This window comes from Cololabis saira, chromosome 19 (genome assembly GCF_033807715.1).
Source record: "Cololabis saira isolate AMF1-May2022 chromosome 19, fColSai1.1, whole genome shotgun sequence".
NCBI classification, from domain to species: Eukaryota; Metazoa; Chordata; class Actinopteri; order Beloniformes; family Belonidae; genus Cololabis; species Cololabis saira.
Window position 1 is genome coordinate 29,630,730 of NC_084605.1, and position 130,154 is coordinate 29,760,883.

The following is a 130,154-nucleotide window of genomic DNA, read 5'->3' on the forward strand; positions in this document are numbered from 1 at the left end:
ATTGTCACTAAATTTTAATAATGCTGTGATTATTAGTGGGTGGGTGAAATAATACATCAATCTTTTTGGAGAAATGTTTACCTACAGTGATGCCATCGCAGCAAAGACTTTGTGTACATATATTGGAAGAACCCACTGTTTAGGCAATTCATGGTCATTAGTTAGTAAAAACAGAGGCAGCGCTGCATTCCCCCTGTTTAAAATGGTCAAATATGATGATATCAGCCTGAAAATCACAGGACTTTGTTGTGGTGAAAGAAGTCAGTAGTATGAATTTGAAAGATGTGTGAGCATCCCTTCATGATAAACAGAGGGGGAACGCATTCTGACAGCAGTATTTCACGCTGTCAGAATGCGTTCCCCCTGTTTAAAATGGGTTAATATATCATTGTAGATATCTGAAATGTTCTTTTTGACTAGGAACAATTGAATTACAGATATCTGCAACACATATCCAGTCTAGCTATTAAATGTTAAAACGGCTTGCCATACAAGTTTGCTGGTCTACTCAGAAACAGTACTAAGTACATCTATAACGGGACTGGGGGGGATGGTGTAGGTTTAGGTTTATTAGACAAGAACATACACACCAACAAGACAGTGTACAAGCGGTGTCACAAGAAGGTTTGTTTTCATTCATAGGCTTAATTTTCTTTCCATCAATACCTGGTGGGCCGGTCTAGGCTCAAAATGCCCGGGCCGATTTTTTGTCCCAGTCCAGCCCTGGTAGTAGTAGTAGTAGTAGTAGTAATAGTAATAGTAGTAATAGTAGTAATAGTAGTAGTAGTAGTAGTAGTAGTAGATTTTTCTAATCATTAATCTTCTTTCTTTTCTTTTTTGTTTTTTTACCAAGTATGATATCACTTCACCTTAAAAGTTCCCCATGGGGACAAAATAAATTCCTAACATGAATTTATTATCATGGCCGGTGGGTCAGAAGGACGGAAACTGGAAGTGATCATGTGCAGAATCAAGCAGGAGGTTAGTATAGAGTCCTGTTGTTCTCGTTTAAATCCTAAATTATTTCAAGAGGATTCTGACAACTTTGAGCTTTTAGGTCCCATTTGAGAATATAGTTTTCCTCTGGAAAAAAATACTTTATGTCAAACATGTTCTTTCTAAGGGGAATTCCAAGAGTTTTAAAGGGAATTTTAGCTGTTGTTTGTCTTAGTTTGAACAATAAAGGCAGGATGTTTCACTAGTGAGTTAGTAATTGCTCTAAAGAATCATGATTATCATCAGTGTTGACCAAATACAACTTGCCATGGAAACAATCAGCAAGTCTGGCTGACTAGCAAATGGGGAGATGAATCGTTTCCCGCGACCTTCTGGAAATCATACCAGCGCTTGTACTCTTTTCCTCTTCAGCTGTTTCTATGTAATGTGATTTTGGTATTGTGTGCATTCTTGTGTATAAATATTCAGGGGTGTCCCTGGAAATTGACATCTTGAAGGCATAAGAATGTTTTTGTTTGAGTTTTGTTTAATCCAATTGTACTTTTCTGCATAAATGCCATATGAGAGGTGAAAATAGCCTTTGAGAAAAGTGCTTATATGACCAATAGCATTGCATAGCCAGGCTTTGGTACTTGTTACTAATAACATTCTGGATTATCCTCTTCTTTTTACGTCCAAAGTCTACCGTCCCCATTTATAATTACTTGAACTAAATTAAAAAAACAAAACAAAATCCTCTTTTGAACCTCAACTATTTGGTGACATCCCCTCTTTGAAATAGCACTATTTTTTACTTATCTATTTATTAAATTTCATTTCCCTTTTAGGACTTAATTGCTCCTTTAATTGTTGCCTTGTTGTATGCAATGCAGGCCTAAAATACTAAGTAACAAAACATGAATATCTTGGGTCCATCTTGTCAGCATAGAAACAAAAGTCAAAAGAAACGTCGTAAGAGCCAGTGTAACAGTCACTGCTTTGAATGTGTTTGTTTGTATTTTCCATATACCTTTTCCCTAAAGACCCCCGTAACCCTGAATAGGAAGAAGCGGGTATAGATATTGAATGAATGGATGCTTTTTCCATAAAGTTCAAGTTTGCTCCTATTTGGGCTGTGTTGTGTTGTCATGTCTCCCTGGCAGAGCTTTAAATAACAGTAAAGAGATTGGTTTGATTCTTGTGGTTGGTTTGTTGAAAGCATTTGTCAGGCATGTTTCACATTTTTCTTCCTATTTCATCTAAAAATGGGTTATGCATGTTCGAATCGGGCCCCAATGCTAAATGCAGAATCCCATGTATGTACTGTATCCTGGTATCGAATTGTTGCTGTGCAATAAAAGTCGGTGTGTTTTAAGACAAGTGGACAAGTAACTTAAAAAAGACTTTAACACACAAATGCCCAGTATATTCTGAAATTAGTTTCCAAAGCCTCACATAAAAGCATTTCAGCAAAGAGGTCACAGCTTCGGTCACGCTGGTTCATGTTCCAGATTATGTTAGAAAGAAAATGGAAAGCTTTGTTAATATGTGGAAAATGAAATTAGTCAGGGGTCACTCAAAATGAGAGCGCCAGTTAGGTTTAATACATAATTCATGTGACCTCTTCACTTATCCTGGGCATTTTTTTTTTCTTAAGGCAGCTGATGGGGTGAGGTAGGGTGTTACCATGGCATCCGGTCACTGAGGAAGTGAAAATTGCCAACAAAGAGTCTGTTTGTCTGTTGAGGTGCAAGATGAGAACTCGATTATTTTTTTTTCTCCTTTCGTTTTTAGTTAATAAAAATCAATTTCAATCAACCCTATTATTTACATGTAGCGTTTATATGAATTAATCCTTGTGCTGTGTGAGTACACAATTTAATAATTGATATGCTCTTTTAATTCGCAAGAATCACGTGATACAATGAAACAGGAACTTTATTGTTGCCTTAGAATTGTGAAGTAGGCTTATCTGATTTTGGTGCTGTTAGTTTCAGATTATGAATTAAAAAAAAAAAAACATAAAACACATTTGTTGGGGAACGACTTCACAAACAAAATCATTTATTTGGATGTGACATGTGTTCATTTTACATTGGGATTCCACCATCACAATGCTGTCACTCTTTGTTCACCCTAGTAAAATCTTTAATCACCAGATTATTTTTCTAGGTGCAGTAACAGTTGAGAAATTGGCATTATGTTATTGGAAGAATATCCCCTTTAACACCAAAACCTTCCTATTTACATGTATATTGAGTTACACTGCCCCCTGCTGGCGTCTGTTTGTAACCGTAGTCGTTAGTATTTTTTTTCCTATTAACCCAATGGTTTTTGGTTTTTCTTCATTCATCTTATTTAATTTAATCTGTCTTAATTTGTAATTCCAAACAAATTCCGAATGGGAAGTTATCTTTCATGATTTTAAACTGAATATTGTAGGAATGAGTGTGCCTGGTTGTCTGTGTATCTATGTGTCCCTGTGATGGACTGGCTACCTGTCCAGGTGAACCTGCCTCTCACCTGAAACGAGCTGGGATAGACTCCAGCAGACCCCCGGGACCCTGCACAGGATAAAACGGGTATAGAAAATGATAGGATGGATGGATATCGTAGGAATGTTTTTAGAAATTTTATGTCAACTCATGTTTTCCAAAGTATGTTTTACAGTATCTGTACTTATTTATTTATTTAATATCTTTATACCAAGCTATTACATTTAAATAGAAATATACAGTTGATACCAGAAATGTACATACACTGTGCAAAAAGACACATTTCTTTGTCTCACTGTCTGAAGTTAAATCAGACTAAACCTCTCCTGTTTCAGATCAGTCATGATTACCAACATTCTTTAATTTTACTTAATGCCACAATAATGAGAGAGAGAATTTCTTAGAGAATTGTATGGTACTTTCTTCAAGGTCAAAGAAAGTACTCTGCTGGAATTCTGGCCCATTCCTCCTGACAGAACTAGTGTAACTGAGTCAGGGTTGTCGGTCGGCCTCGCTCGCACACGCCTTTTCAGATCTGCCCACAAATATCTGATGGGATTCAGATCAGGGCTTTGTGATGGCCACTTCAAGACATTGAATTTGTTGTCCTCAAACCATTTTTTAACTAGTTTGGCAGTATGCTTAGGGTCATTGTCCATTTGGAAGACCCATTTGCGCCCAGCTTCCTGGGTGACGTCTAAAGATGTTGCCTTAATATTTCCACATAAAGTTCCTTCTTCAGGATGCCGTCTATTTTATGAAGAGCTCCAGTTCCTGCTGGAGCAAAACAGCCCACAACATGATGCTGCCACCTCCGTGCTTCACAGTCGGTATGGTGTTCTCAGTGCTACAAGCGTCCCCCTTTTTCCTCCAAATGTAACATTGGTCATTATGGCCAAACAGTCCCCCTTTAGTTTCATCAGACCACAGGACATGTATCCAGAAGTTAAGGTCTTGGTCTTGGTGTCTTTTTGAAAACTGTAATCTGGCTTTTTTTATGTTTCTTTAGGAGTTATGGCTTCTTTCACGCAGAGTAGCCTTTCAGCCCATGTCAGTGCAGGACCTGTTTCACTGTGGATAATGACTCTTTCTTACCAGCTTCAGTCAGCATCTTCACAAGGTCTTTAGCTTTTGTTCTGGGGTTGATTTGCACATTTCGGACCAAAACACGTTCATCTCTGGGACACAGAGCCCGTCTCCTTCCTAAGTGGTGTGATGGCTGGACATTCCCATGATGGTGTGATGTCTATATGTGCGTATAATTGTCTGAACAGATAAACGTGGCCCCTTCAAACATCTCGAAATTGCACCCATGGATGAACTGGACTGGTGAACCAGCTTCACGATTCTCTCCCTGATTTTTTTGCTGATTTCTTCTGATTTTCCCATTATTTCAAAAGGTAGCAGAGTGTTTGCAGTGTGGCCTTAAAATACACCCCCAGGTATGCCTTCAATTAATTCACATGTTGTCAGTTAACTCATTAGGAGCTTGCAAACCCGTGACATCATCATCTTGGCTTCCCCAAGTTATTTAAAGACATATACTTTTTGTGTAAGTAAACTTTTGACCTCAAAGAAAGTAATATAAAATTCTCTAAGAAATTCTCTCTCTTATTATTGTAGCATTAAGCAAAATGAAATAATTTTGATAATCCTGACTGACCTAAAACAAGAGAAGTTTAGTCTGATTTAACTTCAGACAGGGAGACAAAAAATGTTATGTGTCTTTTTGTGTATGTAAACTTCTGGTTTCAACTTTATATATTCAGCTGAAAAGGGTTTCTTTGCTTTAATATTAGAGAAACAAGAAAAAAGATATCTTGGAGCTGGAGCACCTCTTTCCTGGAGCACTTCCACTCCAAAAGATTAAAGGAAAATCAGCTCTGATTAGCTAGAAATGGGTAAGAGTTTAAAAACAAAGAAAAAAACGCTGCCCATTCTTGTTTGAGGTGAGATAAACTTGTCACTTAGCACTCATTAAGCAGGCGTGTTAACAGGTGATGCAGATAAGAATGGGAAGATACGGCCAAGTTACAAAAGAGGTGTTTCCAGCTGTTTAGGAACAGTGTGTTCTGTGGGTTAGAAAACTGCCACTTAATGTGGATTTTTGCGCAAAATGTTAAGATCTTTTAAATATACACCTTTATTCAAATGGTGTGTCTGGAGTGCGTGCTAAAGCTGTATGGAAATGAGATATCATTTTTGCCTCGCAAAGTTTTTACAGCAGTTGTTTTTTTTTTTATTACTAATAACTATAATCCACATTGTTTTTTTCTTTTTTTGTAACTGAACAGGTATTTATGGATTTCGGTGCATTATGTCGCCCTTCACGCATCAGATAACAGCTCCTTTTATTGTTCACCTTATCTTTCGCTGGTATCACAGTCTCAAAACAATACAAAGATAAATCTGTTATGGGAAAGACTAAATACAATTGATGAAATAAAAGTAATTTTGAACCATTTTAATGGTTTAAAAAGCATACACCCTCTTAAAAAATGAAATAGAAGACGTGCAGTAAGAATAGGGGAGAAAATCTGTGGGGTGTGCAGCACACTGGGGTGACTGCTCTCAGTCCAATCAGAGAGGTTTACATGTTAGTGACTATGCTATTTCAAATAGTTATATTATAGGAAATACTATATAATCAATGTGTTTCCATCATATGATAAAGTCAAACTCCCAGCTATTGGAGGCGCGCATATATGTAAAATAGCATCAAAAGATTTCGCCGCTGTGTTGGGGGGCCCTGTAAAGATTGTTTTCATGGGGCCCCAAATCCCTAGCGGCGCCCTGATCCATGGATACCAGAGAAAGATAAAGTGGTGCCTGTGTTTTTATGGCCCTTTCAGTCTTTGTTTTCTTATTGAGCATGTTCAGTGGGGTGAAGCTCTTCTCACTGTTCATCTGGTTGTTGTTCATTGGTGGCTTTTTTTTTTTTTTTTAACCTCATACACAGCACAAAGTGTTATCTTTAGTTGCCATGGTGAAAGCACTCGCAGTGCTGAAAATCACCTCATTCTGATCAACAGTCAATCAAACGGAGCGTTTTTAGCTTCTGATCAAACCAGACATCTGAAGACCACAGCTGGCGGATCGGGGTAATTCAAGGACAGATTGCAGTTTTTTTTTTTTTTTAAATCGAAGAGGAAATGTAAACCAATTCAGGAAACCACAGATCATAGAGTATTTGCAAAAACAAACTGCTGTTGTTTTCCTTTTGTTTTCTACCATGGGCAGTTACAGTGGGAAGACAAAGTTCATGTTTAGTTGTAAAGTATGAAGAACAAAAGTGTGACCTAGAAGGTTTGGTCTCTATTTTGCATGAGTCATACCAGACTGAAAACATCCTGTTGTCCCTGATGTGTTTACAGCTGAGGAGGCCACGTTCACATCAGAGGAAACGGGGCAGAATCTGCATGGCAGCTCCATCTTTCTTGCATTTTAAATTATATTCGCTGACACCCATAGCCATGCCAGATGGATGTAATATCGTCATCCAAATTATACAGATATTCCAAGTCCAAAAAGGGATAGACCACCCACAGAGAGCAAAGGGAAAGAACTGGAGTGTAAAAGATGCTGGTCACTATCCTTGAGAGGACAACGTGTACAGAAAGAGTCATGAGGAAAACGGACTTGGGTGGTTTCGTTACGTCTGTTTCTTCTCATACTTCGTCCCCCCCCCCCACACACACACACACACACACACACACACACACACGTACACAAAAACAGTGACCACGATCACTTTATATTTCTTTGCTTCTCAGAAACGTTCATTATGTTAGCTCTGTCATGTAGCATTTACATACAGCAAAATATAAAACTGTTTAATGTTTGAGTACCAGATGGGGATCCCACCTCAGAGGAAACGCACAGAAAAGCTGTTTGACATTCAGATTTACTTTCCAAAGATACTAGCACTGGACACATTTTCTTTTCTTTTTTTTTTAACATTCTGGTTCCTCTTTAAACACAATGGCTAAAACAAGTTCATGTATTTCAAAAATATTATCATGAATTAACAGAATATTCATGGCATGGAGTTGTGTTGCCCCCCCTCCCCCCCACCGGCTTTGAACAGGCACTGAAGTACCACGTTTATGTACTGTGGCTTTGCCATCGCGAGGCTGAGTACTAGCAACTACTACCTTCCTGTGAGTTGACTATCCATGATTAAAGGAACATTTCAAAGTAAAAACAACTCAGGGTCTGTTTTTGGATGAAATTAGATGTAAGGGACCAAAATGTTGTGAACTGAAGCAGTCTTGAGAGAGAAATTAATGTTTACAGAAAAATGGCAATTAATATGTACAGTACAATTGTGGCTTTGCATCCATAGAACTGGACCAGTACATAGACTTTTATGAGAAAATAGGCCATTAATTAGACATTTCCTGTACAAACAGTACTCTTTGGACACTTTTTGTTCACATACAAACTAAATATGACCTTGGTTTGTCTGTAGGGATCCAATCCACACTATCGCTTAAGAAGAACCACATTTTTAAGTCCTCTAATTTATTTAGATGTAGAAAGTGTAACATTAATAAACAATTTTCTGCAAATGCATATTTTGTTCTCACTCAAAACTGTTTTCCTCATCATCCTATTAAAGGATTTCTTATCTGATTTCTTATCTTAGAGTAACTGAAAGTGTTTTGACTCCAGAATGCTCCTTTAAAGTTGTTGTCTCGACTGCATTTGGCAAACACATGAATTTAGGAGGAAATTTCTTTGCGGTTGCTCCTCACATAACTTAAAGTATATATGGCACAAATTTGTAAAAAATCTCTCACGTGTAAGTTCTAGTCGAAAGGCTTAGTCATGTGCTTTTAAATGTGCTGTCATTTTAGCAAAATATGTTTTCTTTGCTGTCCACAGACAGAAGGCAGACTGTAGTAATGTTACATCCACGTTAAATGTAGTTGCATACAGTACCACTCTGAGGTACATCATCGCTTTAATTTCCTTTCACAACGTCGCTGCCATGCATCTGACTGAGATGTCTGACCGCATCGGTTTTCAAAAGTCAACCAAGGAGTCAACTCGGCCTTTTGTTGCATATCTGAAAGCATGATGGCTGAAGTCATTCTTTTTCGGACATTTCAATTATCGAGCGTCACATTCACGATGGGCTTGTATCTTGAACAGCGTGGGGGGGAAAAAAGTTTCCGTATCTCCTCTAATTTCATAAGTTATCAATAAATGAAAAGATGCATGGTGGTTGTTTACAATTAACATCAACAATAAAAAGAAATATTAACATTAATGTCATATTCTCCAAACACAGGAAAAGACTTATTGTCAATACATAAATACATTTACAATAACTACAACTTTTTAAAAATATGCTGTCAATGCAATGTGATACTTAAACATAAACATTTAAAGTACATTATTATACAACAAAACAAAAATCAGAGACAAACCTTGAAGCTACACCTCATGGACAAAGTAATTATCATACATGTTGTAGAAATTTACATTATTAATCCATGTTTGTTTTTTTTCTTTCTTTTTTAAATATATCCTCTGACAGACCGTATATCACAGCAAGAAAGGAGCTTGAGTTAATGGACGGACGAGTGCATAGCAAAATAGAAGATCATTTGACCAAGTTAAGGAAAACGCATAAAACTGACAAACTCGCTTTAGAAAAAACAACATTTAAAACCACGTTTAAGGCAAATCTCATCATTTAAAATTGGCATAGTCTGAGAAAATGTCGACGAAGTCTTGTACCACCCTGTAGCAGAAGTCGTATTGTTCCTGTTGGCAAAGAACACAAACGGATCCCATTACAAACTGTACATTAAGCTGATTTAATAAAGTTCTTTTTGTCTATGGCTTTACAATTTAATTTGGTAGTTCTTTTTGTCAGACAAGACTTTTTAGCTTTTTTAAATACCTGACATGTTTCAGCAATTCTGATGAAGGTGAAAGGAATCGCGGAAACATGTCAGGTATTTACAAAACCTTGTCTGACAAAAAGAATTAGCAAATTAAACTGTACATTAAGCTATTGTGAAACTCATACTCGTGGTTTTGTGTTCTCCTTAAGCTTACCACAGTTTGGACCATATGAGGCCTCTGCATGCGTAAACTCTTCACAGTCTGGAACACGTCCAGCAGGCCTTCTGCTTTGACTCGCTCCAAGATATTGCTCAGTGCAATGAACGTACCGGTTCGCCCTGCACCAGCACTAAAACACAAAAAAATAAATAAAAACGCTTAGTCCTTGCAAATGTTTAAGGTTATTTCATCTCCTACATACCAATTTTTCTACCTACCTGCAGTGTACGACGATGGGATGGTTCCCAGACTGCTGCTGTTGTCTCTGCACCGAGGCGATGATGTCAATCATGCCTTTCCCCTCAGCCGGGATGCCAATCTCAGGCCAGCCGTGGAAGTGGAAGTGCCTGATCACCCTTGTCTGCTTCTCCTTTGAGAGGAAATGCACGAGTAAATGAGGATCAAAGTACCTCTCAAATATAATTTACTAGCAGTACATGAAAGCGTAATAGCAGGTGCGATTTCAGGATTTGGCCATGTGATGCAGACGAGTGATGAGCTGATGGGAGATACTGCTAATGGGAGGCAGAAGCGCACTGGCAAGCCCCTGAAAGGTAATGTCGGTCGAATTTAATGAAATATATGAGATAGGAGGCTCCCATGTGATGGCTATAAAACCATCCTGCCCACCGCATTTCCCCTTGCAACCAAAAAGGTTCAATGCACTTTTATTTTTAGTCTAAGACAATCACATTTAACCTTGTATAGCTTTACATAGACACAAAAACTAAGTTAAAATTCATAGCATGCTTCTTAAAAAGGAAGAGCCATCCTTTCACTGCAATTTAAGTTAATTTATACACCAGTAATGCTCTTCCAAAACCTTTCCTTGACTGGAGTTTCTTATTCCCTAGCATACCTGTAGGGGTCCTTTGAAATTTAATGGCTGAACCTCAAGGTAAAGTAAAGTAGCTCTATAATGGCCAGCTACAGAGAAATCTATCTAAATAGTTGTGTTAAATTGTTATCTAAATAGAAGATAGCTAAATACACCCCTCGACGTGACTTCTTTCTTTTTTTTTTTAATATTTTTATCATGGTTTTTTCCCCCATTTTATCACCCAGTGCTCCTACCTAAGTAACAGTCCTGGGTATTGCCATCCTAGGACTGGATGCCCTGCACTGAGCTCAGGTCTCCTCCTTAACCTGAGGAGTGAGCAGGCCGCATCTTTTCACCAGACAGGGTGGGGTTTCTCCGGCCGGACGTAGCGCGTGGAAGGATCACGTTATTCCGGCCGGATCCTCCCCACCCCATCTGGTTGGCCAGAGGGGGCATGTATAGCCCAGGACTGTGTGCATGTTTTTGTGAGGGTAGTTCACATTAGCTACCCAAGGCAACACGGGGAGAACATGCAAACTCCACACAGAAAGGCCCTTTCGCTGAGGTCATGGGGAAACTAACACGCACTTCAGCGCCCACAGCGTCCCCGGCGGGAATCGAACCCAAGACCTTCTTGCTGTGAGACGGCTGCACTACCAGCTGCGCCACCGTGCCCCTTTCTTTAACAAGAAATATGGGAATAATATAAAACTATGAGTAAAACTGACTGAGTTTGACTTCACATTCTTTGGTAGTAACAAATATGCTAAGAGCAATTACACTCAGAGTGCAAGCAGATATTTTATAGTACCAGCCATGAATGGTGTGTTAAATCATAGTGCAGGGTTCATTTGCTTACCGGAACAAAGGTGAGTACCAAGTCTCGAAGACTGAAGGTTTCACACAACGTGTCTCCCTTCAGCTCGACAGTGTAATCTCCGTAGGTGACCGAGTCCTCCGTGGGCCAGTAATGGCAGCATTTGTCCTGCAAAAGCAGAAGGATTTTCATTGTTCAAAGTGGTTTGGTACAAGTTATGAAACATTGCACAGCTTTGTGCCAAAGGCAGGCAATCAGAGTTGAGTTGCTCTGTCACAGTAGGTGCTGAGTTCATCCAGAGCTTGCTCGGACCATCTATCGCAGCTCACCTGCTCCCTCTCCTGGAGCTCAGTGAGCATGACAATGGAGTGACATTTCCATTCCCACGCCATTCTCCAGAAATCCTCCACGGTGTGAGTCAGAGGGCCCTGTGTGGCTATGTAGTAGTCCTTCTGTCTGTATCCCTAAATCACAAAGAACATTCAGGTCCTTCATTTTTAAATATAAATCGGGAAATATACTACTAACTATTACAGGAGGAAGGCATTTTTGTACTTACGTCAATAAAAGATGCATTGACGTAATCTGTGAACTCTTGGCCTCTTCTCATGGAAAGGATAACTCTGTTAAAGTCATCTGAGGTGGGAACAGAGCATCAAAAAAACCATGAAAGAGCGGCAGGTACACATGCACAAATACACAAGCTGAGTTTCTGCAAATGCAATATGAAAATCAATAGTCAAACTTTTTTTTTCTTCTTTTTTTCTGATTCTTACATGGAATAATTTGCAGGACTCTGTTCTTCTTCATGTTGGCAGGAAGGTTCCCCGTTCGCATGTTCTCTTTCATTATTCGCATGTTGGTCAGTTTCTAAGAGAGAATTAAACAAGCGAGGTCCAAATGTTACATGCAATTGTGAACTTTCCCTTTGACTACCACGAGAATTAGGGTTAAAACATCTCCACCGAAAGCAGCCAAACAAGCAGATCTTCCACAACATTGCACGTTGTGATCAACCCTGTTCTGTGACCCAACTTATTTCCTGTATTGGTTTGACTTTTTTTATGTGATGAAAAGTTAAAGTTCATTTGTAAAGCACTTGTTAAGAATATTCAGGTGAGAGGTCTGTGTAAACACTGATAAACCACAAGACTAAAACGATGCTGCTAACACCCCCTGACAAATCCATAGTTAAAGAAGATCAGTTAAACATTACTTTGGGTGGGTTATATTCATACTATGGACGAAAGACTACACAGATGATCCTTCATAAACATAATTCAATATTTTTTTATATGCAACTGAAAGTGACAGTTCAACATGGACAAAGGTCCTTGGCTTTGCTCAAAGTGTGTTCATGGGTGAAACATTTTGTTAAATGACAATCCAACTGAGACCTTAAAATGTTGGTGGCCAAGTCATCACCTTGAACTTTTTTGATTTCAATGAGCTCCTGGACATTTTATTCAGCAAATCCTTTGTCAAGTGTTACGGGGAACAAAAACCCATATAGATACAAGGACCCAATGATTCCCAGAGCGTCACACCGTCCCCACTGTCTCCACCGCATTCACCCTGTTCATCAGTGAGTCTTGAGCGGAAGCGACCTTGATGCATCTTCCCTCATTTTAACTTCTTGGAGCAGTTAGAACGTGGGTACACTGATTCAGTCCTCTAATCTGTGACCCCTATCAACGTCCCACACATTTTTTTTTTTAAATTTATTTATTTATTTGCACAATGATAACAGTAATTTTTTTATCATACAAGGACAAATCATTTGTGCAGGAGAGGCCCGAAGGGCTTATAAAAAATCCTCCCCCTCAATACAAAATCACCAAAACAAATCAATCAATAGAAAAAGAATAGAAAGGAAAAAGAAAAGGTAAAAGAAACAAATTCATTCTTAACATAACTACTTTTCCTGTAGGTAATGTCTCACCTCTTGATAAACGCCTTTATGAGATTTTGTGGTTTTCATTTGGTTTTATTGGTGCGACTTATAAGTGTACAAAGTGCACAGGCACATCCATGTTCCTCTTACCCCCAACTGTTCAATAACTTTGTTGGAAAGCTAATATCCTTGTCCGGCAAGGACAGGTAATTGTGCAATAGTAATAAGAAACTAATTAAGAAAGTACACTACCGGTAGTTTCATAAATGTATCTTCTGTAACTTATTCGGCTTAAAGCGGCACTATGTAACTTTTCCACCTTAATATCATATTTCCAGAGTCATTGTGATTGTACATCAACTTCCAACAGGTTTAATGACACCTCTGTCATGGTCTGAGGGGTCTGTGTCGCCTTCACTGGCACTATGTAACTTTGAGGAGCATGGTAGGAACCCTGTCACACTAAAAAAACTACAAATTTTTACGGCTTTGACTGCTTTACGGCATACGTCACTTCCCCCTCCTTCCCAATTGGTAGTCGAGATGAAAATGGGCGGGGCTTGAAGCTGGTAACCCGTTGCTGTGTTGTAGCTGCAGCAGCTCCACACAACAGACGTGGGGAAAAGTACGTGGGGTAATGGTTAAACTTTTCACCGCTTTCCTGCTTGGAGGCAGAACCACGGGGGCCGCGTACCTGACATAACAAAGTAAAAGAGTGAAAGAGTCGTCGGCTCGGTTGAATCGCGGCTGTAACGACCAAACATAACGTTCCACACAGTAAACCACAAACACTCACACAGACCGGGTCGGATACTTCATACGGGTTTTATTCCCCACTTCGCCAGCTAGCTCTCTGTGCCAGCTCTCTGTGGTGCAATTAACCCCAATCTTCAGATAAAACTAGTTTGTTGAGGAAAAAATATTAACTCTTATTTGTAGCAGCAGAGGAAAAAAATAATCTCACGAGGAAAACAAAAATATTCCTCACGCCTCGGAGCCTCTTCAGCATAATATAGCAGTCAAAAAAAAAGAAAAGAAAAGTATGAGTAATACAAAAGATGTACTGTATGTTGTACTATTACACTAATTTATTGAAACACATGGCGAGTCAAACATTTACCAAAGCAGCTGCCAAACACTCCTAAACAAGGTAGCCTAAGACGTGGGTTGTGCAGAACTGCGGCAGTAAATCCTTTCTAAAGAGTGCAGCTCCGAAGAGGAGCTCCATTCTTTAGTAGGGATTTCATATGGATCCAAACCGTTAATAATCATTATTTTCTCCATATACCGCTCCCTGGCTTCCTTGTTTAAGGTATCCCGGTAAATTCCAGTTCCTTTCCAGCAGTTTAACATCTTTTTTTTGCGTTCCGTCTGTTCACTTGGTGAAGAAAAGTCTGTCCCGTCTTCATTCACTATCAAAACAAATGCACGCGACGGGACAGGAGTTTTCCGGCAGTACGCGCTGGTGCTCATGGGAAATGTAGTGTTCTTTCTGGTAAAGCACTACCGCTTTTGTCCAAAAGATGCCGCCAAACTCAACAAAAGCTGAAAGTTACGTTGTGCTGCTTTAAATCTGATTTTCAATGTGAAAAGTAAGATCTTACTTTGAATTCTTCCTCCAGGCCAACGCGGTCGCCGTCTGCAAAGGTGTTGTGCAGTTTGTGCAGATGTCCTTCCAGAGACGACACGTCCAGCTCTGTGTCTCCATAGAGGTAGTATTCAAGCAGGGCCTGGTAGATGAATGAGTACTGCATCTGGAGCCAGAACGGACATGTTTAATACACTACAGATGGGCACGTTTGCATATGATTGAAGGAGGTGATGAATGTCTTCCTACGGGCCGTGCCATGTGTTAATCCTGTGTCATGTGAAGAGCGTAATAAGTGTCAAGCTCACATCTGTCTGGATGAGCTGCGAGCGCTGCTCTCGTATCTTGGAGACGAACCCAAACACATCAACTTTCTGCTCCGCGTGCATGATGTCGATCATGGCGTCTATTACAATGAAGGTTCCTGTCCTGCCGACACCAGCGCTGGAGACGCACAACAAAACACACGGGGAGTCGACCACAATCCTCAGCTGATGCTTGCATTTTAATGGACAACAGGAGGGAAACAAAGGGACATCTGTCCCTGTAAACACAGGCGCTGCTCACTCAAGATGTTTGTCTACCCACAGATGCACGTAAACAATATTTACACCAAAACATGTTCATCGCCATAGAAACTAACGGGATAATTAAAGCACACACATACCTGCAGTGGACCACGATCGGCCCGGAGAAGGGTGGATTCACAACCTTGACCTTTTTGAGGAACTTGAGCATACCGATGGGAGAGAAAGGAACGCCGAAATCAGGCCAGCTGGTGAAGTGAAGCTGAGTGACCAGACGGGGAGTCTTAGCAGCATCGCTGGCCTGCTACGCAGACACACAAACAGATGTAGCTTTTAAAACAACAGGCAGCTTTCAATACAGTACATTTACCATGAATTAGTCAAAACTGTGCTGTTTTTATCTGGATTAAAGCGAAAAATGAGTTGAATAATGTACAATTTCTGTTGCAGAAATACATGGGCAAACGTTTGAAACGCACATATTGCACACAAAACTTGCGTATGGTGTAGTCCACCAGGACAGTGAAGTCTTCGACCGCAACCCGCACATTCCCGTATGTCCAGCAGCCCTGGTCCGGCCAGTACTGGTGACACTTGTCCTGCAGAGGGACGACATTCACCGCTCAGACAAAATGTCCCAAGAGCTGTTCTATAAAAACAAACTAGGTCACACGTGGTGTGACTTTAGCAAAGATGAGCCTTACTAAAGATCCATAGGTTTCAATTTCACAGCCAGATAAGTGCAAGGGAGAGCCGTGAAACCGGTCAATATCTAACTTTGCTGGACTTTATTGCACATTAATGAACCATTGATTTCAACCTGTCTACATACTGATTTTATTGCTCGCCCGTCCTCTTCTCATTTACCTATTTTCCCTCAGTCTAGCGTGGACGTGTACTAGCATGAAAGCAGGGGTAAGAAGAGCTGCTGTAGCTGTAACATGACTAGTTTAAATGCCATTACACTTAATTGTCTGTTACCACAACCTAAGAAACCTAATTTTCACTGCCCAGAGGGGAGTCTGACTTTTCAAGAACGACCTCCATAATGAAGTCAGAGCAAAAGATTAGCAGAAAAAAATTGCTTTTCCTGCGCAGGATATGACAGAAACACTGCATATCTTGTGCCGGAAAGGACAAAAATAACATACCTCTTTTCTTTCTTTCAAATTTGTCAGCATGACAACAGTTGCTACTTTCTGCTCCCATATCATTCTCCAGAAATCTGCCACAGTGTCTTCTTTTGGACCTGAGAGACAAAGAATGAGCATTAAACCATTCATGTACAGTCGAGATATGAAAACAGCTGTCAGTTTTCAGCGCAATTCCTCTTACCTTGTGCAGCTATGAATTTATTCTTTTCTGTGTAACCCTAGGAGGGAAAGGACAAGATGATTCACCTCCAGAAAGAGTCATTAGACTTATAGCTGCTTCAGTTTACCATTTTCAATCAAGCTAATTTCCTTAACTGTGGAGAAAACAGTATTTGCTATGATCTGACTCAAGGGGGGGGGGACTCACATCAACATAAGATGCATTCACATAGTCTGAGCAGGGATTTCCCTCCAGCTGAGACAGCACCACTCTGGAATGATCATCTGGAATATTAGAAAATGCATATTAGATATCTGAAAACATCCTCACGGAAGTATGTGATCTGTTTTACTTGCCAGTACAGTAAAGTGACAAATATTTGCAATCAACTTGTTCCAAAAATTGTTCATCAGTTGTTTATTTCACTTATTCCTATATATCTACATAATTAAAAATTAGAGAACCAGTTGAAAAAAAACAACGAGTGCATTAGTGATATCGGAAACTGTATTTGTTTGAGGGCAGGATAATGGTGTGTCTTTGCAGATAATGATGCAAATTGCTGTAAAGAATGTGTTGTGTTTGGGGATGAGGGTGTCAAAGAAAACAGTGTGAAAACAGACACAGGAAACGGCGCGCTAGACTTGACTCAAAAGAGAACTGAGCTTCTTTGCAAGAGAAAGTACACCTACAAGGAAGGATGTTGGGGTATCTGTTCTTCTCCTTGTTTTCGTCCTTATTGGCCTCCTCGTACGTCCCCTGGGCATTACCCCCTGGCAAAGACTGCGAATGAAAAGTACAGATTTAACTGAGCCTCACATGCTGAAAAGCGGTTCATAAGCAGTTCACGGCCGCTGCATTGTCTGCTGCCGCACGCTGGCACTTCCTCTGCTCCAATACCGTCGTCCATTAAAAGCAGAGAACCCTGAACTTCCTCATCTGTGCCGACAAACTGTCCAAATAAAGTTAGACTTCTGTTTTAAAATGAATCACAAATCCAGAACTTGACGCAGATAGTCAATAAAAGGCATGAATAACCAGCCGGGTACTTTTCATTCATGCGGGTGAGTATGACAACAGTTATGTGTCATAGACAATGTGATAAATGTTACTTGAGGAAGTTCCCTAAAGTAAAAATAAGTGCAGGAGTCATGATGGTGGAGTTCATGGAACATGGAGGTGAGAGGTGACGAGAGGTCCACTTTTAAATATTAGGTGGTTTTATCGCTTCAGGTTAGGGAACATACTGTAACACTTTTGGTCGTAAGGTACCATTAACAAACAAACACAAAATTAAAGACCTGAATTAGCAAACATCACTCTCCTCTTTCTGAGATAATAAAACACGCACACAGTATGAAGCAAGTTCAGGTTAACACAGCAAACGTTACTTTATCTGCCAAGTACTACACATAATACTGAAACCTAATGTGAACAGGCCTCATGTGGATCACAAACGGATGTTTTATGATGGCGTGTTACTCTAACCTCCAGGAAGAAAAGGGAGGGGATGCTTACATTGTATTCCTCCCTGAAGAGCTTGCCATCATCGGCTGAGCGGAGCCGGTACTCCTCCTCCAGGTGGTCCACTAGGATGGGGAAGTAGGTCTTAGAGGCCGAGGCAGATCTGGGCAGAAGGACCGCCGTCTGTTGGTCTGCGGGGAGAGAATATAATGGGTTTATCACCGCTGCTGGACTCGTTTGGTGGTTTGCTTCAATAATTTGATGATTTATTATTTACGTTCAAGGAAAAATTTTGACAATTGTACTAATGAACTGATTTTTATGCATTTGTTTTTGTAAATTTCTACTAAAGAAATTCTAAACTATGGGATTGGGTTACATTACAATAGTGGTTCCCAACCTTATTGCAAACACACTCAAACATCCAGCCACACGATTCTCTCTTGAAAACACCGTCTTGCATCAATATTGCCTTTCTTGTTTTTTTAAGTATTCACTGCATTTAATAATATATTAAACAAAGACCTTTTTTATGAACTGTTTTTCTGCTTACTTTTGGAAAACCATTTCAACAGTTTCATTATTTCAAACATGTGCTATTGCTTATAGCTGTTATATGAGTTCTTCCTTTCAAGCTACCTTGTCCAGTGAATCCATAGCCATTTAAAATCATCTGCCCCTTTTTTTTCTTAAACAATCACGACCTTTGCAGGACAAAGAAAACTTGCAGTTCCTTGGCTGACCACCGGGGCCTGGCTCTAACAAAGCATCATCTCCTTTGACCCCGAGGTTAAAGCATCCAACTTTAAAGTAGAAATAGAGGGACATGCCTGGAACACCTCCCTGGGGAGGAGGGACATGCCTGGAACACCTCCCTAGGGGAGGAGGGACATGCCTAGAACACCTCCCTGGGGAGGAGGGACATGCCTGGAACACCTCCCTAGGGAGGAGGGACATGCCTGGAACACCTCCCTAGGAAGGAGGGACATGCCTGGAACACCTCCCTAGGGAGGTGGGACATGCCTGGAACTCCTCCCTAGAGAGGCGTCCAGGAGGATCCGGTACAGATGCCCAAGCCACCTCAGCTGACTCCTCTCAATGTGGAGGAGCAGCGGCTCGACTCCGAGCTCCTCCCGAGTGACCGAACTCCTCACCCTATCTCTAAGGGAGCGTCCAGCCACCCTGCGGAGGAAACTCATCTCGGCCGCTTGTATCCGCGATCTTGTCCTTTCGGTCATTACCCAAAGTTCATGACCATAGGTGAGGGTAGGGGCGTAGATTGACCGGTAAATCGAGTTTCCCCTTTCGACTCAGCTCCCTCTTCACCACGACGGTCCGGTACACCGACCGCATAACTGCGGACGCTGTACCGATCCGTCTGTCAATCTCACGCTCCATCGTTCCCTCACTCGTGAACAAGACCCCGAGATACTTGAACTCCTCCACCTGAGGCAGGACTTCTCCACCCACCCAGAGAAGGCACGCCACCCTTTCCCGGTGGAGAACCATGGCCTCGGTTTTGGAGGTGCTGATTCTCATCCCTGCCGCGTCGCACCCGGCTTCAAACCGCCCCAGCACATGCTGAAGGTCCCGGTCCGATGAAGCCAACAGGACAACATCATCTGCAAAAAGCAGAGATGAAATCCTGAGGTTCCCAAACCGGATCCCCGGTTATATAATATATTTATTTTTTATATATATATATATATATATATATATATATATATATATATATATATATATATATATATATATATATATATAAAGCAAAAAATCTATAATTAACAGTGTGGAGTTTTGAATGGCAGCTAGCCATCAATCATCAGTTCTGCTCCAAGGTTTCGCCAAGCAGCTTCCAGCAATGGCCACTGAAACAACATTTGGCTTATTCCTCTGCTAACGTCTGCTCACAGCTCTGCAGATTCTCTGGTGTGGATCAGCTCAAGACGCCGGACTTTGATTGACATATGGTGAGCATATTCCAGCCGGCTTCCCCGGCCTGTTGGTCTCGCTCATTTACAACATTACATGGAAAAAAAACCCAAGGGTGACATCAAGTGGGTTTTCCAGTAATCATAGTCTATAGTTTGAACTGTTTAGCCTGTTACTTACACTAACAGTTGTTATTTGTTATTTCAACTTCTTATTCAAAGTTTCTAACATGGACAACCTTTACCCATCAGCCGATATAGCTAATATTTCTACTATCAACGACTGGAAAGAGTTCATCAATATTTCTTTAGGCAGCAACTGTATTTCCCTTAAAAAAAACAATGACAATCACGCAAGCTCACAGAGCTACAGTGGACATCGTGGCAGAGGGGACAAAGAGAAGCAAAGCAGCAACAAGAGACGAGGAGAGTAAAAGAAAACCAGTGACCAAGCAGGACACCCCACCAGAGTCAATCTGGGACAGTGCTGTAAACCCAACCTCCACACCATTAGAGGACCTAAAAATTACAACCATTCTTTCGTGCCTTTTTAAATATTCATTCAACCTAAAGCTGGGTGATAAGTCGTTTCTGGCGATTAAGTTGAACTCATGGTAAATATATTTTTTATTTTAAGCTACACATAGCAAAGTTTCCATGGTTTCATAACGTCTTCCCCTGGCAGTTCTCTTCAGACAATAAACCAATCCACGATGCTGCCATGTGTGTTGTTCAAAATTATTTTAACAAAAACATCCCTGAAACAAACGCAGTTTTTTTACACTGTCCATGACAGCTAACGGTAACAACACCATTTATTTATTCCAGCATGTTAAACAAGGCGGAAGATGCATGTGGCTGCAAAAGACAGAAGTGCCCTTAAAACTCTGGTAGACCCCATGTTCTCACAGTTTCCCATAAGATAAGAAGTCCTGATGTAAAAACATTGCAGATGTAGATGTGACTTGCTCCACTGAACACACAGCAGTCATTTACAGCTGGAAAACTGGACTCATCCACATGCTGAGTCCAGTCGACCACGGGAACAATACTACCTATTAATTCATTTTATTGCTTTTTAATATATGCTTTGTTACAGTTTCAAAAATAAAACCTTTGTCTATTTTAAACTGAAAAGGGTTTGAACAAATTAAAAAATCAGGATAGATATTAAAAAGAAAAGAAAAAAGTGAGATTTAACTTTTAGGCTATATCCCCCAGCTGTAATTATAACCATTATAGTTGAATTAAAGCACCTACTATTGCTTTTAAAGTAAAACCTTTAAGTTCATCCACTTTTTAAAGCCACTTTCAATACTCATCGGCAAGTTTCAGCAAGCTGTTTCAACTGTTCATAAATGATTCATCCACTTCATTACACGTGTTTCATTGAGTTTTTATTCCAGCTTCAGTTGGACTTTTGCAACAGAAACACGTGATTGGGAATCACTGAATAGCACAATCGACTTATAGAGCTACTTTCAATTAGATGCCGCCTGATTAATTACATAAATGATTACCAAATTAAGTCTGACGGCACTGTGAGGTGCCGACACGATGGACAGCACACATCAATCAGTTAGAGAGCCAGAACTACCAAGGCCAAGTAGACACTGACACTGCCCTTACTAGACAATCTGTTATCACTGGCAGGTTGAAAAAGCTCAGAAGAGTGTTAGTAAGCACGCCAGCAACCCCGGATACCTGACCTGGTGGTACAATGGTGTACAACGACTCAGTACTGTATCCCAGTTCTAAAACACAGTAACCACACCAGATCACATCACAGGAAACACAGACAGAAACAGAAGTTTCCGATTCATTTTGTCAGCATTACTGTACAGTTTATGTTTTAGCTGTTCAAAAGTTATAAATGTATATCTCAGCAGGGTAAGACATCATATGTTAATTCATTAATACACAAGATTTCAACTATGCTCAACCCGCTTTGTAAATCCTCTGGAAGGATGTAAAGTGAGGCACAAACTGTGTGACAGCCGACAAGTATTGAACATCACAGCTCGGCTCTCACTCATTTTTCTGTAGATGAAGCCTCTGAAGACAAATGTGACAATCTTTAGTGAAGTAACCTTTTACATCAACTTCACTGGTAGCAAAGAAAAGTGTTATAAATGTCGATGAGGAAAGCTGATTTTTGTTTTTTTATGATGTTAACCACAGGAAGTCTAACACGACCACAAGGCAGCAAGACTCCCTGCATGTAGTTACAGATATAAAACCTAACACTTACTTCTATCTGCTTCATTGACTTTGTTTAACCCATTTGTCTACCCATTTTACTTCTAGACCGTTTTCAGGTTGTGTTTTTGACAGCCGGGTTGTCACATGGCTCTACAGCCCCTCTCACGGCCTCTACAGATGTACTGGATAATTTACCTTGTTCCTCCAGGATGCCATTTGGTATTTTCTTGTTGTCAACTGTTGTGACAGCTGCTTCCCTCTGTTTCTTTAACCTGCAAGGAAAGAACATCCAGTAAATTGAAACACAGAACAGATATTTGATAATAATCCAGTGAATGCTAAGCAATTCCCCACAACCAGAAACAAAAATGAAAGTATCCTACCATCTGAAGCTTGCAAAGCTATTTTTTCTCATTAGCTGAAGTCTTGGAGAGACAGTGCTGAGGTCAGAATTCAGTATAGGATTGCTTTTCTCCTCTCTTAAGTTACTCATGTAGCTGCTCTATCACAGCCAGCCCTGTTCTCACTAAACATCCGAGGGAGGGAGTCCGCCTGCAACACTTCCTCGCCCCGGGCTCCGCCTCAGTGACTAAAAGGAGGAAGTGTTTGTCACCCTGAGCTCTGCCCCCGAGTCTGGCCCGCCGCCAGTTAGTGGAGGGCCGGAGGAGGGAAAGGTGAGGTAAGGGAGGCCGCCCAGGGTGGGACTTTTAGAAAAAAATGTTATTCATTTTTGATGTTTTTTACCTGAGGAAGTACCAGGCCAACAGCACGACGATGAGCAGCAGCAAGAACAGAACCAGCGCAATTGGAAGGATGTGGTGATTGGAGTTTGTAACGTCTTCTGAGGAAGAAGGAGAGGCAGAGGCTGGGGTCACCGCCAACAAAGAAGCAGGAAAAAAGGGGCAAGGCCGACAATACCTAGCTGCCGTCACGTGTATATCGCAAGACCTCATCAAATAAATACTTAGTTTAGTTTATTGTTTTGCACAGTTTTTAAAAAATATACAGGACATATCAATGATAAACACTATAGGTGCAGGAAGAGGCAAAAAACCCAATGGGCTTATTTGAAGCCTCCACCGAAGATATTAAAATTTCATGTCAAGATTAACATACAAAAAAACAGAAAGTAAAACTACACAAAAGTGATGGCAAACTAATAATGCAATATATAAATAATAAAGAATAAAGACAAAAAATAAGTGTGTGTGAGTGTGCATGGGATATTGTTTTTACAACTTATATTATATTGACTCCTGAGCAAATAAGACTGTACATGTCACTATGAGTGAAACACAAAAAAACCAAAAAGAACATGGATACATAAACAACAATACATTGGGAAAACAGTTACAAAACAGCAGTCAAGTGGTCCTTCAAACGTCTTTTGTAATATTTCAGAGAGGACGAGCTCTTTGCCAAATGGGGAAAATCATTCCACAATTTAGTCCCTAAATCTCACCGAAAATTGACGTCTGCAAGTGAGAAATTTAGGAGGATGAAGATCTGAGGATTGTCCAGTTGAATAAGAATGAATCTCTGAGTTTAATTTAAAGTAAGTCTTGAACTGTCCAGGAATATTACCTTCACTTGAATTTAGCTTATAAATAAAAACGCATATCTGAAAAATATTGATATCATAAATAGTAAGAATCTGGAGTTTTTGAAATAAAGGAGTAGATGAAGCGAGTGACTCTGATCGAGTTGCAATCCTAACAAAACGTTTCTGTAGGACCAGAATTTTGTGAAGATTTGTAGGAAAAGTATTTGCCCAAACAATATTACAATATGAGAGATAAGGATAAATTAAACTATAATAAAGTGTAAGGAGACAACTCGTCGTGACAAGATGACTAACACGCCTTATAATGCCAATGGATTTATTGATTTTTTTGGTGACCCAATCAATTTGTTCTCTCCAACTCAAACTCTCATCAACAATAATACCCAGGAATCTTGTAGTTGACACCTGAGGCATACTAACAGACTCAATATTAATTTTGCATGAATCCTTAGGGTATGATTTTTTGCCACTAAAAATTATGAAGGCTTGGCCCGGCAAAATGCCTCCTGTGCTCTCTTTTGACCAATTTAATAACTGGTCTTAGCAGTATTTTGTCAACATAGATAACAATCAGTCTGTTGGTATATCTAACAGAAAATTAGAGGCTCTGTGAATGGCAACGGAGCCGAGAGTCACAGTTACACTCAGCTAAGGTCTGCTTATAAAGTTGTCTAATAATCTGTAAATTACCGTCCAGGGTCAATGAGCTTCAGTGTAAATCTGGTAATAACAAAGCTGTAGAAAAGGCTATTATCAAGCAGATGCATGCACAGCAGATGATGCATAATAATCATATCTTTGGGAAAAGTGATGACCGTGGCGGGCAGCAATGGGATTTCGTTGTCATCGCACATTCCCCTGCAGCCGCTCAGTCTCACATGTTGCAGTGGAAAAGCCTGCGTTATTGTTCTTACCTTTTGTATGGTTGCCATTGCCAGTGGAATTAGACGTCGTCGTGGTTGCCACCAAAAACAGAAGGGGAACCATTGTGACTGCAGGAAAACAAAATCAAGTCGGATATTAAATTTAGTGCCGGACATGTCTGCAATCAAGACTCGTGAGACTGCGGGATAATATCACTATTCAGGGGAGCACAAAAGCTTTTGACAGATCTAAGGCATATTCCTTTATTCATGACTGCGGTTTGCAGGAATGTGCTCATCGGTGCAAAGGTCAGGAGGACACAATGGAACGACACACTCATATCCTGGTCATTTATTGGGGCTGTCATAAGACCCACGTGCAGTTCCATGCTCGTCCACGAGGTGGTACAATGCTCTCATTTATGAGCAACAATAGCGGTTCCACATCAAACCCACTGGGTGAAAATCTGCAAAAAGTTGCATCCAGATCAACAACAAAAAATAAAAAATAAATACATAAAAAAAAAAAAATATTTTAAAATGAATGGGCTGTCGTATCTGCAAGAACCATTTGGAAAATCTTGCCAACTCAAAACAATCTCTCAATCTATGTGGACGTACACACACACACACACACACACACACACACACACACACACACACACACACACACACACACACACACACACACACACACACACACACACACACACACACACACACACACACACACACACACACACACACACACACACACACACCCTGTGTGTTCACATGTATTATCAGACTGAGGAAGGAGAACTTCCACCTCCACTAAATTCCACTGATCCAGCCGATACCAGCTGTTTTCTTTCAGCTATTTCCGTAACAATGCCTTGCAGGAACACGAGGGATTTCCAGAATATTATACGGGTAGAGCTCTACACGTTACAGACCACAGCACATGCAGTCATGCACCACACATGTGATCAAAACTTCTCTAAGTCCTATTGTCTGGAATATGAGTGTATACAGCACGCTAAGCGCCGATCCCCGCACTCTTTTCTCTTCACTACCTTTCCCCTTCCCTTTGATAACATCGACCCAACAAAAACAATTCCTCCCATGAGCGCAAAAAACGGTACATGAGACCCAGACATGCGCACACATGGCAACACCCACAGCGCCAGGAGCTGCGTCAAGGCCTCCTCCACACAGGGACATCCAGGAACACAACACTGCGGTCATCCTCTCATTTTCTCCTGGGAAAAAAAAAATGCAGACGTGGGAAGTCAAAGGAGTATGTGTTTGGGTCTCGCGTTTGAGTATTCAAACTGAGTTTCACCTCGCTCCGATTTAAGCACCTAATTTTAAAGCTGCTGGGAAGATTTAAAAAACCAATAACTCTCAAGATGCTTGGAGATTTAAGCTCTTTCTTGTTATAATTGTTCACTATAGCTCAGTAAAAGTCAGAATCTAAACAAAGTGCACCAATACAGGGCTGCTACTCGGCCATAACGATGGACGGACAGACTGAGTTTTGCCTCCCCGCGGCTGCAGGTGTGTGAACGTTTGTGTTGCACTTCGCAGCTGCATTGAAAGAGAAAGCCCACGCCAAGTGCATAGTCAATGAAGATACTGTTGAGGCTTCCACGCTGTGCCGCAGTGTCCTGTCCTGCGTCCAGCCAGGCCAGCGGAGGAATGTGGAAGCAGCGGAGCGGAGACTGCAGCAACGAGAGAGGGAGCAGAAGGTCCAGGTCAATAATATTTCCTGGAGCGATTAATAAACGCTGACATGTCAAGCCCGGGCCCGGTGGGAGAGATGGATGAGGGAATTGTAATAAGAGAGGAGCAAACAGGAGGAGCACCCCTCCTTCTCCAGCTTGCCTCCCACTTTATTCCCTGTCTTTTAAGTGTCCTCTACAAATGCGACAAGCTAAGATGAGAGGGTGCTTTGCAAGTTCTTAGAGGACTGTTTACTTGGAGAGTTTCACACGAACTGCACTGAATTTTAAGTATTTTCCCCTCGTCTGGTTTGTGCATTAACAGAGACATCCTGCAAAGATTTAGCTGGCCTTGCAGTTAAATCTTGCCGCTGCGCCACTCAGATCTCGTACACTTCCTTCCTCTGCTTTGTCTCTGGAGCTTTCACCCTGTCCCGCTTCAGCTTTAGCCTCCACCTTCCCTGAGCGGCTCCACTACACCTGTAGGATCCCTACTCCCGCTTTCTCGTTCGTCCCCTTACCCCCTGAGAATATCATCAACTTCCTTTTCTCTGTTTCTCACATAACACTAACTCTGTTCCGGATCTTTGATTTACTTCTCCCTGTCAGCCTTCCTTCAACATAGACCGGTCCAAAATGTCAAGTCTCAGCCTTGACTATCAGTATTAGCTAGGGGTGGGTATTGGGAAGGACCTCACGATACGATACGCATCACGATACTTGAGCCACGATACGATACACATTGCGATATCCCGATTATGCGATATCCCGATTATTATATTCTACATAGTTCACCGAAAAATTTAAAAATGCATTACACATCTTAAAATCCAAGTTGTATATATGTACATCAGATGATAGTGATGGATCTTAAAATCCGAGTTGCACGTTCATCAGATTATAGTGACAATTCATGGGACAAACTGAGTCAAAACAATGTTTTATTATAACTATACAAGCTAAAGTTACAACATATTTGTATATGTTTTTCATATTATTTACATCATATGAAATTAACATTAAATTTAGTATGAGGTTGCTTTAATTATGTGGCAAATGATAATAAACACAAGAAAGATGGGTACTAAAACCAAGGACAGGCACAGTGATCAGTCAGTATAGATATAAATCCATAAATAAATAAACTTCTGTCCATTATTTTTCATTTTTTAAGGACAGGCAATTGTGTTATAGAAAAAATAAATTATAAAATGAAATAAAACGTGAAATAAAACCTGAGCTCAGTGCAGGGCCCTCCCAGGGTTGGTAGAGAGTGAAAAAAAATAATAATAAAAAAAAAATCGATATTCAAATTTTGAATATCGATATTGAATCGGCTGGAAAAGTATCGCGATATATTGCCATATCGATATTTTTGCCCACCCCTAGTATTAGCCATGTTACGCTTGGGTCAAACTGCTCCAACAGCTTCCACTGTCTGACGTGGGCTCTCATCTGTGTATTGTCCTCTCTCCATTTAGCACTCAGCAGCTAGTCTCAGCATTAGACGAGAAATAATGAAAATGGGTCATGGGAGATGTCAGCTCGGGGGAAGTTCCAGGGTGTCCTTATTTTCCGGTAGAAGACATTTGCGAGTAGCTTTGGGGAAGGGTATTGTCTTGGCCAGCCAGACAGGCATTCATTTCGGTGGCATGTGCGACACAAGTTACCCGACCCCGGAGCTCACCCTGCGACAAACAAACAAGTCTCATCTGCTGCTTTAGCAGCACTCTTACATCACGCTTTCCCAAAATGAATTTGACAAAAGGTTATATAATATTCATAACTTAAACCACTGCAAACTTTGCACAAACTGCATCTTATATACACTCCAAATAAATATAAATAGTATAATTAACTATTTTGCAGTGATTCTTCGTAGCACAACTTCAGAAACAACCTCAGTAAATCAGAACCACGTTCCAGAAAGTGTTGGAAAAGTGGCACATCAAGATAGCAAAGACGTTCAATCACACGGTTCAACAATCAAAAATGTTTTAATGCAGAAACAAGCAACTAATATAGGGAATTCACAAGCTTTATTTAGTTTGTTGAAATGGATGCTGTTAGACGTTGAGCAGCCCTGTATGGAGATAAATCCAAGGTATGTTTATTGATTTAAAATTAAGATTAATGAATTGGTGCACAAATATATTTCAGTATGAATGTAAACATAATATTTCCCATATTTGTGTTTTTGCCAGTTCAGTTCCATATTTCATATTCAGTTATTTAAAAAAAAAAGTTTTTAAAAAGTTCACTTTCTTCCAGTCCCCCACCTACAGATTTCTTTTTTAGTTTTTACTCTTTCATTGTTCTTTTCCCCCAGTTTTTGAACTTTAGGCAGTGATCTAGGATGAGTGGGCGAGGCATCAGATCACAGGGAGGTGGAAACACGAGTGACAGCGTAACGGAGGAGGCCGAAGGGACTTCCCTGGTGATACTTTCAGGAAACGTGGGAAGTGCGTTGTACGATATTTAGGTGATTGGCTACGAAAATAGCATGCGTTGCTGAATAAGCTAAGTTATTTAAGCCGTTTCTGTCAACACTCACAAATCACAGCCCAAGAGGGAACAAATATTTCAGAGTAGGTTTGAAATGTATTTGAGTCAGTGAAGCAAAGACTCATGGGACTATGGATGTTTACGTTCTGGTCACTGATTTTGGTCCGTTAGAGTTATATAGTGGACTTTCCTGTGACGATATGGCCAAAGACATTTCTTTAACTGCGTCAGCAGCACACCATGACAGAGGTTCTCTAAGCCAGTGGTCCTCAACCCTTTTTCAGTGATGTACCCCCTGTGAAATATTTTTTCAACCAAGTACCCCTTAACCAGCGCAAAGCACTTTTGGTTGTAAAAAAAGCAGAGCACTGTGTCATCAGTATCTGATTTATGAAACATAAAAATATTGCTGCTACGCTTCAACCACGACTCCATCGTTGGTCCAAGTGATTGACAGGTGAAGCCAGGTGATTGACAGGTTAGGTGGAACCATCCTGGTGTGGGGGATACTCTGGGGGTTTTAGGATAATAAGTTGAATAGCCTACTCCTGAAGATAAAATTCATTTTATGAATTTAGACTTATATTTTCCTCAATTATTTATGAAATAATTATTTTTAAAGGATTTTTGCATGGATGCTACTTTTTAAAGGAGCTGTATGTAAGAGCAATAATAAAACGAATCATAAAATGATCCCGATATGTCAACAGACATTTAAAAATCATGTTAATTTCAAATACTTATGTCACTGACAACAGCACTCAAGCCAGGATATTCCAGTTTAAAAAGAGGAGTTGCAGCCCTCAACTGATGTTTATGTTGTCATTTTTTGTTTTGGCCTGAAGCTCTACCCTCCACCTATCTCCCAATCACCAAGTCAGTATTGTTTCTGCATCCGGGTTGCCAGCTCGGCTGTAATTATCGCAGCCATGGCAGCCTACGTTCCTGCTGCATTCTGCAGCATACCTGGTTCCCAACCAACCTCCTCCCCCCAACCTCTGGTTGGGGGGAGGAGGGGGAGGGTACATGCCGCTCAACAATATTTTGAAAGTGACTGCAGTACCAGTTTTGGCCATTTCTTATAGACGGCTCCTTTAAATATATGTATATTTTAAAATCTCACGTACCCCCTGGAGTGTCTTCACGTACCCCCAGGGGTACGCGTACCCCCATTTGAGAACCACTGCTCTAAGCAATCAGCCTCATCTTGCTGGTGTTCATTTAAACTTCTATTTACTGTTTAAAATGTATAAATATTTTCAAATCGATGTTTGCTTTATCTGTAATTGCAAGGTTAAAAAATATTTATTTATTTAATTTAAAGCAAAGTTCACCATCCAAAAAAAACAACCTTTCAAACTAAATCCTCCAGCTTCTCTGAATGTGGGGTTATTAAAATTGAGACTATGAAACTCTGAAGTATAACACTTACATTTTTAAATATTGTGACCTTTCCCAACCCTTTTTGTTTAACACTGCATATCATAGGTGTTTACGAGTGAATCCTGTAAATGTGATTTGGAGCGCATCACTCCGACCTGCTCCTGGGGTCCCTGGGCACATGCCAACACCTCTGCAGCTCTGATTTGTTCACAGATCAGCACTAGCACCTGGCACGCTGCGTGTGAGTCACAGCTCTGTCTGCACTGATTACAACCTGCCTCCCCTGAATACATGCACATCGCACAGCGGGCAAACAATGATGTGGACAAGCACGGATATCGCCGTATCACATTTCGTAGGAAAGCAATGCACAACACACGCGGTCCACTGCGGGTTTTTGTCTTTTTGCTTCTTTTTCTCCCCGTGAAAAGCGTAACGTGGGAACTCTGACTCACTGCGACTCAAGTGTAAAAGTCGAAAGACAGAAAAATGTTTTTCCCTGACAGTGTTTTGTTTATGTCAATGAAGCATTTCTCTCTGTGGGTTTTATGTTTTTCCTTGTGGTTTGCCTTCCTGCCTTCATTCCTTCAGTCTCGGTTAAAAATAAACACAGAAGTGACATAATGATACCCCTGCAGTTGTCTAGCATTGTCTCACTAATAAGCCGAGGAGTCAAACCATCAGAAAGAACAAGCTTGTTACAATTAGAACATAAGACATGGAAATTGGCTGTCTTTGACAGGAAACACAGTGTTCCCGGCACTGTCAGTTCCACTGAGCACAGTTGCTCCGCGCACAGAGTTTCTCTGTCCCTTCAAATACATCAGCTGGGGCACTTGGGAAATCCGCTGTGGGTTTATGGATGATACAGCATGCAGGATTTACATTGTGTTCCCGAGGCAGATGGACTGTTTACCCTTTAAGCCACAAGGATTTTCAGATTGAACCCTGCAAAATGGCTTAATAAAAGGAGGGGAAATAGTTGAAAATCATCTGTGCTCTCTCAGTGCTGCGATCACACTCTCTTTGTTTCTGAATGAAAAAGACAATTACTCCTTTACATCAAGCAATGCACCAGACTCACTAAAAGTTCCTTTCCAGACATCTTTTAAAGCAGGAAAATATACTTCATTATGAATATTTTTTTCTAATATATTGTGCCACAAAAACAAAGAAATGAAAAGTAGAAACTAGAAAAACTTTGGACCAAATTTAAAGCCACTTCATGTAGCTATCACCCTTCAACCACACGGGGGCACAGCGCTCAGCTGTGGTGCCTAAAGAGCCAAAGACAATACAGTGATACAGTAGCGATGGCCAGATGAATCATAATCAAGCCCCAAAGCTTTCCATCTAATTGGTTCAGTAAAGGGCAGTTTGCCCCACTAATGGTGTGTGTGACTTTTTGAACTGAAATCAATAAATCTGCTTTTCACGATGCTGTAAATAAATGATGCACCAACATAAAAGCAGGACATGTTTTCTGAGATTTAAACCTGAACCTTTTGAAGTCACAATCAGAAAGGGAACATGGAAACACCAAATATGGGGCGAGGACAGTGACTGTGCCTGCGTTAACTTGGGTTATGGGAATGTGTTTTTGTGATGAGGAATCATTGTTTTGTTTCTTTGAATAATTTTCCCATGGCTGCAGCACTAAAATGACTACTATAAGATGGTATATTGCCGGATTTGCAAAATCACCCTTTCGAGGCTGACGCATCGGCATAGGTGAAGTGTTGTATGTCTGTTGTGTTGTTACCCAAGAACACAACAGACACTTCACCTAGGAAAAAGAAAACAATAAAACAAAAAACAAAGAGATGGGTATTTAAGAAAAAAAGCATGATTATCACCATATTTACTCATTTTGGTCAGATGCAATTTTCAGGAAAGATTAATCTAGTAATAGTATTTATAAAGAAATACTCTCAAACAGGGAAATTGTCCTATTTTTTCTGCCAGCCCCATCTCAGGCTGGAGAAATTACTCGTAATAGACAAATTAGAGTCACAATCAGGAGCTGAGGTCCACACACATTCTGCACCTTGATGCTCTTGCTTGTTTGGCCAAATTGCGAACGCACGGTACGTCCTGACGGCGAGGCTTCAGACGCCTCCACATACGCCATATGGCCCTCTGCCGTGACATCCACTGCAGCTTTGTGAGTAAGTTTTATCTTTGTTGATGTATGCTGATCCATCCAAACCTACTTAGGTTGGCTTTTGCCAATAGTAGGGACAAGTGACCGTGAGAGGCAGAAGATGTTTTCAAAAAGTGAGCCAACGCTCCTTTAAATAAAATTTAAATTTATATTTTAATATTCAAATAAAAGGTTTACAGCAATTAAACTAGACCGCATCTCAATCAGGGGTTAGCCACTTTATTATAGCCAGCAAGAGATTGCTATATTTATTAGCAACAATAAATGATCTGCAGCTTAAAAATTATCTACAAGTTAATAATTAATTAATTAAATGGTGTGAAAATATATATTTAATTTACTTATTATATTTCTGATTATTAGGTGACAATGAAAACAGTGCAGACAACAGTTTTTTAATGCATTCATATGCATTAAATAATATCAAATATCCCTATCACGTCTTAGAAATCCAGATTTAAAAATGAACCATAAAGTTTAATGTGTAGTTTGGGGTAGCTGAAGTGAATCATGTTAACTGCAATTTTAAATGTCTGCCACTAGATGTCACTGTTTTAAATTTAGGGGCAGTTACTAAAACAAGTCCCAATTCAGATCATTTGGTTCCTTTTAAAACTAATGTGTCCTGAATCATAAAAAAAAAAAAAAACACTTTCATTTTTTTTTCCATCAAAAAAATTCAGAATTTCAGAATAAATTTGAACACAGCTCTAGAACAATGGAGTGAACATTCTTAAAGGCAGTGTGATTGTTGCATAGAGCATGCACGTTTTGTCTCCGGTATACAGTAGTTAAGGATTTTAGAAACTTCAAAACTACAAATATTTACAAACTAGGTGGGATCGAGTGATTTTGGAATGTATCCCACTTTGATTAGTCTATCTATCTTTAACAGGACAGAGTTAAAACTTTGATCAAAGGCAAATTTCATCGAGTTAAACGTCTCTATTCGAGTAGGTCAGCCTCATAGCACTTCTCTCAGTATCAGTCCTCTCAGCCTCAGGGGTGCTACAATGTACAAACCTGGCTTGGGTTAGTTATTTAAAGGACAGTGCACTACTTTTATGGTCTCGGCTGAGGAGATGATGTCGGGGTGTCCATCTGTTCACACAGATGTTCAACTGCTTCTCATGCAATGTAACCCAGCTGGACAAGGTGATTCTTGGCCTTTCTAAACTAATCTGACCAGTCCTGCTGATTCTGCTTTAAAGAGAGCATCCATAAATTAGGATCTGAAGGTTTCGATCAACTAAACTACAGAAGTCATTTTTTTCCTCCATCTGGAGTAGCCTGTACATTAAATGTGAATCCTTTTGCAGGTTTCAATTACACTGTAGATTTGTTCAGACTAGTATACCCACTTTTGTCCCAGGCTGTTCCCATGGTGACATGGACAGTAAGGAGACCACCAACATCACACCTGTGAGATACTGAACTCGTCCACTTTCAATAAAATAAATTACTTAGACTAAAATCGATATATAGCCTAAAAACAGCGCAGACTTTACATCATTTCAGCCATTTGTTTTAGCTGATGGTTGCTGCAGATCCACGATTTTTGTCGAAGGAGAGCGAGTGCATGAAATAAGCTTGTAGACTGTAAAAGGAGGACTGGGAAAAACTTTCTAAGATGTCACCTGTGTATGAAGTGTATGTGGCTTCACGACAGCTCCAGTTGTAGTAATGTTAGCAGGAGATGACTCCTGACTCCAAAGAAAAAGGGCCAAATGCACAGAATGAGCAAGAACCTGCAAAACAGCTAAACAATTGTGCTCATGCTAACCTTTGATGCTAATTGACGTTCTGATAAACGTTCATTCTGATCAAATCCATTCTTCACCTTTGTTTCGGATGTTGCTGCCAAAACAAAACCTGAAACATCTGAAGCACCATTTGAGCTCCTCTACCTGTACCTGAAGCCTCCTCCAACCCCCAACCCCTACCCCACCTATACAATCATCACTCGTGTGAAAATTTGCTTTTTTCTTCCAACCTATACATTTGTTTACTAGAAAGTAAAAGTATAAGTATGTTGAACTTTTTAACACGAGAAAATTGACTGACATTCAGAGCCAGCCCCTAGTGGTTATTGGAGGAAGTGCACATTCATGTACTTCTGCCTCAGCTTCAAAAAGAGAGACCCAGTTGAGATAAAACTCTGAATGCATCCAAAACAAGTTAACTTAATAATAACAACAGTAATTTCAGATATAAATCCTGTTTATTAACAGTGTGCAGGAGAGAGAAAATGAGTTTAATCAGACAGACCTTTAAATACCATAAAAATAACACTGGCCAACATTCAGACTCATTTACCACAGAATAATTCAGAACCTCTAGACTCTTCCTCCCAGCGGGCTGGCTGCTTCTCTTCATGATTAGAAATCCAAACTGCTAACAAGATATGGAGGACTTGTCCACTGACTGTGGCCCCACATGAAATTGCACATACCAATTATGTCCAGCTCTCTCAGTCACTGATACTTCAGCAGTGACCATAACTGACTTCAAGAAATTATTTTCAAACTGATTTCAAATTATCAATCACTTTCCGTCTCCCTCTGACACCTCTTTCATGGAGCATTTAATCAATTTCATTCGAGATGAATGCATCCCATATAATGTCACTAATCTGCCACGAACGTCCATCCTCAGCTCAAGCGGCTCACAGTTCCTTGATTTCATCCTCAATTCCGTTTCCTGCCTTTTCCCCAAATTTTCTGTCTTCTTAAAAAAGTGCTCTCATGGATTGTGATGCTCCTCTGTTTTAATGATATGTTGCACAGTGCCGATGTCATTAGTCAAATCACCTCAATATACATTAACAGCACAATACACATTCTGCTCCTGCGTCATGAGCTGTGCCCATTTTAGCATTTTGGATTGCTTCAGATAGTTCAGATAGACACCCTAGCACTAAATGAGCAGCTTCTGCTGTGTGTCTGATAGGTTTATAATACAGTCTGGGAAACACTGAACTGGTTTTTGATGGGCTAGTAAACAACGACAGACCCCCCCAATAAAATAATCTCTAGAGTTGCTGAATTATTTCTGTCTCAAAGATTTTGTTACAAAAATGTAACTGCTTCCAGTCTTCATGTAGTTGAATTTACCATCTCTTTGAAATCAAAAACATAAATAATTAGGTTTAAAAAAAAGTTGTAAATATATTTGGGCAATAGGGGGTTAATTGATTGCTCTTTATAAGTAATGGGCTTTGGCCAAAGCTGGTGCCGTTTAACATAGTTTTCAGACAGCACAGAATCGATTTTTAAACACCCACCAAGTTCAGGAGAGGACTTTAAAAAAAGAGTTATGTCTGCCTTAGGACTATGAATACCACCAGAGATCCAGGTTAGATTATTGGCACTCTATCCGCAGAAGAAATGGCTCACTCTCTGCATTATTTTACACTATCTGTAGCGCCAATATACAGTAAACATCTGCAGCATTGCTCTCTCGCCGGCACCGCTTCCTCTCCTCCTGTTCTCCAAGCATCGTCATTAATCAATTCTTGCCTCATTCCCAAGGCGCCCAGACACTGTGTCAACAGTAATGACCTTGGGGACCTGCTACTACCTCTCTGCAGTGTCAGCCCTCCACCTCCATGTGAACAAATATAGCATCTTCCACAGAGATCTAGGGTTTCTGTAAGGGAATATGCACGCGAGCGTGCGAGCTTGCTTATACTAGATGCTGATGTTAAGCATAGGTGCAGAGGAGTAAAAGAGAAAGCCATCGATGACCTATAGGAGGGGTGATCTAGCTTTTTTTTCCAAGCTTATACCATAACATCCTGTCGACACAAATATGGTGGTTATTACGTCTGATCCTCAAGATGCTGCCAATAGAGCAGCCCTCACTGAAAAAGGGAGAGGGTTTATCTGCCGTATATTAGTTAAAAGTAACACCGTAAAAAAAAAAAAGAAAAAAAAGGCAATCTCATTATGTAACTTAATCTCTTTCCTAAGTGTTTATGGCAGGCCACACTGGCGAAGCATGTAAAGGACAAGTCCAGTCTGCACAGGCACAATCAGAGCTGGGCCTCCGCCTGCTCTTTTATAGTCTAATGTCGTTTGTGCTTGAAAAAGTGCATGCATGCACGTATGTATACCGCGTACCATGCACACAAAGCAATGGTCCCGGTTAAGAAGAGCTTTTAATGATTTCTGATCCCCAGATTAAGCATGAACACACTATGTAAATACATTTCTGTCACAAATCTGAGAATAATTGCCATGCAAAGCAACCCTCAACAACAACTACATTGTATTTCAGGACGTGTGCATGCGTGTGCACATGTGTCGTCTCTTTTTTACAGCGTGCTCACACCTCCCAACCCGATAGCGCCGAATGTGTCAGCATCCATCTTTTTCCTTCCCCCGACACAACAGGGATTTACCTCATCCATTTGTTCAATTATTCGAAGGCAGGACAATTATGGGCTAGATTCAGAGCTATCGATAGCAGGCGCTGTGCGTGGCAGCTGTGCTCAAAATGACAAATTCAGCATTTTAACACCTCTCATTACTGCCGAGCACTCTGTGATTACCTCTACATTTCTACCAACAGGTATTAGCGAGAAGAAAATGGCAAAAGAGGGAAAGTACTGTATGGAACTCCTAACGTTATTCAACATGGTCACATTTATTCCTCAATTAATGTCTACAAGGCAACCACTTGTTTAACGTTGGATCATATACGAGATTTGCATTCATTCAATGGTTCCAGTTAACTTCTAGGTTTTATAAATACCAAAGCTTTTTGAAAATTAGGCTTTTGTTCCCCCAGTTTTCTGTTGCTGGTTATGACTACAGCGGTGAGGTGTTTAACTTAGCCGACTCTTTCAAGGCTAGCCTTACTAGACTTCAAACTGTATCGCGTTTGTTTTATTTGCACAGAAATTACAGGGTGCTTGAACTGTTTGTCGGTACACACCATCCGCCTCTGCTCTGCATGGCCCTGACAAAGACATGATTTACTTCAAAAGGGGATTCTTTAAAGGAGCTCTTGTTGTGCACCGGTTTATCTGAAGGGTGTATTCCACAGAGATCAGTGAGCTGGAGAGGTTAACCGATCCTGAGGCCAGTTTTCATGGAGACAAAGTTGGCTCCCTTTAAGCTATAAAATAAATTGCCATGGCAACATAGACCTGCAACATAAATTTTCAGCAAAAGAGGTGACGTTAAAAGTTAGGGATTTGAATTGGCCTTGAAAAGTAATTACAATTTGGAAGAGCAGTGGATAAGTAATTACACTACAGAGCAGCAGAAATAACTCTTTTTTTCATTTATTCATTTATTCTTACCTTGCAGCAGGGCTGTGCAGATGATTGAATTTTAACCGCGATTTTAACATTTGGCTCTCAACGTTTACGAAACCCGTTTAACCGAGAATAAACTATTATTTTCCACAAAGGAGAATGATTCCCTCCTTTATTGTGTGAAACAGTTATTTAAACTTAAGTAATATCAACGTCACGCTGGGCGACAATGTTTTCTTTTTTTGTGTGAAAGTTTTTTTTCAGTCTCCAACTCGTTTTACTGTGAACATTTCACCATTGTTTTAATTGTGTAAAATGTTTCAAATAATCATTTTAAATAATTGCGATTTCAGCTTTGATTAAATTATTCTGTTGTTTTTTTTTTGTCTTTTTTTTAATATCAAGCAGACCTACATTACACGTTGTAAAAATTGCTATGTTTGGGTATTCCGTACTGACGGAAACACACTTAATGGAGAGTGTGTGAATGCCATGGTCACAATGCTATTGTGTGTTTGCTGACTGTTTTAAAAAGAAAGGAACTGGATTTCCCAGTGTTGCGTGCAGAATTCAGCGAATGGAAAGAGAAAATCTCATTTCTGCTGATCACTCAATCCCCACTCAAAGTTGGTCAACCTGAAACACCAACTGATTCCAGTCAGAAGCAATTCATGATTAAGTTTGAGGTCTTAAATGTTCATTAAATATCTCACATTTTAAAATACTCAGGTTTTAAAAGTGTTGTGAGGGGGAAAAAAAACAACAACTTCCAAATTGACCCTATTTACTATTTTCAGCCTCCATTCCTTTCAAACCAGTAATCAGCAGGTGATCAGCTGACTTTTTTTGCGGAAGAAGAGTCAAATCAAGCAACAAATGCTCCATTTTATTGGGAAAGATCATGGAGCCTGAAGCAGGAAAGCTGAGCTAACAAAAGAAAAATGTTGCCAACAACGATGAAAACAAATGATCTCAGACCGGGCTTTTAATTTAACGCATGCATAAAATGCTCTATTGTTTCATAGCAGACCCATTAAGCTCTCTGTAACATTGCCATTTTAAGGATATTCATTTAGCCAGACTCCACTTATTAGTTGTCCTGTTGCATTTTGTCCCGCTGAGACTGTATTAGCCCTCGTAAACTACACGCTGACTGCAAGCCCGAGCAATTTCCTCCCTGTAGCCAAGACATCAGTTCAAGTCTTTAACAATAAACACATTAGTTGCATTATGGGTAATATAATCCATTCAACTGACCATGAATTTACTTTAAGATCATTTGTGCAAAACTTTAATGCTCAATAAAATTGTTTACAGAGCTGAAAATACAATTATATGCACAATAATAAACAGCTAAATTAGATCCCGTCTGAAAGTGTGATTTTAGAGCATATCAAACAAAACAAAAAAGAGATCTACAACTCATAATTATGATTACCAAGCACAGACAAAACAGGCAATTGAGAAACTCTGTGGGACGAACAAAGCCACTTCAGTCATGTCATGATAAAAAGGCTGTCACGTCAGCGCCTGTAATCATAAAAATCCACAAGTTTTTCTGTTGGCGTGAGAGTGATTCGACATGAGCGCTAACACAAGGACCGGGGTTAAATAGAGACCTGATCTCAAAGAATACGCGCTCTTGTGGGATCCGCACAATGAAGGCGAGATCTATCCCCAAAATATCCTTTCATCAGCAGAGAGAAGGATGGGGAGGGCAGCAAACGGAGAAAGAAGTGATAAGCACCGCTGCGGGAGAACAAAAAGCCACTTCTGAGGGAGGAAAAAAAAAAAAAACAGAGAAGAAGTAGGAGGAGAGGAAGAGATGAGGGACCGGAGGGGGATAAGAGCCGTGCAGCGAGGATGAGGACCGTGCCTCTGCTGCACCGCAGACACGTCTGCTGGCTGCAGATGCAGACTATAAAACCATCCCCTTTGAAAGGGGTCGGATGACTGCGTCTTCTGATTCGTGAAATGTCTCCAAGTAAAGCAAGGCTTTACTGTTGCCATAGCAAAACTGCTCTGACACAGCAGCGGTTATTTATCTTCAGGAATAACAGCCCCCTCGACGCTCCCTTATCACACTCCAGGCGACAGCAGGTTTGACAAACAAGTTGAGAAATAAAAAAGAAAACTTCTTTTGTAGCACGGCTCAAATTCAGAGGAGGTGTGATGAACGGGAGCATTTCCTTCCAGGAGAATCAAAGCGGGGCAAAACAGAAGGAATTGTGTTAAACAAACCCAGGCTGTAAAGCTAAATCTAACACTTTTCCCAATCCTCTTGTGAAAGATCACAGCCCCTGCTGAACACATTATGAGCAGCACTTTGTTGATTAACATTGTGTAACGCTGTTGTTTTGTCTCAGCCTGAATTCTACAAAATATGAGTCATTCAGCGGGGCCTTGGACACCACAGTGAGCCCCATTGTCCTTCCTCCTAAGCAGGCTTGTTGCAAGAATGAGAAAAAAGCCACCCACTCACATACACACACACATACACACACACACACACACACACACACACACACGGAGCAAATGACCAGCCTAACGTGAAGGCCTTTCAGAGAGCTCGCTTCCCTCTTGGAAAAGGGAAGCACAGCATCCAGGCTTCATATGCTGCTGCACTACAAAAGCTCTGCGAGACAGGCCGGCATGCTGAGGAAGACCTTTCTGTTGTTAAACACTTTTGACATGGGCATGGAGGCATGGAGGCCATCAGAAATCAAGGACATGCACACATGGCAGAGCAGGGGGCAGGGGGTTTAAACATGGTGGTTATTACTGAATCTCAGGAGGACGAGCATGTTTGACCTGCAGGCCGGAGACTCCGCTGCGGCTGCGGCTGGTGCCTCTACTTGTGAGTTGAGTTTGCAAACTAAACAGCCCTTATAAAACCCTGTCAAGACTGCTACAAGTGAGAATAAAACTACGCGAGCAAATAAGTGTGCACCTAGATCTGTTTTATAGTGATGGGTAACTTCTGATGCATGAAGATGTATCGTATAATACAGTATGTGGAATGACATTTTTAACATGAAATGGACTTGAAAGGAGGGAAAATGCCCTTTCTATCATCAAAACATTTGAAAAGTTCATTTTAAATGCCAAAGTGCTTTTTTTCCCCCTGAATCAGCTAAACATCAGAAAATAATGAAGATTCTCCACATCTGGCATTTGCAGTGAATGATCTAGGTTATGCTCCCAGTGAAGCTACTGTAGGAGCGGCACTATGTGCACGCGTGCCTGTGTTTATGTGTGTGTTTCTGCAGTGTAAGCACATGCTGTCCTCCATCTGCTGTTTGATAGAGACTGTTTCCTTTCCTGTGCAGCCAGCCAGCCAGCCTGCCTTCCTGCACCGCTCTGCTCCAGAAGGGAAATGGAAGCAAGACGGGCACACACTCCTGACAAGCGCGCTGGATAAGATACGCACACATGTAGTCAAAGCCGGACAGGGAAAGGCATTTTGATACAATCCCATATACAGATGTCTTCTACTTTCCAGCTCAGTCCCAAAGCTACTTATGCTTTGGACCTCGCATAAATTCTGTTCTGCCGTTTAAAACACTGTAAAGGGTACTTGCTGCATGTTTGATGCATTATGCTGTGGAAACAGAATGCAAAAAAAGAAACATTTTCTCTATTTTTATTTTTACAATCACGGTGAAATTGGTAATATTTTTGACTTTTTAAATGCTGGCCTCTTAAATGTCAAAGCATGCTTTTTAAGAGCGGAAATCCTCAATTCACAAGTCTCAGGTTTAGTATTAAATGTGTTTCTTTCCTTTTCTCTGTTAAGGTGAAAAACTGAATTACTGCACTATTTTGGAACAGTTTTAACTAAATCAACTTGTTCCAAGTTTCAGTACTTGTTATTTACTTGGCTGAGAGTGGAGTGTCAACAGTCTGAATTCATCTTTCAAATTGCACATGATGAGATTTATATACAGTGGGCAGACGTACCGTACCAAACAAGCTTGTATAAAACAGACACTGAAACGCAGCCTCCTGATTATAAGTCTGCAGCTCTGGATGTCCAAGCACCCGGTGATGCATACGCCTCCAAGTTCACGTCAGTCAAAGCTGTGTTTATGTTGCTGAGAGATCATAGCCGTGTACAGAGGAGGAGAGAAGCATGTTTGTGCATTCTGTCTGGTTCTTCCTACAAAGGTTCAACTCATGTTGGCCAATATTATTTTGCTGTAAATATGAATTGGATTACGGGCAGCTTCACAACCGCAAAACATCACATGTGGGGGCAGGGTTTGCACACCTGGGTATTTTCAGTCTCCCCATAAGAACTGAAGAGACGAACGGTTTACTAATCAAGTCGGCTTTCAGAAAAATCAGAAAGACAAAGGACATTTTAAAGCGAGAAAACAAAACAGCAGTTGGTAGATTCTGTTGCGGGACCAGAGCAGAGGTATGAAGACCTGGAAGACTGGGATCTGATGACGAAAGGGTCAGCATCGTGAGTGAAGTCAGCTGGAAGACGATAGATCTCAATTGACTGGATGTGTGTCAAAAAAATCTCAAATGTCACGGATCGACAGTCCCGTCACTGGTGACATTACGTATTTGGTCAGCTGACAAGTTAAAGACATTCAGGGACCATGATGGTGACCATGTGTACATGGTGAGATTCGGCTTCACCACAGTCTTCCAGGTCTTCATACCTCCACTCTGCAACTGCAAAAAACTCTTCTTTTTTATTCCCACACGCATATAATCCCATTCAGTGTAAAATATCCTTTAAATCTCTCCTTGATTTCCTGAAAGCTGTGATTGCTAAACTCTTCAGCAATGCCCAGGTCTGCAAAACCCCCTGTGCTGCCCCCTCACGGGATGTTTTGCGGTTCTCGGGTTGCTCGTATTTCTGCGATGATAGCTGCTAAATTAACCATCATTATGTATAATGTTCGAGTTGAAATTACAACCCTGCCATGCAAAAAAAGACAAAAAGGTTCTGTTTATATCTATTAACAGCCATCTTGAGTGATCTGATCACAAGTGGACGGCTTGAAGTGCACCTGTTCATACCTGGCATTAACATGCGTCTCGAGTGACAGCTTGTGATCGGCTCTCACTGTTCTATCAATATGCAAATAAACAACAACATGATTTTCCAATTCTTGCAAAGGCCAAAGAGCATTATTGTTTCTTTTACCTTGCAGGTGGCTTCAATGCGCAGAATTGAATTATAATGTGCCTCTGTTTCACATCATTGTCTTACTTCCTGTTTCTTTCTACGAGCCAGCAGAGATGGCGGTGTGAATCCCTGAATATTCAAAAAGAGGAAGCATCTAAACAGCCGCCAATGTGTCTTCAACTCAACAACCTATGACAGTGTATAGCAGTAAAATCGTCTCACAAAGATCTTAAGGGGTTGATGTGGAGCAAAAACTCTATGAGAAGCATCCAAAGAGGGTACTGATGTATATCATTTTTGGTTTGTAGACCTTGAAGCACAAGAAATTACCTGGTTGAGAGTTAATTCAGTGTGTGGCGATTCTCACATCCATACTAGCGGGTCACATGGTTCTGGCAGAGCCCAGTAGTCACATTGTCGTCGCCGTCTTCAGTGAGAAGTTGTACAGGAGCTGGATGTGGTGAACCGAGCTGTGCCTCACAGCCCAGTGAGGACAGACAATCCCTGGATCCAGGAGTGGGTCCCCGTGCGTCACAGCCGGCAGTTAATCAAGTGGCAGCCGCTTTAAATTCCTGAAGAGCAGCAGTGGAAGCCTTGAAGGGATGCTGGCGTCCTCTAGATCGGGAGAGAGTGAGAAGGACGGAGCCCATGTTAGACAATTAACATGACAAAGCAAGACAGATAAAGAAGAGACGCTGCAGGATGAAGCAAGGTGTGATGCAGTTCCTGTCTTGAGGAGGAACAGTAACATAGAAAGCAGAACAATGCACAGTTAAATGTAACTGGGCAGCTTCCTCAAAGGAAGAAGCTGCAAAGTTTTCTTTCTTAACCTATATGTCATGTATGCATTGCATAACTGCACCCAGTGTGGGGTACCCTTCATGTGAAAAAATCCATGGTGTCAAAGAGAGTGCAGAAAAGAAGGCTAAAGTCTAAAAATGGAGCTGAAATGACTTTGTTGGGGGTGGTGCTTTATGGAGGACTTAAAATGCAAAATAGTTCTCCAAGTCAGGAACTCGCTGTTCATATTCTAAAGTATCTGTGAAAGAAATGTTTCAGAAAAGTTTGTTTTCGTGAGGAAACACTGGTACAAACTGTGTTGGCTGAGGTACAGATTGTAGTAACCATGTAGAATGACCCCCCCCCCAACATTCCCTTACCCTTGGGAGACCAGAAGCCATGGAGAGGAGGGTGTTTGTGTCTTTGAGGGAATAGGGACAAGGAAGGCAATTTATCTACCTGGGAACGCTAAGCGGCCAATAAATCTGAGAGCAGTGTTTTTGTGCGGAAACTTTACAGCTTCATCTCCAACCGTAGGATTCTGCACTAATAATAATAATAATAATAATAATAATAATAATAACAATAATAATAATAATGATAATATTAATAATAATAATAATAACAATAATAATAATAGTAACAATAATAATAATAATATAATAACAATAATAATAATAATAATAACAATAATATTAATAATAATAATAATAACAATAATAATAATAATAATAATAATATAATAACAATAACAATAATAATAATAATAATAATAATAATAATAATAATAATAATAATAATAATAATAATAATAATAATAATAATAATAATAATACATTGTATTTGTTAGGCGCCTTTCATAGCACTCAAGGTTGCCGTACAACAATCAAAATATATTGGGCTGACCCCTCCCCCCCCACAGGGGTTTCTCAGATGAAAATGCTTCTTTTTGACTGAAAATTTGCTATTTTCAAATTTACAAGGTTTTTCACTTGACAGCAATGGGTAGCATGGGTAGTGGTTGCTATGGCGACTAAAGGAAGGCGCATGGAAGGAGGAGAAGAGGAGGTGGGAGGGTTGGGATTATCTCCCTCTCGCCTGTTTATTATTTTCAAGGATGCATTGACGAGCTAATGGATACATGTCCACCCCCACCCATCTCCCCACCCCCCCACAGGGGGACTCTGAGAAAACAGTCAGTCGGCATTTGGTTCATGACATCCTGTTAACCCATGTAGTCCTGACGCAACATAGAGGTGTTGCAGTTCTCCGTTCCTAGCCTCAGGTCTGAATGGTTAAATGAGATGCTGAACTTGGTCAAATAATACCAGAAGCTAAATAGTATAAGCTCTGAATAAAGGATCAAGTGGAATATTCAACCATATCAAGAAATGTGGACCATGTTGTTCTTTCCACATCATATAGGTTTATATTTATACCTAATTTCCTGGAAATCACTGTGTGAGACTTCTTGAAATCAGACACATCTACAAAGCTCATAAATAAAGAACGAGGCCTGACAGGGGAGGAATCAGATCAAGCGAACTATTGAATAATAGAAGAACCTTTCTTTAATGCAATCAGATGCAGAATGTCACGCCTAACAACATCAAGGGAAAAGACTGAAGCACATGAAAGCTGCTTAATGCAGAATCCATTGTGAAGGTGTTCTGTATGGAAAAAAAGGAATCAATCTATATGATTAATATTAATAAAAGTTAAAAATAAATTGCTGTGGGAGGTGAGGGAAAAAGTTCTTACAAACACTGCATTTGTTTGTAGAAAAATAATATATGATGCACCGCAATAATAATGTTGATTTCTGCATTTATTAAAGAAGCAAGAGCATCGTTATCAGTATGGGCTACAGTAAACAAGGCAGCTCATGTTAACAGCGTGCACCTCTCAGGGCGTCCCTTCATCACCGCCACACTGTCTCCCACTCTGTATTTAACTACATCTTCTACAAGATTCATATAGCATTCGTTTTGTTCTGTAATGACTGTAAATATCAGTCTGAGTGTGAAAGGCCACGAAACAAAGACAATATTCTTACAGTTCTCTGAAAAAGCACCCGCTTTAAAGGGCTTGCAGGCAGCAACCATTAGCTGAATAATCATTTGCTTCTTGCTGACATGGACAATGATTTCCTTAAACTGTTGGGGCTGCTGAATGTTCACAAAATGTGCAATATCATGATGAAAAGACAACCACCTTTACAGAAAGGAGACATGTCAAGCTCTTATTTCACAAGCTAAAACAATTTCCCGAAGTCTTCTCTAAGGTCACTGAAACTCTGAACTCGTCCGATTGAACTGAAAAAGTCTTTTGGATGAAAAGAGGAAACGTCAGGAAAGAGAAATGCAGCTGCCTCTTTGAGGACTAATATGAATCTCCACCGAGATATTCCCGAGCTCTAGGGGCCCTAGCATAACTCTGCCTTTCAACCATATCCTTACAATTCTGTTCACGGCTGCCAGTCCAAAGCAAAGTCAGGTCCCACTATCACACAGCAGACCCTCCCCCAGGAACGGGCCCGGCCCAGGTTGGTAAAAGACCGAACCACATGAAAGTAAGTAATATAAAACTCAACAAGCGTGTAAAACATCAGTCAAAGAGCACTTCGTAAACACACACACAGGCTTCACAAACCCTGTGCTTCAGCGTCTTTGTTACTGAGGAACTGACGAGTTACATGAGTGACGTTTCACTGATGTTTGCAAATCTGTGTGACACGGGATAACTCTGCTCTGAACCGGTCAGCCCTCGGAAACGCATCAGATACTGAGTTGCTGTTTGTTTTTTGTTTTTTTGTTTTAACAGATATTCAACTATACGCCCATTTGAACAGAAAATAATGAATTATTCCTTTTTTAAATGAAGTAAGTTGTGTAAGTCACATGCATTAGTTTACATACCTATTCCTATGTGATTTCGTGCTAATGTTGATCTCACAGATGTAAGTCGATTTGGATAAAAGCGTGAGCTAAATGACAGTAGTAGTAGTAGTAGAAGTTAGGGATGGGCGGTATGGACTAAAAAATTTATCACGATTATTTCTGGCATTTACCCATTCAACTCCACCTTTTTAACTATAAATCTATCTCGCTCTCAGATCCGCCATGTTTGTCATCAACGGGAATTTATCTTTCTTTCTTTCTTTCTTTCTTTCTTTCTTTCTTTCTTTCTTTCTTTCTTTCTTTCTTTCTTTCTTTCTTTCTTTCTTTCTTTCTTTCTTTCTTTCTTTCCTTCTTTTTTCCCTTCCTTCCTCCTTTCCTCCTGCTCTTTCCTTCCTTCTTCCCTTCCTCTTTTCTCCCTTCCTTCCTCCTTTCCTTGTTTTCTCCCTTCCTTCCTTCCTTCCTTCCTTCCTTCCTTCCTTCCTTCCTTCCTTCCTTCCTTCCTTCCTTCCTTCCTTCCTTCCTTCCTTCCTTCCTTCCTTCCTTCCTTCCTTCCTTCCTTCCTTCCTTCCTTCCTTCCTTCTTTCCTCCTGCTCTCTCCTTCCTTCTTCCCTTCCTCTTTTCTCCCTTCCTTCCTTCTTTCCTTGTTTTCTCTCTCCCTTCCTTCCTTCCTTCCTTCCTTCCTTCCTTCCTTCCTTCCTTCCTTCCTTCCTTCCTTCCTTCCTTCCTTCCTTCCTTCCTTCCTTCCTTCCTTCCTTCCTTCCTTCCAAAAATCATCTTTACACAAAAACGTCATCAACGGGAATTTATCGTTTTTACCGCGACATGACAAATTCTTATCGTGAGGAATTTTTTTGACGGTATATCGTGAACGGTAAAATATCGCCCATTCCTAGTAGTAGTACATACAGAAAACGAACGTAAAAGGAAATCTTATTCAGATTCATCCTGGAATTGTATGAGTCCATACGTAGAAGGAGACAGAGGGGAAACACATATAGATAAAACCAATTGCCTGGTATTTATAAGTTGTACTGAGCCCATGAATCTCTTCTATTACTGTTAGAAGACTGCGTGTTTGAGGCTAATAAAACAAGAACTGCAGAAACACCGGGATGAAATAAAACAGCAGGACAAAGATAAAACAAGCAGCTCTGGTACTGTTTCTATTATCTTCCCTCTGAGAGACTAAATGCTTCATGTGTGTTTTAGTAACAACTTTTTGAAATTATCACTGCAAAAATGGATGTTTATCCATGTCGAACTTTATCTGAACTCTGATACAGCAGTTACTTCTCTGAGGATGGCTCTAATGCAGCACAGCGATGAATACCCGCTCGACAGATGGGTGGACACTAAGTTCTGACACATGCAAGACTAACTTGCTCTTGTTAGACACTCTGCATCCCTCGGCTGTGGTCAAACAGATTAGAGCATCATCTGGAGATCTCCGAGTATACCAACACAAATCCATTTAATAGAGATAAGCTCTGAGGGCAACTGCTACCACACTTACACACACACACACAGATTTAGAGGGAGGAAGAGGAGATGCTACTTCACCCTCTGAGGCCTTATCAAGCGCCAGCGTCAGTCCAGTGGAACAGCATTTACAGACATGCTCACTGACCTGAAACTGTTTCAATTCCAAAAACACAAAGCCTTCAACAGTTCAGGACCTCCCAAAGTGGTCGCAAGTTACATCCCAGTGGCTATGGGGGTGACTAACAGGACAGACAAACAAAATTACACAAAAAGATCTCAAGCATCAAACAATTACCAGGGAAAATCAATTTGAGAAAAAAAAAAAAACTATTGCAAAATGCTTCGGAGGACTTAATTTAAACAAGACTTACTTTTTCTCTTTTTTAAAGGGATAACAAGACAATTTTCCATTTTCCACTGCTCATCTGGGACCACTTTGTGATGAGGGGGTAAGACCTTGACCATCCTGTCCTGTTGCACCTCTTTTATTTGAACTGTGAGGGGTGTGGGGGGTCGAGACTCCTGCAAACCAGAGACGTAATCTCTCCAGCGGGTCCTGGGAAGCCTCTCACTGAAGGTACATATCTGAAACATGTCCTCTGGACTAGGGCTGGGCGATATGACCTCAAATCAATATCACGATAAATTAGGCAGTTTTACCTCGATAACGATAAATGCACGATAACCCTTAGCCGGCAACAAAAAAAATCAATTTTCAGATTGGATGATTGGTCGGTAACTCCAGACAGCTGCTCTGAGTTGAGATCTCAGCGCACAGTAGCGTGCCATGACTCGTTTGTAAGATGGGCTGTTGGAGTTACTGTGCTGTGAGGTTAATTTCTCAGCATGAGAAATGGCATGTGTGGCGTTAGAGTGTGTGAACTTGTTGAAATACATGAGTCTGTTATGTCAGCCGCTTCTTCGTTAGAACCATCAGCCATTCTCTTGGGTTTCCCTTCTCGTTCAGACTGGATGGGTGGAGTCATGTGATTACAGACACGCTGTACATCGTCTTAAAGGAGCATGAGGCAGGATTGAGGCAGGATTTTTGAAAAAAATTTGTATACGTTTTAAGTTTTCTAGTAATAATGTCAGATGAAGCGTTCCAAACCAAAAAGAATGAGCCCTCTAGTGTATCTCTCCGTTGCCTTGAACAGGCTGTGTGCTGCAAAATGTGCTGCAATTTGGTCCCGAATTTCCCGCGCTGGGCTGCGGATGTGACGTCAAATGACGCTGCATGTGCGTTCTCCCCGTTCTCCCGTGCCGGCTTCACTGTTGGCTGCAGTACCCCCGACGGCCGTCGTGGTGAAGGGTGGCGCTAGAGAGTCTCATTTCTTAAAAGGAGCCTCAAGCTCCTTTAAAGGGGAATTAAACTACCCTATCAACACACAGTCGAAACAGACAAAAAGACGTTTATTTTCTTTTTTTATCAAAACACAGAATTAACCGACATGGGAAAATTGACGTCAGTCATCGCAGTGAATGTCGGTAACGGTAAATTTTTGGTTTATCGCCCAGGCCTACTCTGGACTATCTGGCGGACAACTCTGTCCGGAAGAAGGCTCAGCAGAAGTTGTACTTCCTGCATCAGCTCAGGAAGTTCAACCTGCCACAGCAGCTGTTGATCACCTTTTACTCTGCCATCATCCAGTCTGTTCTCTGCACATCCATCACTGTCTGGTTCGGATCGGCCACCGAACTAGACAGGCACAGACTGCAACGGACAATTAGGTCTGCAGAGAGGATAATTGGGACTAACCTCCCATCTATCCAGGACCTGTACCGGTCCAGGAGCAGGAAACGGGCAAGTAACATCTCTGCAGACCCCTCACACCCAGGACAGCCTGGGACAGCCCAAACCACTTCATCTGACTTCTTCCAGTGCGAAGGAACAGTGAATCTGCTAGCCTATCACTATATTTAGCTCAGATACCCTTCAATAAAGCTCATTTCAGCAGCTCGTATTCACAACGTCATCATTTTGCTCACTAGCTACAGCTCATCATGTCCACAGCTAAGTGTTAAAAACACAGGGCTGTTTCTGCATTTCTGTGGACACAGCCCTGGTCCACCTGTCAGCCTCCTGCTCCGCTCTACCCCGACTCATGAACAAGACCCCAAGATCCCTGAACTCCTCCAACAGAGGCACGAGGTCCTTCCCAACCCAAAGTGTACAACTCACGGTCTTCCGACTTTGAGGGGCTGAATAAAACTAGCTGGTTCACACTTATCTGCAAACTCTAATAAGACAAAAATAACTTATTAAAAATGCACCGGTCAAAGAGAAAATACCAGCTCATGGGCATATCCTAAATGCTGAACCAGACTAGAAATTAATATATTCTGAATTGTATTAGAATAATGCATTATAAAAAGACTGTATTTAATAATGAGGGTTTTAACAGAATCAAGCAGCTGCAGTCCAGCACCTGCTTCTCTAAAATCAGTGTTAGAGGTATGTGAAAGGGAGAGAAGCAGCGAGGTGTAGTGTGATGAATGGTGTTTACAGCCAAACCTGAAAGGGACAAAAATCAGAACCTCATAGAAAACTGCAGCTGCAGAAATTATCATAAATGGTCCGGAGAGAAACAAATGTGTGTGTGTGTGTGTGTGTGCGTGCGTGCGTGCGTGCGTGCGTGCGTGCGTGCGTGCGTGCGTGCGTGCGTGCGTGCGTGCGTGCGTGCGTGCGTGCGTGCGTGCGTGCGTAGACTTGACCATGCTGTGATCAGATGTCAGTGGATATGTGTGGCTGAAGAGCCATCCACATATTTTTGTGACTATGGGAAGGTAGCAAAAACTCATCATATGTTTGTCTGACTTCCAAACAGACGAGTGTATTTTGGCTTCCCGGTCTGCTGAGCACCAACCGGTAGTTCTTAGCCAAATCAAGCAGGACGACAACGTGATAATATCATATAGAAGTTCTTCCAGACTTGGCAATCTGTGTTACAAACAAATCTTTAAGATGACAGTATGAGAGTATTACATGTGGTAATGTCCTAAAGGGCCGAAGCAGAGTATGACACTGACAGACTGAAGATTGATGGAGTATATCAATAATGTTGTTCATGTAGCGGGTAGATAAATGACACCATTGATTTAATACTCCTGGCATGGTGATGCTGCCTCACAGCATGAAGGCTGATTCAAGACCCGACAGGAGTCTTTCTGTGTGTGGAGTTTGCAGGAACTCAACGTATTTGCATGGGTCAAAACATAGGTAGCTAGTGTATGTAGTTGTGAAATACTCAGCTGCAATAGTAATGAAAGAACCCTCTAATGTGTAAAGAGAATAAGAAGCATCTGCTGCTAAATACAACAGCTCCTTTCAGTTGGTGCAATGCTATAGGATTCATAATCATGACATCCATAGTAAGACTTAAATAACCTCACTATTGCAAAAGAGATATTTTTCATGTTAAAATATCCGTTTTAATTTAATTTTGAAGGAATGGTAAATTACCTTTATGAGGTGTCATCTACCTCTCACGGTCTTGCAGCCCTACTGACCCAAAGTAACTTTAAACTCCCAGCTGTTTCCTGTGAAAACTGCATATCAATTTTCAACACTATGTCACACATCAATACAAAACAATACTGTGCGTTTTCCCTATTGTTACAGTTTGTAATGCTTTATAACTGTTTAAGTTTTAAAGAGAAAGCCAGGCCAACCATTTTCCACAAACTGAACTAAAAGTAAATGTCAGGTTTGCATTATGCATCTTCAGTTTCATACAAGTACAAATATTTTGCCACAAACTGAATAGTTTCTCTCATGTATGATTTGACTTTTTTCTTTTCCAGAAATGTAACAACTAAAATTAAATAAATAAATAAAAGTAAATAAATACATACAATTTTACATTATAAAAAAGATTGATTCATGCTCACCTTATAAGTGTAAGAGGAGATTTATTTTTGTTAAGAAGGTTATTTTGGTAATTCAGGGTTCATTATTTTATAAATATATTCTTTATATTCTGATGTAAATCAGGGACTATAATGACACTAGTCAGTTTATCTGTAGTGATTAGTCTGTTTTAGATTGGGCGGAGTGATACGCCACAGTACGGCACTAGATGCTGTGTTGATGTTCTAAAATCCTACACTGTTGAGCGGACATTAAAGTACACTCGAACTCGGAAGAAGTCCTACTAAAAAGGTTTAATATAATAAGGTAAGGCTTAACTCTACACCAGCCTTACATAAGTAAAGGTTCAGAGCTCAAAACGGGACCACAAGACGGGACTAGTTTCTTCTGAGCGGAGTAAGATTTTGGTCCGCGGGTCGAGGCGTGGTCGGATGTGCGTTACTAGTCAACACAATAGATTAATATTAATAACCCAATATCAGGATACAGTTTGTCACCTCCACGACACGTTTCGTGACGTTTTTGTATCGCCAAATTTCGTGGCACGATATATTGTTACACCCCTACACATCAATAATGATGAAACTATCTCATAGGACATCGTGCCCGGGGAAACCCATGGACTCCAGAAAGCAATGTCAGAGGAGAAAACAAGAGTAGCCAAGCCAGCGTCATAAAAGCAGGTTAACCTCCACACCTGCAGGGAGAACCTATGAGCCAAAACTTCCAAAGTACCTTTGGGTCTCTTAAAATCTCTTTGATGAGATAAAAGCAAAACAAAGTCTTAAGTTGAACTATAAAGAAATGCAGAAATAATTGAAAATTGACTTGTTAAAACACTACTGTGCAACGGTTATTGTCCTGTTTTAATCAATTCTTTTAAACTAATATGCTTGTGCTACAACCTAAAATTTGGTTGAAATATAAGATTAATTTCCCATCCAGAGCCATACTTAACTTAAAATTCTGTTCTGTACTTTTGGATTGTGACCAAACACCCATAAAACTACCACCCTGCTTCCAAATGATTAAAAATCTTAATTTATTAATGAATAAATACTGGCATAGTGACATTCTCTGTTCTCTGTTATTTGCATGCAGTCCTTTGTCATTTACTGTATTTAAATGTATTTTAACTCCCCTTTTAACCCTTTCCTGTTGCAGCCTGTGGTTGTAAACATAAATGTACTACAAAAATATAATAGATCATTTTGTGACCTATAGAAAAGTGTCTGACAACGTGTGAATGTGATGACTATGTGAGAAAGGCCATCACCGTGTATCAGACACCATCCTCCCACACATCCTACAGCATGTATTGGATTATACAATATTCTGGTTTACCAACAAAAGAGGATCAGACCCCGAGACGACTTACAGCTCATCGCAAGCCATAAAAAAAATCCTCAGTTCATTAGAAGCGTTCTCCATTCAGAAACCCAATAAACCCCCCCCCCCGCCCTCAGCGGCGGTGTTTCCCTTCACTTCCTGCTCTCACATCCTAACCCGAAGCTTACGCTCCCATCCGCCTGGGAGCTGCTCAGACAGAGCGATGGTAGGATTAAACAAGCTCCCCAGATGAGGATTCCCTGCAACATCTGAACTGCACTGAGCCCTGTGGTAAATATTCATGATGGAGAGACTCAAGTGCTCAACAAAAACACACCTCCACACACTGAGATTTTCAAAATCACCCCGTACTACCTACACAAAGATGCAGCGCGCAGAGACCACATACAGCACCCACGCATAGGCAAGAAAGCTCTGACTACAGCATGTCTCATGTCTGTCTGGAACAGAGAGTTTTCACACATTCCTGAGAAAGCCAAGAACGCCACCATTTATTTCACCAGGAAACTGCCAAATATTAGGAACCAGAGTATGAAATCAAAACACAGATATATCTGTGAGCCAATGTAGCAATGCTCTTTTTAGATTTTGTTTTTTTTTATTGACCTTACAGCAGAAAAATCTGAGTTTTTATTGGACAAAAGCGCTCCTGTTGTGATTTTTGTAAATGTCCTATAATCTAAAACATGAGCAGATCTCAAGATTTGGGTCGATTGCTGTTCGTGTTTTGGTCGGCTCCGTGCCGGTTTCGTGTTTTGTTTGTGGTTTTTTGTTGCAGATTTCCAGTGCTTGACGTGTGTCTCCGTGTGTTCCTGCTTCCTGGATTGGCAGTGGATGTCGTCACCCCCCCACCCCCCCCCAAAAAAAAAAAAGAAAAAAAAAAAATCACTGGGTTTGTATGTATATATTTATGTATGTGTATGCATATGTATGCGTATATATATGTATATATATTAAATATAGTAATAATGCACATATATTTACCTTTGGTTTCTACCTTCATGGTATCAATCAATATGTGTGCAGACAAGGTTAAAAAGAAAAAAAAAAAAAAAAAAAAGAACGCCACCATTTATTTCACGAGGAAACTGCCAAATATTAGGAACCAGAGTATGAAATCAAAACACAGATATATCTGTGAGCCAATGTAGCAATGCTCTTTTTAGACTTTTTTATTTTTTTTTATTGACTTTACAGCAGAAAAATCTGAGTTTTTATTGGACAAAAGCGCTCCTGTTGTGATTTTTGTAAATGTGATATAATCTAAAACATGGGCGCCATCTCCCCTCCTTGTACCTGTAAAACTAAAGCCATGGACAAGCGGCAAAGGAAGCTCTCAGCTACAAATATTTGTCATTGTATGAAGCTGACTCAGAAGGCTCGACGTCCAAAAGCAGGAAAAGAAAGAGTTCAGATCACATCCTGTGTGCAAACAGTGGTCTGCAGGCAAACGTGGGGGTATAAAATTAGCTGGACTGTGAGAACTAGAAGGACACAGACAGAGACACGGAGAGAAAGAGAGAGAGAAGGGCCAGTCAGAGTACGAAACACAAACAGATACAGCAGTGGGAGAGAGCCGTGACTGCGAGGGCCCTGGGTGTTTTCCTGTCAAGTATGACAACTCTGTCTACACTAACACGAGCGTGTCATGCTTTGGTCAGCATTTGGCCCAGAAGTCTGGCATATTAGCTAAGATCGGAGGATGAAATGGCACATGGAAATTGTCTATGAGTTATGAACAAAAACATTTATTTATGGGTGTGTCTCACACCAGTAATCCAAATAAAATGACTCAGTGCAATAAAACTCAAGTTAGAAATGCCAGGCCAGTGACTGGAAACATAAAAAAGGTGAGGCTGTAATGATCCTCTATGACACAATATGTAAGATGGATTATTTTTTTGGAGAGAAAAAAAGGAAACCATCTAAAAGAAATGTGAAAACTTTCCTTTTAGCTTTGAAATGGCCTGACTCCTGAGCCGCTAAATGCTTCCCCACTGACATTTTCCCACCAGTCAGAGGAGGAGAAATGAAGAGAGAAGTGAAAAACAAACTATTCAATTAGAAAAGGCTTAAAGTACACACTTCCACCCTGTCTCCAGCTGTTTAACGTGAGCCCGATGCATACAATGAGTCACATTTGATGTTACGTCATCGTCTGTGATGTTGAGCCACTGGGCCTGAAGAAAAAGCAGCCAGGCAGGAAAGCTCACTCAGGAAAACTGTATCCAGAGGGCCTGGACTTTGTGCATACCGCACTAACAAAATACTTTCGGTCTTGAAAATCCCCCAAAAAAACATTCAAATTACTCCAACACAATAACAAAAACCTCAAAACCACTTATCCTGTTTCTAACCCTGAAGAGAAGTCACGTCACTCTGTCATGTGTTATTTGCATTTATACAATACACATGTATTTCCACCAAATATTACATGAAACTTTGTAAATAACATTGCTTGCCAGTTGCACGACGAGAAGTTGACCTATGCCCTGTCCTCCACAGCTGTATCCATACTCTCCCAAACAAAGTCTGTCTGGGACAGGAAGTAAAAGCTCATAGGAAGAACACCCTGTAGACCTAAATCAACAGGATATAGATGATTTAGACGCTAACGTCCACTGCACTTATAGGAGAAGTGACCGGCCACGCCTGGAAATAAACGTCTCAGACCTCTTTGTATCTTTTTCTTCAAAGGCATCACTTCAGCTGACCTAGAGGCCTCTGCGCATGAGTAAACACTGCAATCTAGTCATCAGACAGCGGGGAATTTAACCCCCACCACCACCACCCTACGCCCCCTCCAGGAAGCAGTCCTGTAAATACTGCAGCATGATCCCCTCACTTGTAACGGTGCATATGGAGCCTGAAGGACAAGTGAAGTGCAGTTCTGACGTGCCTAAAAAAAAAGAGTTTTGTTTGATTCGCTAACAGGCCCGTGAGAATTCAGACTTGTTCTTCGGGACTGCTGCCACAAATTCCCCCAAATCAAACAATATCAAAAACAGGATTTCCTGCTGGACCTCATATTATCCGGGGGCTTGGATTACAGATGCAAAAAAACCACGCTGTATTGTTCTCATCCTCTTCTCTTTTTTTCTTTTTCATTTTTTTAATCCGCGTTGCAGCGACCCTGAGGGAAATCATGATTCAAAAAGCTCCCTCTTCAGCCGCTAACAGGAAACTGGCCATTCAGCAGATCATCTGCACTCGCTGCCCCAGTCAGCGGACGGACTGATGGATGGCAAGTCACACTTGAGCAGCGACGCCATCGATTTCCTACTCATACAAGCCGAGATTGCTGATTCAAGATAATGTTGCACTATAAAAAGCTTCGCTGCGATATTGTGATCATAAATCCAGCCGATGAAGCTTATAAATTAACTCAGGTTACACCAGCAGGTGAGGTTTATTTTCCATTGCACCGATTAATTTGCCTGGTCAGGTATATTCCTCATACTTAATCACTGAATGCGTACTTCCATTTTTATTGCAATACTGACTCTTTAAATATATTATAAAAGTTACAACACTCAATCTACTGCATTACACATATTCTTGTCAGGTTGAATCCTGTTTGTGAAATGAGGACAAATGATCCTGTCTTTGACTAGCCTCAACTGGCCTAAGATATTGGAGCTCTTCTTCACTTTGTCAGTGAATCAGAGTGGAATATTATATGGTGACATTAACAAAAGTGATTGAGGTGGAAGGAGCAGCCTGTCCACTAATCATAAAGCTGATCCATAGCCACTCACGATCACATAAACTTCCTGATGGCAGGTGAAAACCTTTCAATGTAAAACACTTAGAAGAAGTGTGTTGAACTTTGGTTAAGTACTATATAACTGAAGAGGATTACCCTCAAACCAAATGTATTCTGTATTATATATAGTCTGTAAGATTTAATGTGTTAAAATGAGCGTTAATTCAATACTGCTGCAAGTATGTTAGCCATGTCTCCAGATTTCATAGACCATCTGTCTCCAATGCATATTTTCAAATGATAAATCTATTAGCTTTAGCTTGTATTGACAGATAATCACTAACACTACAAGGCTGCCTGCAATGCAGATATGTATTCCACACATTTTTAATCTCCCAGCATTGTACAATGCCATGGCTGCCCATACTGTGGAGAGAAAAAAAGTCTCAAATCTCAAAACTGGCAAATTACTGAGCTGACCATGTAATCCATCCGTCACCAGTTCAGAGACTGCTCACTTTTTACTTTCCTCATGGCGTTGCAGCCCAAAACACATTGAAGACTGAGGGAAAATGCATGTACAGTGAATAGCCTCTTCACATCAAGAGGATGAAGTCCTTCAGATATTTCTTGTTTTGTTGTTGTTTTTTTTAATTAACCTTTTCCAGGATGTTCATGAAAATGCATTTAAGTGGCCACTTTAAGACATATCTGCTAGGTCTTCATTGTCAAGACAGTGCTAAGTAGCAAAGGTGATGACAACTAGCCATTGGATATGCCTGCTGTCAATCAACACACATCTAATTCAACATATATTTGTTACTTTTTGTAATTTTATATTAAGTGGTCCAAAACAAACACAAAATAAAAATCATCCCCACTAAAGTTATCATTGATGACAACCCAGAAGTTTGAATGTTGCCCTTTGGTGGGCTCCGACTTGCACATCGACGCAAGTTAACCCATTTCACAGGGTTTCAGAAGACATTTCAACCATGTACAAAATTACAGTGTAGGTTTAGTATAAGTCAAAAAGTACATTTCATTTAACATCAGTTATTCTTTTTATTTGAATAATGGAAAAATAAACAAGGTATGCAAAGTGCATATAAAATCCAAAATAAAGTTTTGCACATGCAACAAAAAAAGAAAAAAAGAAATGTCCAGCCAGGATTCAGAGCAGGAACCTCCTGGCTGGAAACAGAGCAATCCTCTCGATCATGCAGCCCACTCTCCGACCTCAGTTCGTAGGAATAAATGTTCATATTGTTCTCCATGAACTGAACAAAGTCCTTGACTTGTCTGGTCTTGTGGAGAAGGCTGATCTTCTTGCTTTTGTTTTGTTTCCACTTTCTTTTCTTGATGTTGCCATTCATGTGACAAACGTCTTGTCCGCGGGCCGACCGTTCTTTTAATGCTGCATCATGCTCTTCCTTCACGTTTTTGAAGTTCAAGAGTTCTGTCTGAAGATTCTGAATTTTTCTGGCAAGCCCAGAGTTGTGGTTTTTAGCAGCCTCTGCAGCCGACTGCATCTCGGGACACTGGCTTTTCATGGCTTTGATTTGTCGGAGTTCATTGTCGAGCTCGTTGAATTGTGCTGTAAGTTCATTTCTCTCCATTTCAAGCGCATCCAAGTGACGCTTGTTCATATTATAATTGTCAATCCATTCTTTGGCACTGTCGTACTGTTCTTTCAGCTCCTGTACTTTACATTGGAGAATGCGGTTGTAATCCAGCATTGCCTTTCTTTGGGCTTTCATTTCTGAATACTGGTAGCGCATCTTTTCTTCCACCAGAAGCTTTTCGTTCAACTCCCAAAGCTGTTGCTCAAGGATGACGTTGTTCATGCGAAGAGACTGGTTCTCTTGCCGTTTTCTCTTTGACTTTTCTTCCAGATGTTGTTGTGTTAAAAGTGATTGTTGGGATTTCAAAAGTTGACTTTGGATCTTATCATTAATCTGGGTCAGGGTTTTATGCTCCATTTTTATCCTGCTGTATTCTTCTTCTAGTTCTGTCTCATCTCTTTTTTTTTTTTTTAAATATATTTCTATTATTTTATAATAGGAGCCCCGACAAGCATTGACAAAACAAAACAAAAGAAAAAAAATAAATAAATAAATCTCATCTCTTAAACTCAAATTTATAGTCACAATTTGTTGTTCGAGAGCCTTGTTGTTTCTGACCAAGTTCTCCAGCTTCTCTTGCTTCTTCAAACATTTTTCCTCCAAGGTTGTTTGAGTCTGGCGCTTCATGTCCAGATGTTTGACTTGACCTTTCAAGTGTTTGCCCAAGTCTTTTGCAGCATGTTTTGCTGTTTTCAGAAACTTGTATCTGATCTTTGGGTCTTGGTCATGTGACAACTCATTGCTTGTTTCTTCCGTTTGGTGAGTGGAAACAGAGGTTGTGCCGACAGTTTTGCAGAAATGGAATGATCTGAAACATCCAAGACCCTCTGTGACATCATACCTAACCCTCAGCCACGCCCAGTTCTAAGCCTTTAGCTCCACCCACATTCTGGCCACATCACAGGCATAGATCAAAAGAATCCCATCAGGGATAGAAAAATATATTAATAAAATATGTTAGAGTAGACTGTCAAAGAGGACCAGTGAAGGACACACACTCACACTCGCGTACTATGAGAAAACTCACATCTGCTGCAAGATTAAAATGCATATATACAGTATGTCATGGATAAAGGTTTTCACCAAATCATACTAACCACTAATATAAATGCAGAATCCTATCAAGGATTACAGCAAATGCCAATGAGGCTGCCTGCTTTTAGCTTTTATTATTAGTATGATTATTATTTGTATGATGTTGGTTCAAAAATGTATATTTAAGTGAAATGCATCCTAAAACATTACTAATCTTACCTTGGGTTATGACTATACAACCCGCCAAACCAAGGACAAAAAAAAACATGATGAGAAAGAGGCTAAAGAACCAGACTCACACTTAATCATGATAATTAGCAAAAAACCTCCGAGGGCAGACACTGATATCTGACCACTAGAGCTACTCAGTTATGGAAATCACAGCTATTACTGCCAACACTGAAATCATGATTATTTAGAAGGATTATCCATTGGCTATTACTTGCTGCACTTACTTAAAAAAATCCTTTAACAATCTCTCCAATTAACCTTTGGAAGGGAAATCTTAAAAAAAAAAAAACACACAGCTGAAGCTGAAGGTTTGAGCACCTTGAGTGAAGAACTAGCTCAAGTGGAGCAGTTGAATTATTTCAGCGTCTTGCTAAGGAGTGATGGAAGAATGTGATAGGAGATTGGCAGGTGAGGTGTCTGCAGTAATGCACATTCTGTATGTTGGTTTAGACTTCCATGGTCACGGTAACTCCCAAAGACTTGAATCAAGCCAACTGTACTTCCTGGGGTCAAAAGGTCAGACTCTCTGTTTACGGCCCGATCAATGTTCCTTCTCCTACAGTATAGGCTTGAACTGTGGGTGGTGATGAAAAGATGAAAAGAATGAGATCATGAATACAAGTGGGTGATATTAGTTTTTCCTGCAGAGTGGCTGGACTCTCCCTGAGGGACAGGATGAGAAGTCCAGTCACCCAGGAAGAACTGGAAGTGCTGCTGCCCCTCGACATCATGAGGAGACAGTTGAGGTGGTTCAAGCATCTCGTTAGGATGCGTCCCGGTAGCGTCCCGGTAGCGTCCCTGGGGATGTGTTTCGGGGGAACTGGAAGTTGGCCTCACGGCAGAACTGGGACCCACTGGAGAGATTGTATTTCTTAGCTGACCTTGGTACACCTTGGTGCCTCCCAGAGGACCTGGAGGAGGTGGCTGGGTAGGGAGGTCTGGCCCTCGCTGCTTACGCTGCTACCCCCACAACCCTAACCAATCAGGGCAAATGCTGGCTGAGCAGCTCAAATAACCCCGAAAGATTTTTGACCAAAAACACCACTGTGATATTTCTCTAAATATGTGTTAAATATAAACAGGAAGAAGGAATCACTCACCTATGAACAAGATTGCACAAGAATATGAGGCAAAATGATTGTTCTTGATTGTTGGGAGCCAAAATTGAAATCGTAAATAAAGTTTGATTAATTGAACACCCCCTGTAAAGATTTTTCTTTCTTCTTCTTGCTTGCACAGAAGGAGTGGCATATTGGTTAAATGAAATTAAATATTAAAGCATCTGTGTTGCTGGAGGCAGTTTTAATGCCAACTCTCAGTGTAACACATACCAGACTTGGCATTTTTAAAAGAGATGTTGGTTTGAGAGCCGTTGCGGCATCATATCACCCATCACTGGGAATACTGGCTTGGATCTTTTTTTAAAAGCCTTAAACAAAAGGCTCCATGTGCACAGCTCTGAGGAACACAGATAAAAAAGTGTAGGAGGGGTTTTTGTTTTGTTTTTTCGGGGGGGGGGGGGGGGGTCACTTATGAGTGTGCCAAGCTAGCAGCTGTGTGATGGATTTCAAAAGCATCGTATCTTCCCTTGCATCCCTCGGTGATAAACAAAGAGGATCTTTTGAGGGCATGCCATGGAGGATCACTATTTTTCCATTCATTCACTTTGCCCTCCCTGCAAGATGTGCATGACTGCTCACACCCCGTGGTTCTTGAGATTGCTATCACGCAATTATGGTGTTTGTCAGGATCATAGGCCTCATGGGCAGGGAAACTATAGAGTGGATGAAGTAAGCAGTTCAAAATGAAAATAAAAAACGTAACAATTTTCACCAGAAAATGTCAGAAAAGCTGCTTATCATCTAAATTGTAAGTGAATCCAAAGTTGCTTTTCACAAATGTGGCAACGTGACAGAGCCACACGGCCCGTGCTGGTATGTGCAAGCACCGCATCTCATCTGCACGACGCTCAAAATCAGAACATGACAGCGTTAGCTGACAGCAACCTCCTTCTACTTAAAATCAGTGGCATTACACAAGCAAATAACAACAGAGATGCCATGTCAGCCTCTCAGGAGGGTCAAAAATGTGCGGATTAGACTGTCATTAATACCGAATCTGGATTATTTCAATCCTGCGGCAGCTCCACGCCTACAGATTACTTCCATCCCAGCCTCAGCAGTGAAAGACAATGGCACTTTTTGTTCCTCTAGGACTGACAGTTCAGCGCGATAACAAAGAGGGACTCATTTCTAATAGGGTCAGGAGCTCTGACAGCCCACAGAGACGCTCAAGATCTCCCAGAATCCAACTGCATTTGTTAGATTATGACCCAAACAACTACAATCTGCCAATTAGTGCAGAAAACTTTAATTAAACTGGCAATAAAGTATCTTGTATTTAAAAAAATGTTTCATTACAGCATTTATCCTGTATTAAAAACAGATGGTGTGAAAACAGTATATTGCTGCATGAACATGTAACTGTGATGAAAACGGCACCCAACTGTCTACACATTTTCCTATATCTTTTGATGACAACTAATATTGGTCGCCGCGAATGTCGTCATGCCTTTGATGCATTATTTATTAGTCTCCCGCTAAAAAAGCCGAAGGTTTTACTCAGAGACATCTGACACCTTTCTAAATAAAAGCACAGGAACAGATGGCAGCGTTGTATTGGCAGCGGAGTTTTCACTGCCGTTTATTTTGATACAACTTCAGGCCAAGGCTCTGGCCCTCTGTGTGGAAAATTACTGGATTACGTTATTTTGACATGAGCAACACTGACTGTATTTTCACATGTTATGGCTTCAAAGGGATGTCTCAAAAAGGGAAATGAAGGAATAGTATTATCTTTTAAAGAAGTAGCTATTCTACCATCTTGAGTTTGGGATTGGCACCCCTTTGAGTTAAAATAAACCATATTATTGTGATTTAAAGGGAGGCAAATCAAAAGAAAAATAGAAAGTAGAGAAAAATGTAAGGCCTGAGGGGACTGTTAGAGGGAATACAGATCTGTCATGGTGAAATGTCCTTGCCCCACACAAAACAAATGACATCAGAGTAGCTGCCAATCAGCTGATGTGCTTCACAGAGACGCTGTCAGAAATCACCCCAGCTCTTTATCAGACACTACCCTCATCAAAACCAGGGAAACTGTTCACCGCAGTCGCACTCTGGAGTAGTGGAGCCAAAGAGGCTCATATTATATTATAATAAAGACTTACTATTGAATTTGTCATTCCGACAGATGCTGATGGTTTGAGCAAATAAATGAGGGCAGCCTGTTCCACTGAACGTAAAAATGTCACTCCTGCAACGGGATTCTGCCCGACACCTCAGTCTAAGTCAATTCCAGATGAAATTAAAGGGTTCAATTCACAGAGAATGAAAGTTAAACATAAACATAATTTAATCTCATAAGTAGATGTGTTAGAAGCATCTTTGTTTGGAAATTCAAAACCGCCACAAGGAGCAGCAGCATAAACTGACATTTCAAAGGCATCAATCTCTCTGTGACTTTTATTGAGTGGAATCACAGCCTCTCATTAGAGCAAACGACAAAATGAATCTATTTAGTGTGTCTGCAAATGTAAGTAAGCAGGATTGCAAATAAGACGCCTTGAAATAAGGGACCCAGTGCTAAAAGAAATCATCTGAGCAAATCATTGAGAAAAAAAAGAAAGAAAAACAGAAACAGTTACCTTCAAAAATGAAACATTTGAGGGGCATAATGAATCAATGAAAAGAACCATAACCGATGCAAACAAACCCTAGTTTCGTATTGTTTTGCGTTTTAAAGACCAAAGCCCAAACTGCAATGTCAGTAGCTTAACTGAGGTTTAGAGTTTCACCTTAACCCCTATTTACAAATCTATTTCACATCTATTCTCATGTAGCCCCATGCAGGGTAAATATACGACCATTATGTATTCAGGTGGATCAGAGTGCAGAAATATGCACACACATGCAAAACTGACAATATGAATGATACCTGGCCTGTTGGAGGAAAGCTGCCTCTGCCCTGATTGATCAGCACCAGGACATCCCCTGGAGTTGGAACCAGGTCCATCATAATGCATATTTGATCACTTAACTCATTTTGCACATTCACCTTCATGCCCTTTTGACCTAAGCAACGCACAGGAACGTTTGCAATTTTTAGCACTTTGAGTCCCCCTATAGTTAACTGTCTCTCCAGAGCAGAAGTGCAAAGTTATTTTTCCCAGTTTTTGCAAAAAGCAGTGACAGAAGGTAGGGCTGGGCGATATGGACCAGAAGTCATATCTCGATATTTTCTAGCTGAATGGCGATACTCGATATATATCGATATTTTTTCTGTGCCATAATTGGGGCTTCCCCCAAAGCATTATAGCATAGCATCTCTGTTAGCTTCATTTTTTCTGAGGCAAACCCTTAAAAAAACTGTCAGTTTTAATACAAAGCCTCGTGCCAAATGTCACGCAGGTTCCTTTATTAACAGAGGTCTGCACAATATCAAAATGTATAAAACAAATGAAATAAAAATAAACTGCCTGCATATATAGAATAAAAATGCTTCTTGAATAAAATAAAACAAATATCCCTTTCCTGCATAACAATTAAATTAAAATACACTGTGCAATTAATACAATGTAGACAGTAACAGGCAGACTTTTCCACTGAGGTTGACAGTTGTGCAAATAACAAAACATTTGTGCAAATCTCAAATAAAACATTCAAGTCAATTTGTCACAAAATAAGCTATATCAAAATCATAAAAAAAAAAAATTCGATATAAACGATATTGTCTCGTACCATATTGCGTTTGAAAATATATGGATATATATTAAAATCTCGATATATCGCCCAGCCCTAACAGAAGGTCAGTGCAGCTAGAACACGTGGTGTTGCTGCAATTTGCTGTCCATCTTCAGTGTGTGTCTTTGTGTCTTCATGGTTTTAATGATACCAGAGTCTGTTATTGGAGGTGAAATCAGTTTTGCACATAAAACGACTGACTTTATATATTGGCTGTACTGACTCCAAAGGATTCATGTTGGCATCGTAGCTCACTCAGAGACTCCAGGTGGTTTAACTGCAGATAAGCTAAACCTGCCCCTGTTGCACCGCTGCAACGACTCTCCACATCAAGTTCAGCTCAGTTAAACTTGTGGTTTGGCCAGTACCAAGACAGCGAACCCACAGCACAACAAGTGTTGAACATTTAGAATGTCAAAAGCAAGCTGAGCGGCAGCACGTCTAACCGAAGACCATGTTTGATTTTTTTTTAAACAAACTACAGATTCTGATTATAAATCAAGAAAAAAACGAAAGAACAGATGAAGTTCTTTGGAGAAACCACTTTAATGTTTGAAGCTGGATGCAAACCTGCAGGGCATTAGAATTCAAGTATGTATATATTATCAAATGTGTATTTCTAAATGTATTGCATTTGAATTAAGTCTGAAAAACGACAGTGAGCAGAGCCGGTCTTTTTAATGCAAAGTTACTGATTCTTGAGCCAGAAAATTCACGACAGCAGGTTTTGGGACAGATCACCGAGTCGTTGCACAGCATCATCAGAGCGGTAACCCTCTTTCCACAGACATCCAGTAGGTTTGACACAGATAGGTTTGCGCTACAGTGATTTCTGTTCTAGATAAAATACCCCACACCATTGTAAGTGATGAGGGCATTGATTAATGAACTCACTTGCTGCTGATTCTTTTTATAGGTTTCTTGACCTCTGTATAACCTCGCCGTATCTCACGTTGCCCTCTGGTGTCTCTTGAACTGGTTAAGCCAGGCTGCATGAGAGTAAAGCTTTTGAATCTGTGAAACTAACATGTGGATTAGGAGGTTAACAGACTTTCCTACCGGGACCCAGAGCTCAATTCCTTTGTAAAAGCATTATTATTTTTCCCTGAACACACAACACAGCCCCTTGTGGCACCAGTGCTTTTTATTTTTCCGGTCTGTTATTTACTAGATTTAGAGAACAGGATGTCTTGGTTACGGTTTGTATAAAATACTATGTTTGAAAAGGTAATACAACTTGTTTAAATCATCCACTTTTCTTAAAAACCACCACTACATGACGAGGTGGGAGGTGACCAAGAGCTCTTTTGACTGAGGTATTCATGTGAAATGCATCATGTCCCTCCTTTCTAGAAAGGTAACATAACAACACTTCTCCTTGGGGTTTGAAGTGGATCAAGATACGCTGAACACGTTGGACACTGAGATAACCATAACTCTGAGGAGGATTCTGAGAGCTGAAACCAGTCTAGTGATTTACTCCAGATGAAAAATGCAATGTACAAGTGCAGATAACATTTAAATCTGTTTTTCTTCAGGCTGTTTTACTTTCTGTTGGCCTACAGAGCCAACAGAAGATATACAAATCTGAAGACTGGAATCAGTTGCAAAAGCATGTTTTGCTTTCAAGCCTGATAGGTGCCATAAATGAATTGCCATAAAAGAATTTTGTCACTCAAATACTTTTTAGTGAGTGCATAAACGTTTTACGTGCTCACGTAAACAACTTTACGTGCTCACTTAAATGTTTCACGTGCGCACGTAAAACTATATAAAAAAATAAAAATCCATGTCCCTTTAGGCAGGGCCGCCGCTAGGGGTGTGCGAAATGTGCGACCGCACGGGGCCTCGCGCTATGGGGCCGTTTTTTTTTTCGTTTTTTCCCTTATAAATATCAACAGTCACGTTCCATTACAGACCTAAATGTGTACTAGTCTGTACATATAAATAAATATATGTGCAATGATGCGCGTGTCTGTTGTTCAATACAACTGCGTCAGACCAAGCGCAGACACAAGCTGCTCTGATCCGGACGGGGGGAGTTGGAACAAACTGTCACACAATGTCGAGAGAACGAGACAGATTCAGGAAATTTCCATCAGGGGATGAAAGAAGAAAAAAACTAAAGAAAATTGAAGAGTTTAATGCCTCTCTGAAAGGCTTGTTTGATAAATTTGTTACAAAAATCACCGATCCGACCGGGTCTCAAGCAGCCGTGGAGGCCCGCGTCGAGGCAAGCCCAGATGACGATGAGGCAGGGGAAGGTATCCAGTATTTTGCTAATTGGAGAGTTAAAATTGCGCATATAGACACCCGATCCGACCCGAAAAAACCCAAAAATTCCGGGCGCGCTCACTACGCTCACGCGCGAGGGCCCCCCCCGGCCATTTCGCACAGGGCCTCGCAAATCTCCCAGGCGGCTCTGCCTTTAGGGGCTCCGTACTGCAAAAAAAAAAAAAAAAAAAACCCAAACAGATTTGCTGAAGTAATCAAATGCGAGCACGCTGGCGCATCCCTGCCATCCCTGGCAGACACTGCATGCTCTCGGAGAAAAGATCCAAGCAGCAGCCCCCTCTTCCTGCCGCCACTACCCCGGCAGGATCTGAAGGAAACCTAATTGGACACATGCAAATGAAAGATGTGTTAAGAATCCCTCTTCATTACGGGGGACGCATTTTTACACCAGTGACCGTGTTATTTATATAGTACGTCTTCCATCTTTCCCGCTTGCTTGTGGTTGTAGCTTGAACTGAAATATATACATCCACACCCTACTTCCTCTCCCTCTGCCCCCTTTCTTTTCATTTCCCCCAAACTGCTCCCCCCCCCCCCCCCCTCACCCCCCCCTTACAGAGTTTATGACAATAAGCGATTACAGGCAGAGGAATGCAGGGAGATGCGCGGCCTGAAGCATGTACCAGACTCCACACAGAAATGATAAGCATCAAGCAGGCGGGTGAACCCTCCGCTTCACCTCTATCGTATTTTTGGAGCTCATCAGTGACAGCCGTAGTGGCACCCAGCGGTATCGTGCTCCCACTGGCAGATAATGAAAACAATCAAGCAGAGATGTGGGAGTTCTGGCTGTTTTCAAGAAGAAGAAAAGAAGCGCACAGCGCTGAAAGACCAAATGCTCGCTGGTGAGTCCGCACTTGGGAGAGCGTGTGCCGCTCAGTCTAAACATGATGACGGGGAATCCCGACACATTTTTGTTCTTTTTTTTTCACCATGGAGGCATTTCTCCGGCTAACTAAGCGGCTAACTAGTAACCCTGCAGAGCTCCAGCTGCTGGAAGTGATAGTACTGTAATGCCTTGGTAATAACACAAAGCCTTTCATTTATTTCCTCTTGTAGTTCATCCAAGTCAAGACAGGCTCAGATGGCTCAGAGCGCTGTGGCCAAGTGCCGGATTGGTTTTAAAATGCTTCACTGGACACAACAGAATGCACACATGCCTTCATATAGACACCAGGGACATAAAACAAACCTGTTTGGCCGTAAAGTCAAACAAAGCCAGAGGTCGTGCATCTACTGGTTCATCTCAGGCGAAAATGAGGGAGTGTCTAAGTGTGCTCAGAGGAAGGCGTTCTCCCTCCCCAGGGACAGCAGATCTGATGATCAAATCCCTTCCTGTCTCCTTGTTGATACTCACACTCCCAGGCCATATTTTTTTTGCCTTTAATATCACTCATGCGTCCCACTTGACTGCTTAAGAGTGTCAAAACAACAGTATACAGTACAGTACAGTCAAGGGGCGACTCTTCAAGCAAAAAGGAAGGAAGGAAGCAAATTACAGATGACTTCAGTGTGTGCAATACCCCAGAAACGTATTATCAGGGCCGTCCCAGCCAACTAAAAGACGAGTGTGACACAGATTTATGACAACAATGTGTGACCACATGAGCAGGGAGTTGTGCAATTAAAAATAACAGGAACAACAGGGACACATGAGGGAGCGAATCCAGCGCGTCTTCTACAGCAGCGATGATGCAGGATGACAAACTGGTGTCTGTTCAAAGGCCATCCGGCATTAAAATACAGACTCCGTAATGTAAAAGTGTCTTCTGTCTAATAATCAGGAGAAGAAAGAGGTGGAGTTTAGCAGGAATGAAATAGATGTTTATGAGAACAGCCGCCCACTAGACGAGGCCGGGCCTACGAAACTACACAATGTGATATTCAGCGCTGGGACACATCATTATTATGATTACCTCGATCTGTAACCTCGTTCTCTTTAAAGCCCTGCTCTTCTCTCAGCAGCAGAGAAAAAGAGACAAAAAAAGCATGCTCCCCGTTATTCCACACTGCTGTCTCTCTCTGTGTAAAATCTGTTCAGTTTTTGCTCAGTTATCTCCACCACTTGTAGCTCCGGCACTACATCTCCAAGACGTGTGAAGCTGTTAATTGTCCCGCTGTAAACCGGCACCACTTCCTTTACGTCCAAGCTGGCGGCGCTGGAACCGGATGCAGCTCTTTTCATGGCTACTCATTTTAATGGGCAATCTTTTAGAGTAACTCCCGCTGCTCGTTGCGCCAGATTTCTTCCGAATAAAAGCAGATTGGGTCAAAGTTTGTGATGATACCATGTCATGTTACTGTTTCAGATTTAAATAAAGATTGGTTTTTAACTTTACCTGGGGAAAAAAAAAGTCAAAACAATTGTTTTGGATAATCAGTTTATATTTTGAGTCATTCTTTTGAGGCAAAGATACTATTTTCTATCATTCCATCCATCTTGAATTAGTTTGACAAAACACAGTCGTTTAGACTCTTGATGTGGGCATTTCTTACTATATTTCATAGATATATCAACAAGTCAAGTCTATAAATGTAAATAGACAGTAACACTGCCATGGCCCACAATTGCATTAAAAAGAAACAAATAAAAGGGTAACAAAATTGGATTTTGCAATAGACTTTTTTTCCTATTAACACTTAACATTATGAACAATTTGTTAAAAAAACATAATTTTCTGTGTTTGACTGCATATGTTCAGGTGAGTTAAGTTAGCTGCATCATCTTAGCAATACGCTTAGCAATTCTGTAGTTGACATTTGCTTTGATGATTTAATTGCGTTATGAAACCCACAACAGTCACAGTGGAAAAAGCACACCTGTGATGTTATATCAGTGACCATAATACATTTAGCTTAATAAAAATAGCTTTTTCACTCTATTCCTATGATATTTGTACGAAAGCATGTCCCATACTTTCAATGTTAACATCAAATTTGCGTCAGATTTTAAAAAAGCTACATAAGCCTCATCCATTACTACTACTACTACTACTACTACTACTACTACTACTACTACTACTACTACTACTAATAATAATAATAATAATAATAATAATAATAATAATTAAAGCTGCAAGCAGCGATGAACGGGCCCTCGCACTCACGGCCACCGCCCCCATAAGCATATCAGAAAAGACACCAGCCACGACTTCCTATGTCAAACCATTCAAAAGTTATAGCAGAAAAAAGGGACAACCAATCAGAAGAAGGGGCGGGGCTAATTAAGGCCAACTAAGCTTAAGGACTCATTACAGAGTCCCATGACACCACCCACGACTTCCTATGTCAAACAATTAAAATGTTATAGCAGAAAAAAGGGACAACCAATGACAAGAAGGGGCGGGGCTAATTCAGGCCAATGAAGGTCAAGGACTCCATACAGAATCTGATGAAACCACCCACGACTCTCTATGTTAAACCATTCCAAAGTTATAGCAGAAAATCGGGACAACAAATCAGAAGAAGGGGCGGTGCTAATTAAGGCCAACGAAGCTTAAGAACTCAGTACAAAGTCCCATGACACCACCCACGACTTCCTATGTCAAACCATTAAAAAGTTATAGCAGAAAATCGGGACAACCAATCAGAAGAAGGGGCGGGGCTAATTAAGGCCAACGAAGCTTAAGAACTCAGTACAAAGTCCCATGACACCACCCACAACTTCCTATGTCAAACCATTCAAAAGTTATGGCAGATAAAAGTATTCTAGGGGGCACTGTTGAGCCGTTAGGCCACGCCCATTAATGCAAACCATGAAATATCAAATTTATCGCCAAGTCTGGCTTGCATGCAAAATTTGGTGACTTTTGGAGAACTATCAAATATGGACCAATCACATGAAGGGGGGGCGCGCCTTTTGGCGTCTAGCGTCGCCACGGTAACACTTTTGAAAGAGAAAAGTAATGCGTGGTGTCGCAGGATGTAGACACACATTTTGATGTATAACACACCTGGGTGCACGTTACGGTTCGGGCTGAATTAACTGCCGAAGGAATGGCATAGATTTCGCCAAAATGACACAATTTATTCAAAATGGCCGACATCCTGTTCGGTTTCGGCCATGGCTCCAAGAGACTTTTATTTAAGTTGCGACATGATGCAGGTGTGTAGCGATTTTCGTGCATGTACGTCAAACCGTATTGTGGGGCTTGAGGCACAAAGTTTTCCGGGGGGCGCTGTTGAGCCATTTTGCCACGCCCATTAATGCAAACCATGAAATATCAAATTTATCGCCAGGCCTGGCTTGCATGCCAAATTTGGTGCCTTTTGGGGAACTATCAAATATGGACCAATCAGATGAAGGGGGGGGTGCGCTTGTTGGCGTCTAGCGTCGCCACGGTAACACTTTTGAAAGAGAAAAGTAATGCGTGTAGTCGCAGGATAAAGACGCACATTTTGATGTATAACACATCTGGGTGCATGTTACGGTTCGGGCTGAATTAACTCTCGAAGGAATGGCATATATTGCTCCAAAATTACGCAATTAATTCAGAATGTTCAAAATGGCCGACTTCCTGTTCGGTTTCGGCCATGGCGCCAAGAGACTTTTCTTTTAGTTGCGACATGATACAGGAGTGTACCAATTTCCGTTCATGTACGTCAAACCGTATTATGGGGCTTGAGGCGCAAAGTTTTTTCTGTCTGAACCAATCAGATGAAGGGTCGGCGCGCTTTTTGGCGTCTAGCGTCGCCACGGTAACGCTTTTGAAAGAGAAAAGTAATGGGTGTGGTCGCAGGAGGGAGACGCACATTTTGATGTATAACACACCTGGGTGCACATTACGGTTCGGGCTGAATTAACTGCCGAAGGAATGGCATAAATTGCGCCAAAGTGACACGATTAATTCAAAATGGCCGACTTCCTGTTCGGTTTCGGGCATGACTCCAAGACACTTTTCTTTAAGTTGTCCCATGATACAGGTGTGTACCGATTTTCGTGCATGTACGTCAAACCGTATTGTGGGGCTTGAGTCACAAAGTTTTCCGGGGGGCGCTGTTGAGCCATTTTGCCACGCCCATTAATGTAAACCATTAAATATCTAATTTTTCGCCAGGCCTGACTTGCATGCAAAATTTGGTGACTTTTTGGGCACGTTTAGGGGGGCAAAAAGGCCCTCCTTTCGTCAGAAGAAAAAGAAAGAAAAAAAATTCCTACAGATACAATAGGGCCTTCGCACTGAAGGTGCTCGGGCCCTAATAATACTATCAAGTGGAACATATACCTATTGTTCACTATTTTCCTGTCACTGGCTTCATTTTTGTATCTGTGCTGGCATCAAAGCAGCAGATGATAAGCAAATGCACCATCACTGTAATTGAATGGCATGGATCTGGAATTATATCTGGCTGAGCACAAAAAAAGAAGGCTTTGGCAGCATTTCGAGGAGTGTTATTGTCAACAGCGGGCCTTCCCAGTGGGAGAACATATTGTATGACCAAATGCTGACATGGTTAGCAAAATACAGTGCAGCACAGTTTATGTTTGTTTGCTTTAAAACCTTGGACATGACGAAAAGAGAGCAAGCACGTGGTTTTCATTCATAACACTTGGCTGCAAAGTCAAAATGTTCCACAACGCGCGTAGATAACATCTCCATGGATGAAGGTCGGTGTGACACAGTTGTGTTTTCTTACATGAATGAATCAATTCAATCTTTCTCTCGAGCACCAGGCATGTACGGTAATACCCTCCACTCAGATTTATTATTGATGACACCCCCTCCTACCGCTGATTTATATTCTGATGGAAATGTGTGCAATAACACTATAAACTGTGCAGAGCTATAAACCGAGACGTCTAACTTGTTTGAAGAGTATTATAATGTACTTAATCAAATGCCAAGGACTTTTCATCTGTGATATATGAGAATATCATTGACAGTTTACATCCGGAACATTATCTTTGATCAGTGTTGCAGGTTTGCCCTCCATAAAATGAATGGATACATGTTGTAGCGACAGTGTCAACCTATGACAGACGAGTCTTTGTAAACTAAAGATATTAGATTTTTAAGTCCTAACGAAAAATGAGCTAGAACAAGCTTTATGTCCACTGGCAACATCCTCTCACACAGATTTTACTGCTATTATTGCATCGTAAATGGGTTTTTTCCAGCCACAGAAGGACAACAGCAATTCAGATATTCATTTTTATTCAGTCCATTTTTATGTATTTTGTAGAACAATATCAGTTTGATTTTGGACAAATATTTTAGGTGCACATATGTTTTAGTTGCCCATTAAAAAAGCTTGATTGAGAGAGAATTTTTAAGGGAAAAAAACAAACTGATCTTATGTTCAGTTGAAGTAAGTTTTGGCTTTCTCAAAAAGCTTGTTTCCATTTAGGTTTTAGAAACACCACTGAATCAGGTGCGACTGGCAAACATATGACTCACAAACTGCTAACATGACAGAACACATACAACACACACAGTTAAAAATGATTACTGACGACCCCTCTCTATTTGCCTCTCCTCTTCTGCAACAAATGTTGCAGCCAAATGTCCTCTGCCTGCAACGACAAGGCCTGTTTTATTTGGTCTATGCAAAGCAAAGAGAAATATACTAAAAATACTTTAGTACATACTCTTTAATGTCTTCCCGGAGTGATTTATTAGCTAGGAATGCTAATAGTACCTCATTAACCCCAAACGGATGGAATCCCAAAGACGAGGCCAAACTGCCATGATGCCATAATGAAGCTCTCATCATATGGGCAGATCATGGACAGGACCAGTAACATTGGCAGCGTACCGTAACCTTGCATAACTGACATCAACTCTGTCAGTAAGTACACCCAAACCACCTGTAGTTGACCTTGAGTTCATAATCAATTTGCTGTCTTTTAAGCTCATCTTTGATTGCTTATTCAATACCTAGAACCTCTAACCATCTTCAGCCACTGTATCATTATAACCCCTGCAAAAATCTCCCTACAGCTGATTATCTATAGTTTCTTTGGTAAACTCTGTAATTTGGCTGTCATTGGAAAATAAACAAATAAGACATGAAAAAAAAAAGAGTGTGAAGAACACTTATCTGCTGATGAAGTTTATCGGCCTGCATCAACTAATGTAGAGCAAGCAAATGGCAGCAAGAGGATCAAGAGGGCTTATCGGGGATGTCTGTGGGAGAAGAAGTTTCCATTGATGTGCAGAGAAAATGGTAAAATGTTCTGCCATATCAGCAGAAAAGCTAAAACCCCAATGGAGCTGATTTAAAAACCATCACGATGCAAAAAATCAGCACTGAAAGATGACAAAAATAGCTCAACTCTGAGTCATCTTTTATGGAGGTGGCAAAAAAAAAGTAAATTAAAAATCCCATGAACCTGTCTTAGCACAAGCTTTGATGCATCGGTGGGGCCGACAGCAGTGGTTCTCAACTGGTCTGGCTCCAGGATCCACCATCACCCCCTAATGACGAGCCGTGACGCTTAAACTTCAGATCGTACAGTATTAAGTTTATGCACAAACGTGAACTAAATAGTGCAACCAATGAGAAGTAGTTCCAAAAAGATTAAAAAAATACTGTATACTGGATGTATAACAAGCGCGGTACAAGCAAAACTATTCAGACACTTAATCAAGCTTTAAACATAAGACTGACATAACAAATAAAACATTTCACCAAAAGCTATATCTAACAGACCCAGCTGGCATTTTTCCTAAAAATCTGAAGAAAAAAAATGCTGAGAAAACTGAGAAGTACAGGACTGTCTCAGAAAATTAGAATATTGAGATAAAGTCCTTTATTTTCTGTAATGCAATTAAAAAAACAAAAATGTCATACATTCTGGATTCATTACAAATCAACTGAAATATTGCAAGCCTTTTATTATTTTAATATTGCTGATTATGGCTTACATTTTAATATTATGATTCCCAGAATATTCTAATATTTTGAGATAGGATGTTGGAGTTTTCTTAAGCTGTAAGCCATGATCAGCAATATTAAAATAATAAAAGGCTTGCAATATTTCAGTTGATTTGTAATAAATCCAGAATGTATGACATTTTTGCATTACAGAAAATAAAGGACTTTATCACAATATTCTAATTTTCTGAGACAGTCCTGTAGTTCTGAAAAGACTCACAGATATGTGGCTTTACTTTTATCTGGGGCAAAAGGCCCGCAACCCACTGAAGACGGGCCGGCGGCCCACTTTGGGTGCCGACCCAACAGTTGAGAATCACTGGTCTATAGTCATAAACATGTGACCATCCTTTTATCTCTGTGGTTTTGGCTAAACCATTTCCTATCCGTTTCAAAGAAATAGCCGTACGATACCACAACACAACAGCAGCTGAACATACACCCTCAACGACAGGAGGACAATAAGTTTTAGTTCACCATTTTGTTTCAAACATCCTGCATGATCCAGAATGCCTTCACTCGTGGTTGTTCACATCATCCAGAGCAGCTCTGACTATCATCGTATACGTGAGTGCTTTGTGACGCCTGCCTGCGACACATCTATCAGCATGCGGAGCGTATCAGCTAACCCCCTGACTGTAGACTCGGCGGCTCATCCAACTCATTTACACACGCTCATCACAGTCTCAACAACGCTTCAACTCTATAAGGCTTCCCAGAATCAGAAGTTTGCATGCTTTTCAAGCTCCACATAAAAACTGGCAGCAGGTTGGACACTGAATGAATGCTCATCTGTGTCACGGCAGGCGACAAGTTCATCTCTAATCATCACAAGATTCAGAAGCACTCATATTCAAATAAACCTAGTTACATAAGTATTTTGAATGAACAACATAGCAGGCTGGATGATTTCGTTTGGCACACCAACAGTGGCTGTTTGGGATCAAATGCGTGAGCAGTCATCCTGAATTATCCCATGTCACTTGTGTGAAAATGTTTATTGGGGCTATTTCACAGATTTCCAACTGAATTATATCATTGAAAGCGCAGTGAAAGCACTGAGGGACTGACATGATGATCACACACAAGTCCCTCTGCAGCAGCCACCTTGAAAGAAGGAATAGGAAATGGGCTGCTTTAGTTAGCATCCATTATTCATAAAGCTCTGTACTCCTCCATGTCAACAACCGCTGTAGTGGCACAGCCAAACCGTTGTTTCTTCTCTCTCTTTTACTGGCACATTAATTCATTTGTTTTGTTTTGATTTTTCTCCCCACCAGATACACCCATCTCCATATCATCTTGAAATGATCAGCAGCCAGTCGCTTTATGTGTATAAACAGCACATTTGGATTTGATGTCAGAGGGGTAAAATAATATGATCTGACATAACTACCTCAGTAAAAAAGATGCAAGTTATTGCACGTATTGCACAGAATAAAACTGTCTGACAGCACGTGCAGAGGCTGGTAGGTCACAAGACCGCGGGAGACCCGGATGCAGCTCCCTCCAGGCTTCAGGGCTTATTGTGCTGCAGAACCGAGGAGGATAATCACTCTGTCTGTACTCCAAGCTACTTTCTAGATCAATTTTGGAGCTTTTTTACTTTTTTTTGTATCCAAATATTATCAAAGTTCAAAACAATTTAACGCACATACAAACACAAACTCAAAAAGAAGCCTTTAAGGATATCACAACAGCTGGGACTGTCAACGTTATATCAAATGAGCTTGGAGCCTCGGGGCTGCCACTGTTTTCCATAATGTGAGTTATTCCAACTAATATTTGTTTTTCCAACTCATTCATTCAGTTAATTAAAGTGGGCTGAAACATGTTTTATGCCAAAGGTTAACATGTTTCAGGTGAATAAGGTCACAAAGCACATGGAATTTATCTTTTCTGGACTCCACCCTGCTTTTCATTCAACCCACAAAGAAAAAAAGATTCAGAAGGAGGCTTTATGTTCAAATCAAATGATTCTGAATCTGGAATTACAGCATAAACGGTACTTGAGCATTGTACCAAAACTTCCCCACTTACAGCTTTGTGGTGTACTTTGTAAGGCTCATGTGACTGGCACACCAACAACAGAGAGATATGTGTTGCCTGGGGGGTACAACTATATTACTACTTGTGGAGTGACATCACTCGTTACATTCCTGGGCGGCATTCTCTTACTCACAACACGCGAGCGGAGCTGCTGGTTTACACCTGAAACAGACTCACAGGGGGATCAGAACAAAGCCACAAAACAGAAAATAAATACCTCCGTTGCTACAAAAAATGGATTGAATTCGATGAAACTTTCTGTCAAACTACCAACAAACCCCCTACTCCCTCAAGGCATTTAGAAAAGGTAATACCACTCAAGTCTGATGTCATTCACATTAAATACATAACCTCTGATGTAGATGCGTCTTCGTAATTATCACTTCCTGTCCTTGACTTTCTCCAGGGTGCCATATTAAATCGATTTGATGACCTATTGTGTATTCCTAATGCAAAAGTAATTGCAGCATCACAGAGGACAAGGTAGCCGTATCGTAGCATTAGCTTTACCTTTGTTCATTCAAATTAAGAAGAGAAAGTTACGATCTGCCAGTTGCAGAGACCAGCTGGGTGATTGCGTCGCTGTCAGGTCGTGTAATGTGTGACCCAAGTCGGGCTGCACAATGTCTCCCATCATAAAGGGAAAAAAAAACACCTAAAAGTCAAAGCATTTAAAAAAATTAATGTTGGCATTCCTTTCTCCAAAGAAGACAATGATTAGCAAATAAAATGTGATGCAGAACGCACAACATTTCTTCTAGATGAGTGAGTAGGGGAAACTATTGCGCTTTCATATGCTACAATAATGCTGTGATGTAGGGCTGCAGCGATTCCTCGAATACCTCGGGTAACTCGATTACAAAAAATCATCGAGGAATCTCCTCTGCCTTGAAGCCTCGTTTAATTAAAAAATAAATTTAAAGCTCAGGTTTTGCATGGATTCTTTTTAGTGTGACACAATGTGCTTACACGTATGCGACCTGTAAAGCCGAAGAAGACGGCGGCGCGCTTTTCATAACGTGTGTCAACAGTTTTGTTGTACAGACTGTGCCAGGAAATGTAAAGTTTGAAATAATTTTATTAATTTTTATTGGAAAATTTAACAAACAGTTTACTAGTTTGCATAATATGTAAATAAATGTCAATTGTTCTTATAAAAGAAACAAATTGGTTGTTTTTATTAAGTGATCTGTCTTGTTTTCTATTGTATATTTATAATTGGGCTTTAATTTATCCGATTACTCGATTAATCGATGGAATATTTGATAGAATAACCGCTCTACTATGATGCTAATTATGATATGCTGCCCCCATTTGGTATGGTTACACATGCCTTTAAGATTACGGCTGTGGATCGATTCAAGTGCCAAGAATCGATTTGATTCCAATTATTAAGATTTATAATCTTAATTCAATCCGATTCAATATCGATTTGGGTGAGTGTTTTTAAAAATGATTTTTGACATGACTGTGTGGTTATGTTCATTGTTTGATAGCTTTACACCACGTGCTTGCGTGAATTAAATTACGTGACTACTGGGATTAAAATTCACCGGGCGAATATGTATTAATAAAAAAAACAATCTTTAGACATACAAATCAATTTTGGGGAATTAATATGAGAATCGGAGGATCAACTTTTTCAACATTGATCCTCATTTATCTTGTAGTGTAATGATGAAAGACATGCCCCTCTTTGCATGTAGCCCATGGCAACCATCCTAAATATCTACCCAGAGTCATGAAGATCTCCCTTTCGTGGCAGGAAAAAGCAAGAAGTCCTGCAACAGATGGCATGGACACCTCAGAACCTCAATTTCAACCTCACAGAGCTCATGTGGCATTACATGAACAGACAGGAGGCGATGAGACGTAATGAAAGCAGAAAGTCTTCAAGATGTATGCAATATCATACCTGCCTGAGTATTCGGTGCCTTTTTAAAAGGATGGTCACGTTACACTTTTCTCTTTTTGTTTTTTTCTTCTTCTCTGCACTTAAGTTAAATTGTTAAAAAAACAAACTACCATGTCTTTCACCTGCCTTTCAGCAGTGAGGGGCCTGAGTGTAACAGATGACATGGTGAGAGTGGACATGTGCTGGAAAGAGACAGGACAGGTACTGTAATAGTTTGCACAGCTGTAGACTGTCCTTGTGGTGGCCATGTGTTTACTGTGGTTTCCTCAGATCATACACAAAGGGTATGTGAACTCACTGAGCTGCTTCATCGTTCTGAAGGCTCCAAGCAGGAAACCATAATTGCTGAAACACCCCTTATTCTGCTTCCCAGGCTTTTGTTATGAATCTTTTTTTTTTTCAATCTTGTTTATTCTGGTGTAATACACACACTCCTACACCCCTCTCCCATCTACTTGGAATTTATTCACAGTTTATCAGTTCAATTCCCTGGTTAAAAGGAGGTTAATTCCTTATTTCCTCATCTCTGCATGACTTAAAATCTGTTTTTTTTATTATTATTAAATAATGTATGCGCAGTGCCAACATCGACAGGCAGACTGCGAGATTTGCTTTCAGCGCTAGCCGCAAGCACAAACAAGCCTGAGGTTGCAACATTCTGCATCTTAATGCGCTTTACCAAGCTTCTGCTAAGACATGGAAGGAGGAAGAAACAAGCCAAATACAAATGGCCCTTACATCAAAAAGAAGATCTCACCATGACAATTCCCATGCCTAATTTATGAGGCTGTCTGCATCGCTGGCTAATACTACTTCATCTGCCAACTAACTGACACGTTCTGGGTCAGGCCAGGCTCATCCCTGATTATGACAACTTTACACAAATTAGTCTCCGCTCAGCCTATGTGGGGAAAAAGTGTGCGATTGGAAAACCTTGAAGCAGAGCGCAGTTCATGTGTTTGCGCTGCTGCAGAGTGTCCTCTCTCTGTGGCAGCTCCAAGTCTGAATTTAAGTGTTTCAAGGACTTGTGGAGGATAGAGTGAGGGCGGGAAAGCTGGGGGGGGGGGGGGGGGGGGGACAAAAGGACTGTCAATTTGTGGTTTGTATCAAAAAGCAGTTTGAGACTTCAGGTATTCAAAAGTTGTCCCTTCCCACCACATGCAGAAAGTTTGTTTCACACAGCCCACCCACGCGCTGACGCACTTCAAAAGCTTTCCAATGTACCACTTTAAAGCATTTAAAAACTGAAGGCGCAGCATCTTAGAAACGTTAAACAGCAATTAAATGTATGTCAAGAAGAGATGCAGTGAGTTATCTGCACCATTGTATTATGAGATTAAAAATGAAGCATCCTTCACCTTTATTCCTCCGGTGAACTGCAGCAATGCGAAACATTTAAATGCAGATGACATTTGCATATTCTCATTCCTCAGACTCAGAGCACATGATGAACAGGGCGAGTAAATTGCTGTGGAAGAAACAGAACTCTCAGAAGACTAAATATTCATCGTGGAAAATTTGAAGAAAACAAATCTTGTGTCTCGTTTTTTTTGATGGAAGCAGACTACGAAAGCAGGTTTGATTTTTGCCCTGATCGTCTTCATCTCTCAGAAGGTCCTTTTTTTTACTCTAATTACTCTAATTTATTAAGAAAGTCGGTTAACCTCTACCAATCTAAGGCGTGCTTTCTTTTCTCATTAGCCAATTCTGGAGGCGGCCTCGCTCGGCCTGCCTGTCAGCCCGACTAACAGATTTATTAAAAGTAATTTAGCAACATCTCTGTTTGGCAATAATGAGCTTACCTCCGTGTCGAGTCATGTAACGCTCAAAAATGAATCAACACAACTGCTTTCAATCCCAAGAATGTTTCCATACAAGGAGAATGTGGACCGAATAAAACATCTGACAGAAAGAGCAGTGGCGTCAATTCAGTGGAAGCTAAGGTATGGCAAGGTTATGAGTCACAGAACTTAACTAGAGTATCAATCAACACGTCCAGCAAATACTCATCACAGAAGTCTATGTAGCTTATCTGTGTGGTCAAGAAAATTGAAACTTTTCCAAATGCAGTCTCGCTCACTGCAAAAACTCAAAATCTTACCAGGAATATTTGTCTTATTTCTAGTTAGAATGTCTAATTTTTGGTCAAAAAATCTCATTACACTTAAAACAAGAGTCATTACCAGAAAAATAACTTGTTATTTGACCATTTTCACCTGTTTCAAGTAAATTTTCACTTGAAATAAGTAGAAAAATCTGCCAGTGGGACAAGATTTATATTCTCATTACAAGCAAAACAATCTTGTTCCATTGGCAGATTTTTCTACTTATTTTAAGTGAAAATCTACTTGACACAGGTGAAAATGGTTGTTTTTGAGTCTTGTCTTAAATGTAATGAGATTTTTTTTTTTAACAAAAAATTTGACATTTTAACTAGAAATAAGACAAATATTCTTGTTAAGATTTTGAGTTTTTGCAGTGTATAATAACTAGTGAAATCATGTTGTTCTGATTTGCATTTGTAGTTATTCTATATGTATTAAGTAATATAACAATCAATACAAAGAGACACAGAGTAATTCCATAAATGTATTTAAAAAAACAAACACTTACATTTAACCCCTGAAGCCAAGGTGTGGCGGCTGCCATACCTTGGCATACCCAATTGACGCCCCTGAGAAAGAGTGTGCAGATTTATTTTCTCTCATGAAGTTTGTTTAGGAGTAAGTGTCATTAGTGTCAATTTTAGAAAGGTGACTGGAGCTGATTATATTTTCATGACCTGATAAGAAAGATTAGTAGAGTATGATCTATCCCTGTCAACCAGCATTCTGCAACAAAGATGCAGATTTGGTGCTGACCCTGACCTCAGACCTTTCCTGGAAGAGACCTTGCCTGAAGGGATTCATGTCCTATATAGTGATTAATACATTTCCAGCCCTTGTTGGGGTTTTTTTTTTTGAGTGGGGAAAAAAAGAAGCAGGGAAACTCATGACATCAATCAACCAAATATTAAAAGAGCATGCATTTCAAGGCGTACACCAAACACCTGACACTCAGCAGATCCATCATGATAGTACAAATATAACACCGACATGTTGGAACTGGCTCATCTGCAGCACATAAACACCAAATATGAAAAAGAACATGCTTTTTTTTATCGTGATAGAAGCAGAACACAGACAGAAATGGTAAACATGGGGAGCCAGAGGGGGGATCGGAACAAAACTCCAAACGCGTGATCCATTAACCTACTTTGACGCACCGTGGTTTAGTGAAAGTCGTCGCCGAAAGCAAAAGCGCTGGAAGCATATACGATTAAGAACTGGTCTTTAACGGCAGATATATTAAATGACATGTTAAATCAGCATGCGCACGTGAAACGGGGGGTTTCACGTACGGGAAGGGAAAAGAAATCTCCAGCACGCGTTGCTGTGCGTAACGGACAGGTAGGACAGGCTGGATCTGACACACACGGACCTGACGCCCCCGCTCGCTCCATTCATGTCAAGGTGGATGTCAAAAAGGCAAAGTGAGGTGAAATGAAGTAATATTGCTCACCTTTGCGGCATCAATATTAAATCCTGTCAGCAGATTGACTTGGAAAAGGCGAGGCGAGGCTTCAGTGTTGCCGCCTGTCACCGGGAGGGAGGAGTGACTCCAACACCAGAGAAAATGCATGTGAGACAGTGTGAGGTGAAGAGAGGGAGACATCAGCTGGTCACCAGCCTCATTACAGCAGGAAACCCTCCTCAAAACACGCTGCATGCTTGTCTTTATCTCATTGAGTCGCTTCAATGTGCAGTTTTCCTGAATCTTCTCAACTCTGACTCCCAAAAAAGAAGAAAAAAATCACTTTTTATATTATAAACAAATATAATTATAATAAAGAAGGATGTGAGTCTTTTGATGAAGTGATGGGGAATTATCCCAATAAAATAGCAGATTTTCATTTTCATTTTTCCTTTTATTCTTTATTTCATTAAAAAAACAAAACAATTTAATACAAACACAAATACAAATGTTCCTAACTTATGAATGAAAAGGGAGCAGAAAGAAGAAGAATCTTATCTGATCTGCCCCTTTCACAAATAACATAAATTAATAATAATAAAAAATAAAAAAAATAAATAAAAAAATAAATAAAAAAGATCATATGCTTCTCTTTTCTTATCTCTTTTTAACAGAAACACCAGGTGTCCCTGATTTTTTTATAGCTTCACTGGTGGCGAGGAAAAAAACACACTCTCTTCCTGTAATCTCTGATAGAGCCACTTCATTTTGTGCCATAAATCACTAAAACCAACCAGGAAACTTACACTGCATGACAGGTTGTGTTTGTTAGTTTTCCGTAACAAACATAAATGGGTACCGATAGATGGGTGTACGTTTTTTCTCTCTGTCCTCATTACTTATCGCAGTTTTTATATTTTTATTATGCCCTAAAACTATGCCCTTTTTCTATTTATACCAACTGTTTCCTCTGCTCTTAGTGCCTCATCGATGACACTCATGTGAGATTATCATTCCTCCTCCAATGACTTTTTAAAGCAATGTAAATGATTAAGTTGGGGAGTTTTATTATCAACTTTACAGCCCAACAATATCAAGAGCAGGACTTTGAATCCAAGATTTGAAGCATTGATCCCTCAAGGTGCACCAGAGGAACTACAACCTTTTTGAAATATGCCTTAAAGTTAAACTGAGTTAAACTGGCCCCTTCCAGCATCCACTGCTGGTGGCAGCTCTTCAAAACAGAATTGTCACTTCACAATTAGACACGCGGTCTGATTTTCTTGTACGGTCTGACACCAGACTTGAGTAAGCTATCGTGTTTAGAGGGAAAGCAATGTCCCTGCTATGACAACCAGGCCTTTCCTTTCCCGTCATGCCAAAGTTCACAGTCGTAAACAGGAGATTTTATGACCATTTCACTCCACCCAGGAGACGTACACTCAGACAGGACCTTCAGAGGATCTAAGACTGCATCTGTTGTTTTACAGAAGAGACGCTTGGATTTCCATTTGACCAACAAGAATAAGCAATAATGCCATCCACATCGAAGACTCTGTATTTCATGTCCAGTGCACTGGCTACTGCCATAGGTATTGGAATTTTGGGGTACGCCATGTCCCAACAGTGGTCCTATACGACCATGAAGTGTGCCAGGTCTGAGAGTGACTTATATAATGGAAGTGCGACGATCGATTTGGGCCTTTTTAAAGGGTTATTAAAGAGAGAATCCTGTCCCGGTTTTGGAAGTACAGACACATTTGAAGGTAATCTTTACATGAATCAGTCTCTTCTGTGCACTTTTCAGGTTTCAAAATATCTGTGTGTAAGATTTCCTGCTTCAAAGTAACACTACACACCGTTTAACTGCATCAATAGGAGCATTTGTTTCTCTGTTAAGAAAAAAAGGTTATGTTTATGGCTAAAGCAGCTAGATTATTTATCTTTTTTCCAGTGATGCATATGTGAATAGGCAGGTGTTTTCAAATACTCATACTTGAACACACAGATCATTTAAAGATATGAGACACATGTAAGTTGGGACATCTTATATAACCACAATACTGTATAACCGTGTTTGTGACTATGTGTGTGCAGTGGTTCCTACGTTGGCGGAAGGAGAAGAAGTTGCTTCTCTAATCCTGCATGGATTGGTTGTGTGCCTGTTGGTCCTGTGCATGGTGTTTTCTGCCTGCAGCATCCTCATCTCCCTCTACAACAGTGTCAGCAACCCATATGAGACCTACATGGGCCCTGTTGGAATCTACACCTGCAGCTCTATCAGCGGTAAGCGAGGATCCTCCCAACAAGCAACACAGGTGGAAACATCTGTGCCGCTTGCATTGATGCTGGGAGATGAATTCTGTCGCTCTCTGATTTGCAGCAGCAGTAATTGTATTTTTCTTTCCGCAGCATGTGTGTCTGTGGTGGTCCTCATCATATTCGTGCTGAACCTTAATGTGACCAAGATGGCAGAGGATTTGGTTACCGGCTTCATCCCCGGTATTTCAGTAGTCCTGCTGAAAGAGTCTTCCGAGATGAAACTTGGATATTACCTGGTCATCCCCTACACGGCGCTGTCTCTGTTGGCCATTGGCTTGATCTACATATATGACCATGCGGCCTACACCCGCCGGCGAGAGCAGGAGAGGCCTACAGAGGATGCTCCCAAGGACATCATAATGTATTAGTGTCATGGCAACAGTAGAGTCAGTCATTCACACTGACAAGAGTACTCAAGACTTTCTGAAGAAACTTATTACTGTGGAATGTATGGCTGTGTAGCATTTAGTATGGAGATTTGACCTAACATACCTTCATATAGCATGTTTTAAATTAATGTTGTCACATCATGATCAACAGCTTAGCCATTTTAACAGGATTTGGGAAAAACATTCAGACACAAATCAGTTTTAGTTCATGGCTTTTTAAAATCAAATTCACCTTCTTCTTATTCTATTTATTCTGTATATGAGCAATGTAACGCTTCTTGGTTTGATATTATAACATTAACATCGATCTAATGATTACGTTTCACAATGGAGGAAAAAAAGGTCCACTGGCGTCTGCTGCCCCCTGTCGTTCACATGATGTAAATGCAAAGACACGCTTCAGTGTATGAAGTCTGTGCCTGAAAAATGCTTCACGTGGGAATAAAAGATGTATCTGTCACCAGTCACTTTATATAAGTGTAATAATATTTTGAGAAGACTTCTGGTATATTTTTGTCAAATAAGCGACGGGCAGCAAAGTAGTTATCATCTAACCTGCATCTCATGGAGGGAGCAATACAGCTAGGGTTGCCACCTTTCAGAAATAGAAATAAGGGACGCCCTGATTTCAGCAGTGCAGGAGCCAAAAAAAAAAGCCCCAAAACTTCTAAACTGAATAAAAATGTGTTTATTTTATATGAAAAAACTAAATGCTTTGATTTGAATTTTAAAGTGCTTTAATAGCATTGAACTTGCATGACTGTACAGACAGACAACCATACTAGCAGCTGAAATATCCTCCTATGCTATGTACGTCCACATCAGCCCAGATGTAGAATATAGCCTACAGGTGAAGAATATGGTGTAAAAGTTAATTTATTTCAATAATTCAACTAGAATATGGTGTAAAAGTTAATTTATTTCAATAATTCAACTAGAATATGGTGTAAAAGTTAATTTATTTCAATAATTCAACTAGAATATGGTGTAAAAGTTAATTTATTTCAATAATTCAACTAGAATATGATGTAAAGGTTAATTTATTTCAATAATTCAACTAGAATATGGTGTAAAAGTTAATTTATTTCAATAATTCAACTAGAATATGGTGTAAAAGTTAATTTATTTCAATAATTCAACTAGAATATGGTGTAAAAGTTAATTTATTTCAATAATTCAACTAGAATATGGTGTAAAAGTTAACTTATTTCAATAATTCAACTAGAATATGGTGTAAAAGTTACTTATTTCCATAATTCAACTAGAATATGGTGTAAAAGTTAACTTATTTCAATAATTCAACTAGAATATGGTGTAAAAGTTAATAAAGATACGGTACAAATCGTGTCCCGTATTAGTTCAATACGGGACGCAACATTTTTTTCTCAAGTAAAGGACAATTCCGTATTTTACGGGACGGGTGGCAACCCTAAATACAGCACATGAGAAGACGTGGCTAACATCATCCAGCATGACGGGTTTGGTGACGGGTCAGTGAGTGTAATCTGGGTCAACATGTCTCCATGCTTCAATCCTGACTGTTAGATATCCCAGTGAAATCCTCATTGTCAGAATTTCTGCAGGCTCAGTGAGCACAGGATTCCTCCTGGTGCAGGGCAAAGCCCGGCCTCATGTGGTCAGAGCGTGCAAGCAGATCTTGGATAACAAAAGTAGCAACACCATGGACTGACCCTCACAACCCTCACCTGAATCTAACTGAGAACCTCCAGGGAACCTCGAACAAACAAGCAATGCCACAAACTGCCAATGAGCTCACTGATGTGATGATCCAGGTCGGGGAGGAGATCCTCTGGACAACTTTCATCGTTGCATGCATTCAGGCACACAAGGGCCAAAAACAAAGTTTACATTTGATTTTCAGTGTGGTTTTGTACGATGGAGTGTTAGGGCCAAACTAAGACAAAAAAAAAATGGAAATTACGAAAATAAAGTCGTAATATTTTGAGAATAAAGTCGTAATATTACGAGAATAAAGTCGTAATATTAAATATATTATAAATATATAAATATAACATAACACAAGATATTCAATATTCCTCATTTTAACACAGGGAGAAGATGCTCTTCCTGTTAGAGTTCACATAAATTAACACTTTATTCTCGTAATATTACGACTTTATTCTCATAAATTACCTCTTTATTCTCATAAATTACCACTTTATTCTTGTAATGTTACGACTTTATTCCCGTAATATTACGACTTTATTCTCGTAATATTACGACTTTATTCTATTACGACTTCATTCTCGCAACATTATGACTTTATTCTCGTAATTTTACGACTTTATTCTCATTATATTATGACTTTATTCTCGTAATTTCCATTTTTTTTTGGTCTTAGGTTGGCCCTAATACTCCGTCGTAATTTTGAATCCAGAACTTACTGAGTTAATCATTTTGTTTTCCACTTACTTCTTTTTAAACACCCTTTTGTTCTCAGTAAATTGCAAATTTCACATCAGTTAAGATTTGCACCCTGAATCACCTAAGTTTAGTTTGCTAGACTGTACCGTTTAGATGTTACGCTGTAGTTATCAAGGCCTGTGAGAAACAAATGATAACTCAAATAGTTTGGTTAATTTGTCTCCTTTGAGAAAAGTCTCTCAGCAAAATAGCAGTCAATGCTGGCTTTACTTTGTTTCATGATGCAACACTTTTATCCTGACGGAGGTGACCTGATATCCCTTATGGGAGATTGTGAACCCTCATGTAAGTCTTCGCCATCCAACATGTCCACCGAGAAGAGTAGCATTAAATCGTCGGGCAAAGTTCCAGACATTTGTGAAATCATAGCTCAGGTGCAATGAAGCTCTTTTGGCAGCACGTGAGGCTGAACACATCAACGTGGAGTTGTATGCCTTTCCCACTCTAATTACCATATAATTTATTGTTTATAAAAAACATTTATTCGCGTGTACTTTACTCTCCGACTGGTGTAATAGTGTCTGAATCACCGATGTGGAAATTTCATCAGTTCAAGGCTCATGATGGAAGCAGCGTTTAAGGGGAGCCCTTTCAACTCCAGTCATGCATCGCATCTTAACTGTATCCTCTTCCAACGTTGGAAAAGCCTTGATGAGAGATGGAGTTCTATTACAGATTTGTTTAATCTATTTCAAAGTTGAAAGAAAAAAGAAGACACAACCACTGATGACAAATGCAATCATGGAGACGAACTTGCAGATTCTGTGGAAGCTCAGCTAGATCTCCGTTGGCCTCTATTGTCCCTGGGATCTTCAGACGGACTCACAGCTGTGATTCACATGGCTGTGTTGACATTAGAGCAAGGCCGGGGTGTCCCGTTACCTTTTCCCGTGTCCCATCACTCAGAGTCTAAAGTCTGTTTGGACATGCCCCTTCCAGCTCTTCTCAGCCCCGCAACGCCTTCTACCTGCCTTCAAAAGAACCACTTTTCCTTCAAGTTTCACACTTCAAGGTACCTGTGGAAGGATGCAGCAATTTTCTTTGTCGTCACGGGCGCGCTTATGTATTAAGTTTCTGGAAATGCTTGCTTTCTAGAATGAATCAAAGACGTTTCTGCCTTCTTAGGAAAGAAGAAAATCCTGCATGTCTTTTGAGGTTCAGGAGAAGCTGGTCCTTGTTCAGAGTCGGGCTTTCCAGACTTGTCCAACATATTTTAGTTTTTGTTAAAAAAAATGTAAAAAACAAAAGAAAAATATAAATTGTTGAATATACAGATTTTAGATTTTGCCCTGATGCAGTCTGATGTTAGCCTGCAGATGAAACCCACGTCAAGCTGGGACAGGTTGTATACTCCGGAGGAAGCCCCGTCAAAGCACGTTTCAGTGCAAACCCCCCTGCTGTGACATTGACAAGCCTTTTACAAGACCGCTGTGATTTATCAGCTGTTAAAAAACACAGTTTTCTTTCAATTATTTCCTTTTAAAATACATCCTCTATCCAATCTGACCTCTGCAGCTAGTCTGTACCAAAGTCAGACAAGGACTAAATAATAAAAGTAATTTTTTTCCCGTCAATTGACACATGCAACTGTATGTATTCACGGTGGGGGACCTCGGTGGACCTAGCAGTTTATGCAGTATGTTCCATCATACTTTACTCGTGATAAGAAATAAGGAGCAGGCTGTAAAAGCAATTTAAGCTGATATAGGATTCCCCCGTTCTGAACATGAACCACTGCTTCCAAAGGTAGATATTTAACTGCATCTGTCTCCAGCCTGCTTCTGTGTGCATTGATGTGTGGAGTGGCCGAATCACTCCCTCTTGTCGTTTGCAGTGCAAACATTGATTGAACAGAATCAGAGAGGTGCAGTAATCTCTTCCTCTCTGCATACTCTCTGTCTGAGAGCTCCCTGGGATGGATAAACCGGGGATTATGCAGGAGCCCAGAGCACTGACCACTCACTCTGCGTGATAGGATTAAAGCAGAAACTTTTGTACCTATGAAACATTATCCTTCCCGGTCCCGCATCACAGAGGCCTGTGAAACAGACACCTCTGGCTGCAGGGCAGGAGGGGACACACATTCAGCCACGCAGGGTCCACCGTGGCGGGGCCAAGTGGCTCGGGGGAGGGGGGTGGTTCGCTGTTGGGGGGGGAGATTTCATATAAATGAGAAGTATGCACAGGTACATTAATTACAAAACATATGTTTTCAACACCTGTGTTTGGTTCATTGATAGATTATTCCATCCATTGATTATCTACACTTATTCCTAACGCTAAACCCGAACCACACACTCTCACATTTACTGAGCAGTTTAACAGTGATTAACCTGACATACATGTTTTTGGACTGTGGGAGGAAGTACCTGGAGGAAAACTCAACAAAGAACAGGGAGAGCATGCAAACCTTCTTGCTGTGAGGCATCAGTGCTAACCACCTAATCTCTTGCTACCAAAACAAAAGGTGTGCATCTTAACTTCTTCATTGAATGTATTTATCACATGTGTGCAACCTTTCCCCTCTGTGTGGCAGCATGGGTGTGTATCTCTGACAACCTGTCTCCTTGCGTCATTTTCCGATGAGGTCATGAACATTTATGGCTTTGTTAATCCTCTGAATTGACATCCCACCGTAGCAACCGCCTAAAACACGCTGACGCGTTTGTATGCTGTAGTTTAAAGCATTTGTCCTGTATATAGGTCTTCTAATATTTCAATAAATCCACTATGGGTGATTCATTATTATTATTTTATTTATTTAACTGATTTAAAAATGTCAATTTAGCAACCGTCTAAAACATGCTGACGCGTTTGTATGCCGTAGTTTAAAGCATTTGTCCTGTATACTGTATATTGATTTATTGTTCACAACAATATCCTGTATTCAAATGATAGAAAAAGAGGTTGGTTGTGCATTTATACTCGTATTATTCGTATATTTTAAATATGTTTTTGAAAAAAAAAAAAAAAAAATGTAATTGAAATGAATAAATAATAATAAATTGAGTGTGAAATGATATCGGTGCCTAAACTCATAATAAATAATGACTGTTTGTAAGGTTTAAACAGTACATTTCTTTCAATAATGAGATTTTAGAGTGTAGCGTTTCAATAACTGAGCTAATTCATCTCTGACAAAAAAGTATATATTTCTATACCCAATTGATTATTTTGCCCTTAACCAAGCAAACTAACATATTTGGTTACTTCAATGATGAAAAATAATTAAATATTTCAGGTCTTCTAATATTTCAATAAATCCACTATGGGTGATTCATTATTATTATTTTATTTATTTAACTGATTTAAAAATGTCAATTTAGCAACCGTCTAAAACATGCTGACGCGTTTGTATGCCATAGTTTAAAGCATTTGTCCTGTATACTGTGTATTGATTTATTGTTCACAACAATATCCTGTATTCAAATGATAGAAAAAGAGGTTGGTTGTGCATTTATACTCGTATTATTCGTATATTTTAAATATGTTTTTGAAAAAAATTTAAAAAAAAAAATTAATTGAAATGAATAAATAATAATAAATTGAGTGTGAAATGATATCGGTGCCTAAAGTCATAATAAATGATGACTGTTTGTAAGGTTTAAACAGCAGCAAAGAGAGAGGTGTGGTTGTTATGAATCAACTGTTAGCAGTAACTTAGCAGCTCCTGAGCTGATGATGTCACATGTAGCATCAGCAGGTAACACACGTGAACTGGGAGTGGTTTCTTTTACAATGCTGAGCTTCCTCTTCTTTAGTTCTTTTATCGACCTCAGATTTAAAGGAACAGTGCACCATTTCTAGTGTGAGTTGGAGCTGATAAATGTTAATCAATAGCTACTGTACTTTTACTACTATTACTGTAATTACAACAATCTCTCTCTATATATATAGTTTGAAAACAAACAACAAATAGAAGCAGAACAATAAAGGCACCAAGTGAACCAGAGACATTTCTTTTACAGTCCGCATCGACCCGATGTGAAGTTACCCCAGCTACGGTTCATTTTAGAACCATAAATGTTGACATGTTTAAGATTGCACTGTACATCTGTTTTCACCAAGCACTGCAGTCCTCCTCTTAGTCTCTCACCATGAACAACTCATCATGATCAAAGGGAGAAACGCTTTAAACTTTCTCTTCTTTTGGTTCCGTTTTGCTTCCGCTGCACACCCTCAACATCCTCTGGGAGCTGTTTGGGCTTTGGAGAGGTTAATCAGCTGTTCCCATTTGTCAACAACTTTGTCATTGTCTTCAGTACTCGAGTTGTAAAAAAAAATCAGGGGGGATGGTGGATTTTATCATATGGGGACAGATAATTTGTACTGATTACAAATAATATAATATATTACAAATAATAGCAGTGATCAAAACACCTGCAGAAATACTGCAGGAATGACATAGCAGCAGTTAAATGCAGCCTTCTGTAAGCTTTAAATATCCACTGGGCTTACATCAAATACATCAAAACACAACAATAAAAAACAGTTTTCTGAACTTATCAATATGACTCTGTCCTTCACAGGATAAGTAAAATGGATCACTGCAAAAACTCTAAATCTTAACAAGAATATTTGTCTTATTTCTAGTTAAAATGTCTCATTTTAGTAAAAGAAATCTCATTACACTTAAAACAAGACTCATCACTGGAAAAAACAACAATTTTCACCTCTTTCAAGTAGATTTTCACTTAAAATAAGTAGAAAAATCTGCATGTGGAACAAGATTTTATTGCTTGTAATGAGAAGATAAATCTTGTCCCATTGGCAGATTTTTCCTACTTATTTCAAGTGAAGATTTACTTGAAACAGGTGAAAATTGTCAAATAAGTTATTTTTCTGGTGATGACTCTAAATGTTGAAATAGCAGTAAAACCACATTCATTGATGAAATTACATAAAGGATGGAAAGGAGGGATGGCAGTTTTACAGGGGGGATGATTTTGATCGTTTTTATTTCAGGGGGGATGCCATCCCCCCTCATCCCCCCTCAACTCCAGTACTGATTGTCTTGTTTTCTCATTATAACAGAGGTGTAATAAAAATGCCAGAATACAAACAAAATTCCTCCAAGCTACACAGCCTCAGAAAATGTTTCATAAAACTACTTTTCTATGATCTGTACCACAGAAGAGAAAACATAACACCAAAGATTACAGTGACATCTTGAAAATAGAGAATAATACCGATTATTATGTCTGAAATTCCTTAAAGAAAATGAGTGTTGTTCCTATAACCTGATGTTTTTCTATTGAGGTTTTATGAAGTTATACGTTTGATTTTAAAGCTGAGTGTTAGTTTACATGTGTGCGTATGTGTCTGGACATCTCGTTCTCACACTCAGCCTCACAGACATGCGCTGGATGGTAGGCAGGCTCCTTACTTATCTCCACCATTAATCTTAATTTGTCAGTGAAGGCTGAGGCGAAAGAGAGGGAGGAAGAGAAGAAGGAGGAGGAGAAGGAGGAGGGTTAAAAGGTAATTGCACCCCTGCTGCTCCATTATGGTGTCATGCCTCTGTTAACAGAAGATAAGATCTTCTCCAAATCACCTGAAGCCAATTCTCCACTTTACCTGGCTGGGACGGAGAGGCAGAGGGAAAGAGAGAGAAAGAGAAAAAAGACAGAGATGTGCCCAGGTCTAATCTACATGTGCAGAGTTCACTGCCCATTCTTTTTTTGAAATCTTTGTCTGCTGTCATGTGACACTGTGCAGCCAGAGTGATGGATGGAGGGCAGCCCAGCACTTTCTCCGGCCCACGCTGTTTGACAATGTTGTTGATGAATGTGGATCTGATTGGCAGGTGTGATACTTGTCAGCGGGTGCAGCGCACATGGATAGAGATATAGTTTAACCCACTGACATGACAAACAGTTCAAGTGTGCAGCTGACTTTTGACCCAGACACAGAAACAATCACAGACGGTGGGAAAAGTGTTGCTGCTCGATACTAAATGACTTATGAAGTACAATATTTTAAAAACATGAACAAGTCATCATTTTTTTATAATGTCAATGCCATGTTTCTGTCTTATGTCATTTCTAAATATATATCCAACATGGAGGAGCTAAATAAAGTGTTAATCTTTTCTTCATGTCGAATTTGGATAGAGAGGAGACGATGCTCATCATGTTGGGCATATTTAATAAAGAAACTTTTACTACTGTATGTTTTTGCCTCTGGAGAGATCGTGTTTTTAACATCGTCCACATTTGGACTTTTTTAATTGGCATTACCCCTCGTACAGCAGTGACCTCTACCAAACCTAGAAGACATTTCCAGCACTCATAAATGAGGCTTCAAACTAATTAAAAAGCTATATATAATGAAAGGTCTAATAGTTCGATGAAAGGTTTAATAATGACAAACTCAGAATGACAGATGTTACTTTTTTGCAGCACAAAATACCGTACAATAAACCCACATGAAAAGTACATTTCTTTCAATAATGAGATTTTAGAGTGTAGCATTTCAATAACTGAGCTAATTCATCTCTGACAAAAAAGTATATATTTCTATACGCAATTGATTATTTTGCCCTTAACCAAGCAAACTAACATATTTGGTTACTTCAATGATGAAAAATAATGAATGATTAAATATTTCAGGTCTTCTAATATTTCAATAAATCCACTATGGGTGATTCATTATTATTATTTTATTTATTTAACTAATTTAAAAATGTCCATTTAATGCCCTGTAAAGGGTTAAATTTGAGCTTTTTATTGTTGTTTTCCATTTCAATATTGTATTTTTTTAAATAGCTTGCTGAAAATACAAATAAGTAGCACTTACTTTTAAAAACATTTTTTAATTTATTTAATAGGGACAATGCAGGTTTACATGTGATCACATTCACTCATTACAAACAAGCCAATGTGACTGATGTTCTGCATACAGAGAGTATAGCTATTGCTAGTTTCCATCTCCTGTCCCTAGTTAGGCTTTTAGTAAAAGAAAATGAAAGAAAGGAGAAAAAGAATACAAAAATACATTCAATTTTCAACATGCAAAGCTATATCCTATTTACAATTCTCAGCTTGCAAGAGAGCACCCTATTAGCGGTTACAGGTGATTAAAAATGCGTACATTTCTGATTTTGCTTCAACCAGTCTTTGACACCAATTTCTAGAGGAAGTGCATTTAGACATCTACTTGTTCTTTTGTTTGTTTTTATCATAAACTATTAATCAGAAAATGCTGTTTACAGACATAAAAAAAATCATCATCATTTTCCCATGGTATAAAAAGAAATAAAAACATAGGCTGACATTTAAAAATGTTGGGAATAAAATATTTTTATACAGAAAATTTCTATTATTTTCTGCATCACAAATCCTATTCATTTATTGATTCAGGTTTACATGAACAATAAATAACAGTCTCAAAGTCTATGATAATTCAGGAACCTAGTGAGTAAAAGCTGCTTACAGAACCTTTATCTATTTATTTATGTTGTTGCAGCTTCGAGGGCCGCGAGCGTCTCAGTGAGATAAAAGGCCGGCGTGTGATGGAGGAGCTCAGGCTGCTACTGGAGTGGATCACAGAGACTCTGAGACGCGAGACAACCAGTCACGGACCACGAGTTTCTCTTCAGGCCACAAAAACTGCAGAGATTCCACCAGCTTGTTCTCGTTGTATAAATTCAAGTCTGCCGTACAATATTCTCTCACCCTAATCTTAACCCAACACAAATCTAAGTCTTTGAGTAAATAAATGAATAATGCCAAAAAGTACATCGTCTAAGATTCAACATCTCCATACTGAGTATGATCAACTCCTGTAAAGCATCAAGCATCTTACGGTGCTGAGTGTCTTTTACAAAAACCAGATGCGATACAAGTGATAGAACAAAGTGGATCAAGAGCCCCCTACTGAGCGTCTTCAACGGACTAAAGGATTTGCAAAGCTCTGTCATGAGGTCGTCAATCACTGTCACACCTGTCTACAATTTACAGCACTGATGGGAGAGAAACATTCCTTGGGACTATTGGTATAGGGAGTAATAACTTCATCTATGAAGTTATTCATCTGAACATCAACACCTCAGACTATCACAGGGAAAAAGAGACATTTAAACGGTGATATAAGACACTACAGATTACCACAGTGCATCAATTGCAGAGGTTTATGTTTAGGAATGCTTCTGCAATATAATACTGTCACACTTCTGCTCCATTTATCACCAGGCTTTCCACCTCTCCTCTGCTGTGCTGCAGTGGTATTTGAGCGTATGATGCGTACTGTAAATTTGAAAACAGCAATCGCCTGCCTATCCTTCCAGTAAAACAAAGGGTCTTTGACTAAAGCAGAAGCTATCGCCTGTCTAAATCATGCATGAGAAACAATGCAGCATCTCTGCAGGATGCAACGATCTGTGTCATTTAGTTTATATGTTGAGACATGTTCCCTGGTCTCTTTGCACGAAACCACTTCAGCTGTGTACCCAGAGAGCACCCAACTCGCCACAGATCTGACCCCCTCCTTTCAAGGGATAGTGACTACATTTTTGGTCATTTTGTAGTTTTTTACGTGATTCCAAAAGCAATTAATGTTATTTTGGAAACAACCCAATCAAATGTAACTGAGCAGGAAACACAAGTAACACAGTTCTAAAACTTGACAAGATATTTCAAACCCTTGTATTTGGACGGAAACCAGAAACTGATTGTGCTGAAAGGTAATAAGTTCTGGCAAAATAGACTATAAACCCTCCTGTTGGCAGGATAATCAATAAAACCTTGGAGGGGTTTACCACAGTTTGTGTTAACACTGTATCATTTTATCTTTCTTCTGATGTGATACTGGAATAACTTCCAAATACGTGCTGTAAAAATGACTGGTCTGATCTTTGTTTTCTTTTTTAAAGCTATACAAAAAAATAACAAAAAAATAGAAGAAGAAAATAGTGATTAAAGGCACCCTATGTAACCATACCCACCCTGTACCAATTGTGGGCAGCATATCAGGTAAAAATTTAATGTGCCACCCCTTGTTGCTAGACACCATACAGTGCACAGTTAGCTGTAATGTTAATATTTTCAGCTCTACATCATCTTTCATTCCTCTATTTGCCAAGAGTTGTCTCCATTGGGGGAAAACAACACCATTGTTGGCCGGAATCATATCTAACTTTTATTGCTCCTTTTCTTTGACCCCTGGGTTGCTCTTTGAGAGGAGTGGGTGCTAATGGTGGTAAGGCAGTCTGCTTACACTGAGGTTCAGTCATAGCATTTATGGCTTATTCATACTGCAAACTAACTAAATGGTCTTTCTGGGGCGGGACTCTCTCCACGATTGACATGTGACCAGAATAGTCTCTGGCAGGGGTGTCCAATTCCAGTCCTCGAGGGCCCCTGTCCTACAAGTTTGAGGTGTTTCTTTGCATCAATACTGGTCCTTGCCCTCAGCCAGCATTATTTAACTCTTATCCATTTGAGTATACAAAGGTGGACCAAATGCTGCAACAACTCACATCATCTCGAGCTGAACAAAGTGGTATTACAGTGTGTAATCACACACACTTGTAATCATAGCAGCGTCAGTGGTTTTTCTGTTTGTCACACTTGATCTGTGTTTAACATGGCCTCAAAACGTCTTTTTTTTGGTCATTCTTACCTATGGTAACTTTAAAATGGAATAAAGTCAGTAGTTTAAAATACAGGTTTAAGATTTAACATCACACGATTTGTCAGCTGACTCACTTTTGTTTGCACATTAAGACTGAGCTATAAAGGTATCAAAGGAAGCTTTAACAACACAGGACTTTTTATAGATATTGCTCCGGTTCAGTCAGAACGAATTAAAGAGGAAGTTTCATTTCAGACATATGCTGACAAGAGTTGCCACAGCAGTATTAACCCTAAACCCTGTAAAACTGTTGCCATAAACTCCTGCAGTTCAACTATAAACCTGTAAATAGCCATGATATGGACTCTTTAAGTCTAGTATTTCAAATGTTTTCAGCTGATGTGCCTCTTTTAGGTATTAACTCAATGACCCTGTCTGCAAACCAGTAAATCACAAGAGCCATCAGCATCATACGAATCCCCCACATTAGCCGTTGCAATGTTTCCTGTCCCTTACAGGCCATCATTGATGTATGGTACCCTGTGTTATCGCCACCTACTGGACTGGAACCTGAACGTCACAGGCCTTCACACTGCAGTGGAAACAGCATCCTTTGAGTTTTTAGAAGATCCTAAGAAGCACCGAGCATTTTTCAGTGTCGGTAATAAAATAGTGATCGCAGGATCTTTCTCAAAAATCCAATATAATTAATGAATAAAGTGGTACATACATAAATACATACATTTATAAATACATTTTTTTTAAATCTGTTTTTGAAGGTGGGGGTGGGTGTGGGGAGTAGAATGGGGGGCAAGACGGTTACAGACATTACAGAAAATATTACAATGTTCCGGACGCAGGACAGATAGTTTTTACAAGCATGCATAAGGCCATGCCGAAGATATAAAAAGAAAAAAAAGAAAACATCTTTATAGCAAGTCAAGAGTACAAGAGATTATATAAAAAAAATGAAACTCAAAACCCTTCAACTAAACCAAAACAAAAGTAAAACAAACACAGCCCTTGACTGCACCTTGCCAAACTAAAACATGCATTGCACAGGGGATTTCCAAAGATCTAAAATTCTGCTTAGTAATCTTTCCCATTTTTGTAAGGTGGACTTCTGAGCTTTGTTTAGCTTGGCCGTGTGATATTTCACATTTAGGAAATTGTCTAAATAACTTATCCACCGCCTACAGGAGTTGAAAAATTTGAGGATTGGTCCATAATTGCAAGATTAGTCTACTTTCTTGGTGGCTGTAAAACCTGCCATTGACATTCTTTGTTGAATGAAAGTATATTCAAGATATGTAGCATCATTTAAAGAAAACATTTGGTGTTTTTGGGACACTGACATCCTTGAGAGTTCATCCACTACAATAGTCTAAGGTTTGTCAATTGCAGGACATTCCCAGGAAAAATTAATAAATGTGCCAGGGAAGACATCACAAATATTACAAAAAATAGTTTGGAGGGTGGATATCCTAATATTTTCTATAAATACTTGCATATAGTCTGTGAACAGTTTTGTAACGTATCATTTGGTGAGAGAGGTTCTTAGAACGCTGAGATAGATTGAGCCAAATTGTACCGCAGTCTGAATCTTGATTAAACGCGGAAAGTTCCCAATCCTACATAGATAACCCGGCAGCAGAATTATGTAATAAGGCATAAATAGATAAGACTCTGCCTTGCAGATTATTATTAGGTTTGATCCATTCTAATGATGAGTGGACTGTCAGTGGACTGTCCCACAGTACAACATATGCTCTGAGAGCAGAGCTGGAGGTAGACAAAGTGTGATGGTGCAGGTACATTAATAGAGTTTTGGAGGGTTTGAAATGAAAGAAAGCCATCATGTGTGCAGACTACAGTGGGTTCTGGAATGGCTTGCCCCCTATCGTGCAGTTAAAGTTATGCCAGAGGGGAGTTTACGTATTAGTATGGAGTTGGGTTTTCATGCATTTCTCTGCCAATTTCCAAATCTTCAAGGAGGGTGTAATTATACCAATCACTTTTAGATTCAGGTTAGAGTCGCCAACCCCAGCGAAAAGCAAATCTTGCATCCAACTATGTAGAGCTCTTGAAAGGCTGGATAATAAAACTCAAAATATGGCAGACAAGATATTGTATTTACCTTTATTTATGGGCATTTGTCGCTCCAGATAAGTTGAGACATTGATGAGTCTATATCTTATTGATATTTGGGTGAAAGAGCTGAAAGAATCATGAGAAAAATAAAAGGTTGACTCAGGGAAAACTATTTATTTTGACTACATTTACTCTTCCTTGTAGAGATATTAGTAGCTCAATTCCTTGTGTAATTATTTGTGCCAAAGTCTCAAGGCAAAGACAGAAAAGACTTGTGGAGTGGGCATCCTCGACGAGTGCCTGGACTCTAACTTAAATGGGTAATGTCATTTTAGAGCGTGTCATTACACATACAGTTGGGGAATTATACAGTGTCTTAATAATACTGATACATCTGAGTCCAAAACCAACATTTTCAAATTCAACCCACATATAATTGCACTCAAACCTATCAAAAACTTTCATGGCATAGAGCGAAAAAAGAGTCACAGGGTCACGGAACGAATCGGCAGAGTTTATGATGTGTAAGAGTCGAAATATACTATATGATGCTGTGCATCCTCTGATAAAACCTGTCTGATCATAATTGATTAAAATGCTGATGGATTTATCTAATCTAAAAACAAGCACCTTGGCAAAGGTTTTACATCACAGCAAAACTAGGAGATTAGTTTAAAATTAGTACAGTCAAGCTGATCTATTTGTTTTTTCAATAATAGAGAGATAAGGCCTATATTTTGGTCTCTGTGAAAGCAACCAGTCTCCATGGCATGGCAAAATTAATTTAAAAGTGGGGGACCGATTATATCCCGGACATTTGGTTGGTAAACCATCAGGTCCTGGCAATTTTCTTCTATTGAAAGATTAAAAGGTAGCACTGAATCATCTAGGATGATGCATAAACACATTCACAGCACTACCCATAATAAACAAAAATAACAGGAATTCTAATACATTAAAAAAAGGTACACATAGACAAAGATATTTTACTTTTTTTTAATCCAAATGATATTTAGATTTCCAGTCATGCCACTAACAAACCCAACAGAAGAGGAAACGGTGGAGATAGCACTCCCAGACCTGTCCCACCCTCTGCTTCAACTCATCACCTCCTAGTGTGGTGTCAATGAAGGGAGGAAAGGGAGTAAAGGAGGGAGAAGAGGGGGGGGGGGGGGGGGGGGGGCTGGCAGGAGATGGATGGGGGTGGGTGAAGGGATCACCTTGCCAAATCCGCTGTGATGGTCTCTTCTCAGTGCACTTAGCGTCGCAGCCGGAGCCAACACGTAGAAGGGTGTAGGTCTCCCTGAGGCGACACTCTGGCCCCGGCCTCACTGGCATTGTCATCTGTCCGTCTCTCAGCCTCCCATCCAGCAATCTGCCTGGAGGAAACTTACTTCCTCCCTTCACATTCTTCCTCCCTCCATTACCCCCAGGAGGAGCAGGGGAAACTGTGTTGAAGGAGACTCCCAGGAAAAAAAAGGTCAAGCGAGTATCATTGTCAAAGTTTCAGAGCTGAGGTCTTGCCACCAATTAGATCATCAATCAGGTACAATAAAATATAATAAAGTGAAAGAGGGAAAATTATCTTGCAAATATCTTTTTCCAGTGATGCTTATGTTTGAAATAGGATGTGTCTGCTTTCAGCTGCTAGATGTAAGACTATGATAAGAGAGTGATAAGGTTCTTGCACACCTCGCTGAGTGGAATGGCAAATATGTCATCATGGTGAGACAGGGTCTAGCTGGGCCGTTTCAGTGAGTGCACCCATGTCAGGGTGATGTATGGACACAGTAACACAACCTCTGGGAAGGCATAGGGGGAAACGTTGCGCTAGCAACCTGCCCTTCAGATTCTCAGCAAAAGAATGGGGGCCACATGTAAACATTTGAGCCCTGTCACTCATGTCTCTTTTGGTGATTTATAATAAACCTGCCAGGAACCATGTGAGGATATCTGACTCACCAGAGGTCCACATTTATCTGAACTTTAACATAAACTCACAATAGCTGACACGGAGAAGGAACGGCATCATATAGTACACCACAAAGGTCAGCCACTCTGCTTTTAACACTATGGATTACACCTTCAGAGGTTTGTCCGACAAAACCCTGCCCTTTGGCTGGTTATACATTTGGCAAAAGCCTGTTCCAATTCTCTTAATGGAAATGGCAACTCATTTGTGAAGAGTAGCAAGAAAAACACTAAGTCTTGGAGGAATTTCTTCCCCTGGGGATCACTAAGTGATGCTCATCTCCTCTCAGTCAGTCAGAGTTGAAACTGGAGAGCCTGACTGACACCCTGAAACCTTTAAAACAATATATTTACCAGATTTCCAATGTTCACACAAATAATGACAAAAAGAAAAATACATATCATAACTATATCTGAATTTAAGAGTTGGGCTTATTACCATTTGCTAGCTTTTAAACATTCAGCACTGAGATTGATATTAGCACAATAGCGTTGTCAGATTTCTGTGTTGTGTGAATGGACCTGTCATTGCAGCATAAATCTTTTTAAAGGCACCCTCTTTAGGCCACTTTAGCCAAATGGATGCAGCATAGCATAAGAAAGTTCATGTGTCAACCCTTGGCGTAAGCTACAATAGGCGGGTTTCCATTGGCCGTGGTCAGTAGTTTTAAGCTTTCTCAACCGTTGGTGTGGGTGTCCTTTACCTGGAATGGCACAAAAATGTTTCAAGAAGTTGTACAGAATGTAAGTTTGCTAAGTCAGTGGATCCTTCCGGGTCATGCACTGTATTTGAGAAATGCAGTATAGTCACAAATAACAAGACACATTGCCAGATGTGTGTCATATTTAATTCCCTTATTTGATAAAATTAAAAGAAAATATAGAAAAAGTGACTACTTTTCATTTTCATTCTTTATTTATTCCGATCATGGAAATATGCAAACAGAAAAAAACAAAAAACAAACAAGTAAAATAACAACAACACAATCATCAACTAAAGCATATTCCATAACCAGAACGGAGCAGGAAGAAGAAAATCTTATTATACCTGCCCCTCCCTCAAAACAAAATTGAACAATAATAACAGATGGTCTGCACAATTACAATTACTCAGTTAACATCACAAAGAAAGGAAAACAAAAATATCAAAGATAGATTGTCTGTCTCCATACGCATATATTATAAATCTTAACTATTTCATCAATACATTGCTATTTTCTTCTCTTTAAATTTTTTTTTAAACTGAAATATGTTTATACAGCCCTTTAAATCATCATGTAATGAATTCCATAACTTAATTCCAACAACAGAAACACTCATCTGCTTAAAGTTGTTCAGGCAAATAGATGTTTAAAATTCAATTTTCTTCGACTATCTTCATTATTTGAACTGAAAGTAAACATGTATTGTAAATTTTCTGGTAATGCTTCACATTTAGCTGTGTACATGATTGTGAGTGTCTGTAACTTAACCAAACTTAACACAAACTTAGCCTTATTCAAAACAAAAATATTTTTGCACAGTTTTGATTTTACATGAGCTATATGAGCTTTCCATGTCAATTTCTCATCTATATTAACACCTAAAAACATAAATTGTGATACTCTATCAATTAAAACTCCTTCTAAAGTAAGTGATATATTTGTCTCTCTTCTTGAATGGCCAAAAATCATAAATTTAGTTTTTTTCAAATTTAAAGACAACCTATTCTCATCAAACCATTATTTTAATTTCACCATTTCTTTTTCTATACATTTAGCAAGATTTTTAAAATCATGACCTGAACAAAACAAAGTTGTATCATCTGCAAATAACACAAACTGTAATAATTTTGACACTTCACATATATCATTAATGTATAAATTAAAAAGTTTAGGCCCCAAAACAGAGCCCTGTGGGACTCCACAAGCAATGTTCATATAATTAGATGTATTACCAAAAAAATGCACATACTGTTTCCTTTTGTCCAAATAACTTTGTACCCAATTTAAAACCATGCCCCTCACCCCATATGTATATAATTTTGAAATAAGAATTTTATGATCAATGCTGTCAAACGCTTTTTTTAAATCAATAAAAACCCCAATTGTGTGTTTCTTGCTATCTATTGCTGTAGTAATTTCTTCTGTTAAATTCATTAAAGCAAAGGTTGTGGACCGATTTTTTCGAAAACCAAATTGACCAAACTTCTCCAACACTTTAGAAAATTGTGACAATAATGATATTGGTCTGTAATTAGTGAAACTATGTTTGTCTCCTGCTTTAAATAATGGAATAACTTTTGCAATTTTCATTTTATTTGGATTATATTATAAATAGATGTATTGGTTTATATGAATTCACCGGACATGGTACAAACAGACTCAGCTACCCACAGTGGTCATGGACCAAAATAAATTTTTGAACCAGGCTGTAAATATGTCTATTTCTTCTGCAAAGTTAATCATTTTAACATGAGATACTCCCCCTACCCCTATTTTTCAGCCCTACCCCTAAATTTTGCGCGTTCCCGTGAGGGTAGTTGTGTCCCAATTCCTCTTTCCACCTAGGGGTAGTGGAGAAAACGAGGGTAGTGGCTATGAATCTGGCCCTACGGATCGAGGGATTTCGGATGCACCCTAGTAGACCGAGGGCCAGAAAAAATTCCCGGAATGCTTTTTGTCGTCATTTGCGGACTAAATAAAACAAAAAAACATGGCGGATATTTCTTATTTTTTAGTGAATAAAATCAATATTTTGAGTTAGTTTCTGCATAAAAATGCGTTTTGATTACATTTCTAGCGAGAAATATATATTTTACTTTCATAATCACTCAGTGAATGTACATAATCACTCGTTTGCCCGTTGTTGCAAAGTCTTTTTCAAACCTCGCCAGAATAAAGCTGATTTACACCAACGCAGAGCCTACGGCGTAGGTTACGCGGCGACGCGCGCCGTACGCCGTACCCTACGCCGTAGGCTCTGCGTCGATTTAACGCAGAACAATAAATCAGCTCCAGAGCCGGCAGGCAGAAATCCCGAAATTTTCGGAGCAAATTTCTTAACAGGCGTAGCTACAACTGTTAGATTTCATCTATTAAACCAACATTTATCTTTCTAAATGATTTATTTCAGCCAGCGGTAATTCTCCACAGAGCTGCAGGGGACGACGGCGCAGGTTGACCTGGCGATCACGTCTGTACTCCGGCTGCTGCTGGGAGTATTGGGACAGGCCCCTCGGAAGATTTCAAGTGCCCTAAAATCTGTGGCTTCTTTTTTAGGGGTAGTGGTAGTGAGGGAAGAAAGTAGGGGGTGTATTGGGATTGACCCTTGGTTTTGGAGCTAGCCCCTAGTGGCCAGTTGAGGAAATGCAATTGTTGTTGCTTCTGGGTTAGCTTCAGCCTGGAATTTAGACTGCTGGCACTTAGTGGTGTGTCGTTAAGCATTCTTTATGCGTCTTTGAATTGTTCCCTAATGATTATCAAGTACCCCTAATCAGTCTGCATGTTGTACTTAAAAAGATTTAGTGTGAAAACAACCTCAATGGTCTTTTCGGGGTGCTATACTCTCAATATAACTTATGTGTGTAGTTTACAACCTAAGCTTGAAAAACATTATTCTCCATTTGAATGTGCAAAAGTAGAGTGAACATGTCAATTAATTAATTAGTTTGTTTTTTTCATATTTTTGGATTTATGTGGTTGATTTTTAATTAATTTAAAGCTTTAACTGTGTCCTGCGACAAAATGCATATGAAAATTAGCTTTTAATAAGTAAATTATCCAATTTTAAACAATTATTGTCTATTGCACACTGCCTTCTCAAATACAATAAAGCAATATAAGAAAGGTACTTCCAATATGAGAATATTGACTATGTTGATATTGTAAATGTACAATATGTGCAGTGATGAAGTGCTACAACCTGCCCAGCAGAGGTCATCATTCTTATTGCTCCCCTCAACCAGAAACCAAACACCTCCCCAAAGCAAAGCAGTGTGCAGTCAGAGGATCCTAAGACATAATAAAACCGGAGATGTATGGGAACCTTCGAGGCTGACATGTCTGCAGTGATTTATCTTAGCATGAATTCCCAGGTTCGACTCAGACATGGATGCATGTGAAGGATTAGACGTGAGATACAGGTGACAGAAACTATAAAATATGGCAACATAAATGTGCATTCTGTCAAGTGGGTGAAGTATCATATGGATAACACATACTGTACCATGCAGAGAAGCCCCAGTGGTCCTGGAACAGAGCCCAAACTTTGATTCTGGGATTATTAGCTCACTTTGTTCTGACAAAGTCGCTAATTTCACCCATTAAAGAAGTCTGTGGTTCACTGGATAACCTGAGCAGGAAAATAATCCAGGAGGTGATTCCAAGCATTATTCCTTGAATTTTTTCGAAAGCTTTCTAATCCTTTAAGTGTGACACAAACACTTAACAAAGGAATGCTTCTTCCGAGAAGAGGGGTTCCATTTGCCATCAGATGTCAAACTAATCAGCTCAAAATGTTCAAGAGCTGGCGCGATCTCAAAGGGCTCACCGTCATGAATGACAAAGCCAGAGTGTGCGAGCTGGACGCGGAGGGAAACAAGGCCACAACTGTGAGTGGAGTAAACCACCAACAGCAACATCAACAAACACACACGGGGGAATACACTGATACTCAAATACTGGCTGTTTCTGACTGCAGATGGAAGGCAACACTACAAGTATTTCCTTTTGCTTGAAAAAATTACTATCTGAATAACTTAAGCTGTTATATTTTTTGCTTTTGGAGCAAAATCCACTGGTCATCACTGATTAATCAATAAAGAGACCAAAACCATGATCAGCAAAGATATAACCACTTTTGAAGATAATTAAAAACAATAACAAAACTTCCCTGTTTTATTGCTTATATTTAGATAATTATCTTTGTTACAGGTTTTCAGAAATATCATACCTAAATATAACAGTAAGGAATTATAAAAATATATATAATTTGGACCAGAAAAAGAATCATGCCAAAATATTTTAAAATTTCTATTTCTTTATTTTGTCTTACTTGCATTAATGAGAATGATTTTAGATATTGCAAACTTTTCAGTATGCATGTCTTACATATGAACTGATTTGAATAATGCACATAGAGAAACTGCATCAAATGTAAAACTGAATGGGTTATGGGGTGTTTTCATTTTCTTGGGCTGAAATGTCACACATTATAGAAGATAGATAGCCCAAAATCAAACCTGGGTATGACTTTATTCCATTTTGTAATTGTTGAGGATTTACTGCTTTTATTTTTCCCATTCAGCAGAGAAGTAAATGTGCCAATCAAGATATTTAGTATCAAGTCTTTGTGCTTTCGGAAATTGTTAAGCTCCTTTCTGCTAATTCATACAGCAAATTATTCATAATATTAATTATCCTTTCTCTGTGGGTTACTTTTTAACAGCATTTTATCTGTTTTAATCTGTATTCTACACAACGATGCATGACAGCAACAGAAAGGTCAGACACTCAGTTCATTGAGTCAAACTCAGAGCTTGGTGAGCATCAGCCAGAAGGGTGATGATGAGTTTGTAAAACTCATCCCACATGTGGATTTGTAGTACCGTTTACAGTAAATACGAGTCTATCCTGACATGCAGGTGCTCTTCCCACTAACAGTAGCAGTCTAAGGTGAATGTTAATATACACTCGATGCACCAAGCAATGCAACTTTCTGCAGAATCTCTGGCCAGACTGAGATCTTTCCAAACCTCTACATTGATATAGCCTTTTAACATGAAATTATCAGTGTACATCTGATTGGTCCTTTATGCCGGATGCCAGCCAGAGTTGTGCTGTCACAATAGCAGCATTATCTCTGAAAGCTGCACCTTTTTTACTTTTATAATATCACGTTTTCTTCTATGTCATACCTTGGCTTCTATTCAAGTCCACACACAAGCAGTTTGATCTTAACAGCAGAAAAATAAATAAATGAAACCGTAGAACAATCATGGGGGGGGGCTTTCAACCATCTGCAGTCAAAAACAGAAGTGATTATTGCAATTACATCCATGAGTAGCATTATTCATCGACTGATCTTTTTTAAACAGGCACATGTCTCAGTGGTCTGTCCATCCACTTTAGCAGGTGGCTCTTTTCATTAAATCCAAACTTCTGATCACTGTGCTCTTCATTAAAAGCATTGCCGTAACATCACAGGCCTGAGATGATTGCCCCCGCAGCCGTTAAACATAGTGATTGGACAAAGCCTGCACTTCTGTGTAATGAGAGAAGTCAATAGTGCCGGTGCTATTATGCTGTCAGCGCTCGTACCATTACACACCATTAAAAACAGCTCAACTCTCTGATTCATCCTCATTATATTTATTGGATAGATGGCCTGGTCTAATTGCAGGAGCCGTCCAGGGCTCGCACAGTTCAACATGTGCCATCGTGGTTTTACTCTGCAGGAACTGAATCAAAAGGTACTGAAGAATTGATCGACTCAGTTCATTTGTTGAAGACATTGATTCATGATGCATTTACTGTACATTTGTGGGCCTGAAAATTAGAGGATTTGAAGAACATGTGTTGTTTCTGCACATTAAGACAAGCATTAAGACTCAGTCATTAGTGTGTGACCGCTGCAAGCTGCCGGTGTTGACATGTATGCAGAAGGCAGCACGCCTGCCTTATTTACCAGATCAGAAATTAACCACTTGTCACTCCCCCTTAATTGCGCTGTTTCTACAGTACAAAAGGTCCATGTTTGACACCTCTGAGTGTCGACTGCACAGACTATCGCTTCTAAGAAGGGGATTTACAAAATAATACAGCTCATCCAGCAGCCTGGAGTCCTGGCAGATAAGGCATCTTCAGTCTGCTCATTTGTGAAGTTCATTTCTGTGTAATCTTATTCAAATGGATCCCAAGGAGGCATCTAAGCGGCTCACTTGTATGCAGATGGAGGTCAGAGGAGCACGCCCCGCAGGACATGTCCTGCGTGAGCGCTCCCCTCCTGCTCTGAATCCCCTGTAGGTCTGTAGACATGTCATGGCCCATCACCCCGCAGACACACAGGTTCCTAGGCCAGGATCGTCCAGTAGACTGGCAGACTACCCTGATAGCTGTTCACCCCCCCCCCACTCTCCTCCAGCCCCCATTGTGATTTAACTGCTGGTCACAAGATCCATTAGCATAATGATAAGAAGTAGTGACACCTCTCTTTGAATTCTATCAGGTAGCCAGAGTGCAATGAAAGGGATGATGACACAATTTATACAGGGAGGGGCACTGACAGTTGCACAAAGCTATCTGGCCATGGCCCGACCCACCTAATTAAGATGGTATGCCATCAATCTTGACGTCCCTGTCAGTGCCTCGGTCCCCGCCAGTTAAAAAGTAAATAAAAAAGTGTGTTCCCCAACACTTTAACAATCATTGAGCTTTATAGCGCGTCAGATTGGACAAAAGTTTATAGAAAATGTTATCAGACATGCTTATCCACTACCTGTTTGCCACTTTCTTTTCTTGAAGTCACAAGGATGTAAAAAGCTGTGGCATGCAGGGAATGGTTGGCTTTCAAACTTTTTCAATTGGAAGATGAGCAGGATATTACGACGGAGTATTAGGGCCAAACTAAGACAAAAAAAATTGGAAATTACGAGAATAAAGTCATAATATAATGAGAATAAAGTCGTAAAATTACGAGAATAAAGTCGTAATGTTGCGAGAATAAAGTCGTAATAGAATAAAGTCGTAATATTATGAGAATAAAGTCGTAATGTTGCGAGAATAAGAATAGAAGAATAGAATAGAATATCCTTTATTTTCTCCCTCAGTGGGGAAACTTATTTGTTGCAGCACACACATATAGGGGAGGGGTAGAAGGACTGAAAAGTCGTAATATTATGAGAATATAGTTTATGAGAACTCTAACAGGAAGAGCTTCTTCTCCCTGTGTTAAAATGAGGAATATTGAGCATCTTGTGAAGTTATATTTATATAAATATATTACGACTTTATTCTCGTAATATTATGACTTATTCTCGTAATTTTACAACTTTATTCTCATTACATTATGACTTTATTCTCGTAATTTCCTTTTTTTGTTTTTTTGTTTGGCCCTAATACTCCATCGTAGGATATAGTGAAATATCATGAAAAGTGACCAAATTTCCCTCGTTTTTACTAAATCAGGACCAGTTTGTGCTGTAAATAAAACATTTTCCCTCCATGCTGTATATTTTATTAGCAGGATGCATCGCGGCCCATTCCACAGTGATTTCTTAGTGATGTAAAATGTTAATATCGTTCCTCGCTATCCTGTTTCTCCTTACGATAAAGACCAAGTACTTAACGGAATAACAAGCACCTCTCTGTTTGTTGAGCTGAATACAGTCCAGCTCTTGATTGTGCCCCTGTTGTGTGTCACATCTCACTATCTCAGGGCTTGTAAAAACCTATTTTCTCTGATACTGAATAAAAAAAAAAGCCTCTTTGTCAAGTGGGGGCATGTCAACACACTTCTGTGGATGATGTCGGCCTCTCAGCTGTGCTGTCGGCATCGGTGTTGAGTGGATATACACGGCAGCGCACACACATGCAAACATGCACGCTTGTATCCTGGATTATGTCAGGGTGCAGGAATGCCAGTGCATGACAAAGGAGAGCAGATTGTTAGATGAGTTACTTGAGCAACCAGGGGGAAAAAAAAAAGCTTGTTTTTAACAACGAAACTCAACATGAAAACAACGGCAATGTGAACTGTGATCACAGCTCCGAGCGTGAACCTGGAACCTCGTCTCCCCAGACAGGGAGTACGTCGTGTGTTTATAGTTGACACACAAGCTGTTTGGGGTTGATAGACTCCAATACCAGAGTCAACACACTTGCTGATGTTTGTTTGAACTCTCGTCTGCCAAACAAGTGTCTCTTTTCTGTTTCTTGGATTGCTGCAGCAAAAGCCAAACTCTGAATATGAATCCCTTCTGCACCCAGTGGAGATTATTCCAATTTATTCATTGAAAAAGGGGGAACAATGCTTTTTTTTATGTGTGTTTTACTGTGTAGAAAGCATTAAAAGAAAGGCAGAAATTAATGACAACATTTAAAGTTAATTGTGGTGTTATTACATTCTTATGGGAGTGATCATCTTATCATAGCCTTCAGTCTCGCTTATTAGAGCCTTTTGAAAGTGCTGCTTCTCCTTCCCTCCTCTTTAGGATGATAGCAACAGTCTCAGAAGTGAGCCAGGGCCTTGAAGTGCGGGGCTGGGATTAAAGGCAGACACAAAAGCAGCATTTGAAGGGGGGGCATGCCTGTCCCTATTGAAAGGCTATCATTTAGAGCCTTCAGCACAGATCATCTGAGGCTTACATGGTGAAAACTCGGTTAAATGTTGATTAAGCCCATTATTTGACTCTCCGTGAGGGGTGCGTGTGATGGTTTGGGCCGAGGAGGGCTCCAGAGGTCTCTGAGGCTCAGTCTGTCTCCCTGCTCCTGTCTCTCTATTGGTATGCATGCTTCATAATAGAGACAGGAGGCAGGGGGTCTCATTAGGGGCCGTGGGGGGAGCGCTGTTTCGGGAGGGAGCAGTCTATGAATTCCTGGGGGCAGATGCACTATCACAGAGTAGCATGGCTGAGTAAAGCAACATGGTAGCAGGTGAAGCTTTTGTTTTGCTTCTGTCTCGACAAACACACAGCTCCAGACCAGGATGAGCAACAAGTGCAGCAGGGCTCCAGGTGGCCCGCGTCTTTTAACAACGGGAACTTCATCTGAATGTAACACTCAAACTGAGAGACGGCTTCCTTTAGAACTGCCGGCACTGAGTGACGCAAGCGTCACAGATTAGTATTTCTAGGATCCCCTGAGTCCCAAATGAGGTCCTCACTTCCCTCTCGCCCACCAAGGGTCCATGCCGGTGGTGGTAAAATGCATTTCCCCTGGGCAGCTACTTCCTCTGTTGTCTGTCATCACTTCCTGTCTGTGACGAGCAGGTAATGACAGCACGCAGGTGTTGCAAGGCGGGTGGTATCTCTGCAAAGCGTTCCAGGCAAAAAGGAAAGAAAATACAAAAAAATCTCAGCCACTTATTCCCACACTGCAAGAATAGTAGAGTTTAAATGGACAATTATCACATGCAAAGTCAACGTGGCCCCTGAAGCAGACTAAAATGATTAGATATTGGCCGTTACTCAGATACTTGTTCTGCTGCGCTGCACCCAGAAATTGATGTTCCATGAACCTTGGATATTGTTTTCATAAGGTCACGGTTTGGAATTTCATAAAGGTGATGAATGACTGCAGATTTACTGGAGTTTATGAGTAAGCCGTTTACTGTACTGAAATGATCAGACAATGTTGTTCAGTTTCTTTCAATATTTTGTTTTCTCACCTTGTAGGCCAGGTAGACGTATATAACTTGCTCAAAACATCAGCCATGGTTTCTTTCCTGACTTCCGAGCGGTGTGTAAAAGCCACAGACATGGTTTGTTATGACAAAGGTCATGGATAAAGGATGATCTGCCCACAGTTCCCTAATGTGAGAACAAAGACTTTGTCAAACTATATTCCAGCAATGGAGTGACCGGGGGATAGGTTACACTGTTTTGGGGATAGGTTTTCCAGACAGAGCGATGTGAAGACAGGCCCCGCTCGTGGATTTACTGGGACTCGTTCTAGTCCGTTAATCCTTGTATCTCTTTGACTCTTTCACCAGGTTCCTCGGCCGGTGAGCCTCGCACAGCTCTGAAGTGGCTCCCCTCCCTCTGTGCACCAATAATTCTCAGTGGGCCCTTTTTTTCAACTCCTGCTGGATAAAGTCTAACTTTAAAAGGTTATAGAGAAAGAATTGACATTTAGGGAAGTTAAATGAACTCGATAAACCTAACACTCTTAGTTATTTTGTTATTCTGAAAGGACACATATTATATTAAGGAGCTATAATTCATAGAAGGAAGATAAGTAAGCAAGCATTTTGACATGTGCAGCAGTAGGTGTCTGCACATTTTTCATTTTCCTCTCAACAGCCGAGTAGCTCACACTGTGCTGATTCTTGTTCTGTATAAAATAATCCATATGGCTCGCAGAGATCCCATGCCACTCCTGGCGCTTTCAGGCATTTTATGACCCCTTGAATGGAATGATGAAACCGAATCAGGTCATGCCAATTGATAGCCATTCTCCTCAGCTATCATTTGCACACACAATCCTTTTTAAGTGTGGCGTAGAGACCTGGCCCCCTCTCCTCACATCCGTACAGGCGTATAGCGGCTTCCCCAGAAGCTGTCATCAGATTGTTCTCTTAAATATTTAACTTCCTCAAGAGCTGTTGAGTTGTAATACAAGAAACCATCCCTATAATGCCTACTGTCTGCTACAAACAGATGTGAAATTTCAAGGTAGACCCCGACTAAGATCAGACCCCTCATGGCCAAGCTATCATGTTATCCACTGGGATCCGGCACAATCTCCCTTTTCAAATTCCCCCTCAGACCGGCCTGTAAGGTGATGTTATATGGCCTCTGGAGAACTATTACGCTCTAGATGCACCTTTTTATTTGTAATATTGAATGTTTTACAACCAATAAACTAACAAAAAAACTTTTTTCTAAGTTAAACCTGCAAAGTTTAAAATGCAGTTCTGGAAAGAGCGAGGGCTGCACATCTTGTTCGGGCTCCAGCTTCATTGATGCATCACTCATGTCACTCACTAGCTACACGGTGAGCATGTCTCCAGGCCCAAAGATGCAGACAGCTGCACTTCATGTCTTTCCAGGGAGATGTCTATATTTAGTTTCTTTTTCTCTTTAAAAGTTAGTTCTGACCTCTATTAACTAAAATATACAAGGAAATATCAGTCCCCACTTGTTATATTTGGTGTTGGACACTTCTTTGGTGTATGTGAAGGTAAAACAGTACATTCTGCAAATGATGTAAGATCTCACCTTTGTAGAGGTGACCCTTTGAGGATGAAACCCATCATTACGGGTTTATGTGTGAGTACGGGGGCCACCCTGATGGTGAGGTATTCTGCTGGGCCTGGGCCTTCAAGCCCTGGAGCCAGGAGCCCTGAAGCAGGCCGAGTGGAGACACCGTGGCCTGACTGATATTCATGCAGGCCAAGTAAATGTGCCCTTCAGGCACAGCCAGGGCACTGGAGCATTTCTGAGAAATGAGCAGCCTGAATCAAGACTGGAAAGGTGAGGGGGGTGCAGGGTTCTGCATGCAGGCCTGTGGGTGTATCAGCTTTGAAAGATATATTAATGTAGCCTCATTACAAGCAAGTACGCGTGTACATTGTAAACACAGCGAGTACTCAAAATGCATAATGGTCTTAATGTGACAAAACATTTAATTATAGGATATATCTTACTGTGCATGAGCATCATTAATGTTGGTAACGGTTGTGAATCTGGAATGTCTCCACACCCAAACTGAGCCCCTTCTAGTTGTAAAAGTGGAAGGTAAACCTTTCTAGCTGTTATCCCTGCTAACTATTGTTAACAATACTCATTCATAACAACACTGTGTGCAGTTACATATTGTAGCAACATGGCAACCGATAAAAAGCAAACGGTACTTTGAGAGTAAAATTAGGGCCATGTTTACTTTATTGATGCGAGGAGCAGCCTTGCTGAACTCTGACGTCGGGGTAAGTGAGGTTTAAGTACGGCCCAGTTGTAAACTGAAGAATTTCCAGGTCTGTAGTACAAAGTTTGAATTGGCAAAAATTTCAGCTCAAAAAGTTGGACAAACCTCATGTATCCTGACTTCAGGATCCAACATGCCCACTACTCATGTCAACAGAGTAAACACTCAACTAATTTCACTGTTTATCACAGTTCTGTCTTATGTTACTCACATCAAATCAGACATACAGGTGGCACGGTTGGGTTGTTATGAGTGGTCGTGTTTCTCCTCTGTTTGCCTACAGTACTATATACAGTTTTGTTCTGACTTATTGCTAAAAACAGTTGACAGTGCAAACTGTTAGTCCCATATATAATTGGAAAGCTGAATGACTTTTAAAGGCTTTACAATTGGAATGTGTCAATGTGTCAGCAGCCCTGTCTTGTGAATTCAAAAGCAAACACAACATTTCTCTGATTTTCTACGTTTGGAATTCTGACTTTAGGTGGCGCTCTGCTGAAATCTGATCTCAGAATTTCCAATTTCTGCCTACAAATTTCCTTTCAGCCACAAACCAGCCGAGACAGAGGGCAGCTGCTTCTGCGTCTGGTTTGGCGAGCGGTTTCTTCCTGTTTTTCCTTCCCACAGTCGCCTGATGCTTGCTCAGGATGGGGATCGTATCTGAGAAAAAGATTCTGCCGCAGTTCGTTTGGTTTCCTTACCTAAGCAATATTTATATTTTTATTGGCTTTTCATGAATTAGAGTAATTTTTAATAAGTTGAATTATATTCTTGAAGTACTTTGAGATTACATTTCTTGTGATTTGGCACTACATGAATAAAAAACACTACACTAAAAACTAAATGGAACAATGGTACAATGAAATGACCTTTTACTTTAAGGTCACAAAAGACTTTGGTTAATTTTAACTAAAGGAACCTGAAAAAATATTGTTAAAAACTAAAATATTAGCATAGTAACAAATAATAGAAATAATTATAATAAAGCATATTAAGTGGAAGTTAAAACAGTTCCACTTCACCATCTAAGATTTTTTCAATAATAGTGACTTTCTTCTGCAAGAATCTTCTACAAGAGAAAAATAAATTGAATTGAAGGAGGGAGAATTGATAGCAACATGACCTAAAAGGCTTCCATTCACTGGCGATGAGGATTCCAGCAGAAAACTTGTTACTGTGAGAACCCGCTCCCATATGACAAGAATCCCCTTTGTCTGATCGTGGCCTTTCTCCACAGATAATAGAGATAATTTGTTCCCAGATCCTCAGATTGTAATATTTTCATTTGAGCCCAGGAGGGGATCTGCTGAATTGCCAGCTTCCATTGTGTTTCAACCAGGTGAATGAAAGTCTTGTCAATTAATTTTTATTTCATTCCACACCAAAGAGCGCCCCAGTGAATTCAATTATCAACCAATTAAGAGGTGTTTCCTTTTATTTACACCATTTGATTCCATATTGTTGGAGAAGAAGACAGGAGCAGGGTGCTGAGTCAGTTGAACATTCCCTCTGCTTGGCCTGTTTAGTAGTTTGTCCCAGACAGCAGATTCGCTCTTGGGTCGCAAGCCCAACAAAAAGCACATTACATGCAGCTGAACTCAAATGTGTGGTGGATGCTCCCTGGCACAAATGGGGTTTCATGCAAAAAAAACACCAAAGGGCACGTTTTTGCGTGACAAGACTTTGGGGGGGAAAACATAATCTACCCTATGTGAAATATTCAGCAATCAGGTTTGAACCAGGGAGGAGAAATATGAGTCAAAACCAGCCCCAACTGAAAAGCTGAACTTCTGAACCTCGTGGAAGTTAAAGGTCTAGTTACTTGTTAATGGGGGCTATTGGAAGTGACAAGCGTAAAATGTCTCTGTCTTACGCACTTTGCAGCTTGCAGCCACTTGACTTCAGATTTCCGGACAGGCTCTCAAGTATGGGTTTTTTTTTCGTTTTCTTTAGGGGGGGTGTGGGGGTCAGCAGTTTAATAGACGTGAGCGAGGAGTTTGAGCAGGATTTCTGCTGGGTTTTACTTTGTTGTGGTGCTGGGGCCAGACAGAGCGCACAGCAGGGTCTCCACAATATTTTAAACGGCCAATTTAACTTGGAAATTTACAAAAAAAAAAAAAAGAGAGAGCGAGAGAGAGGTCAGGATGGCCTGTTGTGGTCTGAATCCAGAATGGTTTAGTACAATGATGTCATTCACCGATTATGAAAACCCAGCAGATTAAATTAGAAAATACCTGTGCTTATTACCAAATATTCTGATATGTTTTAGTGTCAAAATCATTGAAACATGTACTTATTTAAGCCTGTTTGGAAACCGAAGTTTAAAATTACAACTACAACCCATTTAACAGCAAATACATGAAAGGTTTCCTCACAGAAGGGCCTAAATATTTCTGTTGCAGTGCTGGATTACACAAAAGGTGGGAAGAAACACATATGGAGTTAAAATAAATGACTTTTATTCAAACATCCACGTGAGTTTAAATAAAACAATCGGACATACATTTCATGGTTCTTTTTATGAAAATAATTTCTGTACACGTCTTCATTTTTGGACAAAATCACTCCAATTAAGCAGCCATAACAAGAAGTATAAAAAAATAAGTAACATTTTGCACTCATCAGGTGCTTCATTTGAGCCTCTTTGATTGTCTGTGTTGTCTTGAGGCTTTTCTTGAGTTTAAAAGGCACACAACAGCTGCAGCAATGGCATCTCAATTTGGGTACCTCAGAGTTATAATTATTATTTTCATCATTACCGACGTATTAAATGTGAAAAACCACAAACAGACAGTCTACACCTCCGTTCCCTCGCGGCTGTATATGAGGTTATTCACACTGAAGTGGTTGGAGAGGCTCTGCACGGATGTGTAATAGTTCATCCTGTTGTTGTCAGAGTTCAGGGGAGAGATTAAAGTGGGCGAGTAGGAGCCCAGTCCCGACATGCCCTCTCTGCTCTGCGACGAGCCCCCGAGATGTCCGGAGCCGTAGTCCCGCTCCCCTGCACCTCCTCCTCCTCCTCCTCCGCCTCCTCCACCTCCTCCTCCTCCAGCCAAGGTCATGCTGGACACGAAGCTGCTGAAACACGGGCTGTGGTCTGCGGACGGGGACGGCGAGGACTTGGGCTCGGTGGAGGCCGGGGATCCGTGCAGGCTGGGCGGGGAGGAGCTGAGCAGGCCGGCGGGGTCGGCCAGCTTCTGCTGCCCGCCGTCCTCACACTTGACGGCGGCCGGGCTCGGCTCCGACCGCCTCTTCCTCTTCCTCCTGAAGTTACCGTTGTCGAACATCTTCTCGCAGTTGGGGTCCAGCGTCCAGTAATTCCCCTTCCCTGGAGGGAGAATCACAAGTTAAAATCAGTTCAAAAAGTCGTGCCAGGACATCATCAAGTAAAAACATCAACACAGTTGGGATTTATCCATGAGGAAAATAGAAAGTTTTAAGTTGTGGAAACTAGAACATTTTGAGTGTATTTCCCACGGATTATGAGTTGAGGAAAATTTTGATGCAACGAGTTACCCAAAAAAGTTCTGTGAATTTATTCGGGTTAACAGTGTCAGTCATGTTGTACATTTTCTTCATGTTGTACATTTTCTTTTCTCTTTTCATTATATATTTGTTCTTTGTATTGCACCAATCACCACAACAAATTCATTGTGTGTGTCTAACAAACTTGCAATAAACTTATTTCTGATTCTGATGAAGACTCACCGGGGTCATCCTCATCACGGGCCACTTTCTTGAAGCAGTCGTTCAGCGACAAGTTGTGACGAATTGAGTTCTGCCATCCAGCTTTGCTCTTCTTGTAGAAAGGAAAGTTGTCCGCCACGTACTGGTAGATCTGACTGAGAGTCAGCTTCTTGTCCTGCGCGTTTTGGATGGCCATGGCGATGAGCGCGGAGTAGGAGTAGGGCGGCCTGACCATCTTGAAGAGCTCCTGCTGGCTGGACAGGGACAGCCAGGACAGGTCTGCCCCCCCGAAGCCCGCCGGGGGCGCCAGGAACTGCCTCTGGTTGGAGCCGTATCCGGACTGGATGTAGGACGCGGCGGTGCCGCCGCTCCCCGGCAGGTACGGAGAGGAGTTGATGGCGGCGGCTCCGTTCAGCCACAGGTAAGGGTTGGAGGAGGAGGTGTAGTCCCCGAGGCTGTAGCCGGAGGGGTGAGCCGGCGGCCTCTGCGGGTGGTGGTGGTGGTGGTGGTGCACGTTCTGCTGGTAAACCCCGTAGTTGTCGCAGTACACGGCCATGTCCAGGAGCTCCTGCGCGCTGTGGTGCTGGTGCACGGGGCTGCTCTGCTGCTGGCTCGGTGCTTGGTGTCCGAAAGCGTTCATATTAATCCACCCAGGACAAGAGCACCACAAAAAAAAAAAATACCCTGTCGTTGCTGCGTCTGGGTCTCTCCCTCAGGAACTGAACTGTCTCTGAGGAGGGGGAGTATTTATGCGCGGCGCCCGCAGCCTCTACAGGTAGCCCATTGAAAAAGAAAAGAAAAGAAAAAAAAAAAAAGATGGTCACACCCTTTCCTCTGTCTCGCTGTTTTCCAAAACGCCTACTCTCCCTGACAATTAGCACCGATACCGTTTCGGAGGAATATCCACATTAGGGCACGTTAGTGGTTTCTCACGTATATGACCGTGCGTAATTACGCACAGAAGCTGCGGCCATCAGGAGACATTAACGACACCTATAACAATGCGAATAAATAAATCTGATTAGTTTTCCGTTGCTGTCAATGTAAGGGCATCATATAAAGTCCATGTATCCTGATTACAGCCATGTGATGTGTTAAACTGATCAAAACTACTGTGCAATCTCCTCCACAGCTGCAAGGAACGCATCTGTTTTCCCTGAAAAGTTCGTGGATCTGCGCACCAGATCCGGACAGGTTAGACGCGCATGTGTTTATAAAAGGTCCCTTTAGTTTAAAAGAAACTCGCTTGGAATAAACACTTCACAAGTGCAGCGAGTTTAGTGTCAACACGTGGGCAGGCGTCCACGGAAAACATCACCTCTCCCACCACCAAATCAAACATGATCACTTCACTCTCTTTTTATATAGGCTATTGTGCACTAAATGCATATTGAACATACAGATTAAGGGGAAAATGCACACACAAACAATATTTTATTTTTTCTTTGCAAAAGATGAACATAAATATGTAAAATGGGTTGTTTTGTCTTCAGCTTGAACTATATGGAACTACTTGCTAATTAATAACCTGCACCAGGAGATAACAATAAAATCATTTTTATGAATTTGATTAGAGGGATTAAGTTTCTACAAGCTGTCTGAGTTTCGATTGCGGGGGTAAATGCAGCGCACTGCTACTGTTGGTGCGCTTCTTAAAGGCCCTTGAAAACCCACAACCCAAACCGGAGGGGCTTCCGTGGAATCATAACACCTCCAGGTGTATCTGGAGCAGGTCATGTAGCTGAGATCTATGTTGAAATAATTCACTCCGCGAAAAAAACACCCCAAAACTGCGCCCGTGTTGCGTTTGAGGACTCGCTCGTACATTTGAAGTTTGATTTAGCGCCCGAAGGAGCCCGTTTTGAATACAAATCTATTTTTTCCCTGTTCTTTTTGGTCAGGCTCGGTGAAGAGGGTCTCTGCAGGTTTCTGCCGAATCCCGCTCTAATCGGCAGAACATTCCTCTTCTCCATGACCTTCCTGTAATTGTTTGGCTCCGAGGTGTTGTCCCGAGCGCCGGCTGGACGCACAACTGCGGCCAGCAGCTCCGCGGGGGAGGAGGTGGCATTAAACCCCCCACATGAAAACAACCTGTTAAATGAAGCTGAGCGAGTTGCTGACCGGACTGAAACAGCTGTAACAAACACTGTGATTCATGTTTGTAACCAAAATGTATGTTTTATTATAGATCAACTATAATTTATTTTTTAAATGAAGGAAATTGTTATAATTGGTGCTGGAGTCACTAAAATATGCAAACATATTAATGTTAACCCTCCTGTTGTCCTCATTTTCTGAATACACCCCGTGTCCTCTGGGTCAAAATGACCAGTCTTCAGTAAAGCCCCATTATAAGCAGCTTAATTGACTTTTAAACACCAAATTTTATCTTGCTTGAAGAAACTACTACTCATTCATCACAAAATGTGTGAATGCTTAAGTTTTCCCTCTTTTTCATCTTCTTTATTTCTATAGGTAAAGAAAGAAATGTGCAAAAGGGAGTTTTGAATCCATTTTTATTCATCCCAATGACTCAGTTTCTTTTTTTTTCTCCAGTGAACAATTTTTGATAATGTATAATATGAAATATAACATCCCATTCAACTAATTAGCACGTATGTATGCAAGTGCGCAGCCTTTTGCAGATATTTATTACACCTGCAGCACACAGTATAGTCCTTCTTTTGAGGGCAGAACTGACATCTCTTCCTCTTACTTGCCCTAGCTGGGGAAGTTAAATTTCAAGTTAAAAAAATATTGATCAATGATTTAGGTTGTTTTTTTTTAACACAGTGGCGGGTCATTGTGACCCGAGGACAACAGGAGGGTTAAAGCAGCCACTGATCACAAATTTCAGTCTCCCCATTTACTTATTTTAAGGTCAGGGATACCTGATGTGTCTTTACATCCAGGCCGAGGGATCCTGTCCTTGTAAGGTAATAATTCAAACGGTGACTCTGCTCGGTGAATGTTCTGGGTTTTATTGTTGCTCTGTCATGTCTGTCTTCATCCTCCTGTTTCCTCAAGTCTTTTGAGGTCACAGGAGTTTTTTATTTGGGAGATGAAGTTAATCATGGAGAGGTCAGAGAGTATAGAGCCACCGCAGGCCCGTGACAGGCCCTTTCAGCCTGAGAGCAGGGCAAATCTCTGCTGCAGGTGATGGAGAGTTGTCACACTGTTGCGTCTGTCTTCAGTGTGTATCAGAAGATTGTACTGCTGGGATCATTGCTGAACATACACTGGTACCAGCAAAGGCCTTCAGGGATTAGAAAGTTAATTTTCTGCAAACAGCCTTGCCGTGCGTATGACTGTGACATCTGCTAACTCTTAACAGCTTTGAATTAATTTCAAGAATATTAGATGCACTTAAGGCACATTTGAAAAAAATAATAATCGAAATGCAGAGATAGTCATTACTTTTTGGCTGTGTAAACAAAACAATCCCATCGTGTAGCCAGAGGCTTGTTCTTGAAGCTCAGCGTCTCCCTCTAGTGGAGGAATGAAACAAAGCAGCAGCTCGGTTTTAGTGATTTATCTACTGCCGGGATGCACGAGGCAATATGTGAAGACATAAAAAAAGACAAGCTGCTCATGCATAATATTTTTTAAGGAAAAAGAAAAGGCAATTCTTCAGCTGCTCTGGCTGTGAAGAACAAGAGATTAAAAATCCTTGAAGAGTTGTGATCTGAAAGTTGGCAGGCAGAGCAACAGTCTGGCTTCAGAGCATCTTTCATTTCCACACTCAGCGGGCTTCATCCCTCAAGATGGCAAAGAAAACCCACAACACATCAGGACCTCCAGCTGAACTTTGCAAATTGTCTTAAAATATTTTGGCGAATATTATATATATAAATAACTAAATAATACAAAGAGAACTAAAAAGAATTAGACTGAAAACATATCAGCTCGCAGCAGAAAAAAAAAGATACTACTGATTCTGAAACCGCTATAACAAATTTCGCTGTACCGGCCGTGTGTACTTAGACTTGCTTAATCTTTAAGACAAGCATATGCTACTGGCATCTACCGTATGCTGATATGCATAATGTGTTAGGAATAAAAGGATGTCACATCATTTAATGAAAATTATCAACCTAGAGGGCTGAATTTAAAGATACCCTGAAAATTAAAGTGGAGAAAATAATGTGGGAGACTCGTCCATTTTGCAGCAACTCAAAACAGTACTCAGTAGTTGTATGGTCCCTTCGTGCTTGTTTGCAGGCCTGACAACATTGGGGCCCCTCGTGAGATGATGGATGGTGTACTGGGATATCTCCTCCCACATCTGGACCAGGGCATCACTGAGCTCCTGGACCGTCTGAGGTCTGGCATCAGTTCATCCTCCAGGACAGGGGTGGGCAATCCTGGTCCTGCACGCTTAAGATGTTTCCCTTGCTTTAACACACCTGATTCTAATTCATTGTCATCATCAGAATGTCATCAATATCTGCACAACACAGTCATTTGTATCAGAGTGCAGGGAAATACCTAAAACAGCATAGCATAGCAGTCAGGGTGCTGTTGTCTTGCCTGTAAAGGTCTGTGCATCCTTCCTTAGATATGCCCTAGACATTTACTGAGCCACCACCAAAACAATGTTACAGGCAGCATGACGTTCTCCACGGCCTCTCCAGACCCTTTCACATCTGTCACATGTACCTCGGGTGAACCTGCTCTCATCTGTGAGACGCACAGGGCACCAGTGGCAGACCTTCACATTCTGGTCTTCTGTGTCTGCTTCTGATTGTTTGGTCAGACACGTTCACACCAGTGGCCTGCTGGAGGTCTCTGGTCTTTAAAGTGCCCGTCCTGCTCCTTCTTGCACAAAAGAGCAGATACTCTTGCTGATGGGTTAAGGACCGTCTACAGCAGGGGTCAGCAACCCACGGCTGTAGAGCTGCATGCGGCTCTTTAGCGCCGCCCTAGTGGCTCCCTGGAGCTTTTTCAAAAATGTTTGACATTTTTTTTCTTTTTTCTCTTTTTTTCTTCCTTTTTCCTTTCCTTTTTAATCTCGACATTTCAACTTTTTTCTCGAAACTTTGACTTTTTTCTCGACATTTCGACTTTTTTCTCGGGATTGTACTTCAACATTAATCTCAACATTTCGACTTTTTTCTCGAAATCTTGACTTTTTTCTCAACATTTCGACTTTTTTCACAAAATTTTGACTATTGTCTGGACATTTCGACTTTTTTCTCAACATTTCGACTTTTTTCTCGAAATTTTGACTTTTTTCTCAACATTTTGACTTTTTTCTCTACATTTCGACTTTTTTCTCGAGATTGTACTTGAACATTAATCTCGACATTTCGACTTTTTTCTCGAAATCTTGACTTTTTTCTCGACATTTTGACTTTTTTATCAACATTCCAACTTTTTTCATGAAATTTTGACTATTTCTTGGACATTTCGACTTTTTTCTCGACATTTCAACTTTTTTCTCGAAGTGCATAATGAAAAAAACAATCTTCCCCCAGTTATAACTAATATAGATACATGCAGCATGTGTTGTCTTCATTCTAAGGTTTATACAAGACTTTTAATTTTTTGCGGCTCCAGACATATTTGTTTTTTGTGTTTTTGGTCCAATATGGCTCTTTAACATTTTCGGTTGCCGACCCCTGGTCTACAGCCTTGTCCAGCTCTCCTGTCTGTCTCCTGAAATCTCCCCCATGCTCTTCAGACTGTGATGGGAAACCTTCTGGCAATGATAGATAGATAGGTGAATACTTTATTAATCCTGAAGGAAATTTAGGGCATCCAGTAACTGAAAAACACTTTACAGTAGACAATTGACTCACAACTCACAGACACTCAGACATGCATAAACAAATTATATATATTTAGGCAGTAATGTTCAGGAGGAGTAGAGTGTAACGAGTACAGTGTGCCATGAGTGAATAGTGTTCTGTTGTGTGAATAACAAAGTGTTCATGTAGGGAGTACAAGAGATAAATAAATTACAAAAATGAGTCTGTGGGTGGGTGATGGGGCACGTTTAGGTAGACTTGTGCTTCATGCCATCTTGGAGGAGTTGGCCTGCCTGGGCAACATCTGTAGGGTCGAGGTATCACCTCATGCTACCAGTAGTGACACCGACCCAAGCCAAATATCAAAACTGGTGAAAAATAGACAAAAAAACCTCCAAACAAACAAAAAAAACAAGGAGGGGAAAAAAAAGTCAGCGTCCTCCATCTGTAAACTTCTCTTGTATAAGAGTTCAACTCATTGTGGCCCCTCTAGAGCTCCTGTTCTTAATCTAATTAACACCAAAGCTGTAACTGATTCACAACCCCCTCTGCTACTTAACTGACCAAATCAATACCCCAGAAGTTTGGACTGATGCTAAATCCTGGAAAGAAAATGTATTTTACATTCACCTGGAGGAATGTTTTACCATGTACATTGTTATAAATTTCATAAAGTAGCAGAAAGATTTAAAGCACTCTAGGAAAAAAAAGCCTAACGTTTATTAAAGTTGAAGTCGAGTAATGAATTTAATCAGTTTCTGCCACTCAAGTATCAATTCTGAGAACAGATGCAAATGTATTCCTCCACATATGTTTAAAATGTAAATTAGTACGACTGGATTAGTTATTCAAGCTTGGCACGAGTTTTCACAACCAAATCTGCTGTAAACTGATGAAATATATATTTCCTTTCGCTCACTGAATAAGCCATGATGTGTTTATACGAAGCTACAGTTACTGTGATGTAAAAAGAAGAAAATCTGTTTATTTTTTTCTTGGTGAATAAAATTGTGTTTGCATCAGAGGCCTTTGGCCCAGTTAAATCAACATAAATGTCGACTGTTATTAGTGCAAAGATATTTGTAGGTGTCCAGCAGGAGGAACCTTCTCTTTAGTAATTAGATGCTCCGCTCTGTGCGAGTCCCCTCTGGCCACTTACAGTTGGAGTCCAGGAGACGGTGCACTTACACAGGCTGAAATACAGCTGCGCCTTCTGCTTCACTGCTGCTGGTTGCATTAGCTTAATTCTCTCCTCCGCTGGGCAGATTTACACCTCTGCTCGCTTTGTAGGCTCGGACAGATCAGATATTTCTGGTCTGGAAGGGCCAGAATCTCGACTGTGCTGAGTTCGCAGCAGCACGGGGCTTGGATTTATTCTCCCCCTCTGTTTGTCAGTGTGGTTTTTAACATGTAGAAACCAAGCAAAAGGGACACAATCAAGATTCTGAAAGCATTTAAAGTGTAAAATTCCTTTATAATCCATTCAATTACAGCAAGCACAGTTTGCTGAAGCAGTGTCCACAGGTGGACTCGACGCTCTTAATGTGACCTTTGAATTCTGTCAGTTTGATGTCAGTCTGCTGTGCGAGCGAAGGGATTTTCAAGGACAGGCTGCTCTGTCTGCGTCCTCCGGCTGAGGGCAGCATTGACTCAGACATGACACGACTAAACAAACCAGACCCCATACATCAACCACGCTTTGCAGCTTTATTCTAGGCGGCGAAATATATCAAAAGCCAGAGTCTGATCAGGGTATTGATTTTAATCCTACCGGGGTGTCAGAATGTAAAGTGAAAATGATGAAACACGCTTCACTGTCAGGTGGTTAACTATCTGAAGGTGCAGGATTTCTCTCTGTACAGCAGTTACAGTTTGACAGTAATAGGTCTACCATGCATTATCTGCAAAAATATTCGGCAATGAATATATTTCAAGAAGAGATTTGAACATTAGAGTGATGTACGTGCTTCCTGCTTCTAAAGGACACCTTTGAAGGAATCTGAGAAAATGTTCATCCATCCTGACGAACGTACAGTTGGAGCTGCAAAATTGAGACAAAAGATTAAAAATAGCAAATTACAAAGATGTAGTTAAACGGTTCAAATCTATATTCCTCTGCTTGGGCTGAGTCGCCTGTGGCTCTTATTACTTATTTCCATGTGAAGCTGAAACTAGCTGGGAACTCTGCCTTCTCATCAAACCACTTCTCCACCCCCGATCTCTAGGTATGTTTCCTAGCAACACGTCCGTCTGACTGCCTGGGAAAACCCAGTGCTTCATAATTGCCTCAGCTAATATAGATCAACACAACTTGGCTTGCTCTCTCTCTCTCTCTCTCTCTCTCTCTCTCTCTCTCCCTCTCTCCCCCGGTGAAAGATAAACACCCGTGCACAGAAAAGGACATCTATATTCAGTGCTGAGTGAGGCTCAGAATGACATCTGCACCAGCAGGCTCAGACTTTAAATGCCACCAAGTTCTCCTGCCCCTAATTGTCTGGCTGAAACGAGTCTGTGTGCTTTCAGGAAGTGCTCATGACCACCGATTGTGGCACGAGCACTGGAATGCCCGTCTGGAGCTTGGAAAAGTTGGAGGCGGGGCAGGAAAACCGGACCAAAGGGTTCAGTCAAAGGTCTGTGTCACTGCAGGCGTTTAAAGCCCCTCCTTGTGTTTTCTATCAGGACTAAAACATTCAAACTCCCCGTTGCAACCAACCCCCAATGCTGAGATGTTGGATTTAGCATCATGTCTGACCTGGAAAATCACATCAGTTTTGGAATTTTTGCTTCCAAACAAACCATCATACAAACAAACACATAAGGGTTTTCCTTTCATTCACCTATTTAACGAACCAATTTACAGTTTGGAGAACCTGTACCCATGAAATGTTTGTCACCAAACCATAGCTCTCTCACTTCAGCTGATGAGTTACATCTCTTTTACTGTAGCTCAGAAACATTTCCAGTCACCTCCACTGTAATTGACTGCTTTTTTATGACAGTTTTGCTTAAATCAACTAAAACAAGAACCATCAAAAAAGGTTTTGGTTTCAGTGCATTCCTCAGGAATTAAAGAGAATCATCATTTTAAACAATAACATTGGCCGGGTTTCCCAGATCAGTTAAGTAGTTCTTAACAGCGAAAGACTTCTTTCAAACCTTCTTAAGGAGCCTGTGAAAGAAAATCGCGTTTCCCAGAGTCGCTCTTAGCTTAAGTATCTCTTTCATTAAGAAGGAAATGAAAGATGCTGCTGACCCAGTCTTTACAACCATCTTAGTGAACAAAGACTCACAGATCCAGGCGCGTCAGGCAAATCAATATCACACCAAGCAATGAAATATTAAAACAATGCACCCCGCACAAATTTTGATCTATTTTATACTTTAGATTTATATTGTTTAGCATTTATTGGTGACAGCAAAGGGAAAAAAAAGAAAAATAAGGAATAACAAGTGTGTTCCTGTATATGTTTTATGCATTACGCACAAATAAAACGATCATCATGAATATCATTTATTTGATAATTTGGCTGCTATACAGCATGTTCTCTCTGCAAATCAAGCGCGTCGCCGTGCGCGAAGCAGAACTGTTTTTATGAACGCATTCGTGCGTCAGCACTTCAGTCCCCTGGACGTGCTGTCGGACCGGGCTGTCCAGGCAGCCGGGACACCGATCCTCCTGCACCGTGTCCGAGCCTGAGCGCACCTACCCCTATGTGATGACAGGGAAGCAGCAGCTGAAGAACGTGATGAATCGTTCATTACAGTCTCAAATATAATCAATGGTGTCGGTTTATATTAAAGAATCTTTTTGCCCAGAAGAAAAAAGAGCGAAGACAACGACCCATAACTATTTTCTTCTCTTGAAAAAACCCACCTGCACCGCAGGGTTTAGGATAAAAAGACGCTACAGGGTGGAGTCGGGATGCAGCAGCGTCAGAAGAGCAGGAATACGTGCGTGGCGGGGATGATCTCTGCAATCTGAAGCCCTCTATAATTGTAAAAAGAATTTCACTTATCACGGGTTCTTTTTGGAACATAACCCCTGCGAAAAACCAGGGATTGCTGTAATTCCACGTTGCGATTTGCGAAACTCGCCTTCTCTTGGCTCATGTTTTTGAACGCACACACACGCCCACCACGTTTCCTCCCGGTTTCTGCGTGTGGGGAAAAAAAGCCTCACTGTAGCCAGAAATAACGGAGTAACACACCGTTTGGATGAAAAAGGGTCATTGAATTATATTTATCATCTTAATTTTTTATTATAACGCACAGGCAGCAGTGAATTAGTGCGTTAGGCAGCAGTGCTGCATGTGAAAATGCGCTGATAGTGATCGGTGATCGATTTGCCTGGCATCGATTGATTTGGTTTCAGAACCGGACAGCTGCTCCAAAGAGCTTCTGAAAGAGCGAAACTAAAGGACGGTGTTAAGAAGTCATCTGGGAAACACCCGTATCTTAGGGTTCTCTCTTAGTTCAAACCTTCTTTGAACCTCTCTTAAATCCTTAAGAGAGGTTGGATCTGGGAAACCCGGCCATTAACGGTATAAGTCAATAACACACCTTGAGAGCTTTGGGATCAATTTTTACCTACATGGACGGGACAGATAGTTGTTTCAATGTAAAACTAACTTTCAAAGCATCTCTTTTTACTTTTATGTTTAAAGCAGACTTCAGAGCCTCTACTTTTTCATTTTACCCCCCCCCCCCCACACACACACACACACACACACACATATATAACTCTAATTCAAAGCCTTACTCGTACACTCCTGCTTAGTTTTGACTTTGAATCAATTTTTTCCCTTTCAGTTTAGGACGTTTTACTGCAGGATCCTCTTAAACTGCCTCCATGACCGTGCTTGATCTTGTATTCTTTTCTCTCATGATGATCCCCAGCCAACACTCCACTTGCTTCCGTCACACAAGTCGCGTTCCCTCCGTCGCCGAACCCAATTCATTGGGTTTACTGAAGACAACTCAGCTGTGATAGAAACAGCCTCATGGATCCTGCGTGACACTATCTGTGACAGATGCATACAACACCACGTTGACATCTTACTAGCTGAAGCGCCACGTCTGCTCTGCAAGGAGCTACGAGGGCCGGCTGTAAATTCAGATGACAAAAAGGTGACGTGGGTGCGAGTGTCCTTCCGTCCAGGTTGACTTCGAGAACAGCAATAAGCATGTCATCTTTTCTAAAAAACGACATGCTCGTTGAAGAGTGAACAACCACCTCCACCACAAATCAGTGCCGCTGGCGTTCATGACAGCTTTAATTCTTTCAAGGTTGGACTTCACTGAAGACAAAATAAAACTACACTCTTCATCAATCAGTTTGCAGCTCTCTCGTACAACAGTTGACAGATCAGCTTTGTTTTCAATCAGATGGAGATCAGGAGTGTGTGCTGCCTGTGCCATCAGGTGGATATGTTTACTCTGGTGAAATGCTTAAAGCTCTTTTCTCAGTGGGGAGAAAAAAAAAAAGCATTATCATCTCAAATTCAACCTCCAATTGATGAACTGAGAATCTAAACTGGAGCGTGCACCTGTGCGTGCTGCAGAGTTAATATTTCTTATCTCTCCTGATCATTTATCTGGGATTCAGCCCTAAACAGAAATGTGCTGTTTTTAAATAAATCAGTCATCTTTATACATTGCGTTGGACCTGAAGATTCCAGCATCATCTTCTTATGCAAAGCAAATATGAGATTCACTGTTAAGAATCACTTTTATTTGTCAACGTCTACATCTTTAACATTTTTTTTCTTCTCCAGTATTATATATTTATGTGTTGAATTATGATCTGGAAGGAGTTTTAAAGATCATTTTTACCGTTTTAACTGCAGCTGCCTTGTTTGGGTCATGTTTCCATGTTTCCAGTCCAACATCCAGGCGTAGCAGCTCACTGAAGCACCCTCTTTTAAACGCAGATAAATGAGCATATTTAGACTTGTGCATGGCTTTATTCTGAAAGTGGAAATGACAAAGTAATTCCACTGGTTTTTTGTATTAAAAACCAAACAAAACAAAAAGGTATTGTTCCCAGGGGTTACAGTAGCATCTTACCAGGTCCATTACTGAGGGACTTGTACTGAGACTCCATTTGGGTGAAGAAGAAAAAAAGCCATGAAAAAACTACAGACAAGTTGTGATGATTTATGGAAATGCTGTCCTCTTTTATTATGCGAAGGAGACATTTAAAGACAAGCATGCACGCTTGCTGCCTCCCAGCAAATGAAAGTGTGTCAAGAGAGAGGGGGGAAATATATGCACATTATTCCTGGCTGAAATGACAAATGAGAGTGGAATAGGCTGCGTTGTAAATACATTTCTCCTAGAGAGAGGGAGCTAGCTCATAGCTGCTGCCCCCCCCCATCCCCCCTCAACAAAGCCCCTGGAAATCTGCTCAATTAAGCCATGCTTTTTCCCTGTGCTTTAAGGACGGGGAGAGGGTGAAGCATAATGGCTGAGCACAAATCACTGAGAGCCTATTGAAAAACTGCCAGTTAACTATGTAATATTACCACCGCTGAAACGCTTCGCCCTTTATCCCTTTTCAATTGCGAAGCTAGATACCGAGAGTGTACCGGGTATTCCTGATAAGTGAATTATAATATTGATGAAACTTTTTAATTCTTAGTCATATATCGGAGTGAATGGACTTATCATTGCAACGCAATAAGCAGGATGGAGCAACTATTTAACAAAAAGAAAAACGTTCTGCACCGCTACTGGATTTTAGGCTTTGTTGTTCTGTCATTTTAAGTGACTTTGGATCCAATAAAGCAGTGATATTCAACTCCTAATCCCAGATTGATAAATGCATATACATCAAGTACAAATAACATACATTATAACAATAACTGCTGAAAACTACATGTTCCTCAACTGGGCCCAAATGTCAGCAGAGTCTGTGGAAACAGCTTTATATCTCTGGGTGTTGCAATGCTCCAACATTCCTCATGCGGGAAATGAATTTTGTGGATACTTTCATGATATCTCATTATTATTACTACATTCATTTTCAAGCAAATCTTACTTTTTACTCTCTCTTTCCTGCAAGGGGATTGAAAAAAATAATAGTGATCGAGAATCCCAAAATTATCTGCAGGGGATCAACATGGTTTTCCACAAAAATTATAGGCTTTGATTTTACTGTTATCATCTTGATGGAAAACGCATCTTCTAAATCCCTCTTCTCATGCAGCGTGCAG

General features: G+C 40.5%; 3 protein-coding genes across 5 annotated transcripts; 1 reads left to right on the forward strand and 2 right to left on the reverse strand.

Annotated features, from left to right (window-relative positions):
- Positions 1 to 8,193: 8,193 nt before the first annotated feature.
- Positions 8,194 to 82,223, reverse strand: LOC133418883 (receptor-type tyrosine-protein phosphatase epsilon-like). Of its 3 annotated transcripts, none has more exons than XM_061707761.1 (21): positions 82,138 to 82,223; positions 42,988 to 43,272; positions 24,545 to 24,622; positions 22,811 to 22,907; positions 22,262 to 22,338; positions 17,988 to 18,124; positions 17,162 to 17,252; positions 16,677 to 16,753; positions 16,491 to 16,527; positions 16,307 to 16,404; positions 15,635 to 15,754; positions 15,296 to 15,456; positions 14,937 to 15,072; positions 14,645 to 14,794; positions 11,923 to 12,016; positions 11,706 to 11,782; positions 11,476 to 11,610; positions 11,189 to 11,314; positions 9,728 to 9,879; positions 9,504 to 9,639; positions 8,194 to 9,206 (listed from the first exon to the last, which is right to left on the reverse strand). In XM_061707761.1, exons 3-21 carry the CDS (start codon positions 24,615 to 24,617, stop codon positions 9,132 to 9,134), a joined length of 2,049 nt encoding a protein of 682 aa, XP_061563745.1. In that variant the 5' UTR covers positions 24,618 to 24,622; positions 42,988 to 43,272; positions 82,138 to 82,223; the 3' UTR covers positions 8,194 to 9,131. The 3 variants fall into 3 exon arrangements, with proteins under 3 accessions (XP_061563745.1, XP_061563744.1, XP_061563747.1); XM_061707760.1 differs by having other exon boundaries at positions 15,296 to 15,459; XM_061707763.1 differs by lacking the exons at positions 22,811 to 22,907; positions 24,545 to 24,622; positions 42,988 to 43,272; positions 82,138 to 82,223 and adding an exon at positions 22,450 to 22,604 and having other exon boundaries at positions 15,296 to 15,459.
- Positions 82,224 to 83,502: 1,279 nt separating this feature from the next.
- Positions 83,503 to 85,286, forward strand: LOC133419064 (clarin-3). Its single transcript, XM_061708080.1, has 3 exons — positions 83,503 to 83,855; positions 84,187 to 84,375; positions 84,502 to 85,286. Exons 1-3 carry the CDS (start codon positions 83,624 to 83,626, stop codon positions 84,777 to 84,779), a joined length of 699 nt encoding a protein of 232 aa, XP_061564064.1. The 5' UTR covers positions 83,503 to 83,623; the 3' UTR covers positions 84,780 to 85,286.
- Positions 85,287 to 116,002: 30,716 nt separating this feature from the next.
- On the reverse strand, positions 116,003 to 117,863 carry foxi1 (forkhead box i1). Its single transcript, XM_061708337.1, has 2 exons — positions 117,212 to 117,863; positions 116,003 to 116,831 (listed from the first exon to the last, which is right to left on the reverse strand). Exons 1-2 carry the CDS (start codon positions 117,828 to 117,830, stop codon positions 116,299 to 116,301), a joined length of 1,152 nt encoding a protein of 383 aa, XP_061564321.1. The 5' UTR covers positions 117,831 to 117,863; the 3' UTR covers positions 116,003 to 116,298.
- Positions 117,864 to 130,154: the final 12,291 nt, after the last annotated feature.

Excerpts from the sequence above, each read along its gene's own strand:
- LOC133418883 (XM_061707760.1), bottom strand. The coding sequence starts at position 24,617 with ATGGTTCCCCTTCTGTTTTTGGTGGCAACCACGACGACGTCTAATTCC. Across the intron at positions 22,908-24,544 it reads CAATGGCAACCATACAAAAG|AAGACGTTACAAACTCCAAT; the intron begins GTAAGAACAATA and ends CTTCTTCCTCAG. Across the intron at positions 15,460-15,634 it reads GCAAGTTTTGTGTGCAATAT|CAGGCCAGCGATGCTGCTAA; the intron begins GTGCGTTTCAAA and ends GTGTCTGCGTAG.
- LOC133419064 (XM_061708080.1), top strand. The coding sequence starts at position 83,624 with ATGCCATCCACATCGAAGACTCTGTATTTCATGTCCAGTGCACTGGCT. Across the intron at positions 83,856-84,186 it reads AAGTACAGACACATTTGAAG|TGGTTCCTACGTTGGCGGAA; the intron begins GTAATCTTTACA and ends ATGTGTGTGCAG. Across the intron at positions 84,376-84,501 it reads CACCTGCAGCTCTATCAGCG|CATGTGTGTCTGTGGTGGTC; the intron begins GTAAGCGAGGAT and ends TTCTTTCCGCAG.
- foxi1 (XM_061708337.1), bottom strand. The coding sequence starts at position 117,830 with ATGAACGCTTTCGGACACCAAGCACCGAGCCAGCAGCAGAGCAGCCCC. Across the intron at positions 116,832-117,211 it reads CCGTGATGAGGATGACCCCG|GGAAGGGGAATTACTGGACG; the intron begins GTGAGTCTTCAT and ends TTCTCCCTCCAG.